Below are 144,179 nucleotides of genomic sequence, written 5' to 3' on the forward strand. Positions count from 1 at the left end.
ATACTTTATCATATGGAATTATATCGCAGTTGTGACTCAGACAGCCACAAATGAAAGAGTATGACTGAAAGAAATAAAAGAAATTATTTTAAAGAGATGCGTCTAAACTAAAGAACATCTTTATCTTATCTAAGCCACTAACTTGGAATTCTATACCGAAGATGGGAAAATATAGGAATCAATGAACTTTGACTACCTTGTCGGTCTGCAAGGTGATGTAAATGAAGAAGTGTCATGTCTAACAAATGGAGGGGAACTCTCGATAGATGAAAATATTTTACCTCAATAATCATTGAAAAAAAAAATCATCCGACGTTATCAAGTATGATAATCAATGATCATGAAATGTATGGATGTTTAAACCGATATTATTTAGTTAACATTGATCTGTATCTTCAAGTCATTTACAAGAATTATTTTTCAGACCTCTAGCTAATCAGACCTGAAACATTAAACCTGTGTTTTCAAAGCATTTGTTCATTTAATGTACATTACTACGTTTGAGTTTGAAATATTGAATCACATCCCAAACAAAATTTCAGAGAGGGTATTTTCATGGGTTATTTTTTAGGCTTTTGGACATAAATAAGTTTGAAAAGTAATGACCAGAAAAATCAAAATAAATGTATTAATTTTGGTGGAAAGCGCACGAAGCTGTGTCCATGCTGATCTTGATTAAAGATAAGAAAATAATCATATTTATTCAAAAAGTCTTCAAATTGCATTGTGCTATACTTCGTACCATAGCTACTTATGTCATGTCAGGTAAGTTCAGTTGAGCGGGATTCAGGGGAAATTATGCCTACAATTTACTGAATAATATCGATCACATTCTTCTCCTTTTCTGTTCCAGCCAGTCCCAGTGATTCATTTGATAGTAGCGACATTTCAGGTATGCTATTTACCTTCTCGACAACTTTTCGTGTGAATTGTAAATTGAAAATATTTTTTTTTTCCGATCTATGTATGATCATCAAGAACCACTATTGTCTTTAGTCTAAGTCTTTACACTGTTAAAATGATGCAATGCGAATCATGAATTATTGTATTGCCAAACTTCTTCATGTCTCATAAGTTTCAATCGGCATTTTGTGAAAAACTACCAGCGAATGATATCACTGCATCATAGAAAACATGTAATTTGGTATGACGCCTAAAATTTCTTGTTTATTAGATTTTACTGTTTAGTTGTTATGGGGTTTTGAATAAGCTTTGTAAATTCCACTTGAGCGTTGAGCGTACGGTGTAAAGTTTCTCTTCAAGCTGTCACTATGGAAAAGGAGGAATTCAAAGATTTCTTCCGTTCACTTAATTATATATGAGACAAAGACTAATAGGTTAATTTGTTTATCATTATGATACGAACTTCTTGAAAAAAACAACACCAATAAAGACTATATACAAGTCAGCCCAGTAGCATGCCCAAACTCTGTAGGTTTCCAGTCTTGCACGTCGCTTTAATTAGTGCAGTCCGCAGAAATCGAAGTTAAGTAATAATAATAATGATAATTATTATTATCATTGTTATTATTATTGTTATTATCATCATCATCATCATCATCGTCATCATCATAACAATTATGTAGTAATTTCTATAGTGCATTTCCAGTTAGCTGATCAATGCGCTTAACATCTAAATTCAAAGTAAAAAAATCAAATTCTTTTGAAGTATTGATACAGAGGGTGAGAGGCGAAGTTCCATTAGCAAGGTATTCCATGCTTTTGGCCCATGAAATTAGAAACTATGCTCACACCAGCCTTAATTATTACATGTTATCTGGAGTACTGTATTATCCATGGCAGAGCGCAATTTATAAGCTGAACGGTGGGGAGAGTGCAAAAGCTGTGATAAGTGTTTAGGAGCAGAATCATGGAGGCAAAGAAAAAAGAAAACAAGCATAATCTTATATTATGTGATTCTTCTGTCAATAGGCAACCAATGCAATTGTTTGATAAGTGGTGATGCACAATCATGCCTACATGTTCCAAGCACAAACACGAGCTGCGGGGTTTTGGATACGTTTAGAGGTCTTGCTATCCCCTTGTTCACACAGTAATCTAACTCACTGAAAAACATTGAAAACAATACCTGTTTACATACATCCAATGTCAAAAATTTAGCATCTCTTGAGATGAGGTTTGAATTTTCTTCAGTTTTTCTCCCTCTAACAAATAAAATTTGTAAGATCATTAAAATATCAATATGATGGTCAAATGTTCGACCGAGTATAGGTCCTCACTCATTCGAGAATGAATCTTATACGTGGTGCACAGGAAACCAACAGAGCTACATCCCCTCATCATGCCAATGTTCACAAAGTGCGATTCAAACCTATGTGGATTCTCCTCTTCAGACAGTCTGCCAAATTCCTGGAGTGAAGTTGATACGACGACGACTCCTTCGACGACGACAGTCTTTCCTGACGATTCTACTCCCAGAGACGTCAGAATAAGTAATTGACACTCCTTCCAGTGGTCGTAGTTTTCATAGTGTGTGCGTGTGTGTGGAATCTGTGGATGTGTGTGTGTGTGTGTGTGTGTGTGTGTGTGTGTGTGTGTCAGAGACACAGAAGGGGGGGGGGGCGATAAAGGGGTCCCTCTCGCGATGGTGTCCATTGGCTATGGCTTCGGGAACCACTCTACGTCGTGTTCGGTGTCGTGAATTAATCAAGTCTGTAGGATTATGCCATGAAGGACTTTTCATTCACACTATAAAAATTAATTGTAGATTTTAGAAGACGTCCTTCAGTCTTCATAGAGGACTGCTTGAGGGAAGAAAATTCCAGTAGAGTATTGAAATAAAATCTTCGCCAATTTTCATTCTAATTTCCCCATAAGCGCCACTCCCTTTACGTGACTCTCTACCATCTACGACGCCAGCTGCTGGGACTACCTTACTAGGGGAAAGTACGCGCTTTACCAGTCATTCGTCTACCGTGACAACACGTACACAAACGACAGGTGATTCAGTTTTTTCCATCTTTCTTAATTGTATCTTATAGGCCTATCCATCTTTCTTGAAGCAAGTTTTGGGGTTTTTTTTACACCAAAATGGAAGAATTTACTGAATGAATTAAGGTCGTAGTCATCCAAATCTACCCCCTTCAATGCGTGCACACACACAGACACACAAGAAAAACAGTTTTGACTAGCCCCCTTAGAGAAGAATTCCAATCCAGTTATTAGTCAGTAAAAAAAAAAAAAAAAAAATCTTACCAGTGCAACAGTAAAAATTTGATCAAATCTTAGAGAAGTTATCAAATTGTAAAGTTGCGATGATATCTGCAGAACAGTTCTCATACAGTTAACATAAATTAGCAGAGGAGTGAGGTGATGATGTCATCAGCTCACAATTTTCCATCGACTGTGCATTTATAAAAAATAATAAGAATATTGAGGAAAATTAAGTTTCTGTTATCAAAATGTTTAACATGTTTTCCTTATTGAATAACTTCAGTTAATACTATCATTCATACATTAATCGAATTTCCTTTTAGTAATATCACAGGACACATATTGATATCATGCGGAATACAATAATTCGAAGAAGGAAAATAAATATGTACATTAAATCCATTAACTAAATTTGTTTTGTATTACAAAATTTCAAATAGATAAAAAATTATGCAGAAGAATTAAACGACTGCATGCCACTATAAACAGTTGCTTAAAATTACTAATAGCAAACTGTTACCACATAATAAATATGTATGTAGGCCCTACTTTAAACACGTATTATCAAAACACATAACAATTTTGTATAGACCGTTTAGGGTGAAAATGGATCTTCAGGTCGGCAGCTCCTCTGTGGACTAGCCGAAAAATAACACATTTCAGCGAGGATTTTCTTAACCTTTTTCGTCTACTTTCATTGTCATTTCTTCAGACGACTCTCTCACAACGCCTCCACTGGCGACAATACTGGATTCTTGGACTACCTTACGAGGGGAAAGTGTGACAGCTACCAGTCGTTCATTTATCATGACAACTCCTAATCAAACACCTGGTAATTCTGTCTTTTGGAGCCTACTCATCCAGACCCGGCATAAAGTCTATATAATTATCTCTAGGATTTAGAAATAAAATAAACAAAATTGAGGAGAGGGAGTACTCTGGGAGAGCTGTGCTTACACTGAAAAGTCCACTCCTAGACAAATGAGCCTACAGTATTTTCATCATAAGTATTGATAAATGTTATCATTATCATTAATGGTGATAATAGTACTGGTATAGTTATCTTCAACGTAGCTGTAAGAGCTATGTAGTCATATAGTTTGATAATCGTCATTATTATTCTCGCTATCGTTGTTTGTAACGCAGGAGCAATGTATTACACAGGTATAAAAACGGATGTCTTTGTCATGATACTCTTCCACATTTTGATAACAGTGGCGACGTCGTGTCCACGAAGCTCCTTCGTCCTCCCTTCCGGTGACCTCGTGACCTTTGGTGAAACGGCCATCGGCTCAACGGCCAACAGCTCTTTCACGTGTGTTCTGAACTCTACCACAAGTAAGCACAAACTTATTTTTTTTTTTTCATAAGACATATACATATATGTTCTTTCATTTTAAAACATATCTTGCTGGGCTGCCATAACTGACAATAAGCGCAGCGCATTAACATAATCTTCTCTCTTTTTTTTTTTTCCTTTTGTTGGAAAGAGAGAGAGTGTGTGTGTATGTGTGTGTGTGTGTGTGTGTGTGTGTATGTGTGTGTGTGTGTTGTGCGTAAATGCTAAAGCTGAATTACTTCTGTCTGTCTTTTAAAAGACAAAGCCATTCTGTTCCTTGAGGATGTGTTTTCATTTTGTGAAAGAGCATTTACACGGTGTGATAGCAGATTGTCCTTTTTTGCATCTTAACAGAGGGACAGCTGTGTTCATATTACAGTCATGTAAGAAAAATTTGCAAATGAGCAAGTGTTTACTTTCTCTCTGTGCTGAGTGTATATATATATATATATATATATATATATATATATATATATAATATATATATATACGTGTATATAAACATACATATAATAGGCATGTTATATATATCATGTATAATTATGTATGTGTATATAAGCTAAATCGTATATGATTATAGATGCAATCGTAATTCTTCGATGAATGCAAAAAAGAGAAAAAACATAAACACCAACAAAGCGCAGATACCCCAGTGCACTGCTTCAAAGAAACTCCAAGCCATCTCTGTAAGAAGAAGAAGAAAACGTTTCCATCTCTAATCTATGTTTCTAAACCCTGTATCCTCGTGTCAAGGAGATTGAATTGCATGTCAAAATTAGTATGCCCTGTACACACTGTAAGTGATCGTAAATCATATCATGCAATCAGCTTCACACCTTCATGGTAACCCTACTCCCTATATAATGACACAAGTTTTAATCATGGCATTGGGTGACACAGATGATTGGGTAAGCGACCGCTCTGAAAAATATGAAAGCTGGCTTCGATTAAAGTTACCAATATGGTAGCAGCATTTTTGTCTAAACAGAGAAATCTAGAGGGAGAGAGAGAACAAAAAGCTTAATACATGTATATTTATGTCCCCCCCCCCCCCAAAAAAAAAAAAAAGAAATACAACTGGATATCCGCATTGATAACCTTCAATATCAAAATTGCCTGAATGCTATTTCTGGGTCTAAAAATATAGCACCTTACCTATATATTGCAGAAAACCCCATTCAATTCACACACACACACACACACAAAAAATGGGAAAATGAAATAAAATAAAACACTGATTCTTCCTCTTCAGAAGACATATTTCATCAACCAAATTCAATATGTGTCACAGACAAATGTGGATCGCTATAAAGCATGTCATCGGTCATGGGTCTGTTTCTTCCGCGTTACGCACTTGGATGCTCTTGGAAAAAATATGCAATTAAAAGGCTCACATTTTAATTGCATATTTTTCTTCTTATTGTGTTTTTTTTTTTCCAGAATATATATATAATTAGCTATGCACACATATCATTCATATACACAGCTACACACCGTAATTTGTGTATTGTGTGTTTATGTATATTGTAAGGATGCATGTGTGTGTGTGTGTGTGTGCGTATGTATGAACAGGAATATCTGACTACTTTGCGTGAACATGTGGAAAAGATGAAGGGCATGAAAATATTGAAGCGGCATCAATGACACGGTAAAGTACCAGCAAAAAAGAGGACATATCTTATGAATAATAACTTTCTTTGTCATATGTGTCTCTATCGCTTCCTTGATCAAATAGCGGAAGAACACTTGATATCCAGACTGTGCACCCGGACCGTTAATGGCGAGGCGTTATGGCTACAGCCCGTTTACGCGTCCTGTGAAAAGCTACCCAACACACAAGATGCTATAAATCGTTTGGCCAAAGTAAGGACTATACATGAGCGTCGATTTTTTTTCTTTCCTGTTTTTTTTTTTTTTTCGGGGGGGGGGGGGACAAACAATCACCCTTTTTAATGATAGCAGCATAATGGACTCACCGGTACCTAAGCCACCTCAACTTACACTTGTACCAATTGCCAAGTGTACGTCTCACATCGTTGGGGGCCAGTCTGGTAATCAGATTTATTTTTTTCAATTCTTATTTTTTTTTTTTATGTTTTATGATGGTTTGATATGTGCTCTACAACATACAGTTGTTATCTTTGTGATATAAAAAAATGTTTAGCTGTATTTTGGGGCTAAGAAAATGTAAGATCAAGCTAAAAATGAAACTGGAAGTGCATATTTTTGGTCCAAAATGAAAGAAAATCTGATCAAAATTGACCCAGATTCAGTGATTCTGTGATCAGATGACACCTGAGCTGTATGCTGCCCTCTCTTGGTGTATAGGGGTACTAGTATCCATTTGTACTGCTAAGATGGCTGCCTCCATGATGGAGTAATCTTGCACCGCTGAAACTGGCAGTTTTACCTGCGTTTTACCTCATTCTAGATCAATTTTTCTTTCTTAAAAAGTGAGTTTTGAATGGCTAAGATGCCAAGAAAAGGAAAGGAAAAGGTTTTCAAAGGAGTCCCAAGCTGGGAAAAGGGAGAAAATCAGCCTAATTTGGTGGAGATGGCTTCTGCTAGTGACTACACTACAGCTGAATCAAGTGACCTGCCAGTTGACCCCACCGTTTTACATGTAGAAACTGACTGATGGAATTCATTCACTTCCATGTAATTTAGGAGGAAAATGAATCAAAATGTGATGAAATGCAGTTCATACTCATTATAACTGTCATAATGTTGACAGTGATATAACTTGTCAAATTAAGACCCTAGGGGCAGTTGGAAGTACCAAAATATTAAAATATATTCGTTTTAACAACTTTCTTAATGTTTTCCTTGATAAAATGCTAATTATCTCAAAGTCTAAAATCTTGGACAAAAGGTACTAAAACTTGAAAAGTAATGATCATATTTACCTCAAACTTGGCAGGAATATTTGTTTCTACACAACAAACCTATGTGGGATTATTTGTATAGGTACCCCACAAGCAAAGTTATTAACACAGATCAAGTCAATTTCTTGTTTTTCTTTAAAATATTATAATTATCTGTAAATGATGAAAATTATGCCAATGGTCTCATACGATTGTTAAACATACCATGTGGTATCAAATTCCGTTTATACTATTGAGATACTAGTAGTTTAAGTACAGTTTGAGAAGTAGTGTGAAGACTATGCACTGCAATTTGTTGTAAATATTTATGACCTTCAGAAATTTGCATGTAATTTGCATATAATGATATAATTACAAATCTCAAGAAGATTCAGATTTCCCAATGTCTAATCTTTCTAAATATATATAGTTTGCAAGAGTATACTTCTTCAAATAAAAATATATTCCTAATTCTTTATTGCCATGAGATTCACACCATTTTACCAGACTGGCCCCCTTAAAAGCGGACCAGCTGCATTAGCCCCATCGATTTCTCGTACCAAAGATATTAAAAGAATACTGGAGAAGAAATTTAGAAAAGAATAAGCCAAAACAGACTGTTAAAAGATTATGTGTGGCTGATGAATCATAAAAAAGCTAGACACTCTTTCTTTTAAAGCTATGTTCGTTTCGAAATACATATTAAAATTCAAAAAACTCGTGCAGTTTTGGTGTCAAAAAACTGTAGTCTTTCTCTCAGGAGTCTTTTTAACAATGTTAAACCCAATCGAGTGTCTGCGTAGAATTATTCACAGGTGTGGGACCTGTGCATGATAGTCTTATCCAACTTGTCCAAAGTATATAATCAACTAATGATCCCAACAAGAAATAATTTAACCTGGCAAGGTAAATTTTAGGATAATGAATGATGACTGATTATCAAAACGTTTTACAAAGCTTCTTTTATGATTAGTTCTTTTTTATTATACTTTTTACGAAAGGGTGAACAACGGAGATTTTTTTTTTTTTTTTTTTTTTTGGGGGGGGGGGGGGAGGGGCAGTGGACCTGTACAGACTCCATGGCCTCTTGCTACACTTACATCGTAGAGTTATATACATTGTATTTCTTAGTGATCTCTACAACTTACATGCAAAAGCACCTATACCTGTGTGCACGCACTGTGGCGGAAGTAGATTAGGGTCAATAGGTCAAACTGACAGAGCTGTTTTGTGTCTGTTGAAAATGCCAGACAAATATTACAAACAAAACAATAACAATAACAATGATATTGACAGCTTTATAACGATGAGGATGATTGTAATAAAATCAATAATGATACTACTATATACGACTACTATTGATAATAGTAACATGGAAACAATGATAGTTAGGAAAAGATATAATGATCAATATAATTATCAGTGATAATGATGGTATCATCATTACTGCTCCTATTATGATTATTTGTCATTATCATCATTATTATTATCATCATCATCATTATCATTGAGTGATTGACAATTCAGTGCTTTATCCACTGAACCAGTGCTTCAGAAATGCCGCTCTACGGTCTCAATCTTTATCCCATTTGCCGATTATCTTTCTCAGGAGAATATCACTCGTGAAAATGCCGAAGACGTGTCGGAGGGGCTGGTGCAACTGACAACCAACTTGACGGATTTGAACGTTGAAGAATTATCCGATGTAACATCAGTATTATTCAACGTCACGTATCTTGCGGCGGAGAAATCTGAGGTAAAAAGCATTAGCAATGAATGTGAATCAACGAATCCAGACCCAAAAAAAAAAAAAAAAAAATGTAGATGCGTCCTCTTCCAGTCTATTTCAAGAAATGAAAACATTATTGACATTGAATCAAATCATATTATAGGTTATGCGGATCTACAATTTGAACATGTCATAAAAGTTAGTTGAAAAAATAATAACTATACGTATGCAATAGCAGATAAGCGGGTGTAGGGGTGAGTGAATGGGGGGGGGGGGGTGTGAACACCTGGTAAATGTACCTTTCTAGCCTGGTATCAACGTGTAAAAATAATTAGATAGGCCTAACAGGCAAAACAACGTTTGTCAGGAAAGATAGTTACTCACTCGTTTTCTCATACCCATAAAGGTGTCGCAAAATGTCCTTGAGGTGGTGGACAACATACTTGATGTTGCAACGAGCAAGGAGAGGATCGACCCCGAGTCAAGTACCGTCAGGAGTGGCGTACTGTCCACAACAAATGCCCTGATTTCCGCCATCCAGCGCGGGACGAGCGACAACATCACGTACAGCGGAGACAACATCGATGTGGCGGCCGTGAAAGTGGTCAGACACAATTTTCCACTGACGGCTGAAATTCAACGCGATAGCTCGTCGGAGAATGATGCCATCATGTTTAAGGCTAATGAGACCGAAGAGCATGACCCGGAAGACATAGCTTCCGTGGTCCTTCCTGATGCCATCTTGGACTTCCTTCCTGGCAAGTTCCTTAAATCACTTGCTACTTTCGGTTTTCCCATTCATTTTCAAACTTTTTTCATTCAATTTCACAAATTTTTTACTTCAATTTCGTCGCGGGATGTCGGGAATAGGCCAATCTTACTTCCAAATTCGTCTTTCGTCGTTCATTTTCAAATAAAGTCCATTCAATTAAGTCATTTGGCATACATTTTCGTCATTTACAGTTCAAATTTGTCAGTCTCACTCGCAGCACTCAAAACAGCAGGATCGATTTCTTCTTTTGTCAATCATTTTCGTTAAATTTTCATTCATATTTATCTCATATCTCTATCCCGTGTGATTTCACAGCCATTCATGTATTTTGTTCTGTAACCGTTCACATTTTACATTCAGGAGTTAACATACACACAAGTGTTCTCTCCCCCCCCCCCCCACACACACACACAGAACCACAGATACAGACACACACATAAGCAATCCGAGTACACACTGATACAAACAGACGTACCGTCTCGCATTCGACAACATCTGGCTAATTTGAATGAAAAATTCATGAAATTGTGTGAACAAAAACGAATTTGATCTTCACATTCTGCGATCCGTCAGCGGGAGGGATGAATTTGAATGACAATTGACGATTTTGAATGCTATGTCTTCGAAAATGTTTGACGAAAAACGAATTACAATAGCAATTGACGAAATTGAAGTTAGGATTTGCGTTCCACGTGCTTCTTGGGACGAAATTGAATAATAATTTTTTGAAATCGAATGACAAAAGTGCGAAAATGGATGGGAAAACCTATGGTATTCTAAAATGCAGCGATTTAGATTGTCATTTTGTCGTCATATGATTTTAGCCTAATAAAGAGACCGTAATATATTTCCATTCCCAACTCCACAAAGAATTCAAACAAACAAACAAACAACAACATCAACAGCAACAAAATGTCGTTCGTGATTGGAGTTATGCTGCATAAGGAACTTATTTTTCAAATGTGTAATATTCTTATTGTATGGTTATGGTTAAGTTATTATATAGAAAAAAGATGAAACGAATGCGCGTACATGATCAATAATTACCGTTTAAATAATTTCTGAATAGACATGGATCTAAAATATTTCGGACATGCTGTCATGAAAATGCTCGATTTTTTCTTTTGTCCCTCAAAAGTTGCTTAGCAGTACGAGGTTGTTCCTTCACTATTCACAAAATAATACCATCATGTACTCCGTGTTCTACACCTTCTCTCACAGATAATGACACCACTCTGTCCGTGAGTATCTTTGTACTGCATTCTTCGCGTCTATTTCGAGAAACTCCACAAGATTCTTCTTCATCTCAACGTCCACAGCCGGAGAGGGAAGTTGTTTCTCCTATTCTCTCGGTCACGATAGAGGGCGCAACAATCTTTAATCTCTCCGAGCCGATTGTTTTGCGTTTCCGTACACTCAGAGAGGTAGGAAGTCTGTCTTATTTGAGATGTAAATAAATACATATTTTTGCGTTTTAGCCCAAAATTTTCAGTGGTGATTGATTTTTCGGACTGGTTAGATTTGGGAGAGAAAGAACACCAGCTGGAGTCAATTGCTTGTGTAGGTACAGTTTGCTCTTTCCATGTGTCCATCAAGTAACAACCGGCACTTAACAAGCCTGTGTAACCCATCTTTAGCTAACTATTTATCTGGAAGGAAGTAATAGTAGACTGGATAATGAAGATAATAGTATTACCAGTTATATAATTTCAATTTGCGTCGAACCTATACAAGCTAAGAATCAGTAGAAATATTGGTTCAGTGCGACGCGTAAACTTGTTCGACCTGATGTTTTTAGGGGTTATGGTATTGTATTTCTGTTGAGATCCCGTTAAATTGCTGAGCACCCTACATTGTAGTCGGCTGGGTTTTCACATTTAAAACATTATAAATCACAATGTCATTCATTCTCCAACAAACCATGGTCTAGGACACTTTGTCGTGAATCAGATAAAATCGTCAGATTCAGACCTCTCTCTAAACTTGTAAATGATTAATCCTCAGTCTTGACTCTCGGTCGATTGATGTCACTTCATATCCGTATATGCATTTCAGGTGTCTCCTGTACATACGCGGACCCAAATCCGAAATGATCTATTTCCATGTTTTACTTTCCCGCCAACAGAAATTGTCCAATGCCACGCCCTACTGCGCCTTCTGGGATGTCGAGGCGCTGGGAGGGATGTGGTCCAGAGAGGGGTGCGAGACCCAATACCTGTCCAGGAATGGGCAAGTGGTGTGCACCTGTTCTCACCTCACAAGTTTCGCTGTCCTACTGGTGAGTAGCTCTAAACCATTTTTGTTTATTTTGGGGTATGTGTTTTATGGATTTCTGATAGAGTAAAGAATTATCTATAGAGTACGCAAGTGAGCATGTTTCAAAAACATCTGCTCTTGTTGTCTTGTTTCTGTTTTAGGGATAAACGTTTATTCTCTCCTATTGTTTCACATTATGAGACTCTTCCTTCCTCATTTATTTTTTTTTTTTTCTGGAACAAATTATTTGATAATAATTTATGATCTGTCTGTCCATAAAACTATATATTATTCGAGCTATCGTCTATTTATCGATCTATCATTTATCTATCTATAATCTATCCATGTAATAATCAGACAGACGGGAGGAGTGACGGAGACAATTACAGAGAAACAGAGGATATGGGGTGTAAATGATATGCACTGATAGATGAATATTGAAACTTCATGATACAGGACAAACACGGGGACGTGACGTCAAAACCTGCACATATCATCAGTCAGATTGGCGTGTATATCTCAATCGCCTGTCTCGTGATGACCCTCTGCATATTACTTGGCTTCAGGTGAGATCATAATCACCAGTAGTAAGCTTTACATTTTATCAATATTCAGAGCTCAACGTCACTAACAGTTTTCTCTGGTGGTCCGTTTGTTGCCCGATCAGGCCACCAAATGGTAACATTTTTTTTTTCTAAGTTTGTGGCATACATCAATTTTAGTGGCCCCGGGCCACCGGGCGTGTTTTTGCTTATGCGTTTATAATCTTTAACCTTTTTATGTTTGATGGCCGCTGCATTTGTTTTGTTATTTTATAGTTAAGATTTGTTTTTTTTTTTTTGGACAGTAAAGTGATAACGATACTGACGATGTTTTGGTTTTCTCGTGTACTTCGAAGGGGTGCTGTTCGTTATTCCAAAGGTTCGTTGTTCCGAAGGGTCGTTAATCCGAAACACGCAAATTCCCTATACCTAGAGGTTCGTTAATCCGAAAATTTGTGGCGTTATTCCGAAGGTTCGTTATTCCGAAGATCGGTTAATCCGAAAATGAAATTCGGAACAATGAACCTTCGGAATAACGAATCTTAGGAATAAAGAGCGTTCGGAATAACGAACCTTCGGAATAATGAGCTGTAACCCTTCGAAGCTACACGAATTATAGAAATGGGTAACCATGATACGGCAAAGTGTACTCAGGTGCATGTGTTTTTATGCTTCCGCCACGAAGTGTCGCGGAAGGCATTATATGTTTTCGGGTTGTCCGTCCGTCCGTCCGTCCGTCCGTCCGTCCTTCCGTCCGTAATCAATTTTGTGGACAGCGTATCTAAAAAACTGTAAGAGGTATCCTAATGAAACTTGGCCTGTATATGCATGAGTGGGCGAAGTTGTGCCTATCAACTTTTGGGCGCACATGCTCAAGGTTAAAGGTCAAAAGGTCAAGGTCAAATGCTCAAAATTTCACTATTTCCCCTATATCTATGCAATGCCTGGAGGTATTTTCTTGAAACTTGGTGTATACATGAACTAGCAAATAATATATGAAATATATAGATATGATTGATGTGACACAAAAGTCATGAATATGTCACACTGTGCGCGTTTGGTAATCATTTTGTTTCCACTGTGTGTCATTAATGTGTGTAAAAAGGAAAATACGACAGAAGCAACCGCATCAAATCCAAGCCAACCTGAGCTTGGCTCTTCTTTGCCTCTACGTGGTCTTTGCCGTGGGTGTAGATCGAGTGGAGTGGGGTGTGGGGTGCATCGTGGTCGCCGCTCTCTTACATTTCTTCTGTCTCTCCTCCGTCCTGTGGATGGGCGTGGAGGCTTTCCACATGTACCTTCTCTTCGTCAGGGTTTTAAGAAATTACGTCTCGCGTCTCCTCCTCAAATGCTCACTTGTCGCGTGGGGTGAGTTTCGATTAATTCGATGTCTGCATTCAAAGGGATATGAACATCTACACGCATTAATGAATAGTCAGTATACTGAATATAAAACCTACATATTGCAAGAAAGACCAAAAGTTGATATATATCAGAACGAGCAAATAATATTGTCCGATATTCTAAATAACCAATGTAGAAGATCATGATGATGGCCTTGAAAACAGATGATTATGATTATGATAAAAACCACGAATAGTCCAACTCCCACAACATGATTATTGCAAAGATTCGCGATAGATACATGTAGCTCACATTTAGGCCTAATTTCATCGATTCTTTTTTCGAATTTCAGTCGGTTTTTTTATGCAGTTTTTTTGTACTTCTGCCTCTCAGAGCTAAGTCGTGTACCCTATATAGCTTCTCTCGTTATGAACATGGCTTGAATGGAATAATTGAAATGTCGGAATTTCGAGAAAGCGGAAAAACAATAAAAGTTCAGCAATAATCAAGCGCTTTGATTTGGTTTAAGACCAGGGTATCATTTCTCCTTCTTTTCTTTGTCTCCCTTCGCCATTTCGGCACAGGTCTACCCCTGATAATCACCGTGGCATCAGTATCGTCAAAATGGACGGCCTATGACAACAAAAATTAGTAAGTAGTTCCAATTACGTAAACAGCCGCATTAATGTTGTAAAAGAAAAGTCCATCCTGGTACCATGTTGTGTTGGGTATCAATTTTTAATTTTGGGATTAACGATAGCTGGAAATAACGAAGCTTATTTCTTATTAGGATTATCAAACCTTCGGACCATTGAACAGTAAACGTTTAAAGTAGCAGTTAAGTATTTGAAATAGATATCATACCTGCGCCCATAATCGTGTGTAAAATATGTTTCTTTTTTGTTTCCCTTGAAGCTGTTACATGATGCCAAGTCCATCTCTGTGGTATGGTCTACTTCTACCTGTGGCCCTCACTCTTGCATTCAACTTCGTCGTGTACGTCCTGGTTATCTACAGGCTTTCGTGTGGAAGGAAGATGTTAGCCAATTCCAAGACTGGGGGCAGCTCTGCGGGCGAGCCAGCTGAAATCCTCCGCCGGGCTAGGAATGCCATCGCCATCGGTTCTCTCGTTGGAGTGACGTGGGTGTTTGGCTTTCTGACGATTGGCGGGGCCCGCGAGTTTTTCCACCTGCTTTTCAACATATTCAATTCCTTTCAGGGTGCTTTTATCTTCCTCCTCTTTGGTATCAGGCAGCCCGAAGTCCAGGAGATGTGGCGTTCGGCTCGGCTGAGATGGAAGTCTGGAGGGCGACGTAAGAGTAGCGGGTTCGAAAGCTCTCTAATGCCGCGTATGTCACCCCGCCCTTCCGATGTCACCGAGTTACAATCTACACTGCCCAGACCATCCGTTTGCTCCTCTACTTCTGCCAATAGTAATTCTGGTCAAAAGCACCTGGCGGTGCCCAGGTCATATTGAGGGCAGCTGTCTGCCTTTGAGATAATTCACGACGGTTTCGAAGTTTCTTTCTGCATAAAATTATCTACTTTTTATCATGATTATTGTCCTGATTTCAGTACTCTCAGGCAATTCTGCGTCAGATGGCTCATCATTTTCACATTTCGCTTTCACAATATTAAATGTTAACTGTCATTTAATCTGTGTAAGCACATGGACTGGTGCTGTATATTATTACGTTGAATAATAATCTCATCACCATTTTTGGTGAAGGTAAAATAGAATTCGTTAACATCTTTACTTTACTACAACTGTCCATAATTATAGTCATAACAGCCCATACAGAAATAAAGCACCGAGGGGTAGTTTTTTTAAAATAAATTTTATGGTTGGAGTGTTCATTTTGCATTGTTGATAGCCTATGTACCACTATTCATTGACTTATCCATCACTCGCACTCTTCAAGACAAAGTCTTGGCACTCGGTGAAATTGTTGTTTTTGATTCAATATCCCCCGAGTTTTCACTTTTGAAAGCCGAAAATCTGTGTAATCGATGTAGAGTGATGACTTAAATATGTGGCTTGTGTTTTGTAAATAAACTTGGAATGGGACGGCATAGGATATTGTGTCAGAACAGCTCCATTCTCTTTAGCTTTTACAGCAATGCCCAATGGAAAACGAGAAATATTTAGCACGGTCAAGCTTTTATAGAAATTACGTCATTTTTCCGTATATATAGCTTAAATCCATTATATAAGATATCGATGTATAGTAAGTAAAAAATTAATGATATGCGTTATCATACGCGAATAGTGTATACATCATAAGTATTGCAACAAAAACATTGTAAATTACAGGACCTCGTTATTCTCCGGAGGAAGAGGAACTCATGCAAACACGTGCTACTCCTTATTAGGAGTTTTATCGTTGTCTCACCATTGTATATTTTTGGTTGAAATGGGGATTCAGGTTTTAACTTTTTGCTAGATAATTAGAAACACTGATATGAAATATCAGAGAACATACAATTCCGAGAGGAATTCAAAATCTACAAAATAAAAATCGATTTTGAAGTGGCTGAGATACCAAAAAAACAAAAACAAAAAGGTCCCAATAAAAGGGGGGACCCAACTTTTATTAGGAGCACTCACTTTGTTCTTGTATATCTCGGCCATTTGAAAACTAACTTGTATCATTCTCAACCTTTCATCCAAAGTTTCATCCAAATCCGTTCACTACTTTTTGAATTATTTTGTACACGGACAAACTAACTAACAAACAAACCAACGGTAACGATAACGTAACCTCTTCCCTTGACGGAGGTAACTAACATACAAACCAACGGTAACGAAAACATAACCTCCTCCCTTGGCGGAGGTAATTAAAAGATGACACTCGATCGTCTAAACTTTTTGTTGGAAAACACCATGACGACGAGGCCCTATCCCAGTAAAGCGCCCCAATTGCGTTAAAGAATGTTGGTTAAAAAAAAAAGTGCTAAAAGAAAAACAAAACAATGTTGAGGTAACATGAAGATGTTATATACAATACTTATAGTCCATTCATATATGAGTATTTTTTTTTATATATAAACATTTAATCACAAACATGTCTTTTTTTTCAGTGACGTTATTTAAAAAGGTTCGTTTGATGAATGTAGCCTGTCGCTAGATCGGTATTTTCTACATAGCGACTTGCCGCGTCATTATTATTCTTCATAATTTGTCGATTCAACTTTTAAAGTGAGAGGAAGTATAAAGCAGAAAACAAAACAAAATCTTGTATACACTTTATCTTCACTGAAATTTTCCCATTCACATCTTGTCGCCAAATGTCATGAAACTTACGTTACCGTAATAATTCTAGATGGGGCCCAATTCTCAATTATGTTAAATACAACGGAAATAAGGCAGTCTGCAGATCAGTACCATTCAAGAAGTATTTTACCCACCCACTTTACATTCACCCCATAAATTAATGGGTTTTTTTTCAATACAATCAGCAGTAAGTATTTCGTTTTTAAGGTGTGAAACTTACGTTACTGAATTTTACACCTGAACGGATAAATGTGTAGCCATAATGAGTTTTGACTGAAAGGTCCTCAGCTGCAATACAGTTTACGAGAACAAATTAGAAAATTCTTACTATCAGTTCTGCAGCAGACGATGTTAGAGCGCGATGCGAAACTTACGTTACGAAACTTACGTTACCATCATATTTTACTTGCCTTATATTTCACAAATTTCACTCAATCATAACCCCTAAACAAAAGGAAAATATGCCATATACATTAAAAACCCCTAAAAGACCATAGCAACCTCGTTTTCTGACCTGTCATGGTTGTCTGTGTGTGCTTCATGCTGATTTAGATTCAACTGTTTCTGGTAAGTTCTTGCTTCATTTATTACTATTAATTCAGCATTACTATCAGTTTCTCATTACTTACAGTTGAAACATGCCTAATTACCATAATAATAGTAAATAAATGTGTCTATCTTAAGTTAAATGTTAGTCAGAGTGCAACACTCCAACTGATGTAAAATGTAATGTATAAGTTATATCCCTTTCACGTTGATGTGTATTTTTTTATTTTTAATGCTACATACATACATAGATTCATATAGCACAGTGACGTATTGTATTTAGTAAAATATGCATCTTTGTGGTTAATTGTGCCATGCTTATATAATATGGAACATGATTAAGTTCGAAAATATGATTAATTAGGTCTTAGATATCATGCTTGATTTCGAGGTATCGTAAGTTTCATTTTTGTCGTGTGATTTTTATCATCTCGTGTCATAGTTTAATTACTATTATTGAATTGTGACAAGAAATATATAGAAATGAGCTGATAGATATAAATCACAATTCTTTGTCTTTTCAAGATTGTACAGGCAATTATAACGTATTTAACTTTCTGCCACCTATATCATTGGTAACGTAAGTTTTATTATTTTTTAGAATGTTTTGTCTTTGTGTGTTCAATCAAAGACCTGCCAATTTGCATCAAATACGGGTCAATGTGAGCTGTTACCCTTTTTACCATTAACTATGGTCCAACTACACATGGACATTCATCGCTTGTTAATTAATTCGTGCAACTGTTTCTATCAAAAGCGTCACAAAAACATTTTGATCATGCTTTCCTGCTTTGATCCGGTCTTATCCACCGACAGCCAACCTGGATATAAACAAGACGGCGCTTTGAGAAATCTAAAAACTACATGCGGAGAAGATAATAACTCGCTTAGATCAAGAAAAATGCATGTGCAGTTGTAGTGTATATTGCCAAATCATTGCTAAAGCAATTTAATTTGCGAAATACAAGTACTTCACAAAAAAAAAAAATAATAATTAGGTAGGTTGACTGTGCTTTGAAATCTATTTTTTTTTTTTTATTTGTCGCACATTGTTTTAGAGTAAACATGGATGGTAACAGTAGACGACACGTTTGTGTTACTATACAGGGATGTTATGTGTGACCGCAGAGTCCGCTTCAGTACTTACCAATATTTTGTGACGCAATATTTGTCCTTGTTTGAGGTTTGCTGCTCCCCATCATTTGTGTTTATTTAAAGGCAGTTGAGTCTGAAAATGCACCTCAGCCAAATAGGACCGAAATGGGGGAAACGGTTCTTTTGTCAGTGTCGATGCACGATTACACAATCGTCAATGTCCAAACGTCTGAATGTACTCTTTAAGATGCACATGACCAGGTGGCGGTGGTTAACATTGGATCAAAGAAAGACCTCCGTTCATAGTCCATATGTGTAGTAGGTCCATGATATAACTGACAGTGGCGTATCCAGATCTGACCGTGAGGGGGGGGGGGGGGGAGGGGGCAGCAATTCCTGTTTCTTTTTTTTCTTTTTCTTTTTTTTTTCCGTTTGCCTTCCCGTTTTTGGGCGGTCTGGGGTGCACAACATTTAACATCAAACATAAAAGGCACATGATTATAAAACTTTTTAGATCTTACCAAATAACACAATTGTATTTCTCAATAAGAACATATTTTAAGTGTTATATCATTTCGCACACCCTTTGCCATAGATTAATGTCTGTACTAGATAACTGATTTTTGCTCATTTTTATTTCTAAACGAATTTTCAATAATGATGCTAAATATCTTTTGGTGACATTTTCTATCACTCTGCTCTTTGTAGTGTGAACAACTTTGACCTTATAAATAGACAATAGTGCATCAGTTTTATATCTTCTGTAATATTCATTTTTGTCCCTAAGTTGTATACTGCATAGCGAGGTGTAAACACAAAATCCTTACAAAAGATATTGCGTATATAAGCATTTCTAAAGTTTTCCAAAATGAGTTTACTGAATGGCACATGACAAATACATGTATTACATTTCCTTTTTCAGCTGCTTTTGGTCACAATAATGACATACATCTGTTTCTTTTAGTTTCCATTTAAAAAGATTATAGCTGGTATTGGCAAGATGTACATAAACTCAAAGTTAAAGGGATGGTACAGCATTGGTGGAGATGAGAATTGGGTTTTTATGTTTTTGCGAGATACCAAGAAAACACTTATGAAATAGTACAGAGCATACCATTTTAAGAGTAATTCAAAGTTTATTTGATGAAAATCGAGTGTGGAATGACTGAATCATCCAAAAACAAAGTAGAACAAAGTGGTCGTATAAGGTGGCGGGTCCCACACTTATTAGAATCGCTCTTTTTTGGATATCTCATCCATTTCAAAACCAATTTTCATCAAATAAACTTTGAATTCCTCATGGAATAATTGATATTTTATGAGAGGTTTCTCATTATCTCACAAAAAAAAAAAAATGTTAGAAACCTGAAATTAGGTCTCAACCAAAACTATACGATCCCTTTAAATATTGTATTAATGAACTATCTGGAACATATTTGAATTTGTACAGTTTGTACAGTAGCTGAATCACGCGAAATCATATCGTTAGATATCAGTATGCGACTCTGATTGATTTGTGGTGTTTGAAATAAGAAAATGAAACATGCGTGATTTGACAAAAGAATGTTAGCTTTCCGCTTTTACAGAAACACGTCACAGAAATATGCTACTGTACAGTATGCCAACGTGTCTTCCAGTTACAACGTATTTACGATAATATTGAAATTGCTCTTACTGGATATACAGTATAAAAGTCGCACTGTGTATACTGTAGTTGCTGTTCAACAAGGTTGTTTACATCTCAATTGTACATTTGAAACTTACGTTACTGAGGTTATGATTTACCATCAAATGTTTGCTGCTCTTTATTTGATGAATTTTAACATTTATGTTGATAAAATATATAAATATTATTGCTTAATCAAATGACTTCAAACTATAAAAAGGTGGCAACATAGTAACTTCAGACAAAAAAAAAGTTTGTGTTTGTGTTCCTGGATATGTTCCTGGATGTATGATGTGTTATGCATGTTGTTAAAATGTGTTTTTACAGTGTAAATTGTTCTATTCAAAAACTGTAAACCCAGGTGAAGCCATAAGCCTGTTGTTATAGACACACCCAAAAGAAAATATATATTGTTAATGTTAAGTGTTTGTTGCTGAAGTTGTTTTACCAATTCTTTAGAGTTAGAAACTTACGTTACCTACGGTAGAAACTTACGTTACCACTATTCTCTAGTGGTTTTGCATGTTTTGTAAAACGTTTGAACTAACTTTAAGTTAGCCAAGATCGTCATTGAATTAGCTAGACAAAATATTTCCCTACCATGATGTGGTCATTGATTTGGATTTTTAAATGTTTGTATTTCAGTACTCAGTAGTTTGCTCTGTGTTTTAAAATGATATAGTCATACACTTATAATTCAGGGTATGAAATATGACCGTCGTACCAGAAACACATCACTAAAAATATAGTGTTAAGCATTTTGCTGTTGAAGTTGTTTTTACCACACTTTGGGAATTGGAAACTTGCGTTACCTCAAATCGAAACTTACGTTACCACTTTTCTACAGTGGTTTGTCGGGTTCATCCCACTAGACCGACACCCTCGAGTCATACAGCCCACGAGTTCGACATTGAAAAGAGGTCCATGAGTCATACAGCTCACGAGTCATACAGCCCATGAGTTCGACAGTAGGCAAATAAAGCCCATGAGTTCGACACAATGTAAGAACAGCCCACGAGTTCGACAGATACAACACGGGGCTTGTGTCGGTCTCGTGGGCCTTGTTAGCTAAGTGTCGAACTAATGGGCTGTATGACTCGTGGGATGTATGACTCGTGGGTGTCGGTCTCGTGACGTGCACCCGGTTTTTCATGCATTACGTAATGTAAAGTTCATCAACATTTTTTTTTGTCAAATAATTTGTAATTAGGAAAGTAATATTTTGTCATTTAAATGAAAATATGACCATTGTCTAGATATTAATGTAAACCTACTGTTTTACCTTAAACAGATTGTTTGTGGCATTATCTTAAAAGATAACCCTTGCCTTGTATTTCACAATTTCAAGAATTAGCCTGACATTTATACAATAATGTGCAGGTGACTTAAGGGGTACTTTAATAAGTAGTTAACAATTCATATGCGAAAATTGCAAGACTGACTCTTTATATGCAAGTAAATTTAAAGCCAACGAGATAACGTAAGTTTCACACTGAATTATGGTACACTCTCTTCAAACCTCTGAATTGTCAGTATGCATGGTAGATAAATGACCCTGCTTCAGAAGTATCTTCGAAAAGTTGTCCAGTTTGTTTGGACTAAAAAATAAAGGTCTTTTACAGAAGTTCATTTTTCGGGGGTTTTTTTTCTCCATTTTTAATTGTCTCGATTTATTGGGATTGGGCCACGAGTTCTTGGAAAGTGTTCAATGTTTAATGAATGTAAATGGTTGATTGTGTTTACACAATAGCAGAAGACTGTGTCCTCTGCTTTTACACAGTGGTTTGTACAGGCCTACAATTCATTCACCAAGTCGGGTTGTAGATGTCGTTACTCACATACTTACCTATCAAATCTGCCCTAGCTCAGAAACCGCCGTCACACATAGTGTTTGTCTCGGATGACGGTTCATTCCATTTCATTTCCAACAGCATGCTCAGAGCATCTGCATGCGCAAATAACACAAAATCAGGACAATGTTACCACATCAGCAGCAACAACAACAACAACAAAAACACAAAAATCCTGTGAACTGACAATGAATACTATTATGATGGCCTTTCTGATTACACCGAATTCCCTTCCAGCACAAATAGTCAAAGAAAGGGGGAAAATGTCATTAAATCCATAAAAATGACACAAGTATTTTCAATAGAAGAGGCAAAATCCATGCGAAATTTGATTTGGTACTGTGTTTGTGCGGATGTATGGATTTGTGTTTGGATGTGTACTTTTGATGTCATGTGACATATGGGATGTATGTATGTGTGTATGTATGTATGTATGCATATTGCTATATGTATTTGTGGTTTTCTGACAATAACCGGCATAATTGTGTGAGTATTACTTGTGTATCCATATTGCGCAAACAATATGTAAGTTTTTGCGGGTTTTTTTTTTTTTTTTTTTTGTAGGACCTATCTATCTGTGTGTCTTTTGTCTTGATTCTCTGGCCCAGGTTTTCGCTTTATAAGCGCCCACGCGATATAAATTGTGACAAAAGCGCGTTAAAGTGTAATTTCTTTGTGTGTGTCTGTACGTGCGTGTTTGTTTATATCCTGAAATGTATGTTGACAAATCTACGATGGTAGAGAACAAAGAAAATACCCGCATCACTAGCTTCTGTTTTGTCCCGAAAGCAATCCTCCGTCACTGCTGGTTTAGCAGCATACATAATGAAACGCTGGTTAGATCAAGGAAGTACAAAAGTGTAGGTGTGGTTCAATGTAAGGGATACTGGACTAGGAGTGTGCAGTGTGTTAGCCTGTCTGTCTATCACAAGATCATAAAGACCTGAGATGGAATGCCATCGCCGTCTTTTAGACTTACCATGCAACACTATGAATCCTATCCCAACTAAGACTGAAGAATCCCTGCCAGAAAGATGTTATCGCCAAGTCATATGGAAGCAGCGTGGAGTGGCTTGTGATAAATAATTGTCAAGAATGCTACCATGCTGATTGCATACTGATGTCTACTCCAGTGTACGAAGGCCTGGGTAGCTCGAATGTGTTCTGGCGTTGCACTCTTACCTGCAACATGCTTCGTATATCTTCGTTGTTCACCTCCTTTCAGGATAACACAAGCAACTAGTATGATGTCATAGCTTATTATAATAATTCAGATGTAGAAGCCAACTAAACTTTCTCGCTCCATGAATAGTCCTGGTCATCCTTTTGCATCTTCATCCCCTATTACTATACACCCAGCGGAAGGTGGAAACATGGCATTGGATTAAACTCAAAGTATCAAATAAATTCTCAAAGTTCCAGAAATAAGAAAACATAAGGAAGGGAAGTTTTTTTCTCTCTTTTTTATTCAAACAAAGCGGTTATTGTCCTACGAACTGAAACATGGCTTAAAGAACACATCAAAAATACTGAGCTCTTTCCTTGGGGTTGTAATGTCCGGAAAGATAACTCACCTAGATCAGTAGATGGTTATGGTGGAATCCTGATAGCCCTGAAGGAAAACATCATTTTGAGCAGCTTCCAATTGAAGAACCAGTAGAAACAGTACTTGTAAAATAACCCGTCATCGGAAATAAGCATCTGCTTGTAAGGGCCATCTACCTCCCTCTTTCATCCAGTATTCAATACATGGATATGGCCTACAAGGAGGTAGAAAGTGTTCATGCTCAACACATCAATGCTGTGCTCTGGTAAGGAGGTGATATCTAATGAACCAGACATCAACTGGAACAATGAGAGAAACCAGTCCCCATCCGCAATCAGCCGCCGTTTTCTTAAAATGATCCAGAATTGCTGCCTACACCAAGCAGTAGATTTTGAAACAAGATTTTGCAACTGTTCGACGTTTTTCCCCTCACTATTAAACCGACCATCATTAGTAAGCAAGTATGCAGTCATACCAGGAATTGAGACCAAAGGTAGATAGCATGTCCTCATGAAGCTCTATGTCCAAACATGGGAAACATCTCGCAGACTCCCAATGCTGGTGTTACAAGCTCCTATCTGAACTCAATTGTCATAAGGCTATACTGGACCTGATGAAATTCCTACCAGACGCCTAAAGGAATGAGTCCGGGTACTAACACCAATCCTTATCGTATTCTTTTGAGCATCTGTTGACCAGAGTGAGATTCCTTCTGACTAGATGAAGCAATTGTTTCACAAATCTTTGAGTCAGGTGACCGATATGATCCTTTCATCTCTGACATCTTCAGTATCTGTAAGATGTTTAAAGATGATATAGAACCGTTCACATTAACATCATGGACCACCTTGACATGATGCTCAGCATGGTTTTTCGCCGAAAGGTCTTGCATCTCTCAGCTTAATTATCCCAGGAATTCAAGACCTTGAAAAGTGCACTGATGATAAAGAAAAGATTGATGTCATGCTGCTTGACTTTTCAAAGTATTTGACAAGGTTTCCCATGCCAGATTTATCTGAACAAGCTGGAGTACAGTGGCATTAGGGGAGGGCTCCATGACTGACTCACCGACTTCTTCCACAACAAAACTCAAAAGACTTCATTCCAAACATGTACCGACAATGTTGCTTCAGGTGTACCTCTGGGAAGTGTCTTATTGTTCTATACCGTTTTTATCCACCAACTGCACTGTGAGGTTATTTGCAGATGCTGCATGTTTTCGTAAAACAATCAAGTCGGAAGCAGATGTCCACAACTTTGGTAAGTCCTTGATACCCAGTTGGAAGCCTGACTGACTGATGCATTTTAACCCAAACAAGTGCCAAGTGCTCCAATCCACGTACAAAAGGAAACCGTTTCTGAGTTGATAACAATATCCATGGGCAGTCATGGACACTGCAGATATTGCAGATAAACCATCACAGCCAAATAACATGGTGTTCCACATTCAGAAAACCTCAGTTGGAACACAGAGCTGCAGTAAATGTCGTAGCTCAGTTGTTGGAATTATCACACCAAGCAATTACCAAGAAAGTCAACTCTACCATAGAGCCTTTCTCTAAAGAAGCATCTACGCATGTCCAATAGAGATCAATCCCGGAGTATATTATGCCAGCATTATATAGGATCATTTTTACTAACTGACATCGTTATGTCCGCTTCACACAATGTCCTGGTGCACACTCCCAGAACTGCAGATTTCAAGCAGAGTTGACACGATGTGTTGTATCATGAATTGCCTTGTAGATATCGCGTCCAACGCCCTACCTTCCCATACCGTCCACTCCCTTGATCTAGATGCTGAATGTTCCGTACGCACCATAACATATCAGAGAAGATTTGGTTGTTGTTGTCTTTTTTTTTATTTTTTTAATCAGACACTGCAATGCTGTGGAACGGCCTACCTGACCGCGACCATCCCATGAATTATTGCACCTCTCCTCTAACGTTTAGGATTAAGGTTAAAGGTGCAACATTTTCACCTACTTTACATATCATGGGCATCTAAACAAGTAAGCTATACACTTTTTATTCAGCACTGTACATAATATGCCATCGCATTAAATGTTTTAACGTACACTGTTCATGCCTGCACCTCATAATCATCCCAGTACGATGATACACACCATGGTGACCTGTATTTACTGACAGGATCAATACGTGTGAAATTGTGGGAGTACGTTGTGTGTAATTGTTTGGTTCACTTGTCAACTGGAAAGCATGAACACACCAACCTTGTCTCCTTCCCTCTAAGGATGAATAAACAAAATCTACAAACAAAACACGTTGTGTAAGTACAATATTATACAGTGACAAGTAAAAATAAACGATCCGTTGGCACTGGATGTGAACAATATCTCGTTTGTATTACTCAGTTTCACGCACATACATACATACATACATACATATATATATACAGAACATGAGAAGGAGAATTATTCTCACGAATGTACATGGAGCGGAAATCTATTTCTTTGCCACCAGATCTACCCGAATATGAGTGCATTGTTTAAAACCCGTGCGCTGTGAATTATAAATGCGCTTGGTTATTGCGCTTGATTGACTTACTGGCTTTCCCTAGCGACAATGTATAATATTGACAGTGGACATATTACATCTTGGCACTAACTATTGTATAAAAGTTAAAGAAAATCAAACATAAGCCTTTGAATAGTCAGTTCAGATTGGCTGATACCTGAGTTATGTTTGATTTTTCTTACTTATGTTTGATTGCATCTTTTTTTTTGCAAGAGGGCCCTGGACCCTATTACATTAACTGTACAGTTCAGATCAAGCATAAGTCGGGAAAAAAAAGCATGAAGTCTCTGAATACATAATTCTGAATACATAATTCTGATTAGCTGATACCTATGTTTACTTTCCTAATGCATGTTTGATTGCATCTTTTAATGGAACAGGGCCCAGATCAGACATGAAACATAGACTTTGGGGAGGGTACTAAGCAGCTGAACATAGCCATGTGTATACAAAAGGCAGGAGAATACTTACGGAAAGCCATTCTTGTATGTGTCCGCAAACATGGATATAGGGCTTTTTTATACGTCACTCGCAGCATATACCTTCTTATAAAAGCATGAATATGCCAGCTCTTAATGCATATTCGTGATTCTTGCTTCGAGATGTGTTGATTACACCTGGTTGATTGATTGATTGATTGATTGATTGATTGATTGATTGATTGATTGATTGATTGATTGATTGATTGATTGATTGATTGATTGATTGATTGATTGATTGCCCTTCACCACGTACATAATCATCGATTGTTCAATGAGCTCAGTTGAGTTATGTTTAAAAAAAAGCACGGGCACACACTCTCTGAGGTACTCGGACCCACGAAATAGGGGTTAGAACCATCACTGGTTTATAGTGGATATGACTCCTGCATGTCTAGTATTCAGAAGTTTGTAGGTTCGAGTTCCATTCGAGTTAGTTTCTATATCTCCTTGATCTTTTATCATGACTACTACTGAGACTTTGATTAATAATTGGTGTGTATTTACATTTAAGTCATGGGAGGGCTATTCATCAATCAGTTGCAATAGGGAAAAAAAATCAAGGTTCATTAATTTGCATAAAATGCGCAGTACCTTTTGCTATAATGGATAAGAATCATCAGGTGTGGCTCTTAGGCGGAAGTCTAGTGGATAAGACGCCTGTCGAATCATGAGGTCTGGGGTTCGCCTTGAGTCTCACCCGAGTATATGTATACCCGTGATTTATTATTAAGGCTATTACTCAGACACGGAATAATCGGTGTTACTTTACTTCCATGAAGGGCAATATGCATCTACAACCTGTTAGGATAAATTAATTTAAAGTATTGTATAAATTATGATTCTACTTATGTTAGAGGTGCGTCAGAGATTGCAGCGAGATGTCCCATCTGTAGTTAAAATCATCTCTACTCGTGTCTGATCTAGTAATTTGGTGTGGCCCTCGGAGGTAGACGGTTTAGTAGTTGCAAAGTCTGCAAAAGCGATAAATTTGACTCAGCCACATAACACAAAGTTTAATTTCCAAGTTCTCTCTCCAATGCGTGAATCCGTGATTCTTTGAAGCAATAACCACCCACTATATTACCGAGCACACACAAAGAATAATAATCATGTCAGCCGTTAGAGGCACAAACTTGATGAACTCCTCACGGAAGAAATCACGCATGAAAGCGCCTTTTGATTTTGCCTTTTATATAATATATGATTGCAGTTTTGGTTGACGGATTCCAACTGCATAAGGCAATCTTCATGCGGTTATCAAACAAAAACGTCGCAGGGAGTCGCCAGTGTTGCACGAGTACTATAGTTCGCACGATTTGCTGATTTCAGTGGCTCCACTCAACGTTATGAGATTATAACTTGGAGATTTGCAACCAGTTTCCTTCAAGAAAGCCAACTTTATTTGTCCGGTTCGTAAATGTCGGATGGTGGCGGCAAAGTGCACAGAGTCGACTACGGATGATTTCATAGTTTGATGCAGATGTACCAATAAGCTAGCAGAATGCATCGCGCAAGATTCATCATCGCTCTCTGCATCTGCATGGGCGTCCTGGCGTCTGCAGAGGTGGATCCCGCACTCCGCGGACATCGCTCGAAGAGATCGCCTACGCCGTTTAGTGCTGAGGAGAGAATGGGAATACTCGACTTACACAATCAGCTCCGGAGCGGTGTTTCACCAGAGGCATCCAACATGCGTTACATGGTAGGCTATAATGTGTAATTGCCTGTCCGGCTGTATGTTACGGACTTTTGTTTCTTGCCTGTACTTCATAAGAACGAAGACGGAAAATTACTTTATCCGTTCCATCCGAGGTATATGATGAATGGCAGTAGATCTTTTTTTTTTTTCCGGGGGGGGGGGGGGGAGGTAACTTCATCTCAGCAGGCACTCTTGGTTTATGATCCATAAGGTAGGGCGGGGTAAGGTCACGTTATCATAGTAGGATCTTCTAAACAAGAGACCTTATGTGACTGATACGCAGCCTGGCCCCCTGCTCTTTATTTGAAACACATTAGCTTGAATGTCTAAAACACAAAGGTGCCTGCCACAAACAACTACACATGAATAGTATTGTGCTTTCCAGATTACCCACAGACTGTATTCTTCCTTTGTGCATTTCCATTGGTGAGCGTTCATGACATACCTTACCCCAACAAAAAGAATGAATTGTCATAGGGTATGTGCATTAAGGTTCAACCAAGTAATTCAGGTTTGCTTTTAACCTGCACTTTTTTCTACTAAAAAATGAAGGAACAAAAATGCAATTACCAATCCTTTCATAGAACAACAACAACGAAAAAAAAAACCCGATAGAATAATGCCGTCCAAGGAAATTGTCAGAAGAGTACATTTTGGGCAGCAGTACTTTTTTGTTCATCGAAGGGAATGGAAAAATAAGAAACACATCTGCTTCGATGAATAATGTATGTAATTTTTTTGTCTTTATCAGAACCATGGTGACAATGTGAACATGACCAATAATATTTCGAGAAAGTGCCTTTCTTCCGCCAAAATCTCAATTGAATTTTCGAATGTTAAATTTTGGGTTTATGTCATATACTTCAGAGCTTCTGCTGTTGTTGTGTTTTAAAGAGAGAAGAGAGAGAAAAAATGGGGCCCTTTACAACTATATAGCTTCTGACCACACAAGCAATGAAGATTCAGGAGTGCTATGGACAAATGGCGTACCTATACGTAGGGCTTTCCAAAGCTCAGTCAGTAAGAGTACTGGTCTCGCGATCCGGAGGTCTCTGGTTCGAATCCCAATAGAATCCGATTTCATTACTCATTTTCGTGGGAAAAATAATTGGACACTAGAGTTTAATGCTTAACGCCAAAAATGCAATGATTCGTCAGTCATTTAATACATTTAAACATTACTCTGATAATAACATAGATGAATTTGGTTCGTGTTCAATAAGATACCGATGAAATCTCAAATAAGAGTATAATATCTGCACAGCTCATTATTGTGCAAATGTCTGCTTGGAAATATGCATACGATTTAAATGTGATTCTATTTCTTAACGTGCTTTAGCTTACTATGTCTTGATGGAATTGAAATACACTACCTATGAAGGTCAAGGCTGTAAATGTATTATCTTACAGTGCAGTTTTATTTGAATATTTAACTTCATTTATTCCATTTCCATTTCCAACGAAGTATGATTACAGCATATCCTGTACATTTGCAAATACATAGTTCTTACAATCAGGGAAAAGATATAGTGCAATGAAATGAAATCATATAACGTTTTGTACTTCATGAAAATAAAAATTTCCATTAGAGGGGACTACTGATCGAAAGCAATATTTATCTAGCGTCGTGGTGTTTTTTGCTCCACGCTACAACGATCCAATGGAAATAGTTGAGGTCAGTGAGTTCCATTACCTAAACAAACAAGTATAGGCTTGCACATCATTCATTGTTCACAAGAAAAATTTGTTGTCCTGATTTTTTACAATGTCCACTGACCGGAAGGAACAAAAAAAGGTTCAGGTCGACTAAATTTCTATGCACTAATTTAAAAACATATAGAAAATATTTTCCCCAAAGATTCTGTTTGTGTCTTAACTCACAAGTCATCTACTATCTATCTCAGTCATAATTTGGTTTACAATTCTCCCGTTCTTTCTCTACCTCTCTCTCTCTCTCTCTCTCTCTCTATCTATCTCACTATCTTTCTTTCTTTGATGATTTCTATTTTTTTCTCCGAAGTGGGGATCATTTTCTAGGAAAACACATCAAAGTTTCTGACCCAGATGTTGCAATGATGTGGAGTTAATTTTGGTATTGCTTATAACCATATGTACCATGAAAATAGGAAAGGGAACTAAACGTGGTTTATGAATTATTATGAAGTTTCAGTCTTTGAAAAAAAATATCTGTATTACAAACATTTCACAGCGAAGAAACACTTTGTGTCCAATTAGATTCCCTCGCTTTATTGGAATCGTTCTATAAATATAAGCTTGGTGGTGCTAGACTCTATGATTGTTATGGTCATTAATTGCAAGATGAACTATTACAGCATATAAAGACGGTAGCAGTTAATTGTTACAAGCAATGCCCGTGGTATAATGGCTACATGTCAAAGTGTCATTATGATGAAGTTAGTTGGTTGATGGAATGAAAGCCAGTCCAGAAACTTTTGCCAGGTCGGTTCGTCTGTTTTGGCGATGATAAATTTAATTGTGACCAGTTTTTCCCCTATCAACAAATAGGCGTTTCCGGGAGTGCTAGCGAGAGGGAAAAAAGATGATTTATAATATTCCAGCTCAGTTTAACGGTAAAGAACGCATGAAAAGAAGTAACACAGAGGGGAAAAAAACAAACCATAAAACGGGACGGTGTGTGGGTGTGCTGGATGATGAATTTTTTTGTTTTTATGCGGGCTCGAATTCCAGGGTAGTCAGGAACAAAAATTGCATAATCTTCATGGTGTATCGAAGTCCTGTTCTGTTCAATGTTTATGAAGTGTTGATAACATGGAGACGGTAATGACTAAAACTTTCAGGTTTGGGATGATTCTCTGGCAACCATGGCTCAGCAATGGTCGGACGGATGCGTATACGAACACGGCAACCCTACAAACATCTCCCCGTTCGATCCCGTGGGCCAGAATCTCTGGGCGGGCACGCTTTACGATGACGGCACGGGCGCCACGCAGGCTTGGTACAACGAGGTAACCGACTACAATTACGAGTCTAATCAGTGTTCGGCGGTATGTGGTCATTACACCCAGGTAAGCATGTTCCCTTTCGGATGAATTTCAGTCCTTTCTGAACATCATTTCAGTCGATATCTTCCCGTGTGTGTGTGTGTGTGTGTGTGTGTGTGTGTGTGCGTGAGTGTGAAATTATAGATGCTTAATTATGCTGTTTCAGAATTTTCAGTGAATGCAACGTAAGCAAAATATAATGTTGGAAATTGTATTATGTAATAAATAACATCTAATGCACACTATCTACAAACAAAGAAAATGTGTGTGAGTGTGTGTGTGTGTGTGTGTGTGTGTGTGTGTTTGGGTCTGTATCTATATCTGATGATTCCGACAGTTCTTATCTGAATGATCTATACAAACAATTACCACTGTCTTACCATAGTATCTTACTGTAAGTGGGTGACACATTTCTGTAGTTGTCAAGCGTAATATTCGTCCAGAGAGGCACAGATTTTTTTTTTCTACTCCTTCTTCCCCCTTTCGTAAAATGAGGCAAAGATAGTCATTTATTATTTTTCTCACTCACGAGAAGAAAAAGAGGATCAAGGGAAGGGGAAACATGGAGACTAACGGAGTCCTCTGTAGCAGAAGGCCTTGTAGTGAATACATATTCATGTAATAGATTCTTCTTCCAAGCAAGTGACATTTAAATCTCCCATCTGTGGAACACATTTTCCCCCTATTTTTACTCTACCCCGTGTAAACTAGTCATCATTTCTCCCCATTTTGTTTTGCTCATCATCAAACTATTAGTATGCGTATACGTAGATATACATGGATGCAAGAGAGGATAAATGCAAAGTTTACAAAATCCGAAGTTTACAAAATCCGAAAGTGCATCCGTGTATCTTATTCTAGGAATACACTGCAAATACATATCTTTGCGATGAATAATATGAGCTTTGACTGACTGTAATACTTAACATCATGTGCCTAGTGTAACAGTGAAGATCAACGAAATGAATTCTTCGTCGACTGTGCTTAGGTATGAAGCCTGGTTGAATATAAAACAAAACAAACAAACAAACAAAACACGCTCAGGAGTGTAGAGTTTGCGGATATTATAATACGCATCATCACAATCACAGGCTACAACGGTTATGATCTATATATCCACCCTTCCCGACCCAGGTGGTGTGGGCTGAATCATATGCTGTTGGATGTGGACGCACACTCTGCGCAAACTTGGTGGGGTTCGTCCCGAATGCCTACATGATTACGTGCAACTACGGTCCAGCGTAGGTATTAGTTCGAAGAGTTGTGCTACGTCCATCGCACTTGCGTACTGTGTCTGTCACTATTGACGCTAGGCTCTGTTGCATGTGAAGTAGAGAGCTAACAGAATGGAAGTCGGAAAATCAAGCCTAAGTCTCTGAACACTAAATGTTGAATGGTTGATATATCTGACTTATGACTGATTTTCTGACCTATGTTTGATTTGGAACATGTTTTTATGTAACAGGGCCCTGGATGTCCTAACGGTTCGATGTCTTTATTTCATCGGATGAAGGATGATTTAGATATGAGGGACAAATCGACCGATTATAATGTTACAGAGTTTACATATCTATATTGATTATAGGAAGATTAATATGTACCCGGTACTCAAACAGGCATTTTCCTCTTTTGTAACCGTGCACTTTGACTTGATATTCATTTCCATCAATTAGCTTCTCCTAAGAATGACTCTCTTTAAGAGTCAGGTGATAAGATCGATTGTGTCTTAGGATAAGATATTTTTTTTCTTAAACAATTTGCACGTCAGTGTGTGTTTTATTCATATTATTCATGAATACTGAATCTTCATTCTTGGTGTTCTCCCGTAAAATACCACGCATACGAAAATATTAACTAAACCACTGAAAACACCAATTATGCTAGAGCTCATTTTTTCGTTACCACATGCACCACATGGATCACACATTCTCTGAATATGGCTGATTTAATTCGCCCATGTCCGACTTAAAGACTTTGAACTTTGACCCAAGCTGACTACTTAGCTCGTATATCTGTATATTACTGCATATCCGTCAGCACTGTCACGATCGTCAATGTCTCCTGAATGAATTCGGAAATATTGTAACAATATATAGGACGAAATGCACTTTCAATAATTCATAAGTATAGAAAATCCATTATACTGATACAATTTGTGTACTTATCTCTGCATGAATGAGATTTCTTTTTGCTTTTTTTTTTTGTCTTGATAGTATGTCTTTATCTGTCACTTTCGGTGAATTGCATTGTGTTTTGTAAGAACTGTAATTCCTGCAGAAGGGTGATTGATCAAATGCAAAATTATCATGTTGTGTCTGTGGCAGGGGAAATTTTGTGGGTCAACGCCCGTATCTAACTGGTCTTAGCTGCTCGGAATGCTCAACCGGCAGTGGCCAGTGCTTCAATAATCAATGTAGTAAGTTTTTTTCACCTCCCCCTTTTTTCCCATCTTTTTCTTCTTTTTTTTTCCATTTTCCATACATATACCTACTGTAGTACAGTTAAGGTATGTTTGTGACATTTCCCTATTTTGTCTGTTCATCTTTTTAGCTTAAATATAAATCTTTAGTGAATTAAGGATGCCCTGTGTCAGAGGCAATCGAGATTAACAATAAGAATTAATGGATGTGAATGCTTTTACTTCCCTTCAAGCACAATTCAGGTTCTTTTGTTTTAATTTCACTGAACGCTCTTTCCAGTGATGCTGAGATTTATGCTGAAATTTAGAATATGTCATATTCTTCGTTTGAATTTCCAGATTTTATTCGTCAAAAGAACAATGACATTGTGATTCTCGCACTCCTCAGTGAGAGCACATCAAACAAATCAATAGTTCTTGATATCAGCACAAATAAAGACGTCTGATCCAGTTTTTGCGTAATAACACAACACTGCATGTGTGAGCATCGATATATACAATTCGAAAGCATTCACTAAAAACATATAAAACAAATCAAAACAAAATACAAAAAAAAATGGAAGACAAAGTAGTCACTGATGAGGTAGAAAAGACACACACACAAAAATTTGAATTTGATGGAAGGAATAAGAACGTCACAGGAACGGAGGTATGATTAGACTACAGCTTTTTTTTGGGGGGGGGGGGGGGTGGGGGTTGTGTGTGTGTGTGTGTGTGTGTGTGTTTGTTTTTTTGTTTGTTTTTTAACATTTATGTTCAGTTCCCGGCAGGAGGTGATGTTATGCTATTCTTTGAAAAATGCAGATTTTTGCACAATAACTTGCATAATTATGCTTTTTTTTTTTGGTTTATTTACATAGGTATGAAATCAATTTTTGCAGGAATTGTTACCAAATTAGGCATTTCCGCTGGATGCACATATATTTTTAAATAATTTTTCTATGTATTTTTGCATAAATTATGCAAATTAGAGCTTATTTGCATAGATACAGATTGTCTCTTTAGATGAAAAAATTCCAATTGTACAGAGGAATATGTGTGCCAAATAGGACATTTGTACTATAAAATGCAGCGATCACCCTTTTTTTTTCGCCCTTAGCAAGCCTACTAAGTAACCATGATGACTTTTTCTTGTGTAAGCAAGAGATCAATATTGACCAAGCATGTAAGTGACAGAAACGGAATGTCGTGTATTGTTTTTCAACTATACAGGACCATGTTCTGAGCACTCCGAGCCCTGTGGTGAGTATAGAGTTGATTTGCCCTATCCAGGGGCGGATCCAGGAATTCCGTAAAGAGGGTGCGTGTTTACAAAATTAAAGGGGGGCGCACGCACCCCTCCCCCCATCTTTTTCTTTTTATTTCTTTTGTTTCAACAAAAAATAAAGGGGGGGGGGGCGTGCGCCGGTTGCGGTCCTCCCTGGATCCGCCCTTGCTATCTATACGCTTCATTGCTATGAAGATTTCGACTCGGTTAGGTTATAAACACGTCAAGCACGTGCCAAGGGATCTATTTTATCTAGTCAACTAGACTAAGTAGAAAAGAAACAGACAACGAAAGAAGACAGAAGGGGTATTAACATCACCCCTTTACTTAGTAATAACGATTACACGTTTGCCAGTCACAAACAACAACTACAGAAGGAACGACACTATTGACGGAAGCCAAGTCTGGCAGATAAGTGGGTAGATGTATATCGATTAGTCATTATATACCACATGTTGTCAAATCTTATGCCAGAAATTAAACATGAATGGGGCCTTTATTATTAAGACTAATGAACTTATGCTTGATCCTAATTTCTGACAAATATTGAACCTGTGTTTTAATGTCAGTTTTAATTTTCCGATAGATAAGGACGGAGATATAATTGCACAGGAAATAAGCCTCGAAAGTCAATTGAACAGAGATGGGGATGTATATACCATCGTCTGATAATGACGATAATAATGATATTAAATAATGATAAACAATGATAACAATCACTTGTACTGCGTAGCTGCCATAATGATAACAGAGTGGCATAGTGGCATACTAGTAGTGGCATAGTGGATTAGTGGATAAGACTCCCGACTCCTGATCGGAGGACCTGAGTTCGAATCCCGCCCAGTGCTTACGTCCTTGGACAAGATGTTTTTACCCACTTTATGTCCCTCTCGACTCAGGTGTATAAATGGGTATCTGGCAATGCTAGAGTAATAATAATAGCAGGGCCCTCTGGTAGAGCTGTTGCAACACTGAATAGGCTACCCTGGGTAAATAAGACCTTATTATTATTATTATTATTATTGTTATTATTATTATATTATTATTATTATTATTATCATCATTATTATTATCATTACCATTATTGTTGTTATTATTATTAGTAGTAGTAGTATTACTCTGTTGTGCATTACAAAAAAGTTGTCGTGGCATCCATGTTTCAAACCTTAAAGGGAACGCAAACCCAAAGAGCAACGTGGATTGAGTGAAAACATTAACATTAGTAGAACACATCCGTGAAAGTTTGAGGAAAATCCAACAATCGATGCAAAAGTTATGAATTTTTACAGTTTTGGTGTTGGAACCGCTGGATGAGGAGACTACTAGAGGTTATGACGTATGAGTGGACAACAATATAAAGAAAATTTAAAAGGAATTCAACAAAAATTTACTTTTCTAGCAAGATGATTAAGAGTACTTCACTAACCGCTTTCAGAAAGCAGGGGAAATAATTGCTACCCCTTACATATGTCAGTATCAAGTTGATGGAATGTGTAATTTTCATGAAAAATGATTTTTTTTTATTGAATTCCCTTTATATTTTCCTTATATTGTAGTCCACTCGTACATCATAACCTCTAGTAGCCTCCTTACCAAGCAGTTCCAACATCAAAACTTTAAAAATTCATAACTTTTGCATCGATTGCCCGATTTTTCTCAAACTTTCACTGATGTGTTCTACTAATGTTACTACTTTCACTCAATCCACATCGCTTTTGGGGTTTACGTTCCCTTTAATAACATTTTTCAGAAATCATCCATGCAGAGACATACTAGTACATTGTTCCTTCACAATAACACACAAACTTGAAAAAAAGTGTAATTCATCGTATGCTCAGTCATGCATGACGTTTGTCTACATAATTAGCCACCAATGGAAAGAGGAAGAGTTCATCTTTCCAAACAACCAACATCGTGCTCTCCATAGCTGACAATTATGAAATGATAGCCCTCTAAAATTGGATTACCCTCTATTTGATACGCACTATAATCATCTGTTCCGTCCAATTAAAGGAGACCTCCTGATGATTTTCAGATTTTTACATTTGAACAACTATAAATTAGTTATACTGAGGACAGAGTTTCAGAGTTTGTGATAATTGGGATGAAGAATAAGAACATTTTCAAAATCTAGAACAAATTGCAATGAACAAGGATGATGACATGGCAGAGTCACCATAAGAATGCATGAGTTGGGGCTCAAGGAACCAGAACAAAAGAAAAAGGCATGTATAGATTATACACAGGTGAACTCGCAAGCAAGCGGTATTGTAATTGAATTACGCTGCTACATTTCTGAAATATGTGAACCTCCTATGTCATCATCCTTATTCAGTGTAATTTGTTTAAGATTTTTCAAAGTATTGTTTCTCTGCTCAAGAACCACAATTAATCCCACAAATCTATACATGGAGTTGTCGATTTATGTGCTACGTGATGTGAAATTATGAAAATCGTATGGAATGTCCCTTTAAGTCCCCTATTGTAGGCAGGCATTCACCTACCAGTAGTTGATGCTAGGTGCGGCAAATAATTCGCGAAGCTTTCTGGCTACTAAGGGCAACTCATATGAACAAAGCATGCGCATATATGCCTAGAATTTGAATTCCATTACCAAATCAGTATATTATTGCATATCAACGTTCATGTTGATCATTTTTATTCCCTGCTCGGAGACCAAAATGAATGTAATTAATGCCACTTCTCTTCATTGTTCGTCAATTTTCAGAATGCCGTTACACCTGTGAGAACTGCGGAATCTTGAACAGCGATTGTACCTGCACATGTCAGAATGGCTACCGCGACAACAGGTGCACCAGTATGTATCCTAGAGAAAAATAGATGAATTGATTAATTAATAAGGAAATTGACTTAATAAACCAATGCGCAAGAATGCATTCATACAATATACGTGCACACATACGAATAATCATGTACACACAGACATGTATTCACACAAACATACATACATGCATTTATTTCTTTACAAACATGCATATACACACATGCATAAAAACACGTAAGAGCACCTACATGCACACATACATATTAGATATAAATACAACAACGAAAAGAACACTGAAGATGAAAAGATTTAAAAGTTGTCACGAAATGGCGATTGTCATAACAACAGTCAACAAACATAGGGCCTACTGATGTAGCTACTATGCATAACTATGGACTCTCTCTCACAAACCATGGACATAATACACATGGACATTCATCGTATCGTTAATTGATTCATGCACCCGTACATCTCAAAAGCGCCACAAAGACATTATTTTGTAGCATGCTTCACTGCTTTGATCCCATGATCGTCACCGCCAGCAAGCCGGGAGAAGAACAAGATGGAGATTCGAGAAATCTAAAACCATATGCGCAGAAGAAAATAACTCACAAAAATCAAGTAAAGGGAATGTACAGTTGTGGTGTATGTTAGGAAATCATACCTCAAACAATTTTGCTTGGCAGAAGCATGCAGTTTTTAAAGCCCCCGTTCCACTATCACGATTTGGACCCCGATCTGTCCCGATCTAGCAGATCGGGAGAGAGCGGCAAAAGCGTACGGGGATCGGAAGCATTGTAGCAGCAGCGTGTGGAGGTCGGGGTTGGAGCGGGCATTTTTTCAGATCGGGAAGAAATTTTGAACCGGTTCAAAATTTCTTCCCGATCTCCCCGATCAAAATTGACATATTTTTAATCGTACGGCAAGCGGGGAGAGCGTAGTGACAGCGTAAACGCAGCGGGGAGAGCGTAGTGACGGCGTAAACGCAGCGGGATGAGCGTAACAAAGTCTTTCTGAGCGTAGTAACATCGGCACAAGAACGGGAAGTAATTTTAGCTGTAATCTTCGAAGAAGAAGAAGAGATGAAGAAAAAGAAGAGAAGAAAGCAGCGAAACAGCTACCCAAAAGGCGAAGAAAGAGAGACTGCACGTGGTGCTGAAAGAGGAGGAAGAGGACATAGCAGAATTTTGAGGAATATAAAATCATCTACAACTGGAGGAAGCAAGGACATTAAAAAAAAGCCTTGGAAAAACTAGAGTCAGCACGTCTTTGTTTATACAATATGCATTGTGCATGCAAAAGTACCGTGAGTTGAGGAGCCTCTTCGGGGTCCACAGTATATTTCTTCGGTTCTGCATGCTAATAAGTTGACTGACTGCAGACCGACAGTCGAATCGGGGTACATCGGGGCACATCGGGCACTTTTCAGCTCTCTGAACGGGGTAACAGCGTGATAAGATCGTATAGATCGTTCAGAGCGTAGATACAGCGTGCATTGATCGGATAACATCGGCAACATCGCACTGACAGCGTAGCTACATCGTTCTAAAGCGTACCGGCAGCGGCAGAGATCGTAATGTCTCATTCCCGATCATCGTAGTATGAACGTAGCAAGCACTTGGTAGTCGTAACTGCAGCGTACTTAGAGCGTTCTAACATCGCACTGTGTCCAGATCGGCTCAGGTTTTACCCGATCCTTCCCGACCTGAGAAAATTGTCAAATCGTAGCGAGAACGGCATAGTGGAACGGGGGCTTAAAAGAAAGCTAACATTCTGGCAGAATGATTGTCATTTGTGATCTCAATATTTAACTTTTCTCCAGCTTATTCCAGAGCAAAAAGGGACGGTAATGGTAGAGAACAGATATATCTTGCCATTAGGCAAGGTCTTATGCGTGTGCGAAAATGTGCGAATCAGCAATTACCCATTTTTTGGCGCAAAATTTGTCATGATCTCAGGTTTGCTGCTCCTCATCATCTGTATTATAATTCATTCAAAGACATTTCCGTCTGAAAAAGGCACATCAGCGAAACGAGACTGAAATGAGGGAACGATCCTTTTGTTAGTGACGATACATGATCACACAATCGTTATTGTCCAGACACCTGAATGTACTCATTAAGATGCACATAATCAGGTGTCGGTGACGATCATTACATCAAAGAAAGACTGCCGTGAACAGTCCATGTACGTGTATTAGGGTGCGTTTATAAGATTTTGCGGGCCTAGAATCACTGTTTTGAAACACTGTTTTGAAACACTGTTTCAAATCACACTTTCGTCAGGAGAGCGTTTATAAGATTTTTTCTCCGAGCGTGTTGGGGCACTCGCTCAGACTGTGCCATTGCGCAACTCACTCTGCGCAGTTTTTCCTCGGCAAAAGGTCAAACAGGGTGCGCGCAAGGCATTGTGACGTCACATAAACAGTGTTTGCGATCGCGGTTGCGTTTATAAGATTTTTGAAACACTGATTCTACAGAAACACTGTTTGTAAACGCACTATTTTGTGCCTTTACAAACAGTGTTTCAAAACACTGTTTCAAATCACGGCGAGCGTTTACAAGAATTGTTTTCGAGCTAGAATCACTGTTTGGCCAGAAACAGTGTTTCAAAACACTGTTTCTGGCCAGAAGAAAAATCTTATAAACGCACCCTTAGGTCCATGCACAAACACAAACACACACACACGCGCGCGCGCGCGCACGCACACGCACACGGACTCGTTTACTAAACACATTAAATTCTATGCAGTGTTTGTTTGTTTGTTTGTTTGTTTGTTTGTTTGTTTGTTTGTTTGTTTGTTTATTTTGCACAAAGCTTGTTCCTGGGACCTAGAAAGCTGGCCTGAGACTGGCCCGATAGCAGCAATTAATGTATGCAGGGTGGATTCCAAGTAGTAAAGTTTATTCATCAGGAACAGGTTCATGAAAACGCTTGGTACTAGGAGCTCAGAAAAGCATAAGGGGGAAAATTTACATTGCCTACATTAGCAAATCACTCTATTGAAACAATAACTGTTTACGGTGGTTGTTGGGGAGAAACCTACTGCTACCTTTTCTACTGAAAACTTTGTGTAGGCAGACACCTCATTACCTTGATCAAACATTTTTGCTACTTGAAAGACAAAACACTAGGCGTTTTCGCATCAGCCCCATGTTTCAAAATAGCGCGCTATTTTCTGACTTGGGAAATAAAGAAAAATATCTCGAGCTTGGATTTTTATCGGGCTGATGTGAAATCGCCTACTGTGTCACGCACGTTTCACATGAGTAATGAAAATTCGTCGCCCAAGAAAAGCTGAAAATAGTCTGCTGTGGAATTTGCGTAGTCACGGACCATGCCGATCTATAGTTCATCCAGGGAGGTGGAAATCCACCTCCCTGGTTCATCATAAAGGTCATTTCCGGCTCGTACTTATGAAACTATATATATATATATTTTTTTTTTTTTTTTGGTAAGTCATTCTGATTTCAATAAATTCAGCTCTTTTGAGCGAAAGAGAAGCAATTACCCAACTAGGCTTTTGAGTCAGTCGAGAAATATGTCGACTGGAAATAAAACCTGAAAACGTGATTATAAACGTTCAAAATGTAGACTATTCTGTAAAGACATTATTCTCCCTTACCAAAATGTCACAAATCCTCGTTTACTGGTGCTAAGATATTGACGAGTATGTGTGTGTGTTTTTTGTTTGTTTGTTTGTTTGTTTGTTTGTTTGTTTGTTTGTTTGTGTGTGTCTGTGACATTGTTTCTTGCGGAGTCGCAATATTTTGGCTTTTGTTAATGATTAACCGTTATTATATAGCCCATATCCCACGAAATAATTGAATATCTTTGTGCACTTGAAGGAAAGAAAGTATAAACAATTCATAAATGGGAATCAAAATGAGAGAGAGAAAGGGAAACAAGGCAAAATTCAGAGTGACGAAATCGTCAAACATTTTAAAGAGACTCTTAGATTCATCCACTTTATCGGCCTAGCTTGAGATGCGTAGGGAATTTGTTCCATAACTATGAGGTTCCAGCTGGAAAGATCTTGCGCCGTGAAAAAGAAAAAGTTAATAATGATAATTGTTGACATTGTGTGGGTGTAAAACAGAAATTTACTCCTCTTTATGAAGTGAATCGGTCGATCATTCCCTCAGATTATAGGACTATCGGTGTTCAGGGATTTCCAAAATATGGTATCTTTCTCCAGTGAAACAACATTTGGCTGAACTTTTAGTATTCCGCTCAAATGGAAGCTATTTTATGTGTGTGTGTGTGTGTGTGTGTGTGTGTGTGTGTGTGTGTGTGTGTGGTTGTTTTTTTTTTCAAAGGATCACTCTCTCAGAACTGTATTGGTTTTAAAGGCATTATTTACCATATGCACATGAAACAAATACCCCAGTTTTAGTGCTTCAAAACAATTATAAAATGTGAGTTAGGGATAGAAACAACCCATGTAAAAATTTGAATCAGTATAATCAGTATTAAGGGTTGCTAAATGTACAAAATGTGAACAATACTTATTAAAAAAAATGTCTCTAAACTAAACCGTCTACAGTTTTGGTTTAGTCGAAAATATCTCCTTATATTTGGGGTTTTATTACGAAATTTTTATATAGTGAGATGTTTTGTGATACATCTGACTTACACATAATTATGAATATGATATCTTGAACATCCAGGTGATCTAACTTTGTGTAGACCTTTAGCGAAAGCAGACAGACCTCTCCCTTCCTTTCTTCTTTCTTCTATCCTATCTCTATGCAAGTCATCCCTCCCTCCTTTTTCCTGTATGTGATGTATTACGAGGGCTGCATGCAAATCAATCAATGCTTAAGCTGTAGCCCTTCTGTATTATTCATTACATCGCTGATATGTTTTGTTGTACATTGTAAAGGCAATGAGAAACTTACTTAGTTAACAATTAATGTTTATGTATGTATATATATATATATATATATGTATGTATGAATATATATATATATATATATATATATATATATATACATATACATATATACATATACATATATAAATATATATATATATATATATATATATATATATATATATATATATATATATACATATATACATATACATATATAAATTATTATGGCGCCAACAATGTATTATAATACATGTGTATGTATCTGCATGAGCAATTATATAATGCAGGAACCAATAAATCAAATCAAATCAAATCAAATCAAACATTCCTAAAATCACTTCTCCCAATGGGAAACAGTACCTATAAAATGTGTGTCTCTCTTTCTCAATTTTTTAAAATGAATTGCTTTGCATATGATTGTCTTTGTTTCTGAACAATCGCATTCAATTGCATTTCAATTACATTTCAGTCACAATACTTTAATCTGTTACTTTGTGCATCATGATAATAACATTCAATCGTGTTGTTTATTGCATATGAATTTACACATATATATGTATAATGTGTGTGTGTGCGTGCGCGTGTTTGTGCATATGTGTGTGTGTGTGTGTGTGTGTGTGTGTGTGATATTTATGTATCTGTCACAGTTTTTCTTAATTCTCATCCACCTCACTAGCTGCATGTGTTGATACGCATGAAGATTGTGGTGCTAATCCCGGTTGGCCGTTGAGCTGGTGCGGTAACCCCCAGTTCTCATTCGTTGATGCATATTGTCCCGCCTTTTGCGGAATTTGTGGTAAGTGTGTGTGAGGAAAACATACTTTGATGTCTTCCGAATCCTATTTTCTGCGCTTTTATTCTTTTCTTTTTCTCATGAGGTATAGATGTTGGTTCGAATTGATGTAAATGATCGTACCACATCATGGTATGTATACAATACAATCATCGTTACATCATAACGTATAACGTTTGTGTAAACGAAGCAAAGTCTTGTCCATTACTGATATATTGATTTTATACTTTTTTTTCCAAATACGGTGGTCGGATTTTCTGCTTACTGCATATACATCTTTCGGTATATCAGTAATAGTTTGTCTCCTGTGATTTCCTAACACAAAGTAAATGTATAGTTGTAACATGAATATTTTATCTTTGTTTTTGACGGAATCACAATCTTGTTTTCCCTTGAGTGGTTATGACATTTTGAACATTATCACCATTATTTGCTTATGCTTGTTTCTTATTTCTTTCGTCTAATCTTTCATCATGGAGAAATGTGAGAACTAAAAATCGAACTTAGAGCGAAAATTGGAAAAAAAAATTGAAATATTTGATAATGAACATCACTGTCAAAAAAATTAAATGCATATCTATTTTCGATCACAAAGACTTTCATTATAAAGCACTCGTATCATGTCAACCTCATTACATCATCTACAAACCATAATGCGGCATTTTCACAGATAAACCCTTCAAATAATATTTTGGTATCTCAGTCTGTAGCCAGTCTTACACGTCAGGTCGAACTACCGACCAGCCACTGATTTTTAATCATCATTCTTGTTTCCTTTTTGACTTGATTCTTTCGAATTGATATATTTTCTCAAAGTATCATAACAACATGAAAATGAATACACCGTACTCACCACATTTAAATTATCGGGGTTTTTTTTTTTCAGGTTACAAAAAAAAAAAAAACAGCAACCGGCATGAGCTTCTCGCAGAGAAGTAAAAATCTTTAAAAAGTTAATACTGATGTCAGCTACATGCATGCATCTATTTTTTTTCAGCTTTTCCAAGATATTGTGTGTGCGTGTGTGTGTGTGTGTGTGTGTGTGTGTGCGTAATAGTATGTGTTTGTGTATGACAGTACAACTAGCAACTGAGAAATGCAAAAGAATATGATATCTCCAGAGACGAATAATATCCAAGTAATGCGATCTCATCACCCCTTTCAGGCAAGGGCAAGTGGTTTCTTCCAGTCTGCTTCACATGAAAAACTGGAATATTGGGGGGATGCGTAAAAATAACTTTTATTCTCGTAATCATCATATTCATCATAACTTTTATTCTCGTAATCATCTTTTTCCATCTTCCAGATCCACCAGATCCGAACTTTGTTTGCAGTGAGTATCTACACACTAATTTTATGAGGGTTCGCGGAAGCAACATTCCGGTTAATAGTGTAATTTCCATGTCATTTTAATGCATATCGAGCATTTATCTGGGGTCGTATCACCAGATCACATACAGTGCACTCCCGTTATAACGAACATGGTTATAACGAAATTTCGTTATAACGAAGTAAAACTTCTGGTCCCAAAATTATCACCATTAAAGTCTATGGTACAAAATTCGCTTATAACGAACACGGTTATAGCGAAATGTTCGATATAACGAAGTCTTTTTGAGCGCCACTGACAAAGAAAAACAAAAGAATTGTGCTCCGTTATAACGAAATGCGAATTGCTTTCGAAATACGTCGCAGAACAAGCATTTATAGCGTCTCTGCATGGGCGAACGCTTCACATCACTGTGTGTTCGCTCCGTGTGTCACACACAGTTTCTGAGGGGAACCTGCGTTTAATATTGTCATACAATAATCCCATCCCATTTCACATATCTTTCCAGTGTATGATGAGTATTCAGCAAACAGAATGCGTGGTTTCCTTGTTTTCGTTATATATTGTCTTTGTTCGGTTATAACGAAATTTCGTTATAACGAAAGAAAACTGCCGGTCCCGAGCATTTCGTTATAACGGGAGTGCACTGTACCAGGTTATCTGTTGACTTCGGACATGACAGAAACTACGCTCTTCGTTTCGAACAGTGAATTATGAGGAGACATACCAAAGGATTCACAAAATGGATACATTGATATATATATATATATATAGTAGACAAACATCTACTGATATTTGCTGGACATATAGCAAAAAAAAAAAAAAAGAGAGACTTTTATTATCATCCTTCTGTTTGTACATCTCTTAACTCATTGATGATCATGATGATATAAACATGCGAACCAAAATGAACAAGTGATGACAGAAGAGTGCTACATCCTCCTGAAACGTTTGTCATTACTGGATCTTGAGAGCTCTATCATGTACATTGATGTTGAAATGTCACGTCCCCTAAAAGAGAATGATATGTAAGGTTTGTTTTACATTCAGTTGAATTGTATAAACCACGAAGACTTTCATTTTTGTTTACGATGTAGTTTTATTGTTGCTTATTTTTGTATACATATTATTATCATGTAATTATTCTTATAGTTTTATAAGATGTGATCCTTGAATAGATTCGCAAGAACTCTCTATTTCAGTTCTGGTTTCTCGGTAGCTTATTAGTTTTGATTTTTCCAAATCATTCTTGTCCGCACGGCATTATAAGGACTGCCAACTACATCAGCGACTACGACCACGAACGCACCAACACCTGCACCCACGACCATGAAAGCACCAACTCCTGCAAAAACCACCACGAGAGCGCCAACACCTGCAGCAACCACCACGAAAGCACCAACACCTGCAGCCACCACCACGCGTGCGTCAACAGCCAAACCTACCACCACAAGTTCCACCACGTCTACCCAGGCATCTTCGCGAGCGACAACTCCTTCACAAGCCCCCACAACCAGGAAGATTACCACACGCGCAGCTACCAGCGAATTAACCACTATTACCACGACTGTGACAACCCAACCCACTTGTGCGCAGGAGTGTCTGAATGGTGGAACGTTAACGACTAGCGACTGCTCATGTCGTTGTCCTAGCACTTACCAAGGGAGACGTTGCCAGAGTAAGTGATGTTATCCCTTTCGCCCATCGCTTTCCCTCTTCAAAGTGAAACATCATTAGGGGAAATCTAGTCCAAATATAAGTTAGTCTAATAAAAAAGAGTAATATATTACGAGTTCAACGGTATAAATTTGATCGAAATCGGATGAAAAATAAGGAAGTAATGACATTTCGAAATTTCGTTATTTTTGGGGAAACAGTTCTTGAACAGTCAATATGAATATGCAAATGGCAAAGTGAGCATGTCATTCCCTCACAACTTGCCATAATATAGTTTGTTCATACAATTTTGAAATTTCCAGTTTTTCATTCAAACGCAATTATGCCCGAGGCTCGTATAATCCTCGTATATCTTACTGATTGCTATTCTGAAGTTAATCAACCAGGAATAACGTCATGTTTCAGACTTCAATGACAGAAACATTGAATGTTCGTCATTTTTTTTTTTTTTTTTTGTACACAATCAATGGAAAATTGTGAGGGTGTTTCATGGTTAGTTCACTTTTATTGCATATTCATTTCCACTGTACAAGAACTGGTTTGGAGAAATTATCCAAACTTAAAAATGTCATAACTTCCTTATTTTTCATCCGATTTCAGACAATTTTTACCGTGGAAAATTTTACTCTTTTTTATCAGACTAACTTATATTTAGACTGGATTTCCTCTTTAAAACTTCCGCCAAAGGCTCACAAGGATTAATATCATTCGTGGATGATGACTTACATTGCCTGTCCGTTTCAAATCAGTTTCATTGTCAGCTGTCAGCATCTAGTAATGTTTCAAATGTATTTTATGAAGTGTTGTTTCGTTGCTTTTTAATCCCTCGAACAGATCAACCTGCCACAAGATTCTCTCAGATATTGTCTATTTCGAACCATCGGATGATTATGAAACGGTGGCATTTAATTCAATTCAATTCAATTTATACATTTATTCAGTAATAATCGTTGGGTATATAGTATAAAATGTTTACAAAAGCCCTTTTTACACTTGTGTTTCTTAGCCCCTACTTTCTCTGACCCAGGACTATCGTTAGTCCCGTACCAATTTTTCAGCTTTTTACACTCGCCAATAAATCCCGTACTGAGCTCTTGTCCTGGGCTAAGGGAGAAAACTGACCTTTTAGCACTCGTATTTCTTAGTCCCGTACTTTCCAAACCACATGAATATTCATGATTACGCTAGGCACTGTACAAGTACACGCACGCTCCGGCAGCACTGATTTCTGATTGGTCAGTGGGGGTCGGACTTCGTCTCCGTCGCTTAGCCCCGGATTATTTTTTCGTTCTGTTTACACTCGCTTGCTTGGCACCGCAATTGCGGGGTTAGCACCGCAATTGCGGTGCTAACCCTGCTATTTTGCGGGGCCAGATAGTACGGGATCATCGGTGGGGCTAGCCCACTTTGGCAAAAACAAGTGTAAACAGAAAGTGGGCTAAGGAAAGTCCGGTACCAACGGTGGGGCTAAGGCCCCCCACCCCCTTAGCCCCACCGTTGGTACGGGACTAAGCAAAAATTTGCAAGTGTAAAAAGCCCTAAAATGGTACAAGTATAGTTCAGAGAAAGCCAGAGGCTTCTTAAAATAGAATGTACCCTTAAAATCATAAAATAATTGCAACCTAAGCATTAAAACACCACATGATGAAAGATACCAATAAGGCACGAAATTAGAATTGCTAAAAGTTATCGATAGCATCAAAGGAACATTTAGAGAACGAAACATACTAAAACAGAGCACCTAACAAATAACAACAAATACATAAAACAAACCAAATAAAACAAAACAAGGAATCAAACGAGACTACAAGTATGCGTGTTAAGAGTACGAGAAGCATTGCCGATTGAAGCACATGTGAAGTACACAATAAAGAAATGTAATTTTTAGTGTAATGAAGAAAAGGCCAAAAAAAAAAACAAATCGATTTTATTTTTCTTGAAATTGTGCAAAGGCAGCTTTTGAGATTTTCAGTTCCAAATATTGGGTCCATAGGAACTTTATCGATTGTTTTGGGCACGAGCTGTTCGGAACCAAAATGGATGAATATCAGATTGATGCGGTGTGTTTATTGAGTGTATCTCATTGCAATGCAACGTATGAAATGATTAGAAAAAGCATTTATGAATTGCGTCGCAAAATCCATTCTTATTCCTTGCTCTCCTCAGACCTCAAGACCCAAGTACAGTATGGCATCATTCTCGTCATCAGGGGCAATATTGCCATTGTAAGTTGGCATGTTAATAATCCATAAGTTGTCAGGCGACCTCAATTTCAATGTCATGATGAATGTGCACTCATTATTCACTATAAAAACCAAGAATAAAAGAATCAAAGAGAAGGTGCAGTTTCGGTTGAGATGGGTTTTGAGGCTCCCAACATTGTGTGATGGCGATTTTTGTTGTTGTTGAGATAATGAGAAACCTCTTCTAAAATATAAAAAAAGCATTCAATTCTAAGAGGAATTCAAAGTTTAATTGATGAAAATAGGTTTTGATATGACTGATATATCCAAAATAAAATGATCCCAATAAATGGTGGGACCCACCTTATATTAGGATTAATTTTTTTCTATGTTTTTTTTTTTTTTGATATCTCAGACATTTCAAATTGATTTGCAGCAAATAAACTTTAATGTGTGTTTTTTTATAGAATTGTATGCCTTTTGTCATTTCATAAAGTGATTTTTAACTATCGTACGAAAAGGTGAAAGTTGAATTTTCACCTCAACCAATACCTTTCCATCCCTCTAAAACAAGCAGATGAAAGAACCCCGAACCTATACTAAACAGACTGTAACTCGGTATCATTCTGCTCTTGTTTGGTCTTCTCCCAAAGTATAGACATCGCTCTACGAAAGAGAGTTTCCGTGTCTTTTGTAAGACTTTGTTGTATGTATCAATTAATTGCAGGTGGTTTTTTTCCCCCACAGTAGACATATCTTTTTTTTTTATTCTGGTTCCCGTTACACTGAACTACACCAGTGTGTCTGGATATACTTGACACAAACAACATCCATATTACCAATGTTTAGGTAGAAAAGTGGAATGTAGCGTCGACCAAACTTAATGATCTTTTTTTCTTTTTTTTTCTTTTTTTGCATCTCACCCTTCGCAATTGTGTGTTGTGTGTGCACGCGCGCTGGTGTCCGTCTGTCTGTCATATTACTACATTATTCATGTGTATATTGTTATGTGTGCATGAGATGTAATTCCCAATGACACCTAGTTATTTTTTGTAATTTCTACTCTACTGTCTACTGTTGAGGCTGGATGCTATCGTCACGATCATGCCCTGAAATAATAATATGATTAAAAAAAAAAAAAAATCAGTAATGGCTCACCCTTAGTACTAGGGGCGACCGCATCGACACGACCAAGTCTAGATATCCTCTATAGGAACGGATTAGGTAAAGGAAATATCAACTTACTCTATTGATATAGATTTGGTTTTCCCTTTGATTCTACACAATATTCTGAATGCTTGGTCTTTTACAATAGTTTCCACGGTTCAAGAACGACCTGTTCGCCATAGTAAGTGCGATAGTCACGTCTACATGTAACGGACAATACTTCAGTGTGTGCTGCCCAAATTCAGGAACAAAGAATACGTGAGTAAAACGCATTCATTCATTTCATTTCATTTTATTTCAACACGGTAATAAAAAGGAAACTTGCTCAGCCATCGGCTGTTATTCTGCAAGTCCGTGCATGTATACATTATAACAGAACGAAACATAGATTCAGTAACAGCGTAATATATAGCGATGATTGAAATAAGAACAAAAAGAGAAAAAAAATCACGAAGAAAAGGAAAAGTATATCTACATATAACAGCATATGAATAAAAAAATACAGACATTGACAAGAGATTGATATAAAACAGATGTCAACAGTACTCATCGCGTAACATAATAGGAAACGTTATGATAATTTATATGATGTAATATGATATATAATGCAGTGGATATCAAACTACAACTGCTGCTGTTTCAAATAAGACCTGAAATTATTAAAACTCATAATCTTGATATTATCTGGGAGATCATTCCACACTTTACATCCCCTGTACTGTAAACTCCTACGTTTGAAATTAGTTGAAAATCTACATAGCTCAAATTTTAACATATTACATCTGAAAAAATAATTTGTATATTTAAATGAAAACAAATCACACAGACTTTGGGGGTAAACCCCATGAGCAATTTTATACATTGCATGTAACATTCTATATTTCTGTCTTATTTTAATAGTAAAAATACTTAACTGATCATATATCAATTGTGTTGAAAACCTCCAATTAACCTTCAGAACGGTACGCAGTGCCCGATTTTGTAATCTTTGCAATTTATAAATCATCATTTTACTGCAATTTGACCACACTACATCACAGTAGTCAAATCTTCCTTGTACAATACTCTTATAATATATCAATGCTGTCTGTTGTGTTATATAAGGTCGTATCCGTTTCAATAAATATATTCTACTTATTATTTCCTTTGATATTTTTCCAATATGCTGTTCCCAATTTAGATGTTCATCAATAATAACGCCAAGATATGTAATATGTGTTACTCGTTTAATTTCATATGATTCAATATGCACGTTAAAATGCTTTACACTTTTTAGTCGTTTTTTGGTACCAAGCAATAAACATTCACATTTATTTACATTAAGTACAAGTTTATTCTCTTTAAGCCAGTGATTTACTGCTTCCACATCCTTGTTGAGAGTATCGGCCACAGATTCAGCATTCTTATGTGCAGTGTATATACAGGTGTCGTCAGCATACAGAGACACCTTACATTCATTAAGGCATTCCGCCAGGTCGTTGACATATATAACAAACAACAGAGGACCTAAGGTGCTCCCTTGTGGAACGCCACACTCAATAACTCTCATGGGGGATTTTACACCATTCACAACAGTATACTGAACGCGATTGAACAAATAGTGTTCTACCCATTTCAGTGCATTACCGGTGACACCCAGTCTTTTCAGTTTGGATAACAATACCTTGTGGTCAACAGTGTCGAAAGCCTTTTTCAGGTCCAATGTTACTACCCCAACTAGATTACCTCTATCGAGCTTGTCTAGCCATTCCTCTGTTACTTTTAACAGTGCAGTGGAAGTCGAATTATTAGGGCGAAAACCAGACTGTTGGTCGCAGAGAAGATGATGACTGGTCAAATAATCATATAGTTGAGTAAATATTATCTTTTCAAAAATCTTGGCAAAAACAGGTAAAATACTGATTGGTCTATAATTTCCAATCACCATTTTATTCCCACCTTTAAAGACAGGTGTAATTTTAGAAACTTTCAGTTCATCTGGAACAGAGGCTTGTTTAATTGACATATTCAGTATATGTGTAAGAGGTTTAACAATTAAATGAGCAACCGGTTTGATGAGCGACATTGGGATATCATCGTTTCCACAAGCTTTTTTCACTGACATCTTCATAATTACTTCAAGAGTTTCATGTTCTTCTATGTCTTTAAATGATGATAAACGTGACTCATTACAATGATCGGACAGGTCGTTGTCAAGATCAACATAATCAACGCCGTTCTTAGTGATACTATTCTGAAGTGTTTTTCCAATTTCCGCGAAGTAATCGTTGAAGTTCTCAGCCAGGGCTTTTTTCCCATAGTATCGGACACCATCTCGTTCTATTTCATCTATTCTTTCATGACTTTGTTTCTTAGGCATCACATAACTTAGCGATTGCCATACATCACTGGATTGACCGTTACTTGCCTTAATAGTATTGGTAATAAAATCTCTTTTCGCTTTACGTATTTCAGCTGTTACACAATTTCTTGCCTTTTTTATATCGATCCCAGTCGTCTTTTTCGTTAGTCAGTCAAGCTTTACGTTTCAACATATTACGATCTCTGATGAGTTGTAGCACATGATCAGTAATCCATGGGGATTCCTTTTTCTTAATACGTTTACGTTTCAGTGGAGCATTATGGTCTATTACTTTCAAGAGTTCTCTTTCAAAAGCAGAGTACGCAGTACTAACATCAGTGGCATTATATACACAGTCCCAGCGCAATTTACTTATATCTTCTGCATATTTAACAATATCTACTTTTTTAATATTTCTGCTAACTTTAAATCTATGTGAGTGTTCTTTACACATTTTTTGTTTACCCCATGTACAGAAAATCATAATGATCACTTAATGAGACTGGAATCACATCTACTCTTCCAACTTTATCCAGGTTATTAACCAATATAACATCAACCAAACTAGAAGTATCAACAGTAACTCGTGTAGGTGAAGATACCACTTGGGTTAATCCGAAAGCTTCAGTCAACTCTTTCAGATGCTTACTTTGCCAGGACTGATGACCTGTAAGCATATTACAATTCAGATCACCTAGTATGATATAATCCTGTTGCAGATCGTCCAGTTTATGAAGTACAGATTCAAACAAATCAAACACTCGTGCATTAGCGTTTGGTGGTCTGTACCACACAATAACAACAATTGATTTTACATTCAATGGTTTAACCTCAACTGCAATCATTTCCAAAGATTCGTCACATAAATCTGGCCTTACATTATAACGAATCGCATTTTTTATATATATTGCAGTTCCTCCACCCATGCGATTTCTATCTTTTCTAATCACATCATATAAATCAATATCAATTTCTGCATTAAGTATCTCTTCATTCAAATGTGTCTCACTTAGAGTCATCACATCAATATCAGACAAATCTACAATTTTACGTATTTCATAAATATTTTTAGTCAGGGACAAACAATTCAAATGAGATAATTTCAATCCTTTTTCAGCTCTTACAGATTGAAGTTGTGATTCGACAGTCAACGATCTCTCTTTTGTTTTTGAGATGTCAATATCACTTTGTATTTCAGGGTCCTTTGATTTCATATCATCACATCCTGGTAATTCTGCTAAGTAGCATCGAGTACATATCCAATCTATATCACTTTGAAAGACATCATTACTTTCACCACAACAGTCTAAGTGACACCATTCACGACATTTAACACAAAGAAGTGCATTTTGATTATTTCTGACCATTTTCTTACAGAGTATGCATGGATAGCTTAGTCCCATCCTGTCTATTTTCCTTGCTCTTTTGAGTAATGTTGATTCTCATCTCGAATCATTCCAGTCTCTCAATATCTCTGGAGTTTCTGATGGTGATCTTTCTGTCGTGTGATCCAGGGAGAGACAGCAACGCTGTGATTTTTCCATCGTTTGTCCAAACTCTCTTCACTGTTGATTTCTGCTTGGCAGCGTTGATCAGTTCCCGTCGATGTTGAGTCAGGTCTTCTTGGATGAAGATCCTTGTACCACGAAGTCTGGCCTTGGCGTCGAACACTGCTCGCTTGGTGTTGTACGTGCTGAACTTGACAATGAGTGGTTTTGGCCCTTCAGTAGATCTCGCTCCCGGTCTCGACTTCGTTGTGATCCTGTGACTCCGTGAAATATCTGACAGGCCAAGTTCGATGTCAAGGTGCTCCTTCACGACACCACGAACTACTTCATCTGTTTTCTCATTTTGCTTTTCAGGTATTCCGTAGATCCTGAGGGACTCTCGCCTACTGTACTGTTCCTGCTCCTCCTGTATGTTTTGCACATCAGCAAGGGACTTCTCCAGGTCCTTCACCTTTTTCTTGAGTGCAGACACTTCGTTCTCTTTCGCAGCGATATCGTGGTTGAGAGCCTGGTAGATGTTTTGCGAAACTCGATCCATGATGGCGTCGGCTATGAGGGTGACGAGCTTGTTGAGAATTGGCTCAGAGGTGATTACCTCTTTTATGTGGTCCCTGATGGCCATTGTATGCTCATGGTCAGTTTCAATGGCTTTGCTGCTATCATTGTTCGCCTTGATGGTTGGTTGACCAGCTGCGTTGAGGGAAGAACCATTGCTGTTCTCAGTACTAATTCGGCCGGGAGCGTCCCCGTGCCGGGCTGACAGTCTCTCGCTACGTCGATTTTCAGAGGATGGATTCTCTCCGTCATCGGATTTTCTCTCCATTTCCTTCCTTTTCTGTTTCATTTCCACAGCAAACCAGCCTTATGTGCAGCAGCGAGTGTTCTTCATTCCCTTACACAGAGATGTTCACCACATTAGGGTCACAAAGCCAGCAAAAAAATGAGAAATTCCAGCGATTAAGTTTGCACCTGCGATTAAGTTTGCACTTACAGGATTCATTCTTGATGAGGAAAAGGAGAGACCGAAATCAAACTCTTGAAATGGTTGTCAATCTTCTTTGCCATCAAACAAAGATATTGTGCATTTATGATAAGCTTGTCATCCCCTATAGTATGCTTATTATATACTATTTTCGAGTGTAATGAAAATTATATCAGAATTATTTGCATTGTACTTTTCTTTCATCCCCCTACTTATCATGCCAAATTTCCTCTAATTTTGGGAACATTAATCTATGAAACATTCACAGATATCATACATTTGATATGTTGTTAAGATTGTTTTGCAAATTTAGGCTCTTTTAATGGGAAAAAAGTTCATCCTGACTTGAAAATTCACTGTCACACAGGTGGTATATTTCATCGCCTATGTAAATGTTTCACCGCCTATGTAAATGTTTCACCGCAGTGTATGTTATTTCATAGTGTTGCGATCACGTACCACGTGTTCCATTGCCTGTTGGAAGACCAACGATGTTATTGTTGAGTGGGTACGGGTACACACATAAGAATAGCGACAGGGAGAAATCATTAAACTTTAATTTTCAAAACTTTGTTACGCGCTGCGGACTGTCAGATCTTCGTGTATATCCATTAGTACTGCGTCTACGTTGCTGCTTTTGTTTCAAGGCATAATTTACCAGCTGCAGATGAAACAAAAACCCAGCTTTAGTGCATCAAAATAGTTGTAAAATGTGAGTTAGGGATAGAAACAACCAATGTAAGAATGATAATTAGTATAATCAATATTAAGTAATTGTTAAATATGCAAAATGTGAACAGTAGTTATAATAAAATTATTTCTATAGTAAACCGTCTATAGTTATAGTTTATTGAGAGAAATAGTGAAATCTCCTTATCATAGACTTTAATGCCAAAATTTTATATAGAAGCATGTTTTGTGATACAACTAACCTACACATATGCATCAAATGTGATAACCCTAATTTTTTTTTTGTTAAATCACTGCTCCCATTGATAAACAGTTCCTGTAATCAAAGTTGTTTTACTCCTTGTTCACATCAAGAAATGAACGGCTGGATTACGTGGACAGCTCCCATGTATCAGTAGCTCAGGGGTTCCCAGAAATACTCGACCAGTTCACGTTCGCCCTGATGCTCCTCGTTACCCCACCATCGACAAGTGATCTGTGCAGTGCTGGCGTGCAGGCTGTCGCCAAGAGAAGTGTGGAGGTGCAAATTAAAGCCGGGAGAAACAAGCGACAAATCGAAGAAGGTGAACACACTATCACCTTTTTTTTTTATTCAAAGATCTCATTTATTCAAAGACAAATGACTTTGTTTTCACAATTCCTTTGAGACATGCGTCAGACGACAGTTATTCCATGATATAATCATGGTTGCAGGGATGTCAAACCTGATGAATTACATTTCCAAACGTTTTTCATGTCTGTTTATTTTCATTCTCCTTGTGAAAGGCGGCTACTTGGACCAGGACGTGTTGTACGACGCTCTCACCGACAACCTGGAGACTATTTCGAGGGCAATCAACGCCACCATTGAGAGTGTGGAGAGAGGACAGGTCGAAGAAAATCCGCTGACTCTTTCCCAAACTCTCGGCATCATCGTAGCGATCATCGTTTTCATTGTCTTGGCAGGAACACTGACTATCATCTGTGGTGCCCTGTAAGTGATCCTTAAACATGAACTGTCATGGACAAGGGGCGCCACTATACATTGTTTATTGCGCATCTTTATGGCATCAGTGCACAAAGTGTGATGTTCTTGTGCCCGTGTACATAATTATGTACGCAATAACACATATCAAACACACGTGATGTTCAGTTTTTCCGTCTTTTTTCTTCATCCTATCATCGTTCTCATTTTCTTTTCAAGTCCATCAACTCTTTGTCTTTCCTATACAATGCGCGTTATGACCTCTGTTATCATTTAGGTAAAGGAAATTGAATGAAACGGAATAGCACTGATTAGTTTATCATTATCATTAATATTATCATTATTACTATCATTGTTATTATCATTATAATTATCATTATTATTATTATTATTATCATTATTATTATTACTGAATCACTTGTTATGGAGGGACTTCGATCGAATGGTTAATACAGACTGGCATCAGATATTATTAAACTGTATGTGTAGATTACGCTATTCCATGTCAGTTACGTCTGTTTAAGTTTAAGAGTTGAATTAAATTAATGCCCATTATCAGATATCGCAGTTATAATCAGAGATATTAGTGTAATTGCTTGTAAGCTTACACTTATATATTCCATGAGGTATATATTCCATGAGGTATAATTCCATGAGGTATATACGCCATGAGGAATATATTCCATGAGGTGATATTCCATGAGGTATATATTCCATGAGGTATAATTCCATGAGGTATATACGCCATGAAGAATATATTCCATGAGGTAATATTCCATGAGGTATATATTCCATGAGGTAATATTCCATGAGGTATATATTCCATGAGGTATATATTCCATAAGGTATATCACTATTGGTTGCAGCTTCCATTTCTATGTCTGTACGTGTCCGCATGTGTGTAGGTGCCTACATGTGCACGTCTGAAACAAGACACCAGAAAAGAAAATAGTGGTGACGACTTACCCATACATATCACAAGACAAGGGTATTGAACACTATTTATCTTCTCTCCCTTTCCTACAGGTGCTGGCAAAAGCGACAAATTACTGGCAAGTGAAGCCAGTATGTGTAACGTCTCACGGGCAAAATAGAGAAATCAATTTCCACGGCGAGATTCAGCTCAGGAGGTGCAGTTACTTCTCCGTATCTCCATCTTTTCTACCTCCATCTTTCATTTGTTTTGTTTTTATATTATAGTAGCTTCTTACATATATTACTGCTTGTAGCATTAAGTCCCACCTGTCTTTCAATCACTTTATATTCTTTAAGTTCTCCAAAACATTTTATATCAAATTTGTATTCAAAATAATATTTTTGTATTTACATTTTCTCTGTAAACTTTCACAAATGGAAAGGTTGCATAAACCAATAATTGAAATAATTTCCCCCACCCTGGTGACGTAAATTTAGATCAACACTGTATTTTACAATAGTCAGCCCATACTGTGTAATCTTTCCCATTTGTTTATGTGTGCTTTTACACCAAGCGCGAGCTTCCGTGTACTACATGACATTTAAACGTACAGTACATGTTTAAATTCTCTTCGCATTTCTAGTCATTTCCAGTACATTAGAGAAGCAGTGTTGTTATGCCGATACTGATCCCATACAATGACAAACGATGTTTTCGTCCCAAGAACACAGTAATACAGTAATACGGAACTCATGTTCAAGATAAACATGAGCGAAGCATGTGGGTTTAGATTTTTCCCCGAATGTCAATAAGAAGAAAACATATCCCTGCTGAAAAGAACGCAGTGTCCTATAATGTGAAAAACGACGAAAAACACAGCGTGAACGCAGTGTGAACAAATTGTGAACACACTGTGAAATCTCTTCAAACTTTTAATTCGAGCGTTTTCACAATTCACAGTGTAAAAACAGAACATTACCAAGTGAACTCTCTGTGAAAAAAAAACAACAACAAAACAATTACGCACACACACACACACACACACACATACACACACACGCACCCCACAGTGTGAAGTCATCTTCTCACTATTAAATTCGACCGTTTTCATTACACACTTAGAGTCGACTATGTTAACACATTGTGAACACACTGTGAGACACTGTGTTCTTTCCAACAGGGACGAGTTGGTTTAAACGTGGGTTTCTCTGCCTTTCGTGCATGGTCTAGCTTATGTTTGGGTTACTGCCTCTTTTATTATGTGTATGGTATATGACAAGGATAAAATAAACCAATTATTTGCTGTTATTATTGGAGTGTATTTGTTACTGACTAGATATCGTTAATCAAAATTAGCTGAACCCCTTTTCCCTCTGATATATCATGGAAATTTGCCATGGATTTAGCACATTTAGCACAAGCAAATCAGGTTGTTGTTCACACTGAGGTAAAGTTCTGATGAATACATCAAGTTTTGTGATATACCTGCGTGCTTTGTGATGTGGATTTCTTGTTTCTTTGAGTTCATGGTCGATAAGGTTGATTGTCTCAAGATAAACGCATCAAGAGACATCTAAACACCCCGACACATTCATGCAAAAATCAACACACACTGGTGCAGTCCAGAGCACATAGAATACATGTATTAAATTGAAAAAAAAAACAAAAAAAAAAACTTTGAGTGATCCTTGGGGTCATTCCAAAGTAAGTGAAAATAAAGATTGTCACTCAAAATACACTTCATTTTCACTTTAAACTAACTCTGTTCTGTTATTCACTCCTTCAAGAGGGAAGACAGTTTGATATGTCAGTGTCAAAAACGAAGAGTTGTACCATACACTAGAAACCGTCTATTTACCTAAAATTGCTAATTATGCCTGACGTAATACAAGTACTGGATTAGTCAGCTATAATAATACGTAATTTTGCAAAGTAGCATTTCAAAACCTGATGGTAGATGAATACACATATTCCCTAAACAAGAGTGATCATTCTGTTGTCACAATCCGATATGGATTCGGCAAAGTACAACTGTACTCCAAGCTGTACTCCGAGATAAAGAACCACTTCGAACCGACGTACACACGCACACATGGCAAATGACCGCTTCATCTTTTGTGCTTCAGATAACTAAATGCTGCCCTCTGCAGACGCTGGAGAGTAGAATTTGCCATTTGAGATATTCACGGAGATAACACATACTGTATATTTCCCGGCAAAGACCACCCTTCGGTTAAAAAAAAAAAGAAGATATCATAATTATGGTGATGAAGATGATAATGATGATGATGATGATGATGATGATAATAATAATAATAATAACAATAATAATAATAATAATAATAATAATAATAATAATAATAATAATAGGCCTGTAATTCATTATCATTATTATTATTATTATTATTATTATTATTATTATTATTATTATTATTATTATTATTATTATTATTATTATTATTATTATTATTATTATCATTCACAATTTTCCGTCTACGACCATTGTTGAATAAGTCTCAATCAATTCGCCGATTTGGAATCAACAAGATTCAATGGATCATTTGGCAATGCCGATGGTACTGATTGAAGACAGCTCTACACAGATATAATGCAACATGTGTATTGCACACTAAACACAACATAGATAAGCAGTGGATTCCCATGAAATGTATGTATAAAATAAATAATCTCATTTATTCACAAACTCCAACATGATTATTGGACAAAAATGGTTCAACCATCGATGGAAATAAGAACACAAGTATGGTGAAAGTGACGAAGATGCTCCTGACAATGTGATTACACGTAGGTCATTGCGATAATCATAATAACGGATATCATTATCAAAGCTTTAATTCGTTCTTGTTATCGAGTGTTTGAACATCTTTTTTACCCCACTGTAACTGCTGAATAATAATAAGTTATAATAGCATGTATTTAATCTGCTGTCAGGCTGCCTCGGCTTGGCCAAAGAGACACAAAGGAAAAATATGGGGACAACGCAATCTCTTTTTGATTTCGAGGCACAGCAAACTGCTCCCGAAACCAGGGGTGGCTTACAAAACAAGAAGAAAAGAAAGAAAGAAAAGAAGAAAAAGGTGGAGGAGGAGACGAAGAAGAAGTAAAAGTAATGTACAGTACTAGTAGTAGTAGTAGTAGTAGTAGTAGTAGTAGTAGTAGTAGTAGTAGTGGTAGTAGTAGTAGTAGTAGTAGTAGTAGTAGTGGTAGTAGTAGTAGTAGTAGTAGTAGTAGTAGTAGTAGTAGTAGTAGTAGTAGTAGTAGTAGTGGTAGTAGTAGTAGTAGTAGTAGTAGTAGTAGTAGTAGTAGTAGTAGTAGTAGTAGTGGTATATAGTAAAAGAAGAAATGGCAGCAGTTTTAACAGTAATAATATAGTGGCAATAATAGGAGCAGTACTAGCAATTCTCGTTCTTCTCTTTCTTGATGGCACTGTACTACTTATATTGTGATAGAACGGATAAAGCATAATGCTGGGGAAAACCGGAATCAGAGTAACTTTTAACTGAGAATAAAGACCTATTCAGAAAATAAGTATGCAATTATAAAGAAAGAAAGAAGATAATAATAAATGGGAGCCAGTGGAGGAAAGACATTAGTTACAATTATGCACTCTCATCTTCTCTGCTCCGATTTAATCCACATATAAGGCAAGACTTTGGAATCTCTCAGAATTGCCATATTCTGTCGTTTTGAGCTTCAACGCTGATGCATTCTAGCACATTTTTTAACAATATAAAACGCACACACACACAAACACACACACACAAATACAAATTTGTCATAATTATTTTGAGTTTTTGCCCAACGACATGATGGGAAGGGGTTCACAAGGGAATAATTGCTTTGGATTAGTGAAATATTTTATGTGTGTCCGTCGCGTCTCCTCTCTCACGCTCAAACACATCATGATCATTTGATATACTTCATACATAGAATGATATAGCGCAAAATCCTACGTAATGGACAATCAAGATATCAGTTCATTATCACACAAAGTAAAGTAGAAAATGTCTGTATGCCCCGAGCTGGCATTTGATGCTTTCGACTCGGTATTCCTAAAATATCACAGTTACCTTCAAATCGAACGATAAAAGATAACGTAAAAAGAAAGTGTGAGAATGCCTACTACAGCTATTGGGTTGATTTTGAGGTCATTTTAGCGGTCTGACTACATCATAATGCAAAAGCCTCGGTTTTTTTTTTTTTTTTTTTGGCATGAAAACGTGAAACTACCATTCATTATCAACGCGGTATCACTGCATGATGACTTCAATAGTCATGATAGTGAAAAAATTGCACAGCAATCTCGTTCCGTTGATGATCTTTTGCCAGTGTTTACCCCATGCGTCTTGTTGAACAGCAGCAGCAGCAACAATAACAACAACAACAAAATTCCAAAGTTTTCACCTAAACTGTTGCCTGGTATAATGTACATGTATTTAAAATACGATCTGCTGCATAATTATCATCAAGAATCCTTTGGCGGTATTGCATGGTACCGCCATGATGAAAACCTCGCAGCGCAATACCGTGGCACAAATTGTCAACACCCACAATGATATCTCTACACTTTCTCCTAGAAGAATCGGTTACAGCTCGTTTTTCCGAAGGTTCGTTATTCCGAAGGCTCTTCAGTCCGAAGATTCCTTATTCCGAAGGTTCGTTTTTCCGAATTTCATTTTCGGATGAACAAATCTTCGAAATAACGAACCTTCGGAATAACGCCACAAATGTTCGGATTAACGAACCCTTTTTCATTTTCGGATTAACGAACCTCTAGGTATAGGGAATTTGCGTGTTTCGGATTAACGAACCTTCGGAATAACGAACCTTCGGAATGTCGAACCTTCGGAATAACGAACAGCACCCGAAGAATCTCGGGACTTTAGAAGGTGAACTCTTTAGAGAGCGATTGAAAATACACACACAGAAACACACATCAATATGCAAATTACAATGCATTTAGCAAGGAGCTAGAATAGCAATCTCCACAGAAACAAAAGTGGTCCACACTAACAGCAAGCCATCTAATGAAACTGAGAGGCTGGACGCGCTCTGAGGATTGTTAAAAAAAAAAAAACGGCAAGGTTCTTTAGAAACCTTATAGACATCCATGTCAAAAAGGCTTAGCTATCTTCCCTTTCAATTAAAAAAGCGATAATTGGGAAGCATAAAATGATCAGGCTGTACAGAAACAGATGCCATGAAGACAACAGTCGAAAGGCGTCCGTCAGTCATCGTAATATTGCAAGGTTACGAATGAAAGTTTTCTTGATGTTTTTCTACCAATCGTCATTGTTCACGGACAGAAAGGCAAGAAAATGCCCGTTTCTTCTTTTTGAAGTCATTACGCCTATCACTATTCAGAAATTCTGTTCATTTCTTCAATAATCATTGCAAACGCATCGTGATCAGCACCGCGGAGGGGCGGGTATGAATACTGCAGTTTGGGCGCAACCTCTGCCAAGTTCGACTGTAGTTCAGAGATCTTCCACTTCGACACGCCCTTCAAAACCTTGGTCACGTTTGTCCTACCCGAGAGCACTTCGTCCACTGGGATGTTGATCGAAAATCGCCGGTAGTCCAGAGTCCTTTCAAAGGGGTAAATCACGTGACTTCTCTTGGATCTGAACGTGACGGGAATGCAGCCGCTCATGACGGAGTCGAAGAACGACTTCCGGATGTTGGAGTATCCGGGAGGCTGGAGGCAAAAGACGGAGTGACGCATCCAGTCAACGATGGGTAGATGTAGATCGTGGTGACACTCTGGCGTGTGGAACCACACCGCCTGCATTTCCTTCAGGGTGGCGTGTGCGGAGAACTGCGAGTAGCGCTCGGATGTACCCGTCATCCGTCTTTTCAGGATACTCCGGATGTCGTGACCCTTCCGACTGCTGGCGGCGAGGAGCATGAACACGTCCCGTTCAGTCTGGCGCACGTCCGCTGGGAAGACGTTGGTCTGGCGCGCGTTGAGCGCCGCAGTCTCCTTGGAGTTGAAGTGGCCGTAGCTCGGTAGCGGGGCGATGATCATCTCCTTGCCGTCGCGATGAAAGTAGCGCCTCGTTTTCTCACTCGGCTCCTGCTCGATGCCGATGAAAGTGATGCTTGACGTCCTCGCTTCGTCTCGGAGAAGCGGACAGTTGTTGCCCCAGTGCTCCCGCTCCATCCGACCCAGCGCCATGAAGTGCGGCCGCATCGTGTTGCCGTTATTAAAATATGGGAGGGCGCTGTTAAGAAATTCCCACAAGTCGTTGTGCAACTTCGTAACGTCTATGCGACTGTAAGTTCTACACAGACAAGCAACGCTCGGATAGAAAGGGATATAAAACGCGTCAGCCTCGTTCGGGTCGAAAGTCCTGTGATAACTCGCTATCAACTTTTCATGAAGGATGACCTCTAGAGAGTGACCGTATGTATTCCTGTAGCTCATTTTCTCAGTCGATCGCAACTCTGGCCCCATGCCGGAGTTGTTAAATTTAAAACACGAGTCCCCATTTTGGACACATCGGGTCAGGTTGGTGTTGAACTTTTCAGGAAGGTCGTAGACGTAGACCAGAAAAGAAGGTTTCCGCGGAATGGGGTCTGGCTTGACCGCTATAATGGTTTGGTCATCTTGACCACCATGGGAAGTGATGTCATCCGGGAGTGCCTGGAGCCGTTTCCTGTGTGCGATACAAAACAAAAACAGAACGTACCGGGTCAGTATGAATAGTATGCTCCTTAACCGCATCCTAACACGTGTGTACTCATAGCATGCCATTGATGAAGACTCAACTTTTTGTCTTTCTATAGGTTTCGTTACTCTGTTATCAAAATAAACGCTATCAAGATATCTCGATCCATTAACTATCCATGTAACATTATATATCAGAAATATCATCCCCATTAATTCAAGTACATTTTCTTTTCGGCATTTCACAAAGTAATAGTGATACAACAATCTGATGTTTGTTTGTTTTTGTTTTTGTTTTTTTAATGGCAAACTCCCTAGTAACCAGTCATGAAAACAATGTATTGTCTGTCATCGCTGATCTCGGATAATTTGAAGTTATATATCGTGCCTCATACTCAAACCATGTTTCGGGGGGGGGGGGGTATCCCTTTATTGTCTTGAGCATTACAAAGAGTCCCTTCAACGCAATAGTTTAAAAATCATTTACAAAGAGTAAAAATGTCACGTGTCGGACATAAAGTTTGATAAACGGATTTTCTTAAACACTAGCAGAGATCAATAAACTCAGGTTGGTTCTCTCTCTCACACACACAAGGACATCAAAATGGGCACTAAATTTCAATAGTCACTTGACATCAACATATCGCATGGAATCGACGACAACTGCATCGTGATTTGTTCTCATGGAAATGCCTCTTCTACTTGAATAGAAACAACGTCCTGACTGGATATCAGTAGTAACGTCTAGATAAATAGGTTTATGCTTTGCGAGACAGACAACTGATACCCCATTTCTAACGAAAATCACGTTATCGAGACAAAACGAAAGGATTTATCAACCTTAACAGGTGACTGTGGACAAGTGAGCCACTTTGCGAAAGAAGAATTTTTGTTCTTTCTCTTTAACGCCTTGTGAGGCGAAGTGAAATAAATAACAAGAAATAAAATGTCATATTTGATATAATGGCCCATTTAGCACTTATGGAGGAATGGTATTTCTGCCTCGACTTTGAAAGAAAGGCCTGTAGAAGACCGCCATTAACTTTACAAGGAAAACGAAAGCATACACCTTGGTTATACTACATTACAAACATTCACTCTCGTAATATCCAGCCCTGAGTGAAGTGAGGCTTACATCTTGTAGGGGAAAAAATGAGCACATCACCAAACGGCTAATGGAGGTTTGTAAAAGAATAATCCTCTGCCATTCATTAGCCATTTAATTGGTTCCGCCCAGTGTGCTTTGAAAGAAGTCTCACAAACACATTATTTAAACTCCTTCTGGACGTACGTTCAGAGGGCCAATATATGCTGTCAGACATAATCGGATACAGATGCTTTTTTTAGCATTGTCGATTAGGAACAGCTCATCATTTTGTTAGAAACGTCGCTTTGAGGAGGAGCATTTCCTGACTGTTCGGGTAGACGTGGTTGACTGGCTGTCAATACAGAAGCAGATCAAAAGAGGATTTAAATGTTTTAATTAAGAAAGACGGTACTACATCCATTCATCGAGTTCGCAAAAACGAATGCCAAACGACCACGAAAGATTCCGAAAATTCCACGGTTCATTCTTGAAAAGTTTACACTTTTAGTGTCGCGATAAAAAGCCATAAAGCCAACGCTAGAAAATAGTTTGCAGGCGTATAAATGATTCAAAGCGAAATCGCTATATGACACACACACACACACATACACACACACACACACACACACCCGCTCTTTCCTCCGTGAGGTTGTGCTTGCAGCTGTAACTAGTTCATGGTTTAATGTATTCAACAAACACTTCTCCCACCCCTCTCTGTAGACTCTTGAACTTCAGTGTCTAAAACAGTTGAGCAACTACTTCGCATACAACACCCAATCAATCTTTAAGATCAAATATGACTGTACCGATAAGGTGTGTAACCCCCATAAACATCACACCACCCCGAAGACCCCGATGAAAACATTCTTGGTGACATGTCATATTTTCTTGTCTACACTACTGTATTCACTCTTGTTTGTTTTACCCCATGAAAACCAGTACCATCCAGCTGATGCTCCTCACGTCACTAGCTATCTTCTCAAGCACCATTAATTTTCCAGTGACATCGGATTGCAATGGGTAACTAACATCAGAAATAGCGGGTCTAAACCCTGCTTGAAGCAGTGTGAAGCACAGTGTGAAGCAGAATGTGAAACACAGTAAACACAGTGTGGACACATTGTGAACATTGTGTGAAATCTCTTCACATTGTTAAAATCGAGCGTTTTAGCATTGTGAATACATTGTGAATCAGTAATTTACAGTGTGAAAAAGAACATTACTATGTGGACACTCTGTGAAAAAACACACCGCAGTGTGAAATCATCTTCACACGCTTAAATTTGAGGATTTTCACATCGCCGACTTATGAACACACTGTGAACACACTGTGAGACACTGTGTTCTTTCCAGCAGGGAATGATTGAAATGAATTGAATCAAATTGAATTGAATTGAATTGAATTGAATAAACTGAATTGTACAACTTGTCATATAGATCAAACTGTTCTTGCTTGGCGATGACAAGTGAGACAAATCTGGTTATAGTCTGAGATTCCTCGGTTTGTCTTTCTGTCAATTGAAAATTGATATTGTTTTTATACTAATGGTTTTCATTAATAGCCAATGACAATTCTTATTCATAACAATGATAACGTACAATCATTTTCATCCCTCCATGGTCCTGAGTAGAGGACACGATCATAATTATTTAGTTTCTTGCAAAGATGAAGTTTTGATTATAACATTGTGCCATTCTTTGATAATCATAAAATGTCATGTCTGAGGAAAAAAAAAAGAATTCATATATCTTAAGTGTAGCAATATTGATATGCGTCGTTCATATTGGCAGCTTTGTGAGGACAGTATTGTAATATCGCTGAAAAGACTATTGAAAGAAACTATTGTAATATTTTGAATATGTTTTAATATTTTCTGACAAGACCAATTCACGTAATTCTTCCGCAAAGGCAACATTTGTCAACCGCTTGGAGCAACTTGAATGGATTTCAGGGAATCGAGTGAAATTTGTTGCTCAGGGTCGTGGCTTGTTTGTTGTTTTGCTTGTTTGGTGGGAGACAACTGAAAACCGCATCCTCTCAAGAGGTACTCAGCAAAAAGAATTGTGTCTGTATATCCAGGGTCAACGTTTTTATATCATAGATGCCGAGGCAACTATCCTGTGTGATCAACATTTCCGTTCAACTATGCAGTTAATCATGTTATATTGCTCGATCGATCGATCGATGGAGAGAGAGAGAATGAGAGAACTCGATGTTGAACTCAATGTCTATTTAAGGTATTTCAAACTTTAGTATCACTCCATCGCTGACAGTGTTAGCAATCTCTTTTTCAATTATTGTTCGTTTGAATATGACGAGACGCTTCAGAAATTCACTGCGGATACTACACCTTCCTTGCATAATCATGGGTACGTCTTCTCAAATTAAGGAGGCTTTACATTTCTTTACCGCTCCTATTTTGAGGTGATAAAAGCATTTTTGTAGCGCCAGAATAAAATAAAACGGACAAACAATGGAAGGCACCTTTCAATCTTCATACCGAAAGATTCTATGAGCTGTAAGGTTTTTCTAGTGGTCTCCTGGCAATTACCATCAATATTTCTTAAGATGACAACACATAATGAGACACTTCATTCACTCAGATCAATCCATCTCAGAAATTTTTACAGCAGATTGATTAATGACTGGCAAATACTCAACAGAAAAGCAATTACCGTTCTTGTTGTCAAAAAAGTTTCTACAAGCATTACGAATGGTCCCTGCAACAATTTGCAAATTATAACGGTCAGTGATTGCCTTCTGTACTTTCACTTACGAAGGGTGGTAATATCATCACTTAGGCAACAATGCAATTGTCAATTTTGAACACGAAGCCCCTTCAAACGCTGCAAGTTCCCATCACTCTCCAGTCACTTAATGACTTCGACAGGAATACAGAAAGCACTCTCCCTTACCCGTCCCTCCATTGACATGGCACAGTTGATCCGTTTAAAGCGGCACCATTTTCCTCAAAGCTCTTAAAGTCGAACCGATCTGTAAGTCCTGGCGTTGAAAGCTCCCATTTCAGTAAGGACTTGTTGAGAGAACGAGCAATTACGGGTAATTTGGGCTCGCCCCAGGCCGGGATAATGAGTACGGATGAGGTTCCGCGAGTCTTTCCCGTCCAGAGATCATTTTTCCTACAATCCCTACTCAATTGCTGTTAAGCAATCCCAATTTACAAGTCTAAGCTAGCATTTCAAGAGTTATTTTTCGCAAACACTTAAAACTGTAGGAGACAGTTGTCGTGAGTTTTCTCCTGTTTTTTTTTTTCTCTCTCTCTTCTTGCTGATGAGATGACACTTGTTCATAAATATAATACGGTTATAGTCCTCGCTTATCGAAATTTCCCGTTTCTTTTTAAAATATACTAATAAACATTAAAACAACTAGTACAGATTTTGAATAGCTTAATCATAGCTGTACCACTCGTATGTAATGATAGAAGGATGTAGGAGGGGGAACAAGGGTTGATGCATTTCGGCTTGACGCCTGTAACATCAGAATCTTGCAACAACGTAAATTGATGTGATGGTCTGCGGTAACCACTGAGCAGTTTCAGATGATTTCTACGGGGATCGAATGGGCTTCCAATTGTATTTACCTGTGACAGTTTCAACGACGGGGCTATCATCATCTGTCACAAGTACACGCAGCAATCGGATGTGTTTAGACAGGCCTGGTTTGGAGAACTCAATATTTTTTTTTTTTATTCACCAACAATCCTTATGAACTTATTTTCGCCATACGCAGTTCTGTTGGGGTGCAATGTGTGTATCTAAAACTTATTATCTCGATAACTTCTTTCCCCATGTAGTGATAATGAATACATCGGCAGTTACGACTCGGGACACTTTTTGCCGAGACTAACACCGAAATTATGCAATTTCAACAAAGCAGTTCCTGTGCGGTGCCCTGGGTAGTCATCATAATCATGATATAACTCCATAGAAATAGATCACGGGGAACAATGCCATGACGTAATTGTACGATACCCTTCCAAGAGGCTTCAAACAAATTACAGCTTGAGCTGTGACGTCATTTTGCAGAGACTTATTACTGTTCGTCTGCCTCTGAATCTAACTCGAGTATTCTGGAGGATAATACTCAAAAGGTCGAGTGGCTAATACTGCGGTGTGGCACCTGTTTCATGCGGGACAGGTGGGAGTGAATCTATTGCCAGACAATGGACACAATGGAACATCCCTCTACTCCCTCTCTTCCCTGTACAACTGTGTGCACCAATGTCAAACTTCTTCAAATACTGAGTAATGACATTTGTGAAGTACACCATGCATCCAACGACCTGTTCCTCACTCCTGCATTTCATCGTCAAATATAATTGTTAGTAATTTCCTTTGTGAGCCAAAATAGACTACTGTATGTATGGCCTGGAGAATATAACTCTTCCCATGCGGCAGTTCACCTACATTACACATACCAAAGACATGCTTGCAAAATGGGCAAGCGAGAAAGAGACAAAGATTGGGGAGGGGGCGGGGGGGGGGGGGGTAAGAGAGGGAAAGAGGGAACGGTTTGGTTGGCCATCAAAGAAGAGATCATGCTGCAACCATGATCACAACATGACCGTTACCAAAGTCAGAGACATTCATTACGAGACTGGTTTCCTCTATCAGCGAACAACAGGAAAGAGGAAGAAAGGAATATAGGGACTGAACTATCCTCCTAGTCTCGTCAGACATCAGTATTCAGAACGATGTAACTGATAGCACGCTTAGTTTGATCAAACAAAGACTTTTCGGCATCTTATTTTGGGTGTTTCTCTATAGAGTACATCATACCTGAAACTCTTTGGACTTTCTGAAATGTTTGTTCGTATTCAGGGAGTAACCATGGCAACTCATGCTCCTCCGATGCGAGAGAGTATGATAGGCTGCGTTGTGTTATGGGGTAACGCAACACCATTGTCTTCAAGTGCAGCGTAAACTTACGCTTTAGGTCTCAAATTATCAAACCACGACTTGCTTGGGCAGGGCAAAGATTCTCATACTATAAACAGCATTTTTCGACAGACACTGCACAATCTGACTTGATATATGCCAATATGGGCTCGTGAGTTACGATTTCACGATATTTTCAGGGAATGTAAATAAAGACTGACAGAGATAGAGATGTTGTTATATAAACAAACGTGAGAAGATGAGCCAGTGAAATGTCCCTCGGTCGTAAATCTGTTCGACGAAAAAAGAAAGTCGACAAACAGATCTGTAATGATATCCTTCCGTTTGCCCGATACTAGTAGACATGTGAAGCAATTGGGTATGCTATGTGTCTTTTTGGCGAGCTATGGTGTGTTTTGGCAAATGCAATATGGTGGATTTTGGCTAGTAAATATAGGATTGTTTTTCTCTTCAAACTTGTTTTTCCCTCCTTCATCATTTCACACTCCTTTACCATCGCTGCTTACAAAAGATGTATGCCTCTGATTCGTTCCTGCAGCTATTTTCATTATCTCACTTCCCCCACTGTGCTATGAAACTGATGTGGTGTCCTGCCGCATCAAGTTATACTGCCTAACATGGCAAGTACCTAACTACTTCACACGTCATTGACATGCTGGCGACGCTACATGCGGATTTGTACCGAATGTGACTTCCAGTTTTCCCCTTACTACACATCCGTCCTTCAACTACTGTTGTGTACTCGCATTTAAAGAACCACAGAGCGTAGCTCCAAGTTTAGAGCTGTAAGGAAGGAATCCTCCAAAACTTGTCTTCCTACCATATCTAGCTCGCAATCATTCTCACGTATACAGATGAAAGAGGAAGGGCAGTACAATGAACGTAGTTATCATCATGCTGAAGTGAAAAAAAAATGTTCACAAATGACACAGATGTTCTGCGATGTTGCTCGACAATACCATGACCGATAACCTCATCCATTGCTTATGAATGTGTGGGTTTTTTTTTAGGAGTACATGGGGTAAACCTTGAAGCTGACCACTGACCACTACACAGTCAAGGTATCATACATTGCATTCCGTTATACGATTACGAAGTCAGAAAGAAATTTATGTCATATTTTGGAAGATTGCATTTGTATCATGACGCACAGACATTACAGTTTACCTACCGTCCGTACTCGCCATGATGCCGCCCCACCGAGCCACTACGGAAGTCCCTGCGATCGTCTCCGCCCGACTCCTGCACGACGTGGAGCCTCGCCAGGAGCACGAGCGATGCGCAAGCTGTCAGGGCGGCGACCACTACTGAGCTGCGACGACGTCGAAACCAGCGGGCCATCTCGAAAACAGGCGAATGACTGACCGAATGGGTAGTGGGACACCACAAGTGCAACACAGACCTTCGTCTCTGTGTTTCTTTGTTTTATCTGATGACCGATGACTTGTAGCGATTACCAATAGTGGTTCGCGACGATGCTATGATCGGTGCGGTCGACGACAAGGAAGTTGGTTAAACCATGGTGAGTTCGTCTGCGGAATTAAGGGGAAAAATAGACAAGAGATATATGACTGAATACATATCACAAACACAGCTGCCGTCAGAATGTAGGTCTATGCCTGTTTAGTGCGATAAAAACCAAAACGAGTGTCCAGTGAGCATTCCACGCCCAGATAATTTCCATACTATTCTGGTATTGGACGCGTTGCCATCCACGGCAGTAAAATCAGTGATGAACCATACTAACGATATTGAGAAAGCGAGACAAAAATCAATTGCGCAGTTTCCAGATGCCTCATTTTAAAAAGGTTGGCAAATATGTTAGTCTTAGAGTTTTCTCTTTTTACAGCGCAGGCAGCGACAAACGCGACACTTTCATGTCTGCAACAGTTCCTAACAAATCCCATTCTTCAAAAGTTTCGTACCCCGTCCCCCATTTGAAGAGCGAAGAAGGGCATGTAAAAATGGAACCTGTTTTGCAGGGTAGCATTATGACAGCTGTACTTACCATAGTACTAGAGATACGCGCAATAAACTGTGTAAAGGTCACATCAATCTTGCTTATTAAAAAACAACAAATGCTGGTAAAGGTCGAGTCCACACGATTTGAGACATGATTAAAAAACGAACAAGGTATAAACGAAAAGCGGATATTACTGGTAAATACACTCATTCCAAGGCAAAGTTGCGTCACGAGTCCACAACGGAAGAGGAGGAGGGGTGTACAGGTCATGTGAGAAATATCGTATAGACAGGACAGGATAATCAATTCGCAGTGAATGATTATACAGCACCTGCTCTGGAATAGTGTATTATACGTCTAAGTCCATTTTGCAGTTGATATCGAATAGACATTTATCAGAGGATCATCACTTCAGTGAGGGAAGTGCCTGTCTCCAGCGGGGATCTGGCTTGAATCAGGTCATTAAATCTTGCAACTCTTATTTCCATCAACATTCATAAGACAAAATATCCACATAAAATAGTGTAGTAAAAAATAATGCACTGGAAAGGGGAAAATAAGATGTATGAACCAGTGAGTAGCCGAGGCATTTCGGTGAGTGCATATAACTTATTACAGTTATATCAAAAGTTTCGTTTTATCGTTCTGTCGTACTTCTAACTTTCATGACATTTTATTTGACACGATTATCAATCCTAACATACTGCAGAAAGGTTTTGTCTCCGGCCTGTCATCGATCCAGAAAGTGCATAAAAAGTAATCCAGACCCCGTTTCATGAAAATGTTGGCATTTAGTGTACGTTGCAGTTTTGCAGTTACTGCAGCAACAACTTAAATAGATTTTCATTATGACTTTCTTTGAAACAGTCATGGCAGTGGTGAAGGCTTCAGACTTGTATCACTTGCCTTCCGAATGGCAGGTATCAAGAGGAAACGACTAATTCGACAATTGGTAAAGATTATCGGGCTGTCGTCAGGTTTGTCTGTTCCTATCAACACACCGAACGCAAAGGGTAAATGACTTCTCAGACCCCCCCCCCCCCGGCCTTGTCAATTTCATTTGTGCAGGAACTTGAACGAAATCACAGCGCTGTCGAAGCTGTGGTTTAAATAGAGGATGCATGTATGTAATACTCCGCGATTTCATTATCATGATCAGGATTTACTATTGCTCAAAATGTTTCTTTCAAGTTTGCTGTCATTTTCGCGCACTTATACTGCTCATCGCTAAACACACCTGTCCGTTAGCTCCGAACTTCATAACAGTTTATACTCGGAGGTATACCTCCTTGGTTCATCCATGGATTTAGTTATGGCTCCATGGTTCATCTGAAGGACCAATGTCCCAACGAAGATTCTTACTTGCTATTGTCGCCAATGCCCTTTATCGTTCTCATATTCTGTCGCCGTTTTGTTCTGTGTTCTTTGTGCTTTTTTCTCCTGCTGATCTCCTGGTTTCTCTGTATCTACCTCTTTCTGTCCCTCGGTTTTCTTCTAGTAGAATTCATGACCTAGTCCCGCATTAGGTGAGGAGACAACAATAAAACCTGTGGTTTCCTTTTTGCACCACCGTTCTGATAGTTATGAATACCGCTTGGCGATAATGGGGCTGGTAATTGCGGTGTTCACAGCGAGCAAATTTCACACGAGACTAGTCTCGCTCTTAAAACGAACCCGCGAACTAAACGTGAGATTTACCCCGAGAGATTGTTTGCATGCAAGAGGTTTTGAGAAGTATACGGTGGGGGAACGATGCGATAAGTATTTCTGTTCATGGGATAACAAGGATAATCATATAAAATTTGTTTGTTTATTTAGGTCTAAGTAACGAATAGAGACTACAGTCCTACAGAAAGGAAAGAGAAATACGTGACCGAAACACCAAATTTTCTTCCACATACAGGTCGTTGGTCACGGAAAGATCTGGAGTTCTTCAGTATTTTCACTCAACGTTGTCGTCTGATACTCTGAGACCTCATTCAATTAGTGCAAACAGTCCGTCGTCAAATCACACACGACGGCCAATTTATCCCCATTAGCCTCTTTCCGTAATTGCAGCGCCGCTCCGCAGGTCCCCGGCTTGTCATCATCAATGACCGAAGGCAAAATTGAATGCCTCACCTGAAGCTCGTTGTGACCCTCGAGTGTGTAAGGGAAGGGTCCGAAAGAGGACCTTAATGGTCTTTAATTACGGTTCTATCATCATGTCGGATGGATGCCGTAGCGGCAAGAGATAGAGGTCATATAACAATTAATATCATAATGTATAGAGCATGAATCCTTCAACCTTCGGACGATGGGGGGATCTTTATAGACAGTCATTCAATATGAATCATAAGAAATATCAGTAAGGGACAGTAGAAAGGAATGATAGAACTGGTGAAATCTCCCTCTCGTGTACAACACACTGCTGCTAGGAGGATTATCAAGGACTTAGCATTTATGACGGCCATTACAGCGATTACCGTCATGCGTTGTCTCACTACACGCAGTCAGAGCCGCACAGAGGGGGAAAAAGGAACAAGAATTGTCCTTTAAAGAAACCAGTTATCATTAATGACGGAACACGGTAAACATTACTACGTTGCAAGACCCCGCGACGACAGGGCTTACCCATGAATAACTAAACTAAAACTGAATTAAACAAAATCTTGATATGGCTTACTGTTAATCGTCCGCTAACTTCCGTAATCCAGACTCCGAGAGAACGTAAATGGGAACCAACGGTAATCCACTGTCTGAACCTCGCAGCCTAATGACTGCTATTGATGTTCCATTGACATCTCTAATTAAGCCAATCCGAAGCTTGACAATATCGGCTGCTCGCACTGGAGCTTCTGTCAAGAGTTCAAGAGATCAGGATTATATTGGCGCTGAGAGAAAGAGATGCACTCCACAGTGACGTCGTTGGGATAGGAAGAATATTGTACATAACATGCCTGCTTGGCTGTATTGGTGAGGTTATACGGTGTCTAACAGGCAGAGGGGGACGAGACTGCTACAGACAACCAGCAATACGTCTACCCCGGACGTGCTGCACACCACGAAGTGACAATTTTCCAAGACGCCACACAAGCTTGAATAGTACTGCTGGCAGAACAAGGGCTACGTGAACGAACGGACACATCCACAACAAAGGGACATGGGCGAATCCCAAGCGGGCGGGAATTATTAAGTGTGGTCAAAAAAAAAAGGGGGAGAGGAGGGGGTTGAAGCGAAATGAAGCCTGAATAAAAGTATTTGTAATTGCCCAAATAATACCCATTGTAGATCATACACGCAACATTTCACGCATGAGCAATTCGCTCTCATACCTAAAACTCTATCTGAGGATTTCTCGCTCTTGTTGAGGGGCAAGCCAAGCACCAAGAAAATATGATTCGCGGTAATGATACGGCAGTTTAGGCAGATGCGAATTGCTTTCCTTGGAAGAACACCAGGTGAAGGTAAAGCTCATCTTCGTGAGATAACACTTTGTGCATTAGAAACGTGAGATGGATAATTAGAAAACTGATTTACTGTTCATCAGTCGTGAATAGATGTCCACCAACTTTGCTTTATACACTGACTCACTAAATTCGAAAACATCGTTACGGACAAACATGGTGTACAACAGAAGGTTTCTCCTTTGAAGCGATGAGGATTGATTCGCTCAGCGGTAAATACGAATAACGCCAGACTGAAAATTATTAATGTCATAGAGAACCTTCAAATGTGATGTTTTTATTCACAGCTTGACAAAAAAGAAAGTGTTCATATGCACTTTGTCAAAATAATATAATGTAGCTAGTGTAGCCTTATGTACAAAAACTGTATTAATTTCTGCTGACTACATACGTGAGACTGTGTGTACCAGCCATAATCAAATCGAAGTAGCTAATTTATGTCATACTCTCTGAACTTAGAGAGTGACGGACACACACACACCCACACGCACACACATACTTACACACACACACACACACACACACACATACACACACAAAGGAGAGAAAAAGCACACCTCTTTTTCAATCTTCCACTTTGCTATTGTCTGTCGGAAGAGAGGAAGTTAGCCGTGACGGTGACGGTGGGTTAGTTCAGCCTCTAATTGCCTTGATTTGGATCTCTGTGGCGCCCTTTTTTTCTGCGGCAAGGACGTATCTGTGCGTGTGCAGACAGCGAAAACTGTTAAAGAGCGACACCACAAAGAAGGGCGGAGCATTCGACCGTAGAGGAACTTGAGGGACAGAAAAGAACCACCACTTGTCATTCATACGAAGCATCATTTCGGGGTTTTATCTCATTAAAGGATGAAGAGATTTAACCAGATCTTTCTTTCTAAGTATAGAGACGTAAGCACGGTATTCATGGTATGTCAACAGTACCTTCGCAATCTCTAAATACGACATGTGGTATCACACAAACATGCCCCACAACTTCGGGACTAAGCAGGTTGCTTGAAGAGAGATGGAAAACGTACTCCTTGGGTTTTTCATCAGTATATTATTCTCTTTGAGTGATCTTACGCCGATCTTCGCTAATCACGCTAATGGGTTTAATTTCAAGATTAATGTACCTCGATCATCATAGTTTGTGAACGGATTGTTTGTCAGCGGCTGAGAAAAGTAGAGTGCGAAGTAAGGCCACATGCAGTATTCTAAGCCAGAGTGGACGTGTTTGTAGTGAATCGCAAGACCAACAGGAAGTTTTGCATAATTATGACGAGGACTGCGCTACTTTACTAAAATTACAATATTCTGGCTCAGCGTGCAGTACTGCTTTATAGGAGACATTCCAGATCAAGTTCAATCTTTGTAATATTGTGACGATGAAAAAAAAAACCGCAACAGACTACGGTAAATACCATTGTGGTGCAATCCTTATCGTCCCAGCTATTTCCATATATTTTCAATAATTACAAAGATCGTATAATAACGATTCTGATAGTGCCTAAAGAATTGTCTGCATCATTCTATCGACTATCAGGGCAATCTGCTCTATCTGAATAGAAGTCTATTTTAAAATATAAGGGTAAGTACATTTCTTTTCAAAAGTCGTAGACAAAGACAGGTATAGAAATGACATTGACACGTGCCATTCTACCTGGGAATCACTGTTGACTCCAACAAAAGCACACAATAACAATCAATCCTGAGCACTTGAGATAACGAGGATCTTAGAAACGATGCCAAAAAGCACAAAAAAAAAAAACAACAACAACAACCCTAAAACGCATATTGTATGGCAAACAACAACTGAACAATGTGCTTAGCTGAAGAGGTGTGCTCTGCACTGGGCGTCAACTTTCATTTGCTTTCTGTTCTCGTGGGAAACCGTCCGTCAGACTTTTCAAGTACTTTTGAGCGGTATTCACATTGGGTATTATTTGCTTAATCCTGTTAACTGCGAATCTGACAAACTCTTCATCGATTTACATACCAACACAAGAAGAGAGAAAGAGATGAAAAAGAAATTACCTTTTTTATATAATGAACGAATCAAAGCAACATCTTATCCTGGGACTAATATAATACACATCATTATGACCACTCTACAGATTACTGACACTTGTGCAATTTGACTTCTCTTTCAAACACAAAACAACAACAAAAACAAACGAGCAAAGAATATACTCCAATTAAGAATTACATATAGTTGCATGTGGTAAATACCAACTTTTATCTTCGAGGGGATTATTCGATCGCGCCACGAGATAAATAAAGAGGACACGCTATAAGGTCACTGTGCTTCCGAAACGTATAAGTTCATCAATCAAATAATATCAAGTATGTTTTCTATTTATTAACCATTACTAGTATATTCTGTGCGAAACGATTTCTCGAAACTCAGGAGTGGAACGATATTTATAAGCATCGTTTCTGGGATAATATTGCTGCATAGTTTACATGTTGACATTATTAGTCAGAACCTCTAAATTTAAAGGGGATGGCTAGTAACTGATAAGTTGGAATCAGTGGGAATGCTGGGGATGATTGTTCAAATCCTTGTGGGATTCATTTAAGAGTATTATGTATCTATTGTTGTGTGAAAATTATTTGCTTCAGAATGGTCTCATATTCAAGTAATGTGCAGTTTAATGTTTCCAGGTTAGCATGCCTGTACAGTAACGGGGCGATTAAACTGCACATTACTCGAATAAGAGACCATTCTGAAGCAAATAATTTTCACACAACAATAGATATACAATGTACTCTTAAATGAATCCCACAAGGATTGGAACAATCACCCCCAGCATTCCCACTGATCAGTTACTAGCCATCCCCTTTAACTGCATCCTATAGAGAAATCAAGGTGAATAAAGGAAACCGGTTACATCCATGAAATATGCACAAAATGAAATCATGATACGCCAAATTCAGACGGACGATGAACTTCAATCTTTTTAAATGTGTCACTAATTTGGACAATCATTCATAAATTCATTATTCAAGATGATTAATTAGAACATTCTGAAACCGAAGCAGTTATGAATGAATAGCAAACGGCTCAAAATAAATTACTTTTTGTTAATTTTGTTCTTTCTGAAATCATGACCATGAACTTCAATCTTTTTAAATGTGTCGCCAATTTGAGAATCGTTCGTAAATTTATTATTCAAGATGGTTAAAGGGGAAGGCTAGTAACTGATCAGTGGGAATGAGTGGGTATGCTGGGAGATGATTGTTCCAATCCTTATGGGATTCATTCAAGAGTTCATTGTATATCTATTGTTGTGTGAAAATGATTTGCTTCAGAATGGTCTCATATTCAAGTAATGTGCAGTTTAATGTTTCCAGGTTAGCGTCCCTGGTCAGTGACGGAGCATTAATCTGCACATTACTTGAATATGAGACCGTTCTGAAGCAAATCATTTTCACACAACAATAGATATACAATGAACTCTTGAATGAATCCCACAAGGATTGGAACAATCATCTCCCAGCATTTCCACTGATTCCCACTGATCAGTTACTAGCCTTCCCCTTTAATTAGAAATTTCTGAAACCGAAGCAAGCCGTTATGAATGAACCGTAAAGGGCTCAAATTGAAAGACTTTATATATTTCTCTCTTTGTTTTCCTGAAATCTACGTTGACCCTATACATATAATAATAAGCAAATAAAAAGATGTAGCACCAAACCATATGGATATAGCGTCTGAGACTTTGCGGGTTAATCAAGATACCAGCCTTTCTCGGAGACTTGTATTCACCCGAACATCTACTACGTGTCGAGTCTGCAAACCAGAACATGCATTAGCATCCCGATATACTTCGAGTCATACCTTGCAACAAGTTGGTCACCAAATTTCGACACTGAATCGCGGCGTAGAAAAAAAAAATGCAGAAAGAATATTTGTCGTGTCGTGTGAATATGACAATTGATGCCTACATGTAGTTTTCTTCACAACAAGATTTCATCGATGGGTGGACACTAAATAGAGGACGGGTAACTACGAAAACTTCACAGAAGTATTGCTTTTTACGGGCGAACAATTCTCAATTTCGGGAATGAGAGCGTGGAGCTAAGTCGCTTTCATCCATGAGATGTTGATTGATAAACGACGGTTGAATTTCAGAATTTCAGTTTGTCTGGGATGGTCTGACAGCATCATGGGAAGTAGGATTTGAGAGGGGGAAAATAAAATATGAGGGAAAGAGAGATGGGAGTTGATTGTTTCTTTTCTTAATCTTTGACGGGATAGACTGCATGCACCTTACGTTCTCGCTTCGATGAGTGTGTCAACATCGAGGGAGGGATTGTTCACATTCTGGTCTGGGGAGAAAGGGTAATGCACACGCAGTCACGCTTGCAGAGAGACAAGCGGTTCTATATCAAGATTAGTTTCAACATCATTATTATGTTCCTTTCTGCTTCTTTCTTTTTTTGCCCATCAGTTTTATTCACAATCAGCTCTGCGCGATGACGATGAAATAGCTAAATGTGGCAGATATGGACATCATGCACAAGAGAGCGTTGTTCATGCACGACGCTCGGCAAACTAGGGAGTAGTAGCAAAAATGATAGAGCGCCGCGCAGCGCTCTATCATCTTTGGTAGTAGTGCATTTATTATATCATAAAAAGTACGTCTATGATATCGAGGCTTTCTCATATTCTTACAAAGTAATTGTTTCAATTGCATATTAGGCACGTCATGCCTTTGTAAATGATGCCGGTCTTCTGATGGGAATTAGGTGAATATACTGCGGGCTTACAAACACTAAGAAGTAAAAAACTTATGGCTTTGAAGCACGCTCTGCTAAAGAAAACGACCGTGATCATACTGTTTTGTCAACATTGAAAAGTGTCACAGCACGCCGAATGAAATCAACGTTAATCCTCGGCAAAACCAGACAAGCGTCTTTAAAAGCTCCTGGATCAACATTTCCTAAATCCGCGGTAGCGTCAAACCATCACGTTCCGTTCAACCAGCCATCAAAACTCGGGCTGTGATCTGTCAAATCAAGTCATGTTTTCCCGGTTCAAGATTTAGAGGAGAAAGAAGGCCGAATGCCCTGAAGAAAAGTAAGCGCGATCAAAAAAGGGGCGTGAGGACAACTCCCTCCTGGTTTATGTCAACAAGAATTCCTTTCTTATAAGTTAAAGATGAAGTCGGTGAAAAATATTTAAATTGTACGAGTTGGACGTGCCACCACGTTGAAGTATTTGTTATGTCTGACCAAGTGGTCTGAAATAATTTTCTCGAGGAGAGACTGGAGCGTCATGTTGAACACGCACGGGTTGCTGTTTGGCAGAGCAACAGCTGAGACGGAAGATATATACAACGACGATAATGACAACCTTGATTGAAATATATACCAGTATTGGTAGCGGTTGTGGAAAAGTAATTACAATTACAATGATGATGGTGATGATGATGATAAGAAAATGATAACAACAATAATTTAATCAATAATAATAATAACAATAACAATGATAACACTAACAATAATAATAATAATAATAATAATAATAATAATAATAATAATAATAATAATAATGTACACATCATAAATTTGAGATATAAACACAACCTTAATCTTGCACGACATGGAAAGAATGATAAATTACTTTGATTGTTCTATTATTATTAAACAAGAATACAGATTATTCGACTGGAGTGACATTTTTCTGGAAAATTTGATGACAACGGACTGTGTCATCATTAGCAGCATATCAGTCCTAATGTCGTCGTGATAATGTAAAGTGAAATTATACCCGCACTTTTTCCAAACATCAGAAGTACGAATATTTCCAAAGCATGAATGTAAACGGTTACTCTGAATCCACACGTAGCATGGGCCAATGGCTTTATTAATATTGAAGAATATCTTACAAGCCAGGAGAGGATTCTTCTACTTCCCTTAATATCTTTCCCTTCCTTTCGATATACCACGCTAAAAAGTTGATGCCTCATTTCTCTGTGTCTTTAAAGTTTATGTGATTTTGGGCATCGTTATAATCGATGACTAACTGCTTCAATTTTGTCTCAACTTCGATAAAAAAAAAAAAAACCCACACACGGCGAAAGAAAAAAAAAAAAACAATCCAACCGCAAACTGGCTATAGCGGTGACACATTATTATTATCGATATTGTAAGTCTCCGTCGTCCACTTACTCTGACCTGTCGAAAAATTGCACCTTAATCTAATTTTCTTTGGAGGAAGGGGGACGCAAAAAAAAAAAAGAAAAACAACGAGGCGCATGACTCGAATTAGTCAAAAATTAACTCAAGGCTATCATTCTTCGTGTCAACATCATCATATATTATGCTTGCGCTTACAGATCACTTCCTGCAGTGGTGTCTTCTATAATAACCATTGTAAATTGATCAAACTTGAGAAAGCCGAAAGCTTACGTAGGGGTCAGGTTACCTTGTCATGTGGTGTGTCTCTCGCTAAAGAGAGATGGGTTACCATGGCAACCCATCACTATACGTTACATTTACAAAATATGAAACAACGGCTACATGTAAAGTCGTTGGGTGACGCGCACTGGCTACCTTGTCAAGGTTTAGAAGTGGAGGTTAGAGTACCACTTGGTGTTTTTTGTTTGTGTGTTTGTGTGTTTCTGTTTTTTTTTTCTTTTGATATAAGTTACAATCACTGACCTACTTTGTATGGTTTAATGCTCACTCATGACTCTTTTGACGTGACGATTTAAAACCAAGGCTAACAGAATAAAAGACGACAGAATCGTTGCAATTGAAAAACACCAAAAACACGGCTAATCTTCCGCAATCTAAAGCTCTGCATCAAGCTATTTTGAGCTCTTATTTGAACAACACAACAGTGAACAACAATTATTTTGCTATTCTTTGATGATCCCCAGAGATATAAATCTTTTAAAAGGGACGCAAGTCGAAATAAATTTGACTGCGAATGAGAGCTGCCTGGCGTGTCATGACTGTATATACACTTTAAGGACAATGTTGTAACAAAACAAAAAAAATCAAAATATAACATGGTAAATCTGCATTGGATGATCATCATTTCAGAACGCTTTTCTGAGGTTAATCAATCAAAAGAAAACATGTAGGGGCTTATGTCTAAGTAAATGTTTTGGGCATGGTGTTTTAACCCGGTCAGTTGCCCGAGGCTGACACAAACACTTGCAACCGCAATCGTTCTACTGATTCCTACAACAGGAATAAAGGAACATGAACCAGGGCCCTGTTTCATAAAGCTGTTCGTAAAGTTACGAACAACTTACGAGCGACTGGTGATCAGTTCTGATGTGCTATACTTATCAGAATTTCCATAATTCAGCAGAAGAACTGATCACCAGTCGCTCGTAAGTTGTTCGTAACTTTACGAACAGCTTTATGAAACACCCCCAGGTAAGTCTGACACTATGGCGATCTGGTACGTATGAAATGTCTATAGCTTCTCGCAAGTGATGGAGCAATGAGTAGGGTGAGGGTTGAGGTTCGTGGGCTACACATAAGGCGTCCAAAAGCTGGAATGGGATCAAGCTGTATAGCAGCAAACAGTCAGCGTGTTTCAAATACAGTCAGTACAATTTATGACAATGTGATACATATAGCAGCATCTGTAACAGACGTAGAGACGGAGCAACTATAGCTTTTGTGTCTCGCTCCTCCAAATTACTTCTGTTTTAAAACATTGCGACTATTGTCTGACTCATATTGTGTCTGCAAGTCATCCAGCTACTGCTGTTTTAACAGTCAATGTTTATGTGTCTCCGTCTCCACGAAAATTAATCGAGCTCATTAACGAAAGCGACAGTGATGGCTGGAGCGCATGTTGGGGGGAAGCGCCCTGATGAGTAAACCAAAAGATCAAAGGATCAGTGAGCGTCGGTACGAGTGCTCCAAATCGTCTCTTCTCCCCTACACCTACAGCACAAAGAATCACAACTCCTGAGTATACGCCAAGCTACACGCGAAGAGAATGGAGAGCAGAAATTCCTCTGATTTGATCAGATATGATGATCAAAATCATACTGTTAACAGTTTTAAAAAAAAATAATTTGAAATGCCGATGGACTGAGAAAATGACAGGTATGATCATTAATGGGAGTAATCATCGGGGAAACGTGGGAATTTTCCTTCCTAAAACGTAAAAAAAAAAACCCACTGAAGTTCGACAATACAATTTATGAGCTATTTACAACATTTTTGAGGGTTTTTTCAGATTGTTCTCACCAAAAGTGTATCTCTTTTCTGATCGGCAAATAATAAAAAAAGAGCTAATGAGTTCCTTAAAAGCCACACTGATCGCTTATTCATCATTTTGACAAAACAACAACAACAACAAAAACAAAAACATTTGGGCACGTCCTTTTTTTTTTCTTTTTTTACTGCTCTCCTCAAAGGTTGTTTTTAACGCATCGTTGATAGCAGAATATAATTAAAAATCCGTGTATCCCGACGCAAAATTAAGACGTGGGGAGAACAGCCTGCTGAAGACAGTAATTCGCCAATTTCCCTTATTTCCATGCTGTTAATGTTATCATCCATGAGCACTGCTGCTCAGTGAATGAAAGAGAATGAGATCCGTGATCGCTGGATCAACAGCTGGGGAAGTCTATTGCGCAACAGGAACTGTACTAAATCCTGGCAATAGAGGGCGGAACTCGTTGAAACATCGAGTCTGCGCTGGGTTAATCAAACCGATTTAAGTGTTATTCAGCGTCTTCCGATTAGGATTTCTAATCACAAGTTACCCGTCCTACTCAGGTGTTGGCAACCTCGTTCCTAATACGGCTGCTTCCTTTTTTAAGCATCTCAGTTTCAAGGACTACGAACACATGGGACCTATAATTGGCAGTTTACCAAAGGGAACAGGGGAGGGGATCCCCCAAAGAAAGATAGACTTGGAATGGCTTGGAACGATGATTCATGTGACAAACATAATCGCATCGTGTGTTTCATGATGCAACCATGATAACTTCCTCTTCAATATATTTAGCTATTTAAGGTTGGCTGAAGCATTCCAAGCAAGATTACATGAAAATCTTTAGAATCTTTTAAATAGCCAACAAATTCTAAAATCTTGGGTTTAGAAAATTTAAGGTTTATACCAGTGCTTACTGATCCCTGATGGCAATTTACTATCTTGAACGAAGTCATATTGTTTCGAAATGAGAAAGATGGAACTCCCTATGAATCAAAGGAGCCTTATTTTGAAAAGTGTCTACGCAATATACAACAGCGATAGACTCAGGTGAATTTATGCATAACCTCGCAAAATAAAGAAGGGACCTATCACTGAAAATCAGAAATCAGTCGTGTTTTTTGAGGCCCTCCGAATGGGACTACGATTTAAAAAAAAAAAAAGAATGAAAAAGAGAGATCCGTTGTGTAACATTAATCAACCTTATAGCTTTACTCGAGCTGTGACTGTTCCAGGATTAATGATCACTTTTTCAAAGAGAAAATTCTTAATGAACCACATTACACATGTTACTGGTCCATTACAAACATCAGCACGGATCAATACACCATTGATTTTGAACAGAGGTCTCTTCGGTTTTGCTTGAATGAAAAAAGGTAACCCGCATGAACTGGGCTTTCTGAGCTGCTCAAATTAAAATAAAAAATAGCCTTCTCAGGACACTTCAAACTCTGAATCATCGCAAGTTGTATACAGCTTTCTAGTTAGAATGTCTCAGAGCATGGAAGGGTCCATGCTCAGAGTTACCCAAGCCAGGTCAAAAGATCAGAGTTGTCGATCACGGGTGACTGCCGGTGCATACAGACAAGCTTCCTGCACTGTAAGGTTGCCTTTATAACAGTTCTCGGCGACGGGAGGGTACTCGGTAGACATATCTGTCATCACTTTCTCCTGACAAAATACAATCAAGAATATTCAAAGTAAAGATATTCAGATCTCCCACTCTACGATGCGCCTCTCCAGTTGCTGATCTTCTCAGTTGATCACAATATCGCTGAGAATAGGTGTCGATCCACTCACAAAGAAAACAATAGGCATTTTTATGGTCAAATAATATGAGAACTCTGACACTTCGATTTGTGTTGTTAGCGTTTTCGTTTCTTTGGTCGTTTGGCCGTGTCCGGAGGATGGGAGATGTCAAAGTACTACATTCCACCTCCCTGATTGGATCTCCACTCTTTCCTTCACATGCAAGCAGACCTATCCATCATCTCCGAGACGCAGCTGGATAACACGTGTATCGAGTGGAGATCAGCGGGAACGCTCGAAAACGGAGGAGTGAGCGTGTGTGAAAGAGAGGGAGGAAGACTGTGTGACGAAAAGGAGAGAGCGATAAGACAAAGATAGACAGATATAATATAGCCTAAAATAGACAACGATAGACAAGGAGCAAGTACGTGCAGTCAAGAGGAGGGGTAAGAGAGAGGAGGAGGAGAGGGGAGGGGACCGAGAGATGATATATGACTCAGAAATAGTCTGGAAGACTTTATCTGTTTTCAGACGGAAGATTGTCGGCGCGGTTAATTATGATCGTGATGTTATTGTAGCGTCTTTGAGCGACCTGACGAGCACGCGGTATTGAAAGGACGGGCCCGCTATCATACGCTCATTGGCTTGGCCGTCGTATTATAGCAGAGGGCAATGACAGTCGACGTAACATGTATCGCCTTGTAATCATATGATTACAGCATATACCAATCATGGGAATATAAAACGGTATCATTCTATACACCCTTATCGATTGACGAGCAGCAAAAAACAAAACAAAAAACAAAAAACAAACTTGGAGGATTTCATGTTTTTCCCCAAACGGTAATCAACGAGACACTGTGAGTGAGAAATATGATTTTCTTCTTTGTCGAATAAAACCTTGCGTGAAGAAGAGAGAAGAGAGAAAAGAATAAAGAAAATACAGATTTCCAGTAAAAGCACGCAAGGGACAAGTAAACGAAAAAAAAAATCGTTTTTACTAGAGGTTTAGAGCGGAAAGTATCACATCTTCCGTAAAAGTCGTACAATGGCAGTCACGCGGATATTGCTTGTTCATTTCAAAAGAGAAATGTTATTTTATTTATCATCACTGGTCATTTGTTCACTGAAGCAAGAGAGAGAGAAAAAAGAATGATAGATAAATAAATACTTAATATTTTGTTTGCATAATGTATACATAATATGATTATGTGACGAAAGCTTGGTGGTTTCTGAACAGAAAAAAAAAAGAAAAACAAACGAACCTTCATAACTTTACATAATAGGCAGCTACGCTAGATTCGGGAATACTGCGAGATATCTGGGGAAATTTGGTGTGATCGTCCTGTGAAACCAGAGTCAGCTCTCTGTTTGATGGATAGGACAGCGAAACAGTGCGTGACAGAATAGCGTCTTCTGCGGGAAATCACTAATTCCAAAGCCATGACGCAGTACTACCAAAAACAGAATTCTCGTGGGGTGTCGCTAGCCTGGAAACTATGCATCAGGTCATGTAAACCCATGTAACTCCATGTAAAAAAACGCTTTAATACGAGCATCCATAAAGATATCACATTTGCACGAAAGACGTAACAATCAAGGGGTTAGGTACGGGAGGAGGGAGGATGGGGTTGAGGGTGGGAACGATTAGACGTTGAAGAAGAAACTAGTTGGGACAGATGTAATTTGCAGCAAGACACTATACATTCCCTTGAACCAGGTCACCGATGGTTCAGGCGGTCTGCTTCTGTGCTAGACATAATTATGAGTCATGTTTGCACACATTTACTAAAACCATAGAATTACTGAAGCGCAGTGCCTTTCAAACAATACTTAGTTGAATTGTAGTGACTGTGGGAAGTTGTAAACGAGATTAGATTCCGTGCAAACTCCTCAAGAACTATAACAGAAAAAAATCCTTGCACGAATGTTGAAACAGGGACATATGAGCGAAGACATAACGATATTCACACGAGCCTGCCGATCGTAGTACGAACTAAACCGAACGTGTCGTGAATTGCAACGATCTCTTTTAGAGTTATCAATTCAAGCTGTTATCAAAGTGTTTAAGAGTTTCATACTAGTTTTTGTAAGAGCACCGCTCGATCAGATACAGCAGGGAGGTGTACCTCCCTGGATACAGCAACTTTAGGAGGAAAATGGCCCTGTAGTTAGGCAGTGAGTGCACTCAGTTTAAGTAGGTAGGTCATCGTAGGTGGGATGGAGAGTTCGGCAAAATTTTGGTGCTCGGCGCCGAGTTGTACGGAGGCTTTGCCACAGAGCACCGAGAAGACGAGATGATTCATCGCCTTCAAGACTTTCTCGGGTCTTTCTCGGGTCTCCGATCCTGCCATATCGGACTGATAAGGTCGAGAAGACGAGATCCTGGACCTCGCCTCTTGTCACCTCGGTCCCAAAAGGTCGAGAAGACGAGATCTCATTATCTCACCTTCTTGCCACCTCTGATTCGAGAAGTCTAGAAGACGAGGAATCATCTCGTCTTCTCGATGGTACTTACCAGCTTACGTAGAATTGTGCAAAATTAGCATCGCACATAGAAGTAGTTGCCCATTATATAGGTCACCTGGCCACTGCTAACCACAGCTCGCCATGAATTCGTGAGTCTCGTATGTGTAAACACGTGAGAGCTGCTGTTAAAGTTTGAAGGGGGTGGTGGAGAGGTTCGCCTGATGGAAAGGGGAGGGGATGTCCTGAATGTGATGACTGGTGACGACTTTTCTAGCGGAGGATGTCACACTTGGCACTGTCACTACTCATCATCGGGAAACTGACCTCCAGAGTAAATTACGTGACCCTTTCAAGTGCAGGTATCCACGGCAACCGTTCAGTCACGAATGAACAGACAAGAACCTATCTTAGTACGAGATGTTAACGACAAGCCATTGTCGGAGTTTAACTGATCAACTCAGTGACCGTGCAGGCAACCAGGGACGCTGAAACAGTTGTGGCGATGCCATGTGCGTGCATGGCTCAAAGCCACAGAAGGAATAAGGTCTAATAAATAATATTATTAAGCCTCCTTTTAGGGAGTTAACTGAATTGAAAATTTGAGATAATGGGGGCCACTGGTAGGATATTCCTTCGAGGAGGTATGGGGATCTCTTTTACCCCAGCCTTGTTTCAAAGGCACTCACGTTTTTGTTAGCGGTGATGGTCGTGAGCCAAGAGCTAGGGAGGCAAAGCCGAGCTGGGGTCTCGGCTTGACTAGTCTCACATAACGACCCTCTGCTTTCTTCTTATGACAATTTACTAGAGCGGGAGGGGCCTAGACAAAGGTCATCTCATCTCGTAGAGCGTAGTGTTCGCTTTAAAAAGTAGAAAATCTAAAAGCAGTGAGCGTTGATTATTCATAAGCCCATAAAGAAGTCGTATAGCAACCTCTATAGTGATTCAATGTAAAACCCGTCAGAAAACACGACGCCCTTTTATTGCAGTCAAGACTGAAGGACGCAAGAGGATTTCGTAATAATAAAAACATGACCATCAGCTCATGTGTTTTATGTTTTCAGTCTCACCACACGCTGTCTCTGATCTACAACTTTATCGCATTTCCTTTTCAGTGTTGGTTGCCAGCTGTACAAACATATTCAAAATCCGCCAAACAGATTATTTTTATACACGATACAACCGAACATACTTTTTAACAAACAAAGGGTGTTAACTGCTGACAGTCACGGACTGTTTGCCCGAGCATGCTAAGTGTTTATATGAACTAGAAATAAGTACAATGAAGAACTTGTTACTGAGAAAAATATCACCTGTTGATTTGATTACATGAGTAAACTGGGTTGGAAATGACATCCCACAGATGTTGTGGTCTAGACAGGGTAATCCCCCATGTGATACCACTCCCAGACACTGGATAAACTCTGACGCAAACCTGTCGTCAAATGTACGTAACCATTAAAAATTATTCCCATTACATGATTGTCTGTATCAGCGAGTAGCAACATCTTCAGTCAGTTCCTTCACACATAGTCGCACATGGGAATAATTATCTTGATTTTCCTCGTTTCATTTTGTGCCTGTTTGCGGCATGACGAACATACTTGAAGCAAAGTCTTTAAAGGGAAGGTAAACCCAAAGAGCGATGTGGATTGAGTGAAAGCAGCAACATTAGTAGAACACATCGGTGAAAGTTTGAGAAAAATCGGACAATCGATGCAAAAGTTATGAATTTTTAAAGTTTTGGTGTTGGAACCGCTGGATGAGGAGACTACTAGAGGATATGACGTATGAGTGGACAACAATACAAAGAAAATATAAAGGATATTCAACAAAAATTCACTTTTCTAGAATTATGAAAGAGCAGTGGACCAACCGCTTTCAGAAAGCAGGGGGAATAATTGCTACCCTTAACATATGTCAATATCAAGTTGATGGAATTTGTAATTTGCATGAAAAATGGATTTTTGTAGTATTTTCTTTGTATTTTCTTGATATTGTAGTCCACTCATACGTCATAACCTCTAGTAGTCTCCTCATCAAGCGGTTCCAACATCAAAACTTTAACAATTCATAACTTTTGCATCGATTGTCCGATTTTCTTCAAACTTTCACTGATGTGTTCTACTAATGTTGCTGCTTTCACTCAATCCACATTGTTCTTGGGGTTTATCTTCCCTTTAACTGTCAGTACTGAAGCAGTATAACGCCCGTCCCATACCCACAGTCCATTGTAAAACCATAAATCGTCGAAAATCGTTTCTTATAGGCTAGCATATTATACCAGTCGATGGGGGAAATATTCTTGACACTTAACAATATGGGTCAAGTGGGACTGAATCGTCACACCGGCGACTTATTATGGCCACTCCGAGAGTGATTACTAGACTTGAATGGCATTCCTGCAGAGCAGTCAACGTTCTCGTCAGCTGGGTGAATTTGAAAGTCCATCGATTCTCGTAAGTATTAAGCCTTTCAATCAGCACTAAATCATAGCTGTTTAGGGCAACAAGTGTCACAATAAGACGCCATGGGCTAATCTACAGACCCCCTAAAAACAAACAAACAAATAAACAACAACAACAATAAACACATCAACAAACTTTCAAACCTTTTCAGACTTCTCCGATTTCTGCCGTCGACTTTTTGGGGTCAATGTCTGACGGCAACTTCTCATCTGATTAAGACGTAGATCTCATCGCGATTATAGGTCGAACGACTCAGGGGCTCGACGAAACATCTAGATATGCTGTACTTGACGAAATGAAACGAAAGCAAACATTCACCTTGATCAACGTGATCAGACTGAACCCCCCCCCCCCTTCCACACACACACACACACACACACGCACACACACGTACGCATGCACACATACAATACACATATAAAGGGTCGGTGACAGCTGGAGCATGTGCTGATGATTAACTTTGGAACATACGCTGGAATAATTAGCAACAGATGGGGTCACATCCCTCGCCTTTCACTACACACTCTCCCACACACATTCTCACACACGAACATACACCTGAAAGCACATTTAAGCGTGTGTGTGTGTGTGTTTGTGTGTGTCTAACCTGATCCCATGTCCTCCAGGTGTTATGTCTGACTGTTGTACACGTGTTCCCTCGTCTGCTTGACTTCAAGGAACAATAAGTCTCATTGACAATAACTTTGTCCTCTCTTGTCAAGCGTCTGGTTCAACACGAGAGGCTGTTCACGACGGTAGAAAGGTGACAGTTCTTGTGCTGGAAGCTTCTACAACCTTTGAAATCTCACAAGAAAAAAAAAGCTGCTACAAACTGTTATTCCAGTGCAACAACAACAACAATAAATGCTTGTGGCGAAAAAAAAAAGACACATTACCGATTCATATATGCTTTAATTTTATACATTTTGCCGAAACGGAGGGGGGAGGGGGTAGTTCACTAAACGCGATAATGCAGAACCTAATGTGTACTGTTGCTGGGATTCTAGTCCATATTTCTTGTTCCTGATTTTTATTTTTGATCCTACGATCACGGTGTCTGGAAATTAGTGAATCATCCACAACGAACATAAACCACTGTCTCTGATCTGTATGTTGGCAAGTGACCAATAAATAATGGGTGGAGAGTTAAAGTAGATTGACTTCGGGGTGACATGCGTCAAAATATTGGCGATGAAGCTGATGAAAAATGTTGGTTTGTCTATCGCTATATTGAACAACAACAATTGTTTCAGTCCCATGAACATTTCTAATAGATCCAGTTCTATTTTCTTTTCTCTTTTATTTGAAGGTAACTGGCAGACGGCGTAATTACAAGAAGAGAAAGAAGACGAAGAGACGACGAGGTTACATCCAATTGCCAAGTCAAGAAAAGACGTTTTTATTGCCGCTTCACACATTTATGTGATACTGAAATAAAAATCCCCATAATGAGGGGACGACATGGAAGTTGCAATGAATACCAGTTGCGCAGTAGATTTGTTTTACTGAGGAATGAGAACGTCTGTGTGTCCGTACAGAAAAGGGCAGTAGGCCCTACATCATGCAAAGTCATGCACAACAAAACGGGATGCCATCTTCTCGTTCTTGTCTGTCTCTGCCAATCATTTGCTTCTCTACCATCACCACAATTAGATGTCTTCTTTCCTCCCAATCCGATCGTTCCCAACTGAAATAGATGCCCACGACTAGATTCATGTATTTTTACAGAGGATGCCCTTTAAGCATCATCTTCGGGTTTTGTACATGTACCTCTAGCTTTATCCTTACTCCGCAAACAAACCTTGGAATGTGAGGCCCCCTTTTTAAGGCTTCGATAAGCTCCATTACATTCCTTTAGAAGGCTCCGTTGGTTCTACCGCCACAGAATTTCCTCAATATTTGGCTTGGTTTCATGTCAAAGCGATTCCTTCTTTCAGCCTGATTAACTCTACTGAGGATCATCCGCTGGCGTTAAAAACGGGATCACCCGATGTCAGTAGGCGTGACAGTTGAAGTATCTCGCAACGCAACGTTGCAACACCAGACACGGTCGACTTTTTCACTTGGGTTATTAGTGCTGACTAGGAAGTTGTCATTAGACAGTTGTTGTCATTAATCGTAGGGATTCCTTCTGGCCAATTGGCTCATGGCTGTTCTACAAACAGCATGAGGAACGATAAGAATAAAGATTTACAGAAGGAACAATCAGGGAAGGAGTCGGGAGATACGTGTCCGTGAAAGGAAAAAAAAACCCAACAACTTAAAGACAAAGAAGGTGATGCGAGAAAGTGATAAACACAGCAAGATTAGTTGAGAAAACTATTTTCAAGTCACGAGGACCAGTACCAGTGATAGTTTGATTCTGGGAATGTACAAATATAACAACTTTTTATAGTTGTCAAAAATACATTCAAAGCGTAGACTAATTGAGAAAATTGCGGAGAGATATTAGAAACAGAACTTGGAATAGTGAGGTATGTAAAGGTATAGATGGATTAATGTGGAGAAAGATAGATTGGGATATGTAGAGAGGTAGAGAGATAGAAAGAGAGATAGATAATTGTAGTTAGCTAGGCAGACAGATCGGTAGAAAATAGATTGATTATCTGCCTATAAATCATTTATAGACAGATATCGATGGTTGCCAGATCGTGTCAACTAATTTGTTACAAAGGAGGATGTACAAGCTTTGCGCTTTGTACTTGTATTGATCTTGATCATTGCCGTGTGTGCCCTTAAGTGAATAGGTAGTGGGAAAAGTAAAGGGATGAGAGGGAGTTTCCCTTTCATTAACAAGGGCTCCTAAAAGTTCCAATGCAGAGGGCTAAAAAAAAAATGCAGTTTATTCCATGATTCGTAGAGGGGGCTTCTCGAGGACACAGAAAATCCTCCAGACACGTCTGGTCAATCAAACAACAGCTGAAGGTATCATCCCAGCGAATAAGAACGGACCTTTCCAAACCTACAAAACTTAGCAATGCTACGCAAAAGTGGGCTTGTGAAAAATACATTATGATATCCGTGCTTGCCAGCGTTTTCACCACAGGAATTACCATATTATTATGTGATGATAATGAGGTTGAAGTATACTATCGCATGTGATATTTGGGTCTACCTTCTTTTAAATGAACGATCTCCGAAAGGAGTTTTGGTAGAACCAGGCCCCTCCCTTTCTATATTAATTCAGAATCGAAAGGTTAACGTGTTCGTTTAGTTATACCATTTCGACCCCTCAGTATAATTATTTTACATATTTTATTCCAACACACGTCCTTGTGGGGAAATTACATGCATTCACAATTGTGGCATACAACATCGAATCAAAATAGCTCATATGACATCCGATTGTCTTAACAGTGCTGAGTAGTTGCACAGAATCGTGATGTTGTCTTTTTTTTTTTCGTTATTTTGACTGCTTACGATTGATCCACCTAAATACGATCGTCGTAACAACATACCTAGGAATACGACTGACACATCATTGAAATAAATCAATATCTTTTTTTTTCAAATCGTGGAATTTTTGCCATTTTCACCAGCAGAAGGTCATTGACATCCCAATTAGTGTCAAATCAGAACCTCGCAACTCAGGAATTGGGGGAAATAACTAGTTGACGTTCCCTGTCGAGGTCAGGGTTACTCGCAAAGACATGAAAAAAAGAGTGATAGCCCTCCAATGCAAAACATCGGCGGAATAGCAGACAGAAATGTCTTACAGACGCTCAAAAAATTGTTGCGGCGCAACTAGAGAGGTGAGACACTCTCCCACCTTCCCGGAGGAGCAATTTTACCGACTGAGGCGCATAATATTTGGTGCTCAATTGTAGAAAGAAAGAAAAAAATCCAGTACATCAAGTTTTGAAAAGTTTACTGCCACTATATATCAAGAATGTCATCATGCTAGTGAACCGATTTCCGAAATGGTATACAACTAGTATTTCAACACAAATGTCAAATAGAGAAAATACGTACGTTGATTCCGGTCATTCACAATTATTGTCAACTTTTTTCATTCAGCCATTCTTTTCCTATCATGCGTGTAAAGGGTGTTGTTCAACCAACAAATGAAGAGATGGCTTGACATCATTTTTTTCCCCTTTGTCATTGTGGAAATTTTCACTCTTTTTACGATGGAAATGCAGTTAACGCTGATGTTATCAACGGACAGAACACACCATAGCATCAATACTATCTGCCTCTGATGGGAACATGTTGCCCCCCCCCCCCCTTTTTTTTTTTTATGTCGGAATGATATAGGTCTAGATAATGAAACGTCAATGAGCTGCGTGGGATAAAAAGAAAACCTCTAAACTATTTCATCTCGTACGGTGAGCAAGGTTCCACTATGCATTCGGAGAAGATGCGAATTGTTTCTTGCTTAAAAAGTACAGTATGTATTTTCATAGAGTTAAGTGCTTCAAGGATTCGCTTTGAGTATACAATATCCCACTTAACATGAACCTGCTGCAACACAGCCACTAAGAAAACAAACAAACAAACAAACAAACTTACTACATACGTTGTATGTCCTATCCAGTAGCTCTCGAAGCCCACCGACTTGCTCCACGCACACACAAACCTGGCAACTGAAATGAAGCCGCTGCCAAGTCATATGCCTTTATACCGTGACTTTTATCAAGAAACTTTTGTTCTTGAATGAGGTTTCAGTTAATCAGAAATTATTATAATTTTAATGAAAAGAGCATAACAGACAAACTCACCTGCCCTGCCGCCGCGGCGTCATCCACGAACATACTTCTCATAAAGTACAAAGGTTGTCGAATGTACTTCTTATCTCGCGAGACAGGGCGAGGCACAATTAAAGACTGACAAATTTGTTTTCCCGCAGCTGACGGCTCATCGCAAGCGCCATGTATCTTCCGCGTCTTTCTACATTTCCATTGTCATTCTCATCAGGTCTCTTCTGGCAACGCATAATTATTTTGCTTTTTAACTTTCCTCTCAACGGGGAAGCTGAGTACTCTCTTCTCTCCGCTGATACCATATTTACTTATGTCAATAGCAAAAGCAGCGGGTGAACAATGATTGGGGAATCCGCTAATCCCTAACAGCGTGCGGGTAGCTACCAAGGGGCGAGAAAGAGAGGGAGAGGGGTTAACTTGAAGAATACAGAGATGATGGAGAAGAAGAAAAAAGCGTAACTGCATGTCGAGAAGAGACACACTAGATTGACGTTAAACAAATATGCCTTTACACTTAAAGAGAAGTAGAGTGAGAAGCTAAATAGGTAGACGTTTGAATAAGTAATCTCGGCACAAACAGGGCAGGGTTATATTGACATAAGGGAGTTCTGCTGCAGGCTGACATATTTTCGCATATTTCCCTCTTTTTTTATTTTAGAGTGACAATCAGTTGCGACGACATTCACTTGCACGACTTGGCAATGCATCTAACCCACTGTTTCTTGGGAGTCATGAGTATTGCGTATAAAATCTACAAATGACTGTATCTTAAAAAGCTCCCCTTGTCCTTGTCATACGCTGCAGAAGAATTGAGGAAAACTAAGCATGAAATCATAAATAGGCTTACAATTTGATTTGACGACCAAACATACAAAGGATGTGCTGAGAAACGAGCTACCGTATATGGATGGCTACGCTGTGTCCACTATATATCATACACCACGCCCCATTCTGTCTTACGCATCAGCAGCAAAGCTAATCATGCATCACCACAGTATGCGAGTGATATTCTTTTGTACAGGACCAGTACTAACTGTAATATCAATACACCCGAAGAAAATCATTTTCTTTTCTTTCTTTTTTTTTGATAATAGACAAGGACATACATTTCACGAGATTGCAGAGAGTTGTCTTCTCGGGCAGACAAAGGTAACATAACATACTGGCACTGGCAGCTAGCGTACGGGAAATTCTGATATTAATACCCACATGGGAATAATAATAGCAACGCACACACAAGCGACAAAATGAGATTGTAATTTGTAACTTCCTCCCTCTCCACACACAAAGTCCAGGACACAACCATTGACATTCACTGCTTTCCGCTTTAGTGTCGGCGGAGCATCAACTGAACTGCACATGTGGTTCACAGCACTTTTTATAGCGTACCTAGTAAGTATAAAAACTGTGGGTAAGACCAGGGAGGTGGAAAGCTCTTTCCACCTCCTAAGCAAATTCTTCCAATTTCCTAACACAAACTCATATCCCAAAAAAGATACACAAAAAATAAAAAAAAAAATCATGTTGTGTTAATAGCTATTGAAACAATTTGCGCGCTATATCTAAACGCAGACGTTCATACTTATTGACAATTTATTCTCAGGCTCGAACTGTAACTTAGTAAGCATTAATTCCCCCGAATGTTGCTTCTGCATCGGCAAAAAATGACTTAAAACTGCAACTTGAACAAAATGTGACCATTATCCAGTGATTGGTGTTATCCGCGGAATACAACTGAATGTTTGTTAAATAGAATAAGTACGAAGGTGAGTAATGAAACGAGGTAAACATTTAACGTAAATCCAGATTTAAGAAAGACGGTTGTCATGTCAAGAAATGATACATACCAAAAAAAGGGCTTTCACCTCAGCAAAGCCTTTCCCTCCCGGACAGCTGCCGGAGCGGTCCTGAACGCGTCACAGCTCTGAACTGAAATAACCCGACGAACCATCGGCTCCGATGCGTCGCGACGCTTTTCACGCACGTCCCCACCACGGGCTGAATCTGGTCCACTCTTCTATAATGACAGACCTGCCAGCGACCAAAAGACAAACACGGGGGAAAAGGTGGATATTAATCACTTTTATGCAGCTTGAATGAGTGCATGGAAAAGTCAGCGTTAATGTCAAGGCTAGCGGATTAAAGACCGTTATCCAGCTGCCAAACTTTTTGACGGACTCGTCCCGTCTGTTAAAGGGTGTGTACAGTTCTGGTCGAGGTGAGGATTTAGCTTTTAACGTTTTGCGAGATATTCAGAAACCACTCTATGAGATGTCAAAGAGCGTGCAGTTCTAAGGGGTATCAAAAGTTTGTTAGATGAAAATCGGTTTTGAAATGTCTGAGATATCCAAAAACAAGGTGAAACAAAGAGATGATAATAAAGTTGTGGCATGTCGCCTTTTATTATTAGCACTTTTTGGGATATCTCAGCCATTTGAAAACCAATTTTCATCAAATAAACGTTGGATCCTTCTTAAAATTACATGTTCTTTCATATTTCATAGGAGGCTTTTCATTATCTCACTTAGGAATGTTGAAAACATGAATCCCCATCTCAAACAGTACTGTACAGTCCCTTTAAGGGCGACGCACCGCAGAAGCGCTGGATGGAAATGCCGGTCACGGCTCGTGTACTACAGACGACATCCAATAACAGCACAGATACTCTCCTAGCCTATTTCAATGCGCTTTTATCGACCCTGTTCATGTGTTTAAAAAAACACAAATACATGTAGATACTAACAATAACATGCATAAACGAGCAAAATACACACGCTCTCCTGAAAAAAAAAAAAAAGTTGACAGATCTGTATCCTGTCTAAACAAATTTGAATTTAATTTATGGTCCTTTTTATTTTTGTCGCCTTGATGTCTTATGAGGTGAATGATGTTTCTGAAGCTGGTGGATATTTCGTACGACTGTATGGTATTCAACACTGAGAATGTAAGGTTTCTATACTTATTCCCTTTTTCAACCATCTGAAACTGCAGCGAGATCGTTCGATGTGAAATACTAATTATCCATTTATACACAATGCGGTAAATAAGATGCACAAGTTTTGTCCTGCATCATCGATTCAGGAAATTGCTGCAAAAGTCTTGTACAGTTCCAAGAGCCTCAGGACACAAGGCACAGATCCGACGCAAAAAGTCAAATCTGTATGATGAAGCTTGCTGTTACGTAATGATAAAGAACTTCGAGCAAATACTTTGATGATAATAATGATGATAATGATTATGATGATGATAATAATAATGATAGGAATAATGATGTAGTTTTCTTTATTCAGGGCAGTCTCTTCAGTGTTGCCACTGCTCTACCAGAGGGTTGGCCATTATCATTACCCCTATACATGTTATAGCGTTGCCAGGTACCATTTATACACCTGGATCGACAGAGACATTCGGGTAAAAACTTCATGTACAGGAGCGTGTGTCTCTTGACGGGATTCGAACTCGGGACCTCCGATTGAAAATCAAGAGTCTTATCCACTATGCCACAGTGCCCTACTTTTGATGACAAGAAATATTCAAAGCGCTGAAAATCGCGCTTTGTGACACAAATCCTGAAACGACTGCTTCAGATTTGAGCACAAATAAAATCACTCTTAAAGGCATAATTTACCATTTGCAGATGAAACAAAAACCCAACACTAGTGCTTTAAAATAGTTCTAAAATGTGAGTTAGGGATAGAAACAACCACTGTAAAAATTTGAATCCATATAATCGATGTTAAGTACTGTTAAATACACAAAATGTGAACAATAGTTATAATAACAATGCTTCCAGACTAAACCGTATACAGTTATGGTTTATTGAGAAAAATGCAGATATCTCCTCATATTTTAGGCTTTATTGCAAAAATTTTATATGGTAGGATGTTTTGTGATACAACAGACCTACACATATGCATCAAATGTGATATCTTGAACATTTTTGAAATCACTGCTCCCAAAGGTAAACTGGACCTTTAACTGCTTAACCCGAAAGTATTAAAAATTGTACGGTATGGGAACCACGAGCTGTAAGGCGGAAAATGGAAAGCGTTGTATCAAGCATCACCGAAACTACTCGGTGAGTTTTCGATGAAGATGTCAAGGTGAGGTAAGCGAATTTGCCTAAACGACTGAAACAGTTCGAAATCAATATCTACAGATTCAGTTCGCTTATATCAAATGTTCGTTACGCCAATCTAAGATCGTCTGTTATGTCAAGCGACGAAAAACTCTGATTAGCCTATATAAATGTAAGTCAAGGTGATGATCCAACCAAGCGCGCCGGAACACTTCTGGTTTTGGGGGGGGGGGCAAAATGTCAACGGGGGCACATTTATGTGCGATGTGAGATCCTCGGCGCGGGAGCGGAGCGAGTGAGCGGGGGGGGGGGGGTGGAAAGGGGGATTCCCCCCCCCCCCCCCACTGTATGGAGCTTTTGTAAAACAGGGTACAAAAGTCGCGTTTATAGACCATTTAAAAGCAAATTTCTGAGGAATTAAACATAGTGAAATATAATCAGTGCGAAGGACTATGATTATTACATACGGGAGTACATAATAATGTGATGGTGTGAGATCCTCGGCGAGGGAGCGAAGCGACCGAGCGGGGGGAGGGTGCGGGAGGGGGGATACCCCCTCCCACGGTAGGGACTTTTTGTAAAAACAGAGTATAAAAGTCGCGTTTATAGAACATTTAAAAGCAAATTTCTAGGGAATTAACATATTGAAAAAAAAATCAGTTGGAAGGACTATGATCATAACATACGGGAGTACATTAATAATGTGATGGTGCGAGATCCTCGGCGAGGGAGCGAAGCGACCGAGCGGGGGGAGGGTGTGGGAGGGGGGATACCCCCTCCCACGGTAGGGACTTTTTGTGAAAACAGAGTATAAAAGTCGCGTTTATAGAACATTTAAAAGCAAATTTCTAGGGAATTAACATATTGAAAAAAAAAATCAGTTGGAAGGACTATGATCTTAACATACGGGGGTTTGTGATGGTGTGAGATCCTCGTCGAGGGAGCGAAGCGACCGAGCGGGGGAGGATGTGGGAGGAGGATACCCCCTCCCACTTTTTGTAAAAACAGAGTATAAAAGTCGCTTTTATAGAGCATTTTAAATTAAATTTCTGAGGAATTAAACATAGTAAAAGAAATCACTGCGAAGGACTATGATAACTTATGAAAACTTTTCATTTTACTATAAGTACGGGCAGAACGAGCGAGCCACTTTCACTCTGCAATTTATCTGAAATGTACTCATTAAAAGCTTAAACGTGATCGCATCGTTCGAACAATGAAAAATATTCTTATACTGCTAGAAAACAAAGAAGAAAATGTAAGGTTTACTAAAGGTATGTTTCAGCGGGCACACTCGAGGACACGAGGCTACCATCTATACACTAAATTTACTCATAAGTTCCTATTAGCGTATAGATACAATACTGTATGTTGTTAGTGTATTATGATTTTTGCATTTTCAGTTATGAAATTACTACATTTAGACAAGAAATATGCCTTTATTGTTCATTTTGGTCTTTAAATCAGTGATTAATTATTTGTTACAGGGGGCACTTTGGGGGGGGGGGGGCAAAAACTCGTTTTGCCCCCCCAACATTTTGTTTGGGGGGGCAAGTGCCACCCCTGCCCCCCCCCCCCCCCCCCCCCCGCTTCCGGCGCCCATGGATCCAACCAGTGTTCAAACTCACGTGGCGACTCTGTCATGTCCCACAAAACCAAAACCTTATGAAAACGTTTCGTCATGGAAATGGGAAAAAGAAAACCCTTGAATACAGCGGAAGGTTTTCGCCCTTGCCAGCTCCTCTAAATTCCACAATAATGTACACCACAGATGACTAATTGAATACCCACATTGATGTCAGGGATGACTCTTTCTTTCATGTTCCCTCTCTTTCTTCTCCTTCCCCTTCGTCGTTTGTGCTGCGAAATTCAAGTGTTTCTCGTATAACTCTCTGAGGCAATTCAGCGTTCATTCGCCAAAGGATAAGAACCAATACTTGTCCCTATATAAACTATATAAATATTTTGTATGTAATTCTATTCTCACTGGACAAGCCTCATAAAACTATTTTTCAATTCAATTCAGTTCAATTCAATAGTTTATTTATTTCCATCATCAAAAAGAAAAAAAAAGAAAAGTTGACATGATCCAAAGTGATACAATTTTTTTTTCATTTCTTTTACACTCGTCTGATAAAGGATTTTTTTTAAATACAATGGAAAGTATATACACGAATGATGTCGTAAAAATGAAACAATGCACTTTGCCATGGCAACAAAAATAGTAAATAATCACAATTATGGAAAACAGTGTTCCAATAAAAAAAAAGCCAAGGTTTTGTCGAACTTCTGTCGAACTTTAATTTCTTAATGTAGAAGTCACGTCTTGCTGTAAGATTGTTGAGCTTTAAAACATTGTCTTCGTCAACCAAACTTCAGACAGCTTACAATCTTATAGTAGAAGAAGAGTCTCACTATTTTCTGAAATGTCCGATATACGATCCAGACGGCTTGTAACGTTCATCAAAGATGCGCGCGCGTAAATTCTCGTATATACATACAAAATAATGCTACAGTGCAGCGATATTTTTTACCACATACATCGTGCAGCACTGACTTCCTATCAGGTAAACTGTATTCGAGAGACCCACTTTCTTGTCTATTCTTCGTTTTGAAGTACTGGTGGCATAGGAAAAGGATGCTATAACCTTGTGAAGTCACAGCTCTTTGAATCAGGTTAAGGAGGGATTACTCGAAACCAGCATGCTTGGCATCTTGTCTTTACGCTCTGGATGATGACTGATGTCATGATGGCTTTGACTTGACTTTTTTAAGTCAGTTCAGAGCATCATCAACAAAATGTCAAATCTGATGTTCTCCCAACGACCATCACAGGTGCTGGAAATAATGACACCGTCAATAGGACATAGAATACACCGTCAAATAGTACCGTCCTTCCACACACCTGTCCACGCTAAGCCACGGTTTATGTCTAACTCACTTTGATTTTTAAAGGCGACAGAAAGGATCGTAAGGATAAGTTCAACCGCTGCAAACCGCTAACGCACCTGAACAACGCCCTCCCTCTGATGAGGTATGACACAAGAAGTTTGAGGTATAGGCCTACTAATAACCGAAGTTGGCTAAACGCAGCAATAAATAGCGAAATTAGCACCCGGTGAGTACTGACCTGGCGAGACTCGGACCGTGTGTTTCGTCACAATCGTAACCACAGCTTGGATTGTCATTGACTGATTCATCATGATAAATACCAGAAAGAAAAAAAAAAGATGGTTCGCACTGAATGCTTTGATTTCAAGGAAGCAACAATGGGGCTTCGCTGAAGCTAAAAATCGAGAACTGATTCTACCACCTGCATTACCGCATCACTCTCGAAGCTCAATGAAGAACCATCACTTGCCATGAAGCAAACAACGTTGTGGGCACTGTAGGAAATGAAAATCAATTTCTCGAAGCTCTCCACAGCAAGACAGTTTGAAGAATAATTGCATCATGCTGCGCATATGACATTTATCGCCATCAACCAATAATAAATTAGGACAAGATTCGAAGGACCCATATTCAAGCAAGACTATCCAGCTTACTTCTCACGTGTCGGCATTGAATAACAGCAAGTTAATGCCTAATGCCCATCGCCCATGGCTAGATATTGTACTATCTGAAATTGAATCAAGTGGATTATCTGATCATCATCACTTGATCATAGTATTTTACAATTTATTGAATATCGTTGCAAACAAAAATGTTTGAGGCAATACACTACCACAGTGGATTAGACCGCGGTCTCTCAATATCTTGTTCGAGTCCGCAGTTTGGCAGCAGCGGTTGTGTATAGACAATGCCTATTATCACCATTGCCTAGACCTTAGATGTGATAAACCAGTCGGTTCCGTGATGAATGCTCGTATTCATTCACCTGCTTCCTTTTTGGCTACACGTAATATAAGGCAAAACACTCGAGTAACCTCTTAATAACCTGTTAAATTTGTATTGTTTATTCACAGGTGTTCTCTTTGTGGATCACAGACCATTATTTGTGGCTCGCAAAAGGTTTCTTGTCCTTTCAAAACTTGAGCTGTCGCAGATGAATGGAATACGATGAAATTTTAAAGTATTCGGCGTCTCAAAAGAAGACTTTCAAAAGTTAAAACGAACAATACGGAATTCTTGTGATTGTGTCGGGTAAAGATAGCAAGATACCGTGAATCAGAATCTCTATCATTTATATGGGGAAGGAATAATGACAGAAGGTTTCTCTCCTTTTGCAAACGTCGTGATGCCGCACATGTTTGCTCTTTGCGATTATCGTATTCAACTCCGCAGTGCATATATAGCGGGAGTCTTGCATCTTTGTCGGTAGTTTGAATGATGATTTTCTAATTGAAATACCACTATTCATTGTCTTGTCAAAGTCATGATGCAAACAATGTATTGCGACTACAAGGACTCAAAAACCAAAGCAACGGGAAAGCGCATGTACCCTATTTCTGAATACATTACATTTCTGAATAGACCTATAAACCTTGATTGTTCCCCTGGGTGCTTCATGTAACACTACGTCAATATTTACCACGTTCGAGAGATGAGCTGCGCTCAAATGACTACCAGCCACGGAGGAACAAAAATGTTACAGTATGGCGACAATAGTAGGTGCGACTTCGCTCTGAAAACATTATTGGTTACGCAGAATTGGCACGGGTATGGCAAACAGGCATTACCTTTCATTGAGTCACGCACAGGTGTCTTGTACCTGTACAATAACGCGACCGACCCTTCTGAGCATCTATACCTCAATCCAGACCAACCGAAGTGTCAATCTCAAATCTAAAATATCATATTGTCACTATGATTTTCTCAAATCTGATGAAGTCGTCATCTCGTGCTTTTTTGTTTGTTTGTTTGTCTGTTTGTTTGTTTGTTTACTTCCAGTCTACTCAAACTGATTAATGGATGAATAAGAAAACAAAATAAGTCTCCGACATACTGATGCCACTCCACGGAAAGGTTATGTCACCTGGATACAGGAACGTCAGTTTGTTGTTACTAATCTTACGTAAGCTTTTTAGCAGTGGGGGCCCTATCAATATAGAAACTGGGAAGGATTCCTCGAAAAGAGTATTTTATTATCATCAGACATTTGCAATGCTTGGCTGTTTGCATACTTTGTTTTAGGCCTATTATGGTAAATACTCTCATAGCACGTTGTATGATTCAATCAAGAACACTGGAAAGATATAGACAACTATCGGCGTGATACCGCGATATTTGTAAAGAAGAACAGAGACCGTTAGTGATGCAAAACAAACAAACAAACAAACTAAACAAAACGAAAGGAAAAACTAATCTGTTCTATACAAATGGTAGTGGCCTTCCCCTTTTGGTAACTCTACGCCGAGAGACTCTCAATGCTTTTAGCCAGGCATCACTCTGCTAAGCCTTTTGTGATCAGTCGCAACAAAATCCAGTAATTCTCGTATATTCAACCAATGAGGCATCTCCTTGATACTTAAAAATCCGTCCCCTTGTACCATCTGGGATGTAATGTGGAAAAAACAGTTGGAGGTCTACCCCAAATTGATACTATACTCACAGGAAATGACCAAAGCATAATCGGAATAGTCAGTCGGAAAATCTGCAATTCTTATCAAAGAGTATTGTGCGCTTTTCCCACAACTGTGGGATTCCCTGTCATCCTCAAGTGATCTCGCCTGAAGTGATTGATATTGTATCGATCAAAGGCTGTCGTAGAAAGAGAGAAAAATAACGACATTGCTGCTGTTGATGATGACACACATAGCTCGAATTAGAGATGATTAATGCCGCTCAAGACCAATTCGCAAAGTTCATTATTATTTTAGAAATAACGTGTCGCAGAAAGGACGTCTTCAACCAACAACGTTGATGACGTGTGGAGTGTTCTGGGCCTGTCTTACACTCAGATATGTGACCACATGGTGACCTGAACTTCACATCATAGAGACAAATAGTAATACCATCGATCCTCAATTTCAATAAATCGCAGAACGTGGGCCGTTCGCGTGCAAATATGAACGAGGAATCCGACGTACTAGTAATCCGTGTTTACTTGTTTCGTTTGTTTTATCACTGTTACAATTCTTGTTTCCCGATTCGATGACTCACAGACATAAAAATGATAAACCTATCACGTCCATAATATATTTCTCTTTTTTCCCCCGGTAACCTGCTGATGTTCCATTTTGCTATATCAACTTCGTTTCAGATCTTTCTTTCTTTGTCTTGGTTGGACAACTTGTTGCTCTACATCGCTCTGCATACTATAGGATTGTACAGTCCTCTACAGGCGGGACATCCAACGTTTCACTGTGTTTATGATAATGCATGTATTAAAATGTACAAAAGTCGTTTAGTTGAATCAAACATGGCACGAATCTCTTGAGATATGTTTTCAGAAAGGAGAGAAAAGCTGTCATCATAGTCTGATAAATATTGTATCATGTCATAATAGCGTATCATATATTACTGGTATATGCTGATTTATATCATTATAGATCTTGTACTATGAGTATATGAATAAGATTATGTCTTTACCTATACAGTGTATGAAAGACTACTCATTTTCATAATCATTCATTACATGATGATCCTTCGTCTTCATAATATCACGGAAACAATTAGGGACTTTCCCATCAAAAGCAAATTCAGTCTAAGGCCTCATTTGATATCTCAATAGATAAGAGTAAAATAAGATGTGTTCTCAGTGCTGCCTGAGTAGTTTGACGTCAGCTGTAACGCACGCGTAGATTTGTGCAAATTTTTCCCGTGTGAATTCTCGTTGCGACAGTCACGTTCAATCGGGACGACGTCATTTCGATTCACTTGCCAGGTCGGGATCCCTGAAGCGTTGCGACCAAGGCAAATATTTTCTTTACCAATTAGTGAATATGGCGTGAATCTCAACATGTGCACCGTTTGAAGTCATGCCAGTGATCACACCATCGGTTCTGACAGATCAAAGTCCGTCTGTGTGGACATTCGGGAAACCTTTTCTCATTCGTTGCTATGGGTATTCCTATAAACATATCAGTATCCCTTTAAACGTAACAGTGAGACTTGCCAGAGAAAATGCCTACAAGTTCATTACCCTGACTGATAACAATACTGAACTACTAATCTTCATTTTCGCCTGTCGCAAAATGAAAGACACCAAGATATCCCATTGAAAACTTCTAATGTAACAATGATACAATCCGTATTAGAGACTTTCACATTTGGCAGCCAATTTGCAGTGGGTTTTGCATTGCGCTGATCCATCTACTGGTATGAGAGGGATTTACAATAAGCACATAATAAAGGGGGAAATGTATCTGACATTCACTTTGAGTTTTAAAGGACAATTCATGAAAAAAAAAATCCAATTCAAAATAGCAGCTGAATAAATTTGCTTTCACTTGCCTCAAAAAAAACAGGCTTCCAGTTTCCAAGCTATCCCGCTGTGAATGGTGAGACGCCAATAAGAGAGCGATTTGAATCTCGGCATGGTCTGAGGTAAACAGCGGTCAAATTCGACTACACACGTGCTCTGCTGGATCTAGACGCATGCCCCTCGTTAAAACGTTTAGTCTAATTGTAGAACCACAATGCGAGTATTTCGAATATTTCGACCATGTAAGAAGCTATGTGTGCTTAGATCTTATCTCTGCAAAAGTGCATGTAGCTGTAGAATACGTAAAGCAAGAATGAGTAAATAACATTATTGAGTCTTAAGCGAAGATATCACAGAAAGACATTTATTGAATTTCTCTCTCAGCAGCAATTCACACAGAGCTGACTCATTAACGTCCTTTCAACTCCAGCAGTTGCTTTGAAAATATTTAGACATAAAAAAATACCCTGGAAAAGATATAAAAATGCGTTGCAGTATATTATGACGAAAATATGGAAGATCATGTTGGCGAGGGTGATGAAACCATGCAAGTCAAATCCTGCAATTCGTCTTTCGTCCATCTGGGAGCGTCACGTTTCCTCTATTTGGCTCAATTTAGTGCTTGTCAAGTCTAGCTACTTGATTAAAGTTCACACGCACATCACCTAAAGCCAAGGTTGTGGGAATTATCAAGCGTTCTCGCTGCCCAAAATTGGGAGCAAATGTGGTCGCCTATATCATTGTATCTGGTCTAAGAATTCCCTCGCTATTGTGACCATTCTCCTTTCTCTTACAAGGTCGATGATATCACGAGATAATCCGACACATTGCTAACCTATTGTGCTCGATCAAATTGGAACCGTCATGGGACGCAATCATGGTTTACTCGAGAGGAAAGGTAGACTCTAATGATAATTGAAAAGAGCGATGGAAGATACGATGAGAATGTTGAAATAATGTATAGAAGCAGCAACCCCATAGCGACTGAACGCTATGTCCCCCACCGCAGAGAAACTGGGTTATACTTACAATCACTGTAAACGAATGATCACGAAAACTTGAAAATGTGGAGACTTTATGACGATTAACACGTTACCTATAGCAAATCTCTCTACGAAGTGAGAAAAACAAACATAGTGGAAAAATTAGGTTGAAATCAACTGAATCGTGCTAGTTACACCACGTTCCCCAAACACAAAGTCTATTTATACTCGAGAAGAAATCAATTGCTTTTTATCTGACCAATTGTACATTTGTCCCTGGACAGGCGAGATCTCCAAACATATATCATTCTCGATTGCGTACGCTGTTTTGTAAAGATTACAAAATGGTACGTATTCAATCATAGTGCACAAACCGTACGATGACAAAGCTTCAGCGTGAATCTCGTGGGTCAAATTTTGATGATTGACGAGGGGAAAGCTGTGCATTATTCACTCTGTATGAAGATTGATTACCACTCTGCTCAAACAATCTATACACTTTGGACATTCGTGTACCAAAGGAAACAACCGGAATGCCAAAGTCTAGTGTCATTATAGACATTGTATGATATCATCATGTTTAATACTTAGACGTTTAATAAGAAAGTTGCAAATCGTTAATACATTGCCGTTAGGAGGTGAATTGTAGAAGTACGAGGGAAGGCATTAAACACGTAAGACACTGACAGGAGCTCAGTGTGAGGTATTACAACCCATCATTTCACCATGCGTGATTTTAGTGGTCTTGCCGTGCATTTTCTGACGATAGATACGACTCCTACTGTTCTGGTCCTTATGTTCACTCTATGCCCTTTCATCTAGACATCACATATGAGCCGGGTTATAGTTTTTACTCCCTGGGTGGGTGCTCCGACATTATCTAATCAATACAACACGACGTGTACGGTGGCGCGAAATCACGGGGGTTGAACAAGGCGCGATCGACTGATAATTGATGGGATCGTCACTTTTTAACAGATGATCCATGCTGAAGTGATGATGGACTATTTTTCCGACTGGGGATCCATTTCCCACGCATGCCATTTTTTTTTTTTTTTTTTTTTTTTGCTTCTTGCTGTATTGTCTTGAATTGCTAAGGGTATTGAATTGTGAATGGGACATAAAAAAAGAAATCAACAAAATCAAAATTACAAGAGAAAAGGTAATCTAATTAAGCGCATCCTGGAACTCACTGCACAACGGCCACAGACGAGACGAAATAATCCCATGATATCACGACTAGTACTGTGAACAACTTCAAATACTGCAGCCATGTTCTTGCCACTACATGATCGTAAAACGTTTATCATCATTGTCAGACATGGTGTGAAATCGCACTTTAAATTTCCATATGAGCTCCATTCGTCACTCCCTGAATTTGATTTATCTACTTCCCGCCCTCCGCACGATATCACTGACTGTGTGGATGAACGGGAAAAACGAACGCACGTCATTCTCTTGCCACCTGACGACCACACTCCACACCTGCAATCCAGACTGAAATCGGTCCCTGACCGGACGGCTTGGTGTATCAAGCTTCTGTTGCATCTAACACTCCAAGAACATCAACTATGGCTAGCCATATGAACTGTTCAAATCATCGGAGTATTCTGCGCGACGCTCCTATCTACGTTAGATCTTCGTTTGTGACATTTCTCTTATCCCTACTATAAGTAAAATCGATTTCTTTTCTGTAGTTAAGTTTGTTTGGGGTTTTTTAAGTTAAACACTAGATCATCCAGACTATAAGGAGATGAAACATGCTTGGTTCTGACATTTCTTTTCTTGTCGTAAACTACGAAATACTTTGCGCTGGCGTAAATGCGAATGTTGTACAGTGTTGAGGATGACGAAAGCTTATAATATGATGAAGCCTACAAATCCGTCCGCCATCGCAATTACCTTAGAGATGTAGGAAATGACTCTCATAATAGTTTACAGGAACAGAGTTCTCTACAAGATCGTTTCTACCTTGAAAACATTCCTCTTCTTGTTTGCCATTTCGCTCTAACTTTGAATATTATGTATTCAAATATTGATTATGTTAATGGTAGTGTACTGTAGTGGCATTTGATTGCAGTCAAAAGACGAGCCATGTACTGCAGGTACTTCGCGGACCGGCGAAATTGATCAGAAGAAAAAATGGGCACCATGCACGGCGTCGACCTCAAAGAAAAATCCGTCACACGCGGGTCTTGTTAAACAGGATCTGCATAAATCCAAGCGAAACTACATCACCGGCCCAATTTGCGAAGATTAACCGGTAGAAGATTGGCGATTTCTGATTTCGTAAACACCTTCATTGTGAAGTTGAATGTCACATGGTGCTGTGTCAAGATGGAATCCCGCCGATCCTCCAGATGTGTATTTAACAAAGTCAACCATGTTATGTATTTAATGATTTTCCACTTTCTCTGTTTTTTTAGGGGTGGGAAGAATAATTAAATTGCAACAGCAAAAGTTATTACTGTAATATTTTAGGCTAGTTTTTGCTTACGTGATGTAACTCAGTTTTGCAGTTGATATATGGGGAATATTAATTTCTGTGTAGACCATAAGTGGGTCTAATCAGACAGTTTATCCCCCCATAGGTTTCATTCCCCTTTTAGATTTTTATGTACGTTTTTCTTTCGCAGGGCAATGTCTTAAAGGTCCAGTTTACCTTTGGGAGCAGTGATTTCAAAAATTTTCAAGATATCATATTTGGTGCATATGTGTAGGTCTGTTGTATCATAAAACATCCTACCATATGAAATATTTGCAATAAAACCTAAAATATAAGGAGATATCAGGGCTTTTTCTCAATAAACCGTAACTGTATACGGTTTAGCCTGGAAAATTTTTTATTATAACTATTGTTCACATTTTGTGTATTTAACAACACTTAACATCGATTATACGGATTCAAATTTTGACAGTGGTTGTTTCTATCCCTAACTCACATTTTAGAACTATTTTATAGCACTAATGCTTTCATCTGCAAATGGTAAATTATGCCTTTAATCAAGACCCAATAATGTGAGATGAGGGTAAAGAAGATGAGAAGCTAATCACGCTGGTGATATTACGTTTGATTTAAACAAACCATTGATGACAAAGAAAGTTTCCCCTCCCCTCCCTCTTCCCTCCCCCATCCTAATGGTAACAGAAAGAATGGCGTATTAACTATGACTATTATAGGAAAGTTAAGGAATACCGGCGTGAATAATATGCGTTGCTTATAGAAAATTCAACGGCACTTTGTGACTAGTGTAGTTAACTTTCGGTACTTTCTTATTTCCACCAAGAGCCTGAAAACGCAATATTTACATTGCAATGGACTTAATTTGCTAAAACACTGCAGCAATTGTTGATCATTTCAAAATGTTGACTGGTATTTAAATTTGAAATTTAAATTTGAAACTCTATGTATGACGATTAAACACATGGACTGGATGTCGCTTGTTTCTTTACATGCAAACACATATCACTGTGGGTTTGTTGTTGTGGTGGCGGTGGTGGTGGTGTGTGAGTGTGTGTGTTTTGTTCCTCAACTTACCTGTAGCTATTGATTAAAGTGCGCCTCAGTCCTTGAGAATAAGAGCTTGTAATGTTTCCACTGCACGGGAAATAAAAGACGAATGGGGAAGAAATGATGTGTAAGGACTTTACATGCAGAATATTGATTATCAACAATTAGCAGTTACTGTTGTTGAATTAACATCTTGAAATAATTACGAACATTATTACGATACTGAAATTAAATAATAATTGCCAACCCTTTAATAAATTGTGAATGATATCTTAGTGATCATTGCAGTCATGTTAAGTCAGTCACTCCAGTCAGTAAGTCACTACAAAATACACATGAGTATTCGTGGATATTGTAACACCGGAAACATTCGCAGCATGAAACTTTCGTGAATTGGGGCCGATGGCTATTTTCGCTGCTTGAAACTTTCACAAATCGCCACTGGCATTTCAATGCACAAACACTTTCGCATGCATAATATTACTTTTGCAAATCATGATTATACACGAAATTCGCGAAAGTTTCATGCACGGAAAAATTTCTGGCCTTACACTACTATTCGGCTAATATAACGACAAAACTCGTGAAACCAAACAGAGTGCCAATCACGGTGGACATTGTACATTCAAACATTGCAATCTATACAGATGGACTGTTGTTCTTTAATTTTCATCGGCTCTGACGACAGCTAACACAGCAAAGAAAAAATTGCAAATACAGCTAAAACTCCGCAATTTCATCGCCAAAGTCGTGTATACACAGGCCTACAAATGACAGAGAGAGGAAGGGGAGAAAGAAAGGAGACATTCAGATTGTGCCATGGTCTTGGATTTGATAGAGGTAATGAAAATTTCCCTTTATTATCTAAGATAGGCGACTGCGGTTATTTATAACTAATAAACAACACGATTAAACAAAAAAAAAGATACAAAATGACTTCAAAAAAAAAAAGCAACTGCATTTGCACAGAGAGGATGTACACAAGTGCTTATATACAGTCATTCATGTTATTTTTCAGACGAGGACAAAACCGCAGACATTGTTGACACATGTTCCGGTCTGTGAATGACAGGTTGGCAAAACAGACGGAAAACAACCACGTAACAATTAAAATGGAGTCATTCTTACGCATTTTTGACACAGAATTTGGCCCAATTAACATTGAACGCCATTATGCTGCCCTCGTCACAACTGCATGCACATTGTACACGCTATGAGCGCGGTATGCGTTCTAAAAATACGAGAGTACACCGTGTACATTGTAGGGCTTACACGGGTAAATATATCCCCATGGAGACATATGCTAAAATTCAAAATTCAAAACAAAATTGTAAAGTAGCTTGGAAAAACGAGGTGTTTCGTCTTCGGTAACCTGAAAAAGTGAGGTATACCCTTTTATCCATCAAATTTCCAAGGGCGGTTCTTCAGCTCAAACTCTGTCCAAGGATTCGCAAAGCCAAACTACGAGTTCTTTTCACTCAAAATAATCACATATTTTCTGTACATGCACCCAATCAAATATAATCCCTTCAAATTCCATGAGAAAAGCTTTCATTTTCCAACCAAAATGCTGTTTGTAGAGGAATTTATACTCAATATCTGCAGCTATTCATTATCTGGCAAATTGCATTTTCTGATTTTCAATCATTTTTTTAAATTCATTTATTTTAGTATCTTTGGTACGATTTTGTGATGAGGTCAAGGATATTCCATTATATTTACAGGTGTAAGCCCTCATGGGTGTATGCAAGGGGAGGGTCGGGAGGGTCGTACGACCCCTCCCCCCCCCCCTTTTTTTTTTCAAAAGGTCCACTTTTTGTAAAAGACAATTTTTGTTTTTCGAGGGCTTTTTCCCTGGGGTCTAGTATGTACTTTAGGAAGGTGTAATGTTAGCTAGTCAGCAACTTTTTTAAATGCACTTATGCAGTTTTCAACTTCCCGATTAACGAACAGCACAGGTTTTATCACCAATTTTAATATAAATAGGTTTTTTTTAAGTATGCTGAAAAAGTCACTTTTGTATGCACCAAATGGCCCCATTTTAAGATATAAAATTCAAAAACTCCCTACCGTGGGAGGGGGGGGGGGGGGACACCCCCTCCCACATCCTCCCCCGCTCGGTCGCTCCGCTCCCTAGCAAAGGTAAAGGTCCAAAAATTGTGATTACGACCCCCCCCCCCCCCGAAAAAATCCTGGATACACCCCTGGCCCTGTAGGGTTTTTCTCTTGCTTCGAGGTGCCTCCTGGAGGTGGGAAGTAAAAAAAAAATAATAAAATAAAAAATACGTCACGCATTGACGCGCTCGTAGAGGGCGCTTTGTACAATCCTTGCGTCTTCGTCTTCTAAATCTTTATAGAGAGGGTTATCCTGTACAAGATTTTGAACTTGAAGAGAGATGCGTCTTCGTGTTTTGTTGATTCTAACTGGGTGAACGGCTTTGACGAAGTCTGCCTCTGGATGCAGTACCACTTTGAGGTCAATAGGATATATGTGAAAGGAGAGAAAAAGGCATTACAATTTGGAATAGAAAAAAATACAACTTTCCAAGCACATCAAAGAATTAATGTATTTGAGCCAATATGATCCCATTTGCCTCCAGCACCACATTCACCTTGTTTATTTCATCTAATTCTCCCGATAAAGATCAGTCTCGGAAAATGTGCGCTGTGGTTATTTGTCACAATATCAACAGGTTCTCCAAATAGCTCATTGTAAAATGCAATAATACACTACCTGCGAATGCATTTATCTTTCGTCCTTTACTCCACGCACGAGAAGATTGCAATAATTCATGAATACACTATAAAAGAAGCATTTGTTACAAAAAAGGTGTTAAGCTTGTTTGCTTATTGAAACGAGCAAACGCTATTGCGCGACAGAAAGAGTAAGTACCCGAGCAAGCTCAATGAAAAAAAAAGCAAAAAAAGAAGAAGGTATAAACCGTTTTGAGAACGACGGATTTTAAAAAAAAAAAAGTTCCAGCGTGCGTTGTTGTAGCTTTCAACTCTCCTCTATTCTAAAGACGGTGTCCAGACCACAGATTAAAAGTAGACATATAGATACATGCATGAAATATGGAGATATTATTACAAGAGGATAAAACAAGGTCATGATTATGGTTTAGATGTGCACCCTCCTCATAAATATCAAGAAATGACACGACTCGAGAACTTCCATTTGTCTGTTCTAATATTGATGGGTACTATTTTGGCACCGTATATAACTATACAGAAGACACGTTCACCTCAAACTCAATTGCAGTTGTATGTTCAGCCATGTCTTGTGTGACTGCAGCATAACAGATTTGGCCTGTCATGCTGTTTGTGCTTTGATATCCCCCCCCCCCCCCCGCGACCCGCGTGCCATCTAACATGAATGACTTCCCTTATAAACTATTTGGGGTCTAGCTCGCAAAAGAGTTGACAGCGCAACAAATAAGCGGCGACAGCCCATTCAAGTTTCTATACGCCTTCAGCAACAATTACTTTGCATATTTCTGGCCCCATGTGTGTTTTGTTTCCCCGTCATTTCCTTCAACAAGTCTACTAAACTCCCTTGAACTGTCGTGCCAGTGACAGACGAGTGGTAAATACGATGTACTAGCTCTCTGAGGAAGGCATGAAGGCAGAAGAGCTCGGAGAGAACCTAGAAAGTTCCCATGTCTGAAACCACTTTACAGTCAATGCTCCTTGTAGAAGGGGAAAAACAGCAGATGAACAGAGTGGTTTGACCAGACCACACTCCTGTAATTACACCCGACCTTCTCGAGCCAATCACATAATCGTTTAATATTAGACCCAGTAATGTACTGAGTATACTACACTACGCTGGAAAGAAATTCATACCATGAATTAAAAAGTTTGACAACAGCTGTACGGTGTAGAACCTGAGAGTGAATTCCCCGTAACAGCAGTCTACACGAGACCTGGAAAAACCTTCACGTTACCCATGCTGACAGAAATGTCATGATATTCGTCAGTATCTGCTTTTTCATCTCAAAGAGAATAAACTGCGTTCTTTGTCACTCTACAGTATGTCCCCCAAAAAAATTACAATCAGACTTTCGCATTGATTACACCCAATATGATTAAACTGTCTAAATGCTACTTCAGGGTCTTAAAATAAAACATCTTAGCTCTATTTTGCAGAAAACCCCATTCAATTTGGTTGAGCGGTCACAGAGAAATGTGGATTGTTGTAAAGCATGTCATGAGTCTGACTCTTCCAAGTTTAGCACTTCGATGCTCTTGTGTGTGAACACAATCTAGACAGAACTTGGAGGGAAGAGATTCCTGACATGCTCTACAAAATTCCTCATTTCTCTTTGACCACTGAAGCAAATTGAATGGGGTTTTCTGTAAGATGTGGGCAATGAGTTATAGTTTCGTACCCTGAAATTGTGTGTGGATTGATTCACTATTTCTAAGTTATCATTGCGAAGGGTCCGGTTGTATTTTTAGGTGATCCGAGTATCCTCTCGGATCACCTTCTGTATCTGTACTGATTCTTTATTCTTCTTTCTTTGTTTCTTTCTTTATTTCTCCTCAAAAGTTGTGCAGAGGTAAGCTCAGAAAGTGCATTGCCTCTCAATGTCAAACTTATACCATATATGTGTCATGTCGCAAAGACGACAGCGCAAGTAAAATCACAGTGATCAGTCGACCGTGACGTCACTATGACGTCATTATATGAAAACACATTTTCATGCATATCTCATTAATGGAATGGAATATTTCAATGAAATTTACGTCACATATATTTCAAGTCAAGCAAATTCTACTCATATTCTCAAAATTCATTTTTATTTCAAAACGCGCGCGTACGCGCGCGTTGAAAAATTTGTATGCTCAAATCGAGCTCAAATTTTTTTTGCACACGTTTCAGACCATTTGGAGCATTTTTTGAAAAATTGAAAAAATCGGACGGACGCGTACGCGCGCGCACATATTCACACGCACAGCTAATATGAAATAGAAATTTTCCATTTTTCCACACGGATCGGATGTCCAAAATGTCAAGGAATATTTATACCAAGTTTCAAGTCGATCCAATTCAATATGACGTCATACGGGCCCGTCAAATTCAAAATTCCGCGCGTGCGTCAATGGGGATACACAGTGCAACTATGCCAAAAAACCGCCAATTTTAAATTGGATTTTACTCGTCAGGATGGACGGTGACCCCCCATTTTCTTTACATATTCTGAAAGCTGATGAGTTGTACATGTCATTTCATGGGTTGGCTATGCTGACAAAATGATTAAAAGATATCAAATTTCTTAATAAAGTAAAAAAAGTAAATTTTCAAAATGACGTCATCAAATTTCAAGTTTGCTCGAGCGTATCTCACTTATCCTTTGCCAATTTTCACCTAAATTTCAATATGTTGTAGCTTATGAAATGCTCTTTCATAAATGTAATTACATAATTTTGATTAGATGACGACATCACCTCGAAAAAATGGATTGAAGGTAAACTTGTCAAATTTGACCAGTTTACGTGTAATCTCTATGGGAGTGCAATTTTTATGGAAATGAAAATGGACATGACTATCTTTATCGAGCACTAGCTCACTTATGCTTCTGTGAATTTCTCTAAGATTTTAATATGTTGTAGCTGAGACGTAGGGCTATCGTAAGTGTGCTATTCGTTTTTTCATAGGTTGTCGGGATCACGTGGAAAAACTTGGTTGAAATTAAAGCTTATCTTCGATGTATTGTAATATTTCTTTCTTTTTACAACTTTATGTGCAATAACTCAAGAAAAACATACCTTATCACCACCATATTTTGCACATGTTTAGTTCATGTAACGAACATTATTTCATAAAATAACAACTACTTGATCAGACGCCATCTTGGGTATGTAAATTAGGGTCAAAGGTCATAAATATTTTATCCTGTATCTTGGTGAATACATGTCCTATCTTTCCCATATTTTGCACACGCAAAGATCATGTTACAAGAATCATTTCACAAAATAACCACTCTTTGCTCAGATGCCATCTTGTCTGTGCAAAGTGGTGTCAAAAGGTCATATGTACTTCTTTCTGTTTCTTCGTTATGACGTGTTATCTCTATGGGAGGGAATTTTTCTAGATGTGAAAATTGACATGATCGTCTTTATCGAGCACTAGCTCACTTATGCTTCGGTGAATTTCTCCAAGATTTTGATATGTTGTAGCTGAGACTTTGGGCTATCGTGAATGTGCCCTTCGTTTTTTCATACGATGTCGGGATCACGTCAAAAAACTTACTTAAATTAAAGTTTATCTTCGATGTATTGAAATATTTCTTTCTTTTTGCAACTTTATGTGCAATAACTCAAGAAAAACATACCCTATCACCACCATATTTTACACATATTTAGTTCATGTCACGAACATTATTTCATAAAATAACAACTACTTGATCAGACGCCATCTTGGGTATGTAAATTAGGGTCAAAGGTCACAAATGTTTCATCCTGTATCTTGGTGAATACATGTCTTATCTTTCCCATATTTTGCACACGCAAAGATAATGTTACAAGAATCATTTCACAAAGTAACCACTTTTTGCTCAGATGCCATCTAGGTTGTGCAAAGTGGGGTCAAAGGTCATATGTACTTGTTGCTGTATCTTCGTTATAGTGTATACAGATCTGGTACCAAAGATGGCAGATATGACTCCCTTTTCTAAATGAGAATCCAAACATCACACGGCCAATGTCTCTGAACACAGATGAAACCTGCATGGCCATGCCTATTGCGATCAGGACTTGAATCATTGATTAAAAAGAAATCGGATCACCTTAATTTGTCAGTGATGACAAATTACAATCTCTAGTTTTTTTTTTTTTTTTGGGGGGGGGGGACATACGATATAGGGTAAAGTGATAATCTGCAATCCCTAATGGAAGGAACACAGTGTCCCACAGTGTGTTCACAGTGTGGTCACATAGTCGACTGTGTAAACTGGCTCGAATTTAACAGTGTGAAGATGATTTTACACTGTGTTGTGGTTTTTCACAGAGTGTTCACATATACCCCTTTCAGGTAATCGTGGATGCGGATAATAGGAGCACAAGTCGTAAAATTTCGATTACATGAACGGGAGAGGAGTAGAAAAGTGCGCATTATTTTTATGCTGCTATTATGCGCATAATTGCAGCATGAGGAGTAGATCGAGAATACATGAACGCGTTTTACGACTTATCCGCACTAACATTCCACAGTTCGGTCAAAGGTCACTCGATTTCCCGCACAACCGCTGATTGCTGAGCTTGAGCGCGCGAGAGGTGTGCATACACGTGAGGATATTCACCGGAAACATTACGTCATTATAGAGGCGTGCGCCGTAACCATGACAAATAACTCCGTCCTTCGCACCATTATATGAACGGGTGCTCGTAAAAGTAGTGCGCACTTCATGGGATATATGAACGCGATTTTGACTACTTTATCCGCATTATTTGGATGCGGATAATTGAACCGCGATTACCTGAAAGGGGTAATAGTGATGATTTGTTTCACACTGCGAATATTGATGACTTACATTGTGTTCACACTGTGAAAACGCTCGAATTTACAGTGTGAAGAGATTTTACACTGTTTTCACACTGCGGGACAGTGTTCTTTCCAGCAAGGATTGTTTAATGTAAAGTAATCTTTGTGTCGCGATGTCGAATCGACATACATTGCATTACCTTGTAAAATCTGAAATGCAAACATGCCATATGATATGCCATAATGACGCAAAAATCTGAAAAAAAAGAAGAAAACAGAGAGTGAAATTGCATATCTCGTTTCCTCTTTGTACACAAGTACCGATGTCATCAAGCTTGTTTGTCATTCTAGTTGTTTTCTGTTTGTGACCTTATCCACTAAAATGGAACAAACACATATTGTTCGTCAACACCAGCCCACGCTTTTGTTCCCTTTCTTTTCTCCTTGACACAATTGTACAATTAACCAGTTTTTTTTTTCAAGTCATCAAGCGAAAATTTCCCCAACAGAGTCCGTAAAAAGACGTAAACAATGATCTCACAATGGATTCTTTTTTTTTCTCTCAATTTCAGTTAATTTGTATTTTTTTTTTGTCAGCTTCTTTTAGAACGAAATCATTTGTTACTAGTTCGCTTCCTTTCAGCGTTGTTGTTAAAACATATTTGAAGTGAGTTCGTATAGTCATCAAGAATAAATGTAAAAACGAATTTAACCTTCCCTCTTTACCAACCATATCCTGGATGAAATATCTAACATTAACAGTTGATATGGAATCAAAGCTATAAGAATGGTTTTAAGTTCAAAAGGTCAACTTTGGTATTTGTACTTATGATTGAACAAACAGTATGTTAAAGAAAGAGATTGTTAATGCAGAGTGGTAAAGATGCGCTTTGACAGACTCTGCGTCAATTTTTAACCTCTGTGTAAATCTATTTTGTAAAAATGCTGATCCACTTTTCAACAAACATGTCGGAAAAGGGGGAACCAGTAGGATGTGAACTCGTCATCTACTGAATGAATTCTGGGCAGGAACTATTTACGCAAGTTTATCCCTGGTTGCCAGCAGCGACACGATGAACTTGGAACAAACACACTGTCATATTATGCACTGTCGTAACTGTGACCGTTGTCACTATCGGTATTTCATTAAAACATTCAATGTTATTCTGTTCTGTCAATTTCTATAGTCCTCTTCTTTCTCAGTCAAGTTGAACATGGAGTAGGCTACACGTTGTTTCCCTATAATCACCGAGTGTTCGGGGTAAGATACATGCCTATTAGTCATGAATATATATAGGCCTATAGGCATGCTATCTATAGGTGCCAGGGTCATTCATTGTCCCTGCAGATACACAAAATAGTCGGTCAGGTATGAATCCATAGTACAATTGATACTATGCCTATGTTAAAATCTTGGAATTTTCATGTATAAACTAACAACTAATGAGTTACCATCCGTTTTTATTCACATGTTCAAAAGAAATCGCTCTATTCATTGCTACCCCACTCGTCAGAGTGACGCTTATCACCTTCCCCGTACTCGCACTATTTTTGCAAAGAAAACAATTATGTTTACTGGACCCAGATACTGGAATGACCTCCCTCAAGATATTACTTCTTCCTTATCCTTATTCACCTTCAAACGCAAACTAAAACGGCTATTACTTAGTGGATACACACTACCCGGCTCTTAGCAACATTTTTTTTAATACCCCCAGTCTTTTGTCTTTGTCTGCAGCTCCAAGTTATTTGACGATACCGTTATAGCACTTTTTGTGTGAGTGTGTGTGTGTAAACACGGCGAAATATGTACAGTCTCGTTTAAGCGATACTAAAGTATTCATGTGGTTCGATAGTTCGTTTTTAATACTGATTTTGCACTGGTACAATTTAAGTTGGTCGAGATAAACATGTCCGTTCTCCGTATAATTTCACGCCTATAAACTCGGGAACCTACAGTTTTTACAAGCATCTTTGCTTTTATGTAGGCCCCATCATATTTCTGACATTTATTTGTGATATCCTCAGATGAACATGACCATTTATATTTGTGTGTAATGTTTGTTTGTCTTTTTTTTTTTTCCTTCAAACATAAGATATGGTTGTATATGTTTTGTACTTTTGTTTTATTGTCAATCATTTTGTAATCCCATCACTGAGAAATGGAAATATGAAATAAACTTGAAACTTGAAACTTGAAACTTGAAACTTAAAACTCTAATACTAAAACTAGACTCGGAATTTGTCAAGACTGACAAATTAGGTGATCCGATTTTTTTTTTTAATCAATGATTCGAGTCCTGATCGCAATAGGCATGACCATATAGATTTTATCTGTGTTTAGAGACATTGGCCGTGTGATATTTGGATTCTCATTTAGAAAAGAGAGTGAGGTCTACCATCTTTGGTACCAAATTCGGTATAAACCAGGGAGGTACCTCCCTGGTATAAACTATAACGAAGATACAGAATGAAGTACATTTGACCATTGACCCAACTTTGCACAGCCAAGATGGCATCTGAGCAAAAAGTGGTTATTTTGTGAAATGATCCTTGTAACATGGTCTTTACGTGTGCAAAATATGGGAAAGATAGGACATGTATTCACCAAGATACAGGTTGAAACATTTATGACCTTTGATTTACATACCCTAATTTACATACCCAAGATGGTGTCTGATCAAGTAGTTGTTATTTTATGAAATAATGTACGTGACATGAACTAAACATGTGCAAAATATGGGCGTGATAGGGGCTGTTTTTCTTGAGTTATTGCAAAGAAAGTTGTAGAAAGAAAGAAATATCTCAATACATCGAAGATAAGTTTGATTTCAACCAAGTTTCTTGACGTGATCTCGGCGTCGTATGAAAAAATGGAGGGTATAGTCACGATAGCCCAAAGTCTGAGCTACAACATATTAAAATCTGGGAGAAATTCACAGAAGAGTAAGTGAGCTAGTGTTCGATAAAGACCGTCATGTCAATTTTCATTTCCAGAAAAATTCCCTCCCATAGAGATAACACGTAAACTGGTTAAATTTGACAAGGTTACATTATATCTATTTTCACGAGGTGAAGACATCATCCGATTAAAACTTTGATTGAATAAAACTTAAAGAGTATCACATTGGCTACAACATACTAAAATCTGGAAGAAATTCACCGAAGGGTAATTGAGCTAGTCGTCGATAAAGACAATCATGTCAATTTTCACATCTAGAAAAATTCCCTCCCATAGAGATAACACGTCATAATGAAGATAAAGAAAGAAGTACATATGACCTTTGACCCTACTTTGAACAGACAAGATGGCGTCTGAGCAAAAAGTGGTTATTTTGTGAAATGATTCTTGTAACATGGTCTTTACGTATGCAAAATATGGGAAAGATAAGACATGTATTCACCAAGATACAGGATGAAACATTTTTGACCTTTGACCCTAATTTACATACCCAAGAAGGTGCCCGATCAAGTAGTTGTTATTTTATAAAATAATGTACGTGACATAAACTAAACATGTGCAAAATATTGGGCTGATAGAGCTTGTTTTTCTTGAGTTATTGCAAAGAAAGTTGCAGAAAGAAAGGAATATGAAAATACATGGAAGATAAGCTTTAATTTCAACCAAGTTTTTGGGCATGATGCCGACTCCGTATGAAAAAACGAAGGGCACATTTACGATAGCCCAAAGTCTCAGCTACAACATACTAAAATATGAAAGAAATTCACCGAAGCATAAGTGAGCTAGTGCTCGATAAAGATAGTCATGTCAGTTTTCATTTCCAGAAAACCTGCACTCCCATAGAGATAACACGTAAACTGGTCAAATTTAACAATGTTACTTTTAATCCCTTTTTACGAGGTGATGCCGTCATCCAATCAAATTGTTGTTATTATATATCTGAAAGACCATTTAATAAGCTACAACATATTGAAATTTGGACGAAAATCAACTAAAGAATAAGTGAAATATGCTTGAATGAACTTGAAATTTGATGACGTCATTTTGAAAATTTACTTTTTAAAATTCATTAAGAAATTTGATAGCTTTTTATCATTTTTTCAGCATCGCCAACCCATGAAATGACATGTACAACTCATCAGCTTTCAGAATATGTAAAGAAAATGGGGGGTCACCGTCCATCCTGACGAGTAAAATCGGATTCAAAATTGGCGGTTTTTTTGCATTGTTGCACTGTATATCGCCATTGACGCGCGCGCGGAATTTCAACTTTGACGGGCCCGTATGACGTCATATTGAGTCGGATCGACTTGAAACTTGGTAGAAATATTCCTTGACATTTTACGCATCCGATAAGTGTGAAAAAACGGGGAATTTCTATTGCGTATGAGCTGTACGTGCGTATATGTGCGCGCGCGTACGCGTCCGTCCAATTTTTTCAATTTTTCAAAAAATGCTCCAAATGGTCTGAAACGTGTGCAAAAAAAATTTGAGCTCGATTTGAGCATACAAATATTTTAACGCGCGCGTACGCGCACGTTTTAAGAGAAAATATGAATTTTGAGAATATGAGTAAAATGCGCATAACTTGAAATGTATGTGACGTAAATTTCATTGAAAAATTCCATTCCATTAATGAGATATGAATGAAAATGTGTTTTCATATAATGACGTCATAGTGACGTCACGGTCGACTGATCACAGTGATACATAAAATTTGTCGTCTTTGGGACATGATACATATATGGTATGAGTTTGAAATTGATACTCTGAGAACTTTTTGAGTAAGTAGATACACAACTTTTGTCCAGAAATAAGAAGAAGAACCAACAAAGAATCCGTACAAATACAGAAGGTGATCCGAGAGGATACTCGGATCACCTAATGATAATAATAATGATAGTAATGATAAGAATAATAATAATGATGATGATGACAATATTAATAATAATAATAATAATAATAATAATAATAATAACTAGAGATTGTAATTTGTCATCACTGACAAATTAAGGTGATCCGATTTTTTTTTAATCAATGATTCGAGTCCTGATCGCAATAGGCATGACCATACAAGTTTCATCTGTGTTTAGAGACATTGGCCGTGTGATGTTTGCATTCTCATTTAGCAAAGGGAGTCATATCTGCCATGTTAGGTACCAAATTCTGTATACACTATAACGAAGAAACAGCAACGAGTACATATGACCTTTGACCCACCCTTGCACTCCCAAGATTGCATCTGATGAAATAGTGGTTATTTTGTGAAATGATTCTCGCGACATCGTCTATACGTGTGAAAAATATGGGAAAGATAGGACAGGTATTCACTAAGATACAAGATGAAACATTTATGACCTTTGACCCTAATTTACATACCCAAGATGTTGTCCGATCTAGTAGTTGTTATTTTATGAAATAATGTACGAGCCATGAACTAAACATGTGCAAAATATGGGGGTGATAGGGCGTGATTTTCTTGAGTTATTGCAAAGAAAGTTGCAGAAAGAAAGAAATATCTCAATACATAGAAGATAAGCTTTAATTTCAACCAAGTTTTTTATCGTAATTCCGACATCGTATGAAAAAAAACGAATGGCACATAACGATAGCGCAAAGTCTCAGCTACAACATATCAAAGTCTGGGAGAACTTCACCGAAGGGTAAGTGAGCTAATGCTCGATAAAGACAATCATGTCAATTTTCACATTTAAAAAACTTCCCTCCCATAGAGATAACACGTCATAACGAAGATACAAAAAGAAGTACATATGACCTTTGACCTGAATTTGCACAGACAAGATGGCATCTGAGTAAAAAGTGGTTATTTTGTGAAATGATCCTTGTAACATGGTCTTTGCGTGTGCAAAATATGGGAAAGATAGGACATGTATTCACTAAGATACAGGGTGAAACACTTATGACCTTTGACCCTAATTTACATACCCAAGATGGTGTCCGATCAAGTAGTTGTTATTTTATGAAATAATTCACGTGACATGAACTAAACATGTGCAAAATATGGAAGTGATAGAGTCCGTTTTTCTTGAGTTATTGCAAAGAAAGTTGCAGAAAGAAAGAAATATCTCAATACATCGAAGATAAGCCTGAATTTCAACCCAATTTTTTGACGTGATTCTGACATCGTATGAAAAAACAAAGGGCACACTTACGGTAACGTAAAGTCTCAGCTACAACATATTAAAATCTGGGAGAAATTTACCGAAGCTTAAGTGAGCTAGTGCTCGATAAAGATGGTCATGTCAATTTTCATTTCCAGAAAAACTGCACTCCCATAGAGATAACACGTAAACTGGTCAAATTTGACAAGATTAATTTCAATCCATTTTTACGAGGTGATACCGTTATCCAATCAAAATGTTGTTATTTTATGTTTGAAAGAACATTAAATAAGCTACATCATACTGAAATCTGGGTGAAAATTGACAAAGGACTAGTGAGATACGCTCGAATGAACTTGAAATTTGATGACGTCATTTTGAAAATTTCCTTTTTTTACTTTATTAAGAAATTTGATATCTTTTAATCATTTTGTCAGCATTGCCACCCCATGAAATGACATGTACAACTCATCAGCTTTCAAAATATGTACAGAAAATGGGGGGTCACCGTCCATCCTGACGAGTAAAATCGGATTTAAAATTGGCAGTTTTTTTGGCATAGTTGTACTGTATATCGCCATTGACGCGCGCGCGGAATTTCAACTTTGACGGGCCCGTATGACGTCATATTGAGTCGGATTGACTTGAAACTTGGTAGAAATATTCCTTGACATTTCAGGCAGCCGATAAATGTAAAAAAACGGGAAATTTCTATTGCATATGAGCTGTCCGTGCGTATATGTGCGCGCGCGTACGCGTCCGTCGATTTTTTCTGAAATACTCCAAATGACCTGAAACGTGTGCAAAACAATTTTGAGCTCGATTGGAACATATTAAAATTTCAACGCGCGCGTACGCGCTCGTTTACCAGGGTCGTGATGAAATTTTATTAAATATATCGATAGAACTTGACTTGAACTATATTATATGTAAATGTCATTGAGAAATTCCATTTCATTAATGAGATACGAATGTGAACGTGATTTCAGATAATGACGTCATAGTGACGTCATGGTTGACTGATCACAAAGATACAATTGATCTGTCGTTGTTATGACGTGATACATATATGGTATAAGTTTAAAAGTCATAGGTGAATGACTTTTTGAGTTAATCGCTGCACAACATTTGAGGAGAAAGAAATAAAGAAGAAAGATTCAGTACAGATACAATAGGTGATCCGAGAGGATACTCGGATCACCTAATAATAATAATAATAATAACTAGAGATTGTAATTTGTCATTACTGACAAATTAAGGTGATCCGATTTTTTTTAATCAATGATTCGAGTCCTGATCGCAATAGGCATGACCATACAGGTTTCATCTGTGTTTAGAGACATTGGCCGTGTGATGTTTGGATTCTCATTTAGCAAAGGGAGTCATATCTGCCATGTTTGGTACCAAATTCTGTATACACTAAAACGAAGAAACAGCAACAAGTACATATGACCTTTGACCCACCTTTTCACTCCCAAGAATACATGTGATGAAATAGTGGTTATTTTGTGAAATGATTCTCGCGACATCGTCTATACGTGTGAAAAATATGGGAAAGATAGGACAGGTATTCACCAAGATACAAGATGAAACATTTATGACCTTTGACCCTAATTTACATACCCAAGATGTTGTCCGATCAAGTAGTTGTTATTTTATGAAAAAATGTACGTGACATGAACTAAACATGTGCAAAATATGGGGGTGATAGGGCGTGTCTTTCTTGAGTTATTGCAAAGAAAGTTGCAGAAAGAAAGAAATATCTCAATACATAGAAGATAAGCTTTAATTTTAACCAAGTTTTTTAACGTGATCCCGACATCGTATGAAAAAAACAATGGGCACGGTCGCGATAGCCCAAAGTCTTAGCTACAACATATCAAAATCTGGGAGAAATTCACTAAGGGGTAAGTGAGCTAGTGCTCGATAAAGACAATCATGTCAATTTTCACATTATAAAAAATTCCCTCCCATAGAGATAACACGTCATAACGATCATACAAAAAGAAGTACATATGACCTTTGACCCCACTTTGCGCAGAAAAGATGGCATCTGAGCAAAAAGTGATTATTTTGTGAAATGATCCTTGTAACATGGTCTTTGCGTGTGCAAAATATGGGAAAGATAGGACATGTATTCACCAAGATACAGGATGAAACATTTATGACCTTTGACCCTAATTTACATACCCAAGATGGTGTCCGATCAAGTAGTTGTTATTTTACGAAATAATGTACGTGACATGAACTAAACATGTGCACAATATGGGGGTGATAGGGCGTGTTTTTCTTGAGTTATTGCAAAGAAAGTTGCAGAAAAAATAAATATCTAAACACATAGGAGATAAGCTTTAATTTCAACCAAGTTTTTTTATCGTGATCCCGACATCGTATGAAAAACAAAGGGGAATTTAACGATGGCGCAAAGTCTTAGCTACAACATATTAAAATCTGGGAGAAATTCACTGAAGGGTAAGTGAGCTAGTGCTCGATAAAGACAATCATGTCAATTTTCACATTAAAAAAATTCCCTCCCATAGAGATAACACGTCATAACGAAGATACAAAAAGAAGTACATATGACCTTTGACCTCAATTTGCACAGACAAGATGGCATCTGAGTAAAAAGTAGTTGTTTTGTGAAATGATCCTTGTAACATGGTCTTTGCGTGTGCAAAATATGGGAAAGATAGGACATGTATTCACTAAGATACAGGATGAAACATTTGTGACCTTTGACCCTAATTTACATACCCAAGATGGTGTCCGATCAAGTAGTTGTTATTTTATGAAATAATGCACGTGACATGAACTAAACATGTGCAAAATATGGAAGAGATAGAGGCCGTTTTTCTTGAGTTATTGCAAAGAAAATTGCAGAAAGAAAGAAATATCTCAAAACATCGAAGATAAGCCTGAATTTCAACCAAAATATTTGACGTGATCCCGACATCGTATGAAAAAACGAAGGGCACACTTACGGTAGCGCAAAGTCTGAGCTACAACATATTAAAATCTGGGAGAAATTTACCGAAGGGTAAGTGAGCTAGTGCTCGATAAAGATAGTCATGTCAATTTTCATTTCCAGAAAAACTGCACTCCCATAGAGATAACACGTAAACTGGTCAAATTTGACAAGATTACTTTCAATCCATTTTTACGAAGTGATACCGTTATCCAATCAAAATATTGTGATGTTATGTTTGAAAGAACATTAAATAAGCTACAACATACTGAAATCTGGGTGAAAATTGACTAAGGACTAGTGAGATACGTTCGAGTGAACTTGAAATTTGATGACGTCATTTTGAAAATTTACTTTTTTTACTTTATTGAGAAATTTGATATCTTTTGATCATTTTGTCAGCATTGCCACCCCATGAAATGACATGTACAACTCATCAGCTTTCAAAATATATAAAGAAAATGGGGGGTCACCGTCCATCCTGACGAGTAAAATCGGATTTAAAATTGGCAGTTTTTTGGCATGGTTGCACTGTATATCGCCATTGACGCGCGCGCGGAATTTCAACTTTGACGGGCCCGTATGACGTCATATTGAGTTGGATTGACTTGAAACTTGGTAGAAATATTCCTTGACATTTTAGACATCCGATCAAAGTGAAAAAACTGGAAATTTCAATTTCATATGAGCTGTGCGTGCGTATATGCGCGCGCGCGTACGCGTCCGTCCGATTTTTTCAATTTTTCAAAAAATGCTCCAAATGGTCTGAAACGTGTGCAAAAAAATTTTGAGCTCAATCTGAGCATACAAATATTTCAACGCGCGCGTACGCGCGCGTTTTGAGATAAAAATGTATTTTGAGAATATGAGTAAAATTCACTTGACTTGAAATATATGTGACGTAAATTTCATTGAAATATTCCATTCCATTAATGAGATAGGCATGAAAATGTGTTTTCATATAATGACGTCATAGTGACGTCACGGTCGACTGATCACTATGATTTTACTTGCGCTGTCGTCTTTGCGACATGATACATACATGGTATAAGTTTAACATTCATAGGCAATGCACTTTCTGAGCTAACCTCTGCACAATTTTTGAGGAGAAAGAAATAAAGAAAGATTCCGTACAGAAACAATAGGTGATCCGAGAGGATACTCGGATCACCTAACTAGATCCGGAATTTGTCAAGACTGACAAATTAGGTGATCCGATCTTTTGAAAATCAATGGTTTGAGTTTTGATCCAAATATAGGCATGACTATACAGGTTTCATCTGTGTTTAGGGATATTGGCTGTGTGATGTTTGGATACTGATTTTGAAAAGGGAGTCAGGTCTACCATCTATGGTACCAAATTCCGTTCACACTATAACGAGGATACAGAATGAAGTATATTTGATCATTGAGCCCACTTTGCACAGCCAAGATGGCATCTGAACAAAAAGTGATTACATTGTGAAATGATCGATGTGACATGGTCTTTGCGTGTGCAACATATGGGAGAGATGGGACATGTATTGACTAAAATACAGGATGAAACATTTATGATCTTTGACCCTTATTTACATGTCAAGACGGTGTCTGATCAGAGTAGTTGTTATTTTATGAAATAATGTACGTACCATGAACTAAACATGTGCAAAATATGGGGGTGATAGGGGCTATTTTTCTTGAGTTATTGCAAAGAAAATTTTAGAAAGAAAGAAATATGAAAATACATCGAAGATAACCTTTAATTTTAACCACGTTTTTGGACGTGATCCCGACACCGTATGAAAAACAAAGGGAACACGTACGATAGCGCAAAGTCTCAGCTACAACATATTAAAATCTGGGAGAAATCCACTGAAGGGTAAGTGAGCTAGTACTCTTTTCGAAAATCAATGATTTGAGTCCTGATCCCAATAGGCATGACCGTAAAGGTTTCATCTGTGGTTATGGACATTGGCCATGTGATATTTGGTTTCTCATTCAGAAAAGAGAGTCAGGTCTGCCATCTTTGGTACCAAAGTCGGTATACACTATAACGAAGATACATAATGAAGTATATTTGACCATTGACCCCACTTTGCACAGCTAAAATGGCATCTAAAAAAAAAAAACTGGTTATTTTGTGAAATGATCTTGGTAACGTGGTCTTTGTGTGTGCGAAATATTGGAAAGATAGGACATGTATTCACCAAGATACAGGATGATAAATTTATGACCTTTGACCCTAATTTACCTACCCAAGATGGTGTTCGATCAAGTAGTTGTGACCTTATAAAATAATGTACGTCACATGAACTAAACATGTTCAAAATATGGGGGTACTAGGGAATGTCTTTCATGTGTTACTGCAAAGAAATGTGCAAAAGGAAAGAAATATGAAAATACATCGAAGCTAAGCTTTAATTTAAGCGAAGTTTTTCGACGTGATTTCGACGTCGTATGAAAAAAAAAAACCGGAGGACACATTACCGATAGCGCAAAGTCTCAGCTAACACATTAAAATCTGGGAGAAATTCACCGTAGGATAAGTTAGATAGTGCTCGATAAAGACAGTCATGTTGATTTTCATTTCAAGAAAGACTGCACTCCTTTAGAGATAACTCGCAAATGGATCAAATTTGACGAGGTTACCTTCAATCTATTTTTACGAGGTGAAGACTTCATCCAGCGAAATTTTGGATTGATTTAAACTGATAGAGTATTAAATAAGCTACAGCATACTGAAATCTGGGTGAAAATTGACCAAGGATAAGTGAGATACGCTCGAGCAAACTTGAAATTTGATGACGTCATTTTGAAAATTTACTTGTTTTGATTTATTAAGAAATTTGATATCTTTTCATCATTTTTCCAGCATTGCCAACCCATGAAATGACATGTACAACTCATCAGCTTTCAGAATATGTAAAGAAAATGGGGGGTCACCGTCCATCCTGACGAGTAAAATCGGATTTAAAATTGGCAGTTTTTTGGCATTGTTGCACTGTATATCGCCATTGACGCGCGCGCGGAATTTCAACTTTGACGGACCCGTATGACGTCATTTTGAGTGGGATTGACTTGAAACTTGGTAGAAATATTCCTTGACATTTCAGACATCCGATCAAAGTGAAAAAACGGGAAATTTTCATTGCATATGAGCTGTGCGTACGTATATGTGCGCGCGCGTACGCGTCCGTCCGATTTTTTCAATTTTTCAAAAAATGCTCCAAATGGTCTGAAACGTGTGCAAAAAAATTTTGAGCTCGATTTGAGCATACAAATATTTCAACGCGCGCGTACGCGCACGTTTGAAGTATATAGATGAATTTTGAAAACATGAGTAGAATTACGTTGACTTGAACTATATGTGACGTAAATTTCATTGAAAAATTCCATTCCATAATTGAGATATAATTGAGAATGTGTTTTCATATAATGACGTCATAGTGACGTCACGGTCGACTGATCACTATGATTTTATAAAATTTGTCGTCTTTGGGACATGATACATATATGGTATGAGTTTGAAGTTGATACTCTGAGTACTTTCTGAGTACGTAGATACACAACTTTTGTCCAGAAATAAAGAAGAAGAACCAACAAAGAATCCGTACAGATACAGAAGGTGATCCGAGAGGATACTCGGATCACCTAATGAAGCTAAGCTTTGATTACTTAAGCCGAGTTTTTCGACGTGCTTTTGACGTCGTATGAGAAAACGGAGGACACATTACGATAGCGCAAAGTCTCAGCTACAACATATTAAAATCTGGGAGAAATTCATCGAAGGGTGAGTGAGCTAGTGCTCGATAAAGACAATCATGTCAATTTTCACATCTAGAAAAATTCCCTCCCATAGAGATAACACGTCATAATGACGATAAAGAAAGAAGTACATATGACCTTTGACTCTACTTTGCAAAGACAAGATGTCATCTGAGCAAAAAGTGGTTATTTTGTGATATGATCCTTGTCACATGGTCTTTACGTGTGCAAAATATGGGAAAGATAGGAGATGTATTCACCAAGATACAGGATGAAACATTTATGACCTTTGACCCTACTTTACATAACCAAGATGGCATCTGATCAAGTAGTTGTTATTTTATGAAATAATGAACGTGACATGAACTAAGCATGTACAAAATATGGTGTTGATAGGGTATGTTTTTCTTGAGTTATTGCAAAGAAAGTTGCAGAAAGAAAGAAATATTTCAATACAACGAATATAAGCTTTAAATTCAACCACGTTTATTGACGTGATCCCGACATCGTATGAAAAAACAAAATGCACATTGACGATAGCCCAAAGTCTCAGCTACAACATATTAAAATCTGGGAGAAATTCACCGAAGCATAAGTGAGCTAGTGCTCGAAAAAGACAGTCATGTCAATTTTCATTTCCAGAAAAACTGCACTCCCATAGAGATAACACGTAAACTGGTCAAATTCGACAAGGTTACTTTCAATTCATTTTTATGAGGTCATGCTGTCATTCAATCAAAATTGTGTTATTACATAACTGATAGAGTATTAAATAAGCTACAGCATACTGAAATCTGGGTGAAAATTGACTAAGGATAAGTGAGATACGCTCGAGCAAACTTGAAATTTGATGACGTCATTTTGAAAATTTACTTGTTTTGATTTATTAAGAAATTTGATATCTTTTCATCATTTTTCCAGCATTGCCAACCCATGAAATGACATGTACAACTCATCAGCTTTCAGAATATGTAAAGAAAATGGGGGGTCACCGTCCATCCTGACGAGTAAAATCGGATTTAAAATTGGCAGTTTTTTGGCATTGTTGCACTGTATATCGCCATTGACGCGCGCGCGGAATTTCAACTTTGACGGACCCGTATGACGTCATTTTGAGTGGGATTGACTTGAAACTTGGTAGAAATATTCCTTGACATTTCAGACATCCGATCAAAGTGAAAAAACGGGAAATTTTCATTGCATATGAGCTGTGCGTACGTATATGTGCGCGCGCGTACGCGTCCGTCCGATTTTTTCAATTTTTCAAAAAATGCTCCAAATGGTCTGAAACGTGTGCAAAAAAATTTTGAGCTCGATTTGAGCATACAAGTATTTCAACGCGCGCGTACGCGCACGTTTGAAGTATATAGATGAATTTTGAAAACATGAGTAGAATTACGTTGACTTGAACTATATGTGACGTAAATTTCATTGAAAAATTCCATTCCATAATTGAGATATAATTGAGAATGTGTTTTCATGTAATGACGTCATAGTGACGTCACGGTCGACTGATCACTATGATTTTATAAAATTTGTCGTCTTTGGGACATGATACATATATGGTATGAGTTTGAAGTTGATACTCTGAGTACTTTCTGAGTACGTAGATACACAACTTTTGTCCAGAAATAAAGAAGAAGAACCAACAAAGAATCCGTACAGATACAGAAGGTGATCCGAGAGGATACTCGGATCACCTAATAATAACTAAGAAATGCTTATCGCATCACACATTTAGAACGTTGCATATAGGAACATAATATGAAAACGTGATTTCGAGAATTTGAGTGTATTATCTGTCTTTCTATCTATCTTGCTTTCTAAACGTCTATTACAAATTACTTGAGCAGCCTAAATATTGGGCCTTAATATTGTATATGCATATAACATACTTACATGTAGTCCTATTCAAAGACACATATACATCAGATAACATTACATCATTTTATATAAATACGCATATCACACATAAGTGGGCATGACCAGCGCTTAGTTTCTGCACCGATTTTTGAAATAGCACATTCATTATACATTGGTAAAATGATATGCTGTTTGCTGTACTGTTTGAGGAAGGAGGTGGTCTAGGTTTTTCATTTCATTTCACTCATTTTATTTTACCACGGATAAAAAGCCCAATCAGCAAATATGCTGTTTTTCAATGGGGCCGTGAATCAGTGTACACAAATCATATTAACATGATAAGAAATGATTTAAGTAAAAACAAACAAAAACATCAACATTTGTTGCACTTCATCCACAAAAGTAAGGTTTAACATGATAACTTTCACAACACAAATCTACACAATAATCACAGCATGAACATAAATACAACAAACTATGTATCACCGTCCCACCCTCCCAAATGATATATATACCCCCAAACATCCAAAACATTTACCATTTATACCTAAAAATCCATTAAAACATCAATATGAAATTATATGTAATACTTCCAAAAAAATACATGTATGACTTATCTGTCATGTCATTCTAAACAATATCTTATTTTTTTCTTAAAAATAGATATGAATCTTATACTTTTGAGATCAGTAGTTAGATTATTCCAGGCCACTGCCCCCCTGTATCCTAATCGTCTTTTCCCATAGTTTGTTTGTAGGTTCACCCACGGCCAGCTACGCGATAGTTGACAATATATCTTCAATTGTAACTGCTTTACTCTGAAAGACTAAAGGAAATAAGATACTTACAATTCTTAATATGAAATCTCATTTCAACTGGCGCGCACCGTATCAGTTTAACATAAATTATTAGTAAGTAGGTATACGTAATTCGATCCACTAATACTGACTACAGCCCAGAAAACTATAAAAAAAAACAAAAAAAAAACGTTGATAAGTTACAACACAGACGAAGATTGAGACAGGACGCCAGCAGAAAAGTTCAGATTCTGTTCTTTGACCTCTAACCTCTCTACGAAAGACCCTTTTTTATGACCAGCTAAGGTCATGTCCATCTCGTAAATTGTGAGGACCTCTCCACGTCTGTGTTGTTTTCCTCGCATTGCTTCGTCTGCAAGAGGCAACCATGGAGGAAATGCTCCGGTTTCCATGGCAACAAACCTTATTTTCATTACAACCATCATCGTCTACAGCATGACTGTGCTAACACACATCACGAGCTCCTAAAGGATCATTTGTTTTGTTTTGTTTCGGGGGGGGGGGAGGGTTCAAACTTGGTGTCATTTTGAATCAACTCTTGTTCGCCTAAAAGCCCGATAGTTTTTAGTCTATGAGGATACGCAGCTGTCAGTAAAATCAAAATGTACTTCTTAGGACTGGCAACAGCCTGGAAGAGTGGCTAAGAGCCAACTATACAACCCAAATGCAATCGCTTAAAGTTGTGCTGTTAAGAAAAATGGAGCAGAAATAAAGCAGCGCTGACATCTATGTTTGTTTAGGTGTAGTAATGCCTCCATCAAATTTCACATTCCTCAGTACATTTTGTTATTGACGGTAGAATCTAAACTGACATTTCACGGGACCAATGACTTGAATCAGCTTCTGTCAAAGAAATCGGTGTTTGGCAAAGGTATAGTGAAACAGCACCTGTGTTTGGGTGCATTTTTCTTTTCTTTTTCTTTTTCCCTTCGGTAATCATTCAATTTACTTGTCATCTGAACAAATGAAAAGTAATCGTGCAAAACGGGATAACTTGTTACGATACGAAATAAACTTGGTCGCCTGGTCAAAACAATCATCGAGTAACAATATTGCAGAACTAATTTGTTTGTGCGCCGAAGTCATGTCATTGCCGAAAGTGAATATCAAAATAAAGTCAACTTGCAAAGCTTCACGTTTGACACAATGAATCAAAAATTGGTACAGAATTATCATTGTGTTGTTAAAAACAAACAAACAAACACGCAAACCTTAAAAATATATGGTTGTACCTGTTTATCCACCTTAGTGTCCTTGCATAAATCTTATCTTATAATTGCAGGAGTGACAATTTGATATTCAATGCTATAAAAGACCTCCTAAGCCCTAATTACACTACCAGGGAAATTGACGCGAATCCTCCCTTATCAACGTAATCTAGATAACGACCAATTTTTGCACAATTATTTCATTTTTCACTCATATCCGTCCTTCAGTCTTGCAGTCTCATGGTTTCTACAGATCGATGCGCACGGAAGGGAATAATTTTGTTCAAATGTACATAAATGCAGAAAATATTTATCAATTTTCGGATTTGAAGCATGGGTAGAATCGCATTATCTAAAAATTACCACGTGAATGAAAACTTATATATATATATATATATATATATATATATATATATATATATATATATATATATATATATATGAAGAGTTTGTTTGCAAAAACCGATAAGTCCATTTTTGAAGATTTTGAAGTACGATGTCTGTCATAAAGTACGAAATAATACCTTTTAAATGATACATTGGTCACTACATATAAAGGTACATTTTTGAAGTTATGGTCAAAAGAAGCAAACATTTTCCTATTATTCTCTTTATTTTTCTTGACCTTTAATCGCAAATATCCCCATTTGGCAAATATGGACTTATCGGTTTTTGCAAACAAACTCTTCATATATATATATATATATATATATATATATATATATAGTTTGTACGTGTATTTCTGCGTCTATTTCTCGTAGTTACAATGCACTTCCATCTATAACACATGTACGTTTGTATATTCTTTTTGTTTCACAACGTTTCGATTGCATTTTGTTTCAATTATTCAGTTTAATTTCAATTTGCTTTTGCACCTTTTTTCGGAATACAATTCATACACAAAAAACAGCAATAACATAATACAGATTTTGGTAAACAAGATTTTCTACAAGTTTCGCAAGCAAATTTAATAAGTAATTTAGATGGAAAATACGTTTAAGTGTTCTCCTATATAAAGGACTTATAAGACAAAAGTAAAGTGTATGTTATTATGTTTTTTTAGAACGATGAGGAAATTTCTACTTCATCGTTTATTGAACAGTAAAATTTAATTCGGAAAAAGAATGAGAATGAGAACGCGTGCCTTTAAGCGTATCCTTATTATTAAGGCTTCTTTTTTGGACATGGGTCAACGCTAGCTGTCAAAACAATTTCAGAAAGTGGCAGCAGAGACGGGGAACTATTTAAATCGCCCCACAGGCACACAAATTCATTCGTGTTTCGTTTCAAAACTGTTCATTTCCTCTCTCTATCCTCTCAATGGTAGTCATGGAAACCTGCGGTCCAATGGTGTTATTTCTGGCTTCAACATCCGACCCCGACTATTTTTCACACAACCTGGGACCACGCAGCTCTCTCAAGCGCCAATTCGGACTCCTTCCTCTTTTTAATTGGGGTTCTGTTATATTTTTTGAGGGTATAATTATCTTTTTTCCCTTTTTCTTTTTCTTTTTACTTTCAAGAGAAGAAGCGTTCGACAAATTATGTCTTCTGGATTGGCGAATGCAGGTTAGGGATATACATGCAGGCTCACCTGTGTTTTAGTGCAATCCTAAACCAAGTTCAACTTTGCTTATTAGAGTGAATTAGACGAATAGAACGGTAGAAATTTCATCAAAATCGAACTTTAAGTCAGACAATTGTTTTCACCCAGTTATTCACGCGAATTAGCTGAGGTGACGATTGTTTCAACTCACAACTCATCTCATTCGCTCATTGACAGATTGCAAAACCATCCAAGTTAGAAACTAAAACCCTTCATATCTATACCCCAAAAGTCATCATGCATAGCCATCTATTCCAAAACAATCAAATTTTCTGTGGAAAGAGCAAGATTTTCTTGATTTAATGTGAAATCAGGAAATACAGTAAGGCTGAAATCTGTGTGAATGAATTAGAGACTGTCATGTCATATGTCATCGATCATCTCCTTTGATTTGCGGTTACACTATATATTACGTACTTCGTTATTCCGAAGATTCGTTATTCCGAAGGTTCGTTATCCAGAAGGCTCGTCATAAAGGCTTGATGATCCACAAATAAAATAAGGTTCGTTATCCCGAAGGTTCGTCATTCCGCAGGTTCGTCATTCCGAAGGTTCGTTAATCCGAAAATGAACAAAATAACAATAATATAGGCCTAAGTTCGTTATTCCAAAGGTTTGTTCATCTGTAGACGAAATAAGGTTCGTGTTTCCGAATGTTCGTCAGTAGGAGCCTACGCATCTTTCTTACGTTTTCTGATAATGAACTTTATTTCATTGTTGGATTAACAAGCCGTCGGAATAACGAACGTTACCCCTAATGTGCATATGGGTGGAACTAGTATCACTGCCTTGCAAGAAACGCGTAAAACATCAGATTCAATAAATATGCTATACAATGACCATCAAATTTAATAGTGCCTGAATAAGCAAATAAAATTCGAGCTCAGGCACAGAGACCTTGCACAATAAAAACCTCTTTGATGGTATCTGATACCCATTCTGTTTTTTTTTTTTCTTGTTTTTTTTTTTTTTGGTTTGTTTGTTTGTTTTTTTTAAATGGATCCACTCTGAAAAAGACAGTGGAATCCCGGATAGAATAAGACGTTGCTGCTGCAAAAATGCATTTGGTATACAAATGTCAATCCCTCATGCTAAACCAGGAAATAAAAACAACTTTTGATGAAGCAATTGGCAGATGTTCAGTGTTGATCGTTCTATGCACCCTGCATACACATTTTAACAAGGCACCCGCTAATACATCCCCGTCTTTAGGGCGTAACATCTGAACGAATAGGTGGCAGGTTGTATCTCTGATACAGTCAATAATGTATTTGACGCATTCTTACAAGTAATTAGAAGGAAAAAGACAATTTTCATGTTCCATGCTATGTCATGCTGACTGTCTGGGCGACGACAGAGACCGGTATCACTGGATTGGTGACTTACCCCAAAATTTTCATAAGATGAATAGGTGAAAATTTCATTTCATTTCCTCATCTGTATATCGTCATTTGATGACGATGCTCTTCTTTAATGTTGTGAAAAGATCAAAATGACGACAGACGTTAAATAACAGCTATACAGACTGACGGACATTAATCTGAGGTGGCTGTAGGTCTGTTTTGCATCCGAAAGATACAGTTTTGATGAGAGAATACATCCTGACACTTAATGATAAAATAACAGAGATAAACATACGTATCCCTTTAAAACACATGTAAAGGTTTGTCTCATCTCATCGGAAAGTCTCGGGATACCTTGACACATGTTTTGAGATGGGATTTATTATTGTACCATCTATCGGAGAGTGGTTGGCTCGGCAGTTTTCCATTTTCTTTTTCTTTTTCTTTTCTTTTTTTTCGCTGGGAACCATCCCGAAACTTCTACCTCCCGAGTATACAAGATGACTTGACAACTGACGTGATTACTGGCACTGATCAGAGCGGCGACTTGTGATGAGTACGTTACAAGGCTCAATCCCTCAAAAAAGGCTACCTTCACCACAGAGAAATAAAACATCTGCAAAGGTTAACGATCTTTTCTATCTCTACCTTCCCACCCCACCATCTCTCTGCCCCCCCCCCCCTCCACTCTCTCTCTCTCTCTCTCTCTCTTTGCGTAAAATACATTGGTATGCCAAATGTTCCACATCCTATGGCCCTAGGCAAACCCAAGTCATCTTCAAGCCATCCCTTCATAACATCAGTCGTCTCCAAGGATGAAAGCGTCCAGATGTGACCGCGAATGTTGCCGAGGTTAACTGGCTTAGCCCCGTAAACGAGCCATTAACTTAACTCATGCGCATGTAATCCCCCGCATTCATGCCTCTTTACGCTAACCCGGTCAAAACCAGAGGCTGGGCAAGCATGTGTAATATCTATGGAATCGTGTGACGAAGTTTCCATGAATGGTTATAGGGATCGTGCAGTTTTGGTTGAGACCTAATTTCAGGTTTCTAACATTTTTTGGTGAGATAATGAGAAACCTCTCATGAAATATGAAAGAGCATGTAATTCTATGAGGAATTCAATGTTTATTTGATGAAAATTGGTTTTGCAATGGCTGAGATATCCAAAAATGAGCGATTCTAATAAAGTGTGGGACCCACGCTTTGTTACCATCGCTTTGTTTTACTTTGTTTTTGGATGTTTTAGTCATTCCAAACCTGATTTTCATCAAATAAACTTTGAATTCGTCTTAAAATGGTATGCTCTGTACTATTTCATAAGTGTATTCGTGGTATCTCGCAAAAAGTTAAAAGCCCTATTCTCATCTCCACCAATACTGTACCATCCCTTTAATACTTGGTTATAAAAGTAATTCCGTTGTGGAAGAAACGGAGTACATAAACGGGGAGTCTGGATCCGGAGAAAGATCGTGACAAGTCCACCGTGAAGTTTTAATGAATCTTGTGGCAGAATGGACTGGATAAACAGACACATACCCACATACTTACATACACACACACATACATACATACATACATACATACATACATACATATATTATACAGGCACACACAACAAACGAGTATGATACGTGTATAGAATTCTATCTCCATTTAATATCTGCTGTGAACGTTTTATTAAAAAAAAAACAACAACTAAAAGATGCAGCAGAAAAGGGAAAATTTTCCACGTTGTTCATATTGACTTCGAGAAACAACAACCGATTGATATTTCATATTTAAAAAAAAAAAGACCTGACGAAATCTATAGTTAGAGAATATAGTGAACATTAAAAAAAAAAAAAAAAAGCCCTATAGTATTCGCAACCACATTATAATGCAAACTTGGGGAGATGAAGTTGTTATTACGTCACAGGTCTCACACCAACAAAAGTCTTCATGAAAATTTCCCATTAATTCAACATGAATTCAATGGGAAGTGACATCATTTGCCTCTTTGGTTGGTATAGTCGGACTATGATAGTCTTGTTATATCTTGCAGTAAGTTACAGACATGAAGGAGAGAGGGTGCTGCAGTTTGTAATTATCGCCCAATATATAATTCTCGTAATATTTGCCTACCAAATGGATTGGGAGTTCATGCCATTGCTTCTCTCTAACTTGCTTGTGTCATTGCGTCCAAATAAATATTTTGAAGTTCAAACATTTCTTTGGAGCGACAAGACTATAAGGAATCTGTCTGACCTTTGTTGTCAGTAGTCATCAATGGTTATTAAGTTATACTTATGAAAATCAAGACGGCAGCAAAATTTTCTAAAAACGTTCTGATCATGGCGAACGTCGATTTAGAGTATTATAGGAGACTCTGAGATGTTTACAAATATTGCGTGCATGGCATTGACATATGTCACGTCGCTGAAACATTGATCTTCAGGCAATTTTCTTAGCCAAGGCCTATTTAACCTGCTCCATGCGAGGTTCTGGAATCTCCATAAACTTTGCAGAGAATCATCTTGGTTTCGGTACGTAATAGCTTATAATCTTTTTTTTTTATGCGGCATATTATTCTTTGATTGTAGTTTCGTGAAGGAGAAGTGGAGCTTTGTCAGGTTTTCACAACGGCACTCACACTCAGAGGGCACCCAAGTAATTGACTGTGATGAAAAAAACATAACGATGCAATAGTAGTAGTCCCAAGGCAAACATGATTGCTCGAAGATTAGTCCATAATTGGACAAGGGTTGGGGATATTCTACTTAAAAAAAAAAAAAAAAAAAAAAAAAAAAAAAACACGATCCATGCACGTGACAAAGGGTTGTTGTACAGCTTGATATAATACCAAGGAAAAATACCTATTCACAGACTCAAAGCAATTGTGCACTATAATTATTGAAAGAGGTTGGTATCACACAGTCTATGGGAGGCCTTGGAACATCAGATTAAGCTGAAGTATGATTGCTTAAACTCTTAATCAAGCCCATTAAGAACGGGCTATCTTATCGACACCAGATTATTTTGGGAATGGTTGTGAAAAAAAACAAACGATTTTTTTTTTCTTTTAAATCTCCACTGATGGTCTCGCGACACTCCTTAAGAATGTTTGTATGTGGATGTTGCTTATCTGTTTGTTTCCTAATGTTTACCAGGCCTGCATCGCTTCTTCCTGTTTAAGATTTTTGAGAGGAAGTTATCTTTCAAACATTAGTCTGGTATGATTATGAGCAAAGCGATGGTCCACTCCAGATTAAAAGTTACCTAAAAATAGTTTAAGAATACCAGTCCTCGATCGCCTGTTGTCCTTTCCGATTCCCGATATCCAGACACGTGTATCTTGAAGATTTAGTATCAAAAGCGGATATGTGAAGCGATGCCCAAAGACTACAGATTGAAACCTCAAAGGTATCCCACACATTCTGTTTTTAAATGTTCAGACACACGTGCAGGTCTAGATGTAATATACTAGTCTTCTTTCTTCCTATGCACCATCATTATTTATCAATAATATGTCTGTTTAATTTTATCTGTTAGACAATCCATCTTTAGTTGCACAATTTCTCGAATTGAAAATGCACATACCTGCGCGCTTTTCTTAAATTCTCATACCGTGACACTTACACTGCAAAAAGTCCGGTGTTAAATATGAAACACCGAGCTGGTGTTAAATTTCCGGTGCTCATTCATGGTGTTAGATTAACACCTCCAGGTGTCATTTCAAAATATAAAATTGTTTTGTTTTTTTTTTTGAAAACTAGTAGTTTCTTATGGACTGAATTTCTTGTTAATTCTGAACAAGATGATGAAGAATTTTCCGATAAAGTACTTGATTTTTGGAAAAAGGTGTATACACATTTACACCACAGTAACACCAGTTGGTGTGGTCTCCTATTGAAGCTGGACGGGTGTTATGCCATTGAAATTAACACCACCAATATCAAATCAACACCATGCGGTGTCATTAATGAATTAACTCTAGTGCAGTGTCAAAAATAACACCAGCCACAGTGTCAAATTAACACCACGAAGTGCCAGGTGAACACTTTTAACACCGTCACAATACATTTTCTACACCTGTGGGTGTGGTCCTTTATTGAAGCTTGATCGGTGTTAGATTTAACACCCATGGTGTTAAATCTAACACCGATGTTTTTACAGTGTAGTATTCCAGTTCAGTACTTTGATCTTTTCAAAGAAATTTCCTTTAGCCTTCAAGTATCAAACGAGTTTCCTTCTTCTTCCTCCGCTTCCTTTTTTTTATTATAACACTTTATACGATACAGACCTTATGCAATGACGTCACCATTTGGCAGTCTATACATTGAAGACAATTATCCCATTGCAACGGAGACTGTGAGAACGAGAAAGCCATTATCATATCATATACCGTATACTGAGCACTGCACTGACTTGCAGGCCGGGCCGCGCAGCCACACGCCTGAAGATATTGTGTAACTACTTAAATTTGTTGGAACCGCACTCTAATTATTGTGTTGCGTATAGACACCAAAAACAGACTACTCTTGCAGTGTAACGTAGGTGCTGCTGGGAGCTACAGGAAGACAGAGAATGATTGAACCGCTTAGCATTTTTCGGCAGCATGGCAAAAACTCAATAAATTGAAAAATTGTGAAGAAGTGTATAGGCCTACTGACATTCTCACGCAAATAGTACCACATTGTTCTTTTTATGCATATCTTGGTGTGCATCGTCATTAAATTCTCTTATGTACATTCTTGTCATTATCTTGGCATGGTACATCATAAAAATGTAATATTAGAATAAACACCAATAAACAATTCCCATAAAGAAAGCATCAGTATGTCTTTCGCCTAAAATGCTTGCAGAAATCGGATGGGCCATGATTACCCTTATATGGGGAAATAACTCCGTCTCGATGGAACAGAGTTAAACTATCTCTTTCTCAAAACCTTGATTCACTTTCCTGCAACGAAATCGTTTAACAGCTCAATATCAAATAACAAGATTTTCTAAAAGTGCAATGTGAGAATAGAAGTCATTGTCGACTGCTGTGTGCAAAATTGGATTCCTTTCGATTGTACCAACGCAACCAAAAAGTTATCTCATTTTCACCAATAACTTACTGAATGGATTTGATCAAGGAAATCGAAACGAAATCAATTTACTGATGCGGCAGATTAGAGGATAAAAACGAATTACGTCCCCTTCCAATCCCCCTTCCTCTTTCTTCACCTCTTCCTGAAAGCACAGGCGTATTTAGAGCCTACTGAATCAGGGAGGTGGGAGGAGCTCCCACTTTCCTAACTGAACAGAGGGTGGAAGAAACCACGCACAAGCCAGTGGATCTTCAGCACTGGGAGCAGTAAACCGACAAAGGTCGAATTGGAAGAAAATTTATCCATAACATAGTAAATATTCACGAAGTGGAATGCATTCGTTCATTCACAACCCGTAAACCATTCACTGTTTGACCATGGACCCTATATAGGGCCCATGGTTTGACCATAGAGTTACTGTAGATCCATGGTGTGACCACTGCCATCATAGGGTCGCACTGCATCATATAGGCATGAGCGTCATTATTGTCAGAACAAGTTCGTATAAGAGATGCTACTTTAATGTCATTGTATTATGTGGTAAAGCTCTAGGATTGACCTCTTCTGCAAACTCCCTGAAATTCACTGGTTCCGGAGAAGACAGTTGGGATAACAAAGTGAATAGAGGAAGAGATTCAAAGAAGATGATTCAGTTAAACAGACAAAAAGAAATATTCTTCTCATGTGCTTAAAGAGGAGTAATGTTTCGTCACCTCTTCATTCCGAATGCCACATTTG

General features: G+C 38.3%; 2 protein-coding genes across 2 annotated transcripts; one reads left to right on the forward strand and one right to left on the reverse strand.

The window, feature by feature from the left end:
• The first annotated feature begins 28,518 nt into the window (after positions 1-28,518).
• On the forward strand, positions 28,519-57,784 carry LOC140232773 (uncharacterized). The gene is made up of 16 exons (XM_072312888.1): positions 28,519-28,719; positions 31,536-31,763; positions 32,874-32,980; positions 34,064-34,155; positions 35,371-35,400; positions 38,154-38,243; positions 43,766-43,885; positions 45,189-45,215; positions 46,483-46,890; positions 49,056-49,114; positions 50,388-50,497; positions 54,443-54,675; positions 54,941-55,016; positions 56,115-56,323; positions 56,526-56,733; positions 57,751-57,784. The coding sequence occupies exons 1-16, from the start codon at positions 28,519-28,521 to the stop codon at positions 57,782-57,784; spliced, it is 2,232 nt and encodes a 743-aa protein (XP_072168989.1).
• A 5,063-nt stretch (positions 57,785-62,847) lies between these two features.
• LOC140233454 (uncharacterized) lies at positions 62,848-71,866 on the reverse strand. The gene is made up of 2 exons (XM_072313571.1): positions 71,513-71,866; positions 62,848-64,320 (listed from the first exon to the last, which is right to left on the reverse strand). Exons 1-2 carry the CDS (start codon positions 71,680-71,682, stop codon positions 63,018-63,020), a joined length of 1,473 nt encoding a protein of 490 aa, XP_072169672.1. The 5' UTR covers positions 71,683-71,866; the 3' UTR covers positions 62,848-63,017.
• Between the last annotated feature and the right edge of the window lie 72,313 nt (positions 71,867-144,179).

Source organism: Diadema setosum, chromosome 9 (assembly GCF_964275005.1).
Source record: "Diadema setosum chromosome 9, eeDiaSeto1, whole genome shotgun sequence".
Lineage (NCBI taxonomy): Eukaryota > Metazoa > Echinodermata > Echinoidea > Diadematoida > Diadematidae > Diadema > Diadema setosum.

Excerpts from the sequence above, each read along its gene's own strand:
- LOC140232773 (XM_072312888.1), top strand. The coding sequence starts at position 28,519 with ATGCATCGCGCAAGATTCATCATCGCTCTCTGCATCTGCATGGGCGTC. Across the intron at positions 34,156-35,370 it reads GTGCTTCAATAATCAATGTA|GACCATGTTCTGAGCACTCC; the intron begins GTAAGTTTTTTT and ends TCAACTATACAG. Across the intron at positions 54,676-54,940 it reads TGTTGAGAATTGGCTCAGAG|CAAACCAGCCTTATGTGCAG; the intron begins GTGATTACCTCT and ends TCATTTCCACAG.
- LOC140233454 (XM_072313571.1), bottom strand. The coding sequence starts at position 71,682 with ATGGCCCGCTGGTTTCGACGTCGTCGCAGCTCAGTAGTGGTCGCCGCC. Across the intron at positions 64,321-71,512 it reads CATCATGGCGAGTACGGACG|GAAACGGCTCCAGGCACTCC; the intron begins GTAGGTAAACTG and ends TATCGCACACAG.